Source organism: Oncorhynchus mykiss, unplaced genomic scaffold (genome assembly GCF_013265735.2).
Source record: "Oncorhynchus mykiss isolate Arlee unplaced genomic scaffold, USDA_OmykA_1.1 un_scaffold_308, whole genome shotgun sequence".
Lineage (NCBI taxonomy): Eukaryota > Metazoa > Chordata > Actinopteri > Salmoniformes > Salmonidae > Oncorhynchus > Oncorhynchus mykiss.
In genome coordinates, this window is record NW_023493757.1 from 156 (window position 1) to 124,024 (window position 123,869).

General features: G+C 41.0%; 44 non-coding genes across 44 annotated transcripts; all 44 read right to left on the reverse strand.

Annotated features, from left to right (window-relative positions):
• Positions 1-698: 698 nt before the first annotated feature.
• Positions 699-781, reverse strand: trnal-cag. Its single transcript has one exon. It is a non-coding gene; the product is annotated as a tRNA-Leu (tRNA).
• Positions 782-3,228: 2,447 nt separating this feature from the next.
• trnal-cag lies at positions 3,229-3,311 on the reverse strand. Its single transcript has one exon. It is a non-coding gene; the product is annotated as a tRNA-Leu (tRNA).
• A 2,455-nt stretch (positions 3,312-5,766) lies between these two features.
• Positions 5,767-5,849, reverse strand: trnal-cag. The gene has a single exon. It is a non-coding gene; the product is annotated as a tRNA-Leu (tRNA).
• Positions 5,850-8,303: 2,454 nt separating this feature from the next.
• trnal-cag lies at positions 8,304-8,386 on the reverse strand. Its single transcript has one exon. It is a non-coding gene; the product is annotated as a tRNA-Leu (tRNA).
• A 2,455-nt stretch (positions 8,387-10,841) lies between these two features.
• On the reverse strand, positions 10,842-10,924 carry trnal-cag. Its single transcript has one exon. It is a non-coding gene; the product is annotated as a tRNA-Leu (tRNA).
• A 7,285-nt stretch (positions 10,925-18,209) lies between these two features.
• On the reverse strand, positions 18,210-18,292 carry trnal-cag. Its single transcript has one exon. It is a non-coding gene; the product is annotated as a tRNA-Leu (tRNA).
• A 1,357-nt stretch (positions 18,293-19,649) lies between these two features.
• trnas-aga lies at positions 19,650-19,731 on the reverse strand. The gene has a single exon. It is a non-coding gene; the product is annotated as a tRNA-Ser (tRNA).
• Positions 19,732-21,863: 2,132 nt separating this feature from the next.
• On the reverse strand, positions 21,864-21,946 carry trnal-cag. Its single transcript has one exon. It is a non-coding gene; the product is annotated as a tRNA-Leu (tRNA).
• Positions 21,947-23,690: 1,744 nt separating this feature from the next.
• On the reverse strand, positions 23,691-23,773 carry trnal-cag. The gene has a single exon. It is a non-coding gene; the product is annotated as a tRNA-Leu (tRNA).
• A 1,744-nt stretch (positions 23,774-25,517) lies between these two features.
• Positions 25,518-25,600, reverse strand: trnal-cag. The gene has a single exon. It is a non-coding gene; the product is annotated as a tRNA-Leu (tRNA).
• Positions 25,601-27,342: 1,742 nt separating this feature from the next.
• Positions 27,343-27,425, reverse strand: trnal-cag. The gene has a single exon. It is a non-coding gene; the product is annotated as a tRNA-Leu (tRNA).
• A 5,401-nt stretch (positions 27,426-32,826) lies between these two features.
• On the reverse strand, positions 32,827-32,909 carry trnal-cag. The gene has a single exon. It is a non-coding gene; the product is annotated as a tRNA-Leu (tRNA).
• A 6,838-nt stretch (positions 32,910-39,747) lies between these two features.
• Positions 39,748-39,829, reverse strand: trnas-aga. Its single transcript has one exon. It is a non-coding gene; the product is annotated as a tRNA-Ser (tRNA).
• A 1,747-nt stretch (positions 39,830-41,576) lies between these two features.
• Positions 41,577-41,658, reverse strand: trnas-aga. The gene has a single exon. It is a non-coding gene; the product is annotated as a tRNA-Ser (tRNA).
• A 1,745-nt stretch (positions 41,659-43,403) lies between these two features.
• Positions 43,404-43,485, reverse strand: trnas-aga. Its single transcript has one exon. It is a non-coding gene; the product is annotated as a tRNA-Ser (tRNA).
• A 1,744-nt stretch (positions 43,486-45,229) lies between these two features.
• On the reverse strand, positions 45,230-45,311 carry trnas-aga. The gene has a single exon. It is a non-coding gene; the product is annotated as a tRNA-Ser (tRNA).
• A 306-nt stretch (positions 45,312-45,617) lies between these two features.
• On the reverse strand, positions 45,618-45,700 carry trnal-cag. The gene has a single exon. It is a non-coding gene; the product is annotated as a tRNA-Leu (tRNA).
• Positions 45,701-47,054: 1,354 nt separating this feature from the next.
• On the reverse strand, positions 47,055-47,136 carry trnas-aga. Its single transcript has one exon. It is a non-coding gene; the product is annotated as a tRNA-Ser (tRNA).
• Positions 47,137-50,350: 3,214 nt separating this feature from the next.
• Positions 50,351-50,432, reverse strand: trnas-aga. The gene has a single exon. It is a non-coding gene; the product is annotated as a tRNA-Ser (tRNA).
• Positions 50,433-50,738: 306 nt separating this feature from the next.
• On the reverse strand, positions 50,739-50,821 carry trnal-cag. Its single transcript has one exon. It is a non-coding gene; the product is annotated as a tRNA-Leu (tRNA).
• A 3,166-nt stretch (positions 50,822-53,987) lies between these two features.
• Positions 53,988-54,069, reverse strand: trnas-aga. The gene has a single exon. It is a non-coding gene; the product is annotated as a tRNA-Ser (tRNA).
• A 306-nt stretch (positions 54,070-54,375) lies between these two features.
• trnal-cag lies at positions 54,376-54,458 on the reverse strand. The gene has a single exon. It is a non-coding gene; the product is annotated as a tRNA-Leu (tRNA).
• A 3,181-nt stretch (positions 54,459-57,639) lies between these two features.
• Positions 57,640-57,721, reverse strand: trnas-aga. Its single transcript has one exon. It is a non-coding gene; the product is annotated as a tRNA-Ser (tRNA).
• Positions 57,722-58,027: 306 nt separating this feature from the next.
• Positions 58,028-58,110, reverse strand: trnal-cag. The gene has a single exon. It is a non-coding gene; the product is annotated as a tRNA-Leu (tRNA).
• Positions 58,111-59,853: 1,743 nt separating this feature from the next.
• On the reverse strand, positions 59,854-59,936 carry trnal-cag. The gene has a single exon. It is a non-coding gene; the product is annotated as a tRNA-Leu (tRNA).
• Positions 59,937-61,679: 1,743 nt separating this feature from the next.
• Positions 61,680-61,762, reverse strand: trnal-cag. The gene has a single exon. It is a non-coding gene; the product is annotated as a tRNA-Leu (tRNA).
• Positions 61,763-63,119: 1,357 nt separating this feature from the next.
• trnas-aga lies at positions 63,120-63,201 on the reverse strand. Its single transcript has one exon. It is a non-coding gene; the product is annotated as a tRNA-Ser (tRNA).
• A 1,744-nt stretch (positions 63,202-64,945) lies between these two features.
• On the reverse strand, positions 64,946-65,027 carry trnas-aga. The gene has a single exon. It is a non-coding gene; the product is annotated as a tRNA-Ser (tRNA).
• Positions 65,028-65,333: 306 nt separating this feature from the next.
• Positions 65,334-65,416, reverse strand: trnal-cag. The gene has a single exon. It is a non-coding gene; the product is annotated as a tRNA-Leu (tRNA).
• A 1,745-nt stretch (positions 65,417-67,161) lies between these two features.
• Positions 67,162-67,244, reverse strand: trnal-cag. The gene has a single exon. It is a non-coding gene; the product is annotated as a tRNA-Leu (tRNA).
• Positions 67,245-70,429: 3,185 nt separating this feature from the next.
• On the reverse strand, positions 70,430-70,511 carry trnas-aga. Its single transcript has one exon. It is a non-coding gene; the product is annotated as a tRNA-Ser (tRNA).
• A 3,968-nt stretch (positions 70,512-74,479) lies between these two features.
• trnal-cag lies at positions 74,480-74,562 on the reverse strand. Its single transcript has one exon. It is a non-coding gene; the product is annotated as a tRNA-Leu (tRNA).
• Positions 74,563-77,746: 3,184 nt separating this feature from the next.
• trnas-aga lies at positions 77,747-77,828 on the reverse strand. The gene has a single exon. It is a non-coding gene; the product is annotated as a tRNA-Ser (tRNA).
• A 10,884-nt stretch (positions 77,829-88,712) lies between these two features.
• Positions 88,713-88,794, reverse strand: trnas-aga. The gene has a single exon. It is a non-coding gene; the product is annotated as a tRNA-Ser (tRNA).
• Positions 88,795-90,540: 1,746 nt separating this feature from the next.
• On the reverse strand, positions 90,541-90,622 carry trnas-aga. Its single transcript has one exon. It is a non-coding gene; the product is annotated as a tRNA-Ser (tRNA).
• Positions 90,623-92,368: 1,746 nt separating this feature from the next.
• Positions 92,369-92,450, reverse strand: trnas-aga. The gene has a single exon. It is a non-coding gene; the product is annotated as a tRNA-Ser (tRNA).
• A 306-nt stretch (positions 92,451-92,756) lies between these two features.
• Positions 92,757-92,839, reverse strand: trnal-cag. Its single transcript has one exon. It is a non-coding gene; the product is annotated as a tRNA-Leu (tRNA).
• A 1,744-nt stretch (positions 92,840-94,583) lies between these two features.
• On the reverse strand, positions 94,584-94,666 carry trnal-cag. Its single transcript has one exon. It is a non-coding gene; the product is annotated as a tRNA-Leu (tRNA).
• A 3,573-nt stretch (positions 94,667-98,239) lies between these two features.
• On the reverse strand, positions 98,240-98,322 carry trnal-aag. The gene has a single exon. It is a non-coding gene; the product is annotated as a tRNA-Leu (tRNA).
• Positions 98,323-100,064: 1,742 nt separating this feature from the next.
• Positions 100,065-100,147, reverse strand: trnal-cag. Its single transcript has one exon. It is a non-coding gene; the product is annotated as a tRNA-Leu (tRNA).
• A 1,743-nt stretch (positions 100,148-101,890) lies between these two features.
• trnal-aag lies at positions 101,891-101,973 on the reverse strand. Its single transcript has one exon. It is a non-coding gene; the product is annotated as a tRNA-Leu (tRNA).
• A 4,846-nt stretch (positions 101,974-106,819) lies between these two features.
• Positions 106,820-106,901, reverse strand: trnaf-aaa. Its single transcript has one exon. It is a non-coding gene; the product is annotated as a tRNA-Phe (tRNA).
• Positions 106,902-117,379: 10,478 nt separating this feature from the next.
• Positions 117,380-117,461, reverse strand: trnas-aga. Its single transcript has one exon. It is a non-coding gene; the product is annotated as a tRNA-Ser (tRNA).
• A 306-nt stretch (positions 117,462-117,767) lies between these two features.
• Positions 117,768-117,850, reverse strand: trnal-cag. The gene has a single exon. It is a non-coding gene; the product is annotated as a tRNA-Leu (tRNA).
• Between the last annotated feature and the right edge of the window lie 6,019 nt (positions 117,851-123,869).

The following is a 123,869-nucleotide window of genomic DNA, read 5'->3' on the forward strand; positions in this document are numbered from 1 at the left end:
AATCCTTACAAATGGCTTAATGGGTCCTTTCAACGCAATCGTGTTATTATTTATTTTAGGGTTTAACAAGGCAGCTCACCTGTGACTTGACATTAGATGCGGCGACTTCGATTACCCTGCAGACGATATTCTTGTTCTTCCCGCCAATACAATCCACTGACAACGACCGACGAGTTCTGCGTTCCGAGATTCATTTTTGTTATTTGCCTGTTTGGGGCCCGCCTGTGAAATTGCGCGATTCTTGCAATTCTCTTTCAGCCTCTCATCAACTAGCTGTTTTTGCAGAATATTAAAAATAGGATAGTTTATTCACTACTCATATTAACTAGGTGTCATTTACGTTACCTTAAGTCATTTATTTTTCAACCTGGATTTTACAAAGGTGCATGACATGCAGGCGCTAAAAAGTTGTCAGGAGGGGGTTTCCAACCATGCCTATAGGGGAGTCTGCGACCTGAATGACTTAATGGTTATTTTCAATGCAATCAAGTTTTTTTATTTTATTTTAGGGTTTAACAAGGTTTCTCACCTGTTACCTGTGGCTTGACTTTAGATGTGGCCAGTTCGATTACCCTGCAGACTATAAGAGTGTCTTCAGAATATGGCCAATTTGACATGAATTTAAAAATGCCTCAGATAGGGTCTGCATTTGAGAGTGTTTATTATGAATTGTTATTTCACTGTGTGAACTAAAAAACTGTCAGAAGTGGGATTTGAACCCACGCCTCCATGGGAGACTGCGACCTGAACGCAGCGCCTTAGACCACTCGGCCATCCTGACTACAGCACAGTAACTGGGTATCGGGTTAAAGTGTATGCGTTAAAAGTAGAAATATGAACAACGCTCTAAAATCACCACAGAGACCAGAACAACTATGCACGATACTGACTTGCACTTTCAATAGTCATTTGTTTTTACAAATTAAAAAGTCCAGTCATTGATTTAAAACCTGTTTAGGATATGGCAGACATATGCCCCCTTTGGAGAGATTGGGTACCCCTAGTAAACTGAAAAAAAAATCTGTCAACAATTGCTAATATATGCAAATAAAATTATTATTGGATAGAAAACACTCTAAAGATTCTATAACCGTTGGAATTATGTCTGTAAGTATAGTAGAACTCACAGGGCAGGCATTCTTCCAAACTAGTTTTTGTGGCCATGAAGTTGGAGCAACTTTGACGTCATGGCCCCCACCCTTCCCAACCAGTTATGATTCTGGGGAGACTTTCTATCTCTTCCGCTAGATGTCCTCTTTCAGTAGAGCTTTGAATCGTTCAAATCCCGCGAGAATTGACCCTATGGGAGTGAAATTAGTGCGTGCCACGAGAAAATAGGCTGTGCGTAGGGGCGCGAATTGGTCCCAGCCATTCCTTTGTTCCAGCACTCAAGAGAGGGGCAGACGATGGCCGATTGAATTGAAGTTTGTTTTGTGTGTCTAAACATCATAAAGCTTGCTTCTGCACTTAGTTTGACCTGTTTAGTCGACATATAATATGTAATTTTGAAGTTTTGATGCGCAACTTTTCCGGACCAGAGGACGTTTGGGTGCATTTCAGCTGATGTTATTAGCAGTAGCTAATACAAAGACGCAAGACTTGAAACCAAACGATGTATTGGGTAAGTCTGAAGCCTTCCAGAACATTCTGAACGAAGACCATCGAAGGTAAGGGAATATTTATGCTTAAATCTGTGTTTCTGTTGACTCCAACATTACGTAGAAATGTAGCTTGGAACTGAGCGCCGTCTCAGCATATTGAATAGTGTGCGATTTCTGTAACGTTAAAAGTAAATCTAACAAAGCGGTTGCATAAGAAGCAGTGTATCTTTCTAACTATATGTAGAACATGTATATTTAGTCAAAGTTTATGATGTCTATTTACGTTACCTTGCCGCGCTACCTAGATTTCCTGCGGGCATTTTTGAGTAATTTCTGAACGTGAACTCACTGTAAATGGACATTTATGGATATAAATGGCATATTATTGAAAAAAAAAATGTACTGTGTAACATGTCATATTACTGTCATCTGATGAAGATTTTCAAAAGGTTAGTGAACGATTTATTTTTAATCCTGCGTTTGTTGATTGCATGTTTTGGCTATTCAAATGAGCTGTGTCTGGTGGTGGTTTTACATATATATGTGCTATGTTTTCGCCGTAAAACATTTTAGAAATCTGACTTGCTGGCTAGATGAACAAGGTGTTTATCTTTCATTTGAGCTATGGACTTGGACTTGTTAATGTGTGGAGGTTAAATATTTGTAAGAATATTTTTGCGTTCCATGCGCCACCGTTTCAGCTGAACGTGGGAGGGTTGATTCCCAATTGGGAACCAATATCGTAGACAGGTTAACCTCAATATGGCCTTCAATGGGAAAGAGTAGTAAATCGCCATTGAATGAGCGCTAAACTGGCATCAGAATATGGCCATTCTGATATAAATGATAAAATTCCTCAGATAAGACTGAAAAAGTGTCTGGAAATATCAGCAACCATCAGGGTAAGAGTGACAACAGGTCCACATGGGGGAAATCCTTACAAATGGCTTAATGGGTCATTTCAACGCAATCGTGTTATTATTTATTTTTAGGGTTTAACAAGGCAGCTCACCTGTGACTTGACATTAGATGCGGCGACTTCGATTACCCTGCAGACGATATTCTTGTTCTTCCCGCCAATACAATCCACTGACAACGACCGACGAGTTCTGCGTTCCGAGATCATTTTTGTTATTTGCCTGTTTGGGGCCCGCCTGTGAAATTGCGCGATTCTTGCAATTCTCTTTCAGCCTCTCATCAACTAGCTGTTTTTGCAGAATATTAAAAATAGGATAGTTATTCACTACTCATATTAACTAGGTGTCATTTACGTTACCTTAAGTCATTTATTTTTCAACTGGATTTTACAAAGGTGCATGACATGCAGGCGCTAAAAAGTTGTCAGGAGGGGGTTTCCAACCATGCCTATAGGGGAGTCTGCGACCTGAATGACTTAATGGTTATTTTCAATGCAATCAAGTTTTTTATTTTATTTTAGGGTTTAACAAGGTTTCTCACCTGTTACCTGTGGCTTGACTTTAGATGTGGCCAGTTCGATTACCCTGCAGACTATAAGAGTGTCTTCAGAATATGGCCAATTTGACATGAATTTAAAAATGCCTCAGATAGGGTCTGCATTTGAGAGTGTTTATTATGAATTGTTATTTCACTGTGTGAACTAAAAAACTGTCAGAAGTGGGATTTGAACCCACGCCTCCATGGGAGACTGCGACCTGAACGCAGCGCCTTAGACCACTCGGCCATCCTGACTACAGCACAGTAACTGGGTATCGGGTTAAAGTGTATGCGTTAAAAGTAGAAATATGAACAACGCTCTAAAATCACCACAGAGACCAGAACAACTATGCACGATACTGACTTGCACTTTCAATAGTCATTTGTTTTTACAAATTAAAAAGTCCAGTCATTGATTTAAAACCTGTTTAGGATATGGCAGACATATGCCCCCTTTGGAGAGATTGGGTACCCCTAGTAAACTGAAAAAAAAATCTGTCAACAATTGCTAATATATGCAAATAAAAATTATTATTGGATAGAAAACACTCTAAAGATTCTATAACCGTTGGAATTATGTCTGTAAGTATAGTAGAACTCACAGGGCAGGCATTCTTCCAAACTAGTTTTTGTGGCCATGAAAGTTGGAGCAACTTTGACGTCATGGCCCCCACCCTTCCCAACCAGTTATGATTCTGGGGAGACTTTCTATCTCTTCCGCTAGATGTCCTCTTTCAGTAGAGCTTTGAATCGTTCAAATCCCGCGAGAATTGACCCTATGGGAGTGAAATTAGTGCGTGCCACGAGAAAATAGGCTGTGCGTAGGGGGCGCGAATTGGTCCCAGCCATTCCTTTGTTCCAGCACTCAAGAGAGGGGCAGACGATGGCCGATTGAATTGAAGTTTGTTTTGTGTGTCTAAAACATCATAAAGCTTGCTTCTGCACTTAGTTTGACCTGTTTAGTCGACATATAATATGTAATTTTGAAGTTTTGATGCGCAACTTTTCCGGACCAGAGGACGTTTTGGGTGCATTTCAGCTGATGTTATTAGCAGTAGCTAATACAAAGACGCAAGACTTGAAACCAAACGATGTATTGGGTAAGTCTGAAGCCTTCCAGAACATTCTGAACGAAGACCATCGAAGGTAAGGGAATATTTATGCTTAAATCTGTGTTTCTGTTGACTCCAACATTACGTAGAAATGTAGCTTGGAACTGAGCGCCGTCTCAGCATATTGAATAGTGTGCGATTTCTGTAACGTTAAAAGTAAATCTAACAAAGCGGTTGCATAAAGAAGCAGTGTATCTTTCTAACTATATGTAGAACATGTATATTTAGTCAAAGTTTATGATGTCTATTTACGTTACCTTGCCGCGCTACCTAGATTTCCTGCGGGCATTTTTGAGTAATTTCTGAACGTGAACTCACTGTAAATGGACATTTATGGATATAAATGGCATATTATTGAAAAAAAAAATGTACTGTGTAACATGTCATATTACTGTCATCTGATGAAGATTTTCAAAAGGTTAGTGAACGATTTATTTTTTAATCCTGCGTTTGTTGATTGCATGTTTTGGCTATTCAAATGAGCTGTGTCTGGTGGTGGTTTTACATATATATGTGCTATGTTTTCGCCGTAAAACATTTAGAAATCTGACTTGCTGGCTAGATGAACAAGGTGTTTATCTTTCATTTGAGCTATGGACTTGGACTTGTTAATGTGTGGAGGTTAAATATTTGTAAGAATATTTTTGCGTTCCATGCGCCACCGTTTCAGCTGAACGTGGGAGGGTTGATTCCCAATTGGGAACCAATATCGTAGACAGGTTAACCTCAATATGGCCTTCAATGGGAAAAGAGTAGTAAATCGCCATTGAATGAGCGCTAAACTGGCATCAGAATATGGCCATTCTGATATAAATGATAAAATTCCTCAGATAAGACTGAAAAAGTGTCTGGAAATATCAGCAACCATCAGGGTAAGAGTGACAACAGGTCCACATGGGGGAAATCCTTACAAATGGCTTAATGGGTCATTTCAACGCAATCGTGTTATTATTTATTTTTAGGGTTTAACAAGGCAGCTCACCTGTGACTTGACATTAGATGCGGCGACTTCGATTACCCTGCAGACGATATTCTTGTTCTTCCCGCCAATACAATCCACTGACAACGACCGACGAGTTCTGCGTTCCGAGATCATTTTTGTTATTTGCCTGTTTGGGGCCCGCCTGTGAAATTGCGCGATTCTTGCAATTCTCTTTCAGCCTCTCATCAACTAGCTGTTTTTGCAGAATATTAAAAATAGGATAGTTATTCACTACTCATATTAACTAGGTGTCATTTACGTTACCTTAAGTCATTTATTTTTCAACTGGATTTTACAAAGGTGCATGACATGCAGGCGCTAAAAAGTTGTCAGGAGGGGGTTTCCAACCATGCCTATAGGGGAGTCTGCGACCTGAATGACTTAATGGTTATTTTCAATGCAATCAAGTTTTTTATTTTTATTTTAGGGTTTAACAAGGTTTCTCACCTGTTACCTGTGGCTTGACTTTAGATGTGGCCAGTTCGATTACCCTGCAGACTATAAGAGTGTCTTCAGAATATGGCCAATTTGACATGAATTTAAAAATGCCTCAGATAGGGTCTGCATTTGAGAGTGTTTATTATGAATTGTTATTTCACTGTGTGAACTAAAAAACTGTCAGAAGTGGGATTTGAACCCACGCCTCCATGGGAGACTGCGACCTGAACGCAGCGCCTTAGACCACTCGGCCATCCTGACTACAGCACAGTAACTGGGTATCGGGTTAAAGTGTATGCGTTAAAAGTAGAAATATGAACAACGCTCTAAAATCACCACAGAGACCAGAACAACTATGCACGATACTGACTTGCACTTTCAATAGTCATTTGTTTTTACAAATTAAAAAGTCCAGTCATTGATTTAAAACCTGTTTAGGATATGGCAGACATATGCCCCCTTTGGAGAGATTGGGTACCCCTAGTAAACTGAAAAAAAAATCTGTCAACAATTGCTAATATATGCAAATAAAAATTATTATTGGATAGAAAACACTCTAAAGATTCTATAACCGTTGGAATTATGTCTGTAAGTATAGTAGAACTCACAGGGCAGGCATTCTTCCAAACTAGTTTTTGTGGCCATGAAAGTTGGAGCAACTTTGACGTCATGGCCCCCACCCTTCCCAACCAGTTATGATTCTGGGGAGACTTTCTATCTCTTCCGCTAGATGTCCTCTTTCAGTAGAGCTTTGAATCGTTCAAATCCCGCGAGAATTGACCCTATGGGAGTGAAATTAGTGCGTGCCACGAGAAAATAGGCTGTGCGTAGGGGCGCGAATTGGTCCCAGCCATTCCTTTGTTCCAGCACTCAAGAGAGGGGCAGACGATGGCCGATTGAATTGAAGTTTGTTTTGTGTGTCTAAAACATCATAAAGCTTGCTTCTGCACTTAGTTTGACCTGTTTAGTCGACATATAATATGTAATTTTGAAGTTTTGATGCGCAACTTTTCCGGACCAGAGGACGTTTTGGGTGCATTTCAGCTGATGTTATTAGCAGTAGCTAATACAAAGACGCAAGACTTGAAACCAAACGATGTATTGGGTAAGTCTGAAGCCTTCCAGAACATTCTGAACGAAGACCATCGAAGGTAAGGGAATATTTATGCTTAAATCTGTGTTTCTGTTGACTCCAACATTACGTAGAAATGTAGCTTGGAACTGAGCGCCGTCTCAGCATATTGAATAGTGTGCGATTTCTGTAACGTTAAAAGTAAATCTAACAAAGCGGTTGCATAAAGAAGCAGTGTATCTTTCTAACTATATGTAGAACATGTATATTTAGTCAAAGTTTATGATGTCTATTTACGTTACCTTGCCGCGCTACCTAGATTTCCTGCGGGCATTTTTGAGTAATTTCTGAACGTGAACTCACTGTAAATGGACATTTATGGATATAAATGGCATATTATTGAAAAAAAAAATGTACTGTGTAACATGTCATATTACTGTCATCTGATGAAGATTTTCAAAAGGTTAGTGAACGATTTATTTTTTAATCCTGCGTTTGTTGATTGCATGTTTTGGCTATTCAAATGAGCTGTGTCTGGTGGTGGTTTTACATATATATGTGCTATGTTTTCGCCGTAAAACATTTTAGAAATCTGACTTGCTGGCTAGATGAACAAGGTGTTTATCTTTCATTTGAGCTATGGACTTGGACTTGTTAATGTGTGGAGGTTAAATATTTGTAAGAATATTTTTGCGTTCCATGCGCCACCGTTTCAGCTGAACGTGGGAGGGTTGATTCCCAATTGGGAACCAATATCGTAGACAGGTTAACCTCAATATGGCCTTCAATGGGAAAGAGTAGTAAATCGCCATTGAATGAGCGCTAAACTGGCATCAGAATATGGCCATTCTGATATAAATGATAAAATTCCTCAGATAAGACTGAAAAAGTGTCTGGAAATATCAGCAACCATCAGGGTAAGAGTGACAACAGGTCCACATGGGGGAAATCCTTACAAATGGCTTAATGGGTCATTTCAACGCAATCGTGTTATTATTTATTTTTAGGGTTTAACAAGGCAGCTCACCTGTGACTTGACATTAGATGCGGCGACTTCGATTACCCTGCAGACGATATTCTTGTTCTTCCCGCCAATACAATCCACTGACAACGACCGACGAGTTCTGCGTTCCGAGATCATTTTTGTTATTTGCCTGTTTGGGGCCCGCCTGTGAAATTGCGCGATTCTTGCAATTCTCTTTCAGCCTCTCATCAACTAGCTGTTTTTGCAGAATATTAAAAATAGGATAGTTATTCACTACTCATATTAACTAGGTGTCATTTACGTTACCTTAAGTCATTTATTTTTCAACTGGATTTTACAAAGGTGCATGACATGCAGGCGCTAAAAAGTTGTCAGGAGGGGGTTTCCAACCATGCCTATAGGGGAGTCTGCGACCTGAATGACTTAATGGTTATTTTCAATGCAATCAAGTTTTTTATTTTTATTTTAGGGTTTAACAAGGTTTCTCACCTGTTACCTGTGGCTTGACTTTAGATGTGGCCAGTTCGATTACCCTGCAGACTATAAGAGTGTCTTCAGAATATGGCCAATTTGACATGAATTTAAAAATGCCTCAGATAGGGTCTGCATTTGAGAGTGTTTATTATGAATTGTTATTTCACTGTGTGAACTAAAAAACTGTCAGAAGTGGGATTTGAACCCACGCCTCCATGGGAGACTGCGACCTGAACGCAGCGCCTTAGACCACTCGGCCATCCTGACTACAGCACAGTAACTGGGTATCGGGTTAAAGTGTATGCGTTAAAAGTAGAAATATGAACAACGCTCTAAAATCACCACAGAGACCAGAACAACTATGCACGATACTGACTTGCACTTTCAATAGTCATTTGTTTTTACAAATTAAAAAGTCCAGTCATTGATTTAAAACCTGTTTAGGATATGGCAGACATATGCCCCCTTTGGAGAGATTGGGTACCCCTAGTAAACTGAAAAAAAAAATCTGTCAACAATTGCTAATATATGCAAATAAAAATTATTATTGGATAGAAAACACTCTAAAGATTCTATAACCGTTGGAATTATGTCTGTAAGTATAGTAGAACTCACAGGGCAGGCATTCTTCCAAACTAGTTTTTGTGGCCATGAAAGTTGGAGCAACTTTGACGTCATGGCCCCCACCCTTCCCAACCAGTTATGATTCTGGGGAGACTTTCTATCTCTTCCGCTAGATGTCCTCTTTCAGTAGAGCTTTGAATCGTTCAAATCCCGCGAGAATTGACCCTATGGGAGTGAAATTAGTGCGTGCCACGAGAAAATAGGCTGTGCGTAGGGGCGCGAATTGGTCCCAGCCATTCCTTTGTTCCAGCACTCAAGAGAGGGGCAGACGATGGCCGATTGAATTGAAGTTTGTTTTGTGTGTCTAAAACATCATAAAGCTTGCTTCTGCACTTAGTTTGACCTGTTTAGTCGACATATAATATGTAATTTTGAAGTTTTGATGCGCAACTTTTCCGGACCAGAGGACGTTTTGGGTGCATTTCAGCTGATGTTATTAGCAGTAGCTAATACAAAGACGCAAGACTTGAAACCAAACGATGTATTGGGTAAGTCTGAAGCCTTCCAGAACATTCTGAACGAAGACCATCGAAGGTAAGGGAATATTTATGCTTAAATCTGTGTTTCTGTTGACTCCAACATTACGTAGAAATGTAGCTTGGAACTGAGCGCCGTCTCAGCATATTGAATAGTGTGCGATTTCTGTAACGTTAAAAGTAAATCTAACAAAGCGGTTGCATAAAGAAGCAGTGTATCTTTCTAACTATATGTAGAACATGTATATTTAGTCAAAGTTTATGATGTCTATTTACGTTACCTTGCCGCGCTACCTAGATTTCCTGCGGGCATTTTTGAGTAATTTCTGAACGTGAACTCACTGTAAATGGACATTTATGGATATAAATGGCATATTATTGAAAAAAAAAATGTACTGTGTAACATGTCATATTACTGTCATCTGATGAAGATTTTCAAAAGGTTAGTGAACGATTTATTTTTTAATCCTGCGTTTGTTGATTGCATGTTTTGGCTATTCAAATGAGCTGTGTCTGGTGGTGGTTTTACATATATATGTGCTATGTTTTCGCCGTAAAACATTTTAGAAATCTGACTTGCTGGCTAGATGAACAAGGTGTTTATCTTTCATTTGAGCTATGGACTTGGACTTGTTAATGTGTGGAGGTTAAATATTTGTAAGAATATTTTTGCGTTCCATGCGCCACCGTTTCAGCTGAACGTGGGAGGGTTGATTCCCAATTGGGAACCAATATCGTAGACAGGTTAACCTCAATATGGCCTTCAATGGGAAAGAGTAGTAAATCGCCATTGAATGAGCGCTAAACTGGCATCAGAATATGGCCATTCTGATATAAATGATAAAATTCCTCAGATAAGACTGAAAAAGTGTCTGGAAATATCAGCAACCATCAGGGTAAGAGTGACAACAGGTCCACATGGGGGAAATCCTTACAAATGGCTTAATGGGTCATTTCAACGCAATCGTGTTATTATTTATTTTTAGGGTTTAACAAGGCAGCTCACCTGTGACTTGACATTAGATGCGGCGACTTCGATTACCCTGCAGACGATATTCTTGTTCTTCCCGCCAATACAATCCACTGACAACGACCGACGAGTTCTGCGTTCCGAGATCATTTTTGTTATTTGCCTGTTTGGGGCCCGCCTGTGAAATTGCGCGATTCTTGCAATTCTCTTTCAGCCTCTCATCAACTAGCTGTTTTTGCAGAATATTAAAAATAGGATAGTTATTCACTACTCATATTAACTAGGTGTCATTTACGTTACCTTAAGTCATTTATTTTTCAACTGGATTTTACAAAGGTGCATGACATGCAGGCGCTAAAAAGTTGTCAGGAGGGGGTTTCCAACCATGCCTATAGGGGAGTCTGCGACCTGAATGACTTAATGGTTATTTTCAATGCAATCAAGTTTTTTATTTTTATTTTAGGGTTTAACAAGGTTTCTCACCTGTTACCTGTGGCTTGACTTTAGATGTGGCCAGTTCGATTACCCTGCAGACTATAAGAGTGTCTTCAGAATATGGCCAATTTGACATGAATTTAAAAATGCCTCAGATAGGGTCTGCATTTGAGAGTGTTTATTATGAATTGTTATTTCACTGTGTGAACTAAAAAACTGTCAGAAGTGGGATTTGAACCCACGCCTCCATGGGAGACTGCGACCTGAACGCAGCGCCTTAGACCACTCGGCCATCCTGACTACAGCACAGTAACTGGGTATCGGGTTAAAGTGTATGCGTTAAAAGTAGAAATATGAACAACGCTCTAAAATCACCACAGAGACCAGAACAACTATGCACGATACTGACTTGCACTTTCAATAGTCATTTGTTTTTACAAATTAAAAAGTCCAGTCATTGATTTAAAACCTGTTTAGGATATGGCAGACATATGCCCCCTTTGGAGAGATTGGGTACCCCTAGTAAACTGAAAAAAAAATCTGTCAACAATTGCTAATATATGCAAATAAAAATTATTATTGGATAGAAAACACTCTAAAGATTCTATAACCGTTGGAATTATGTCTGTAAGTATAGTAGAACTCACAGGGCAGGCATTCTTCCAAACTAGTTTTTGTGGCCATGAAAGTTGGAGCAACTTTGACGTCATGGCCCCCACCCTTCCCAACCAGTTATGATTCTGGGGAGACTTTCTATCTCTTCCGCTAGATGTCCTCTTTCAGTAGAGCTTTGAATCGTTCAAATCCCGCGAGAATTGACCCTATGGGAGTGAAATTAGTGCGTGCCACGAGAAAATAGGCTGTGCGTAGGGGCGCGAATTGGTCCCAGCCATTCCTTTGTTCCAGCACTCAAGAGAGGGGCAGACGATGGCCGATTGAATTGAAGTTTGTTTTGTGTGTCTAAAACATCATAAAGCTTGCTTCTGCACTTAGTTTGACCTGTTTAGTCGACATATAATATGTAATTTTGAAGTTTTGATGCGCAACTTTTCCGGACCAGAGGACGTTTTGGGTGCATTTCAGCTGATGTTATTAGCCTGTTAGATCTCTAGGGGCGCTATTTCATTTTTGGATAAAAAACGTTCCCGTTTTAAGCGCGATATTTTGTCACGAAAAGATGCTCGACTATGCATATTCTTGACAGTTTTGGAAAGAAAACACTCTGAAGTTTCAGAATCTGCAAAGATTTTGTCTGTAAGTGCCCCAGAACTCATTCTACAGGCGAAACCAAGATGATGCATCAACCAGGAATTAGCAGAATTTCTGAAGCTCTGTTTTCCATTGTCTCCTTATATGGCTGTGATTGCGCAAGGAATGAGCCTACACTTTCTGTCGTTCGCCCAAGGTCTTATTAGCATTGTGACGTATTTGTAGGCATATCATTGGAAGATTGACCATAAGAGACTACATTTTCCAAGTGTCCGCCTGGTGTCCTGCGTGGAATTCGGTGCGCAATTGCCAGCTGCTTGTACTTTACCATTTGATTCAGGGGAGAAAGCATGTGTCCAAGAACGATGTATCAATGAAGAGATATGTGAAAAACACCTTGATGATTGATTCTAAACAACGTTTGCCATGTTTTCAGTCGATATTATGGAGTTAATTTGGAAAAAAGTTTGCGTTTTGAGGACTGAATTTTCGGTTTTCTTTTGGTAGCCAAATGTGATGTATAAAACGGAGCTATTTCTAATACACAAAGAATCTTTTTGGAAAAACTGAGCATCTGCTATCCAACTGAGAGTATCCTCATTGAAAACATCAGAAGTTCTTCAAAGGTAAATTATTTTCTTTGAAGGCTTTTATGTTTTTGTTGAAATGTTGCGTGCTGGATGCTAACGCTAATGCTAACGCTAAATCCTTTGTTTGCTAGCTACTGTTACACAAATGATTGTTTTCCTATGGTTGAGAAGCATATTTTGAAAATCTGAGATGACAGTGTTGTTTACAAAAGGCTAAGCTTGCGAGATGGCATATTTATTTCATTTCATTTGCGATTTTCATGAATAGTTAACGTTGCGTTATGGTAATGAGCTTGAGGCTGTAGTCACGATACCGGATCCGGGTTTGGGAGATCAGAGAGGTTAACTAGGTGTCATTTACGTTACCTTAAGTCATTTATTTTTCAACTGGATTTTACAAAGGTGCATGACATGCAGGCGCTAAAAAGTTGTCAGGAGGGGGTTTCAAACCATGCCTATAGGGGAGTCTGCGACCTGAATGACTTAATGGTTATTTTCAATGCAATCGAGTTTTTCTTTTTCTTTTAGGGTTTAACAAGGTTTCTCACCTGTTACCTGTGGCTTGACTTTAGATGTGGCCAGTTCGATTACCCTGCAGACTATAAGAGTGTCTTCAGAATATGGCCAATTTGACATGAATTTAAAAATGCCTCAGATAGGGTCTGCATTTGAGAGTGTTTATTATGAATTGTTATTTCACTGTGTGAACTAAAAAACTGTCAGAAGTGGGATTTGAACCCATGCCTCCATGGGAGACTGCGACCTGAACGCAGCGCCTTAGACCGCTCGGCCATCCTGACTACAGCACAGTAACTGGGTATCGGGTTAAAGTGTATGCGTTAAAAGTAGAAATATGAACAACGCTCTAAAATCACCACAGAGACCAGAACAACTATGCACGATACTGACTTGCACTTTCAATAGTCATTTGTTTTTACAAATTAAAAAGTCCAGTCATTGATTTAAAACCTGTTAAGGATATGGCAGACATATGCCCCCTTTGGAGAGATTGGGTACCCCTAGTAAACTGAAAAAAAAATCTGTCAACAATTGCTAATATATGCAAATAAAAATTATTATTGGATAGAAAACACTCTAAAGATTCTAAAACCGTTGGAATTATGTCTGTAAGTATAGCAGAACTCACAGGGCAGGCATTCTTCCAAACTAGTTTTTGTGGCCATGAAAGTTGGAGCAACTTTGACGTCATGGCCCCCACCCTTCCCAACCAGTTATGATTCTGGGGAGACTTTCTATATCTTCCGCTAGATGTCCTCTTTCAGTAGAGCTTTGAATCGTTCAAATCCCGCAAGAATTGACCCTATGGGAGTGAAATTAGTGCGTGCCACGAGAAAATAGGCTGTGCGTAGGGGCGCGAATTGGTCCCAGCCATTCCTTTGTTCCAGCACTCAAGAGAGGGGCAGACGATGGCCGATTGAATTGAAGTTTGTTTTGTGTGTCTAAAACATCATAAAGCTTGCTTCTGCACTTAGTTTGACCTGTTTAGTCGACATATAATATGTAATTTTGAAGTTTTGATGCGCAACTTTTCCGGACCAGAGGACGTTTTGGGTGCATTTCAGCTGATGTTATTAGCAGTAGCTAATACAAAGACGCAAGACTTGAAACCAAACGATGTATTGGGTAAGTCTGAAGCCTTGCAGAACATTCTGAACGAAGACCATCGAAGGTAAGGGAATATTTATGCTTAAATCTGTGTTTCTGTTGACTCCAACATTACGTAGAAATGTAGCTTGGAACTGAGCGCCGTCTCAGCATATTGAATAGTGTGCGATTTCTGTAACGTTAAAAGTAAATCTAACAAAGCGGTTGCATAAAGAAGCAGTGTATCTTTCTAACTATATGTAGAACATGTATATTTAGTCAAAGTTTATGATGTCTATTTACGTTACCTTGCCGCGCTACCTAGATTTCCTGCGGGCATTTTTGAGTAATTTCTGAACGTGAACTCACTGTAAATGGACATTTATGGATATAAATGGCATATTATTGAAAAAAAAAATGTACTGTGTAACATGTCATATTACTGTCATCTGATGAAGATTTTCAAAAGGTTAGTGAACGATTTATTTTTTAATCCTGCGTTTGTTGATTGCATGTTTTGGCTATTCAAATGAGCTGTGTCTGGTGGTGGTTTTACATATATATGTGCTATGTTTTCGCCGTAAAACATTTTAGAAATCTGACTTGCTGGCTAGATGAACAAGGTGTTTATCTTTCATTTGAGCTATGGACTTGGACTTGTTAATGTGTGGAGGTTAAATATTTTTAAGAATATTTTTGCGTTCCATGCGCCACCGTTTCAGCTGAACGTGGGAGGGTTGATTACCAATTGGGAACCAATATCGTAGACAGGTTAACCTCAATATGGCCTTCAATGGGAAAGAGTAGTAAATCGCCATTGAATGAGCGCTAAACTGGCATCAGAATATGGCCATTCTGATATAAATGATAAAATTCCTCAGATAAGACTGAAAAAGTGTCTGGAAATATCAGCAACCATCAGGGTAAGAGTGACAACAGGTCCACATGGGGGAAATCCTTACAAATGGCTTAATGGGTCATTTCAACGCAATCGTGTTATTATTTATTTTTAGGGTTTAACAAGGCAGCTCACCTGTGACTTGACATTAGATTTGGCGACTTCGATTACCCTGCAGACGATATTTTTGTTCTTCCCGCCAATACAATCCACTGACAACGACCGACGAGTTCTGCGTTCCGAGATTATTTTTGTTATTTGCCTGTTTGGGGCCCGCCTGTGAAATTGCGCGATTCTTGCAATTCTCTTTCAGCCTCTCATCAACTAGCTGTTTTTGCAGAATATTAAAAATACGATAGTTATTCACTACTCATATTAACTAGGTGTCATTTACGTTACCTTAAGTCATTTATTTTTCAACTGGATTTTACAAAGGTGCATGACATGCAGGCGCTAAAAAGTTGTCAGGAGGGGGTTTCAAACCATGCCTATAGGGGAGTCTGCGACCTGAATGACTTAATGGTTATTTTCAATGCAATCAAGTTTTTTCTTTTTCTTTTAGGGTTTAACAAGGTTTCTCACCTGTTACCTGTGGCTTGACTTTAGATGTGGCCAGTTCGATTACCCTGCAGACTATAAGAGTGTCTTCAGAATATGGCCAATTTGACATGAATTTAAAAATGCCTCAGATAGGACCAAGAAAGTGTCTGGAGCTTCCCGTCAGGGTAAGAGTGACAACAGGTTTCCACATGTCAAAATGGGGGAAATCTTAGCAAATGGCTTAATGGTTATTCATGAGAATCGTGTTGTTGTATTGTTGAGTGTATCATGGGATCTCACCTGAAATCTGTGGCTTGACTACAAACCTGTAACCTATGCAACTGTGGCCTATAGAGCTAGAAGGCTGGATAACCAGGTGTGTAAAGGTGTGAAGTGGGATAGATGGCCTGCAGTCCTATCCCAAATGGACAACTAATCCCTATGTACTTGCGGAGATCTGAGAGGATGCGATTGGTATAAGAAACACGACTAAACTTCAACCTCCGGAGGGGTCAAAAAAATGCATTTTCATTGTCGGCAGGATTTGAACCTGCGCAGGAAGATCCTAATGGATTTCTAGTCCATCGCCTTAACGACTCGGCCACGACAACGTTGACAGAAGAAAACAGGCTTGTTAGGAGTGAATGGGCCAACAGGCATAGCCTACAGAAAGTGAAATTTAACAACTGAAAGATAATGCAGTAACTCATTATAATGCAATAACACAAAATGTTCCCCTCATTCATTTGTTATTAAGTCCAGCTGTTTTCTTATTTAACCTTGATCTTTGCTCAGCTCCAGAAGGTCTGCATTTGAGAGTGTTTATTATGAATTGTTATTTCACTGTGTGAAGTTGTTATTTCATCATTCTTATTATTACTGCTGAGCAGCATGACTCCTGAGAGGCACTAAAAAACTGTCAGAAGTGGGATTTGAACCCACGCCTCCATGGGAGACTGCGACCTGAACGCAGCGCCTTAGAACGCTCGGCCATCCTGACTACAGCACAGTAACTGGGTATCGGGTTAAAGTGTATGCGGTAAAAGTAGAAATATGAACAACGCTCTAAAATCACCACAGAGACCAGAACAACTATGCACGATACTGACTTGCACTTTCAATAGTCATTTGTTTTTATAAATTAAAACGTCCAGTCATTGATTTAACCTCAATATGGCCTTCAATGGGAAAGAGTAGTAAATCGTCATTGAATGAGCGCTAAACTGGCATCAGAATATGGCCATTCTGATATAAATGATAAAATTCCTCAGATAAGACTGAAAAAGTGTCTGGAAATATCAGCAACCATCAGGGTAAGAGTGACAACAGGTCCACATGGGGGAAATCCTTACAAATGGCTTAATGGGTCATTTCAACGCAATCGTGTTATTATTTATTTTTAGGGTTTAACAAGGCAGCTCACCTGTGACTTGACATTAGATGCGGCGACTTCGATTACCCTGCAGACGATATTTTTGTTCTTCCCGCCAATACAATCCACTGACAACGACCGACGAGTTCTGCGTTCCGAGATTATTTTTGTTATTTGCCTGTTTGGGGCCCGCCTGTGAAATTGCGCGATTCTTGCAATTCTCTTTCAGCCTCTCATCAACTAGCTGTTTTTGCAGAATATTAAAAATACGATAGTTATTCACTACTCATATTAACTAGGTGTCATTTACGTTACCTTAAGTCATTTATTTTTCAACTGGATTTTACAAAGGTGCATGACATGCAGGCGCTAAAAAGTTGTCAGGAGGGGGTTTCAAACCATGCCTATAGGGGAGTCTGCGACCTGAATGACTTAATGGTTATTTTCAATGCAATCGAGTTTTTTCTTTTTCTTTTAGGGTTTAACAAGGTTTCTCACCTGTTACCTGTGGCTTGACTTTAGATGTGGCCAGTTCGATTACCCTGCAGCCTAAGAGTGTCTTCAGAATATGGCCAATTTGACATGAATTTAAAAATGCCTCAGTTAGGACCAAAAAAGTGTCTGGAGCTTCCCGTCAGGGTAAGAGTGACAACAGGTTTCCACATGTCAAAATGGGGGAAATCTTAGCAAATGGCTTCATGGTTATTCATGAGAATCGTGTTGTTGTATTGTTGAGTGTATCATGGGATCTCACCTGAAATCTGTGGCTTGACTACAAACCTGTAACCTATGCTACTGTGGCCTATAGAGCTAGAAGGCTGGATAACCAGGTGTGTAAAGGTGTGAAGTGGGATAGATGGCCTGCAGTCCTATCCCAAATGGACAACTAATCCCTATGTACTTGCGGAGATCTGAGAGGATGCGATTGGTATAAGAAACACGACTAAACTTCAACCTCCGGAGGGGTCAAAAAAATGCATTTTCGTTGTCGGCAGGATTTGAACCTGTGCAGGAAGATCCTAATGGATTTCTAGTCCATCGCCTTAACCACTCGGCCACGACAACATTGACAGAAGAAAACAAGCTTGTTAGGAGTGAATGGGCCAACAGGCATAGCCTACAGAAAGTGAAATTTAACAACTGAAAGATAATGCAGTAACTCATTATAATGCAATAACACAAAATGTTCCCCTCATTCATTTGTTATTAAGTCCAGCTGTTTTCTTATTTAACCTCGATCTTTGCTCAGCTCCAGTAGGTCTGCATTGGAGAGTGTTTATTATGAATTGTTATTTCACTGTGTGAAGTTGTTATTTCATCATTCTTATTATTACTGCTGAGCAGCATGACTCCTGAGAGGCACTAATAAACTGTCAGAAGTGGGATTTGAACCCACGCCTCCATGGGAGACTGCGACCTGAACGCAGCGCCTTAGACCGCTCGGCCATCCTGACTACAGCACAGTAACTGGGTATCGGGTTAAAGTGTATGCGGTAAAAGTAGAAATATGAACAACGCTCTAAAATCACCACAGAGACCAGAACAACTATGCACGATACTGACTTGCACTTTCAATAGTCATTTGTTTTTATAAATTAAAAAGTCCAGTCATTGATTTAACCTCAATATGGCCGTCAATGGGAAAGAGTAGTAAATCGCCATTGAATGAGCGCTAAACTGGCATCAGAATATGGCCATTCTGATATAAATGATAAAATTCCTCAGATAAGACTGAAAAAGTGTCTGGAAATATCAGCAACCATCAGGGTAAGAGTGACAACAGGTCCACATGGGGGAAATCCTTACAAATGGCTTAATGGGTCATGTCAACGCAATCGTGTTATTATTTATTTTTAGGGTTTAACAAGGCAGCTCACCTGTGACTTGACATTAGATGCGGCGACTTCGATTACCCTGCAGACGATATTTTTGTTCTTCCCGCCAATACAATCCACTGACAACGACCGACGAGTTCTGCGTTCCGAGATTATTTTTGTTATTTGCCAGTTTGGGGCCCGCCTGTGAAATTGCGCGATTCTTGCAATTCTCTTTCAGCCTCTCATCAACTAGCTGTTTTTGCAGAATATTAAAAATACGATAGTTATTCACTACTCATATTAACTAGGTGTCATTTACTTTACCTTAAGTCATTTATTTTTCAACTGGATTTTACAAAGGTGCATGACATGCAGGCGCTAAAAAGTTGTCAGGAGGGGGTTTCAAACCATGCCTATAGGGGAGTCTGCGACCTGAATGACTTAATGGTTATTTTCAAGGCAATCAAGTTTTTTCTTTTTCTTTTAGGGTTTAACAAGGTTTCTCACCTGTTACCTGTGGCTTGACTTTAGATGTGGCCAGTTCGATTACCCTGCAGACTATAAGAGTGTCTTCAGAATATGGCCAATTTGACATGAATTTAAAAATGCCTAAGATAGGACCAAAAAAGTGTCTGGAGCTTCCCGTCAGGGTAAGAGTGACAACAGGTTTCCACATGTCAAAATGGGGGAAATCTTAGCAAATGGCTTAATGGTTATTCATGAGAATCGTGTTGTTGTATTGTTGAGTGTATCATGGGATCTCACCTGAAATCTGTGGCTTGACTACAAACCTGTAACCTATGCTACTGTGGCCTATAGAGCTAGAAGGCTGGATAACCAGGTGTGTAAAGGTGTGAAGTGGGATAGATGGCCTGCAGTCCTATCCCAAATGGACAACTAATCCCTATGTACTTGCGGAGATCTGAGAGGATGCGATTGGTATAAGAAACACGACTAAACTTCAACCTCCGGAGGGGTCAAAAAAATGCATTTTCGTTGTCGGCAGGATTTGAACCTGCGCAGGAAGATCCTAATGGATTTCTAGTCCATCGCCTTAACCACTCGGCCACGACAACGTTGACAGAAGAAAACAAGCTGGTTAGGAGTGAATGGGCCAACAGGCATAGCCTACAGAAAGTGAAATTTAACAACTGAAAGATAATGCAGTAACTCATTATAATGCAATAACACAAAATGTTCCCCTCATTCATTTGTTATTAAGTCCAGCTGTTTTCTTATTTAACCTTGATCTTTGCTCAGCTCCAGAAGGTCTGCATTTGAGAGTGTTTATTATGAATTGTTATTTCACTGTGTGAAGTTGTTATTTCATCATTCTTATTATTACTGCTGAGCAGCATGACTCCTGAGAGGCACTAAAAAACTGTCAGAAGTGGGATTTGAACCCACGCCTCCATGGGAAACTGCGACCTGAACGCAGCGCCTTAGGCCGCTCGGCCATCCTGACTACCCCACAGTAACTGGGTATCGGGTTAAAGTGTATGCGGTAAAAGTAGAAATATGAACAACGCTCTAAAATCACCACAGAGACCAGAACAACTATGCACGATACTGACTTGCACTTTCAATAGTCATTTGTTTTTATGAATTAAAAAGTCCAGTCATTGATTTAACCTCAATATGGCCTTCAATGGGAAAGAGTAGTAAATCGTCATTGAATGAGCGCTAAACTGGCATCAGAATATGGCCATTCTGATATAAATGATAAAATTCCTCAGATAAGACTGAAAAAGTGTCTGGAAATATCAGCAACCATCAGGGTAAGAGTGACAACAGGTCCACATGGGGGAAATCCTTACAAATGGCTTAATGGGTCATTTCAACGCAAGCGTGTTATTATTTATTTTTAGGGTTTAACAAGGCAGCTCACCTGTGACTTGACATTAGATGCGGCGACTTCGATTACCCTGCAGACGATATTTTTGTTCTTCCCGCCAATACAATCCACTGACAACGACCGACGAGTTCTGCGTTTCGAGATTATTTTTGTTATTTGCCTGTTTGGGGCCCGCCTGTGAAATTGCGCGATTCTTGCAATTCTCTTTCAGCCTCTCATCAACTAGCTGTTTTTGCAGAATATTACAAATACGATAGTTATTCACTACTCATATTAACTAGGTGTCATTTACGTTACCTTAAGTCATTCATTTTTCAACTGGATTTTACAAAGGTGCATGACATGCAGGCGCTAAAAAGTTGTCAGGAGGGGGTTTCAAACCATGCCTATAGGGGAGTCTGCGACCTGAATGACTTAATGGTTATTTTCAATGCAATCAAGTTTTTTCTTTTTCTTTTAGGGTTTAACAAGGTTTCTCACCTGTTACCTGTGGCTTGACTTTAGATGTGGCCAGTTCGATTACCCTGCAGCCTAAGAGTGTCTTCAGAATATGGCCAATTTGACATTAATTTAAAAATGCCTCAGTTAGGACCAAAAAAGTGTCTGGAGCTTCCCGTCAGGGTAAGAGTGACAACAGGTTTCCACATGTCAAAATGGGGGAAATCTTAGCAAATGGCTTCATGGTTATTCATGAGAATCGTGTTGTTGTATTGTTGAGTGTATCATGGGATCTCACCTGAAATCTGTGGCTTGACTACAAACCTGTAACCTATGCTACTGTGGCCTATAGAGCTAGAAGGCTGGATAACCAGGTGTGTAAAGGTGTGAAGTGGGACAGATGGCCTGCAGTCCTATCCCAAATGGACAACTAATCCATATGTACTTGCGGAGATCTGAGAGGATGCGATTGGTATAAGAAACACGACTAAACTTCAACCTCCGGAGGGGTCAAAAAAATGCATTTTCGTTGTCGGCAGGATTTGAACCTGCGCAGGAAGATCCTAATGGATTTCTAGTCCATCGCCTTAACCACACGGCCACGACAACGTGGACAGAAGAAAACAAGCTTGTTAGGAGTGAATGGGCCAACAGGCATAGCCTACAGAAAGTGAAATTTAACAACTGAAAGATAATGCAGTAACTCATTATAATGCAATAACACAAAATGTTCCCCTCATTCATTTGTTATTAAGTCCAGCTGTTTTCTTATTTAACCTTGATCTTTGCTCAGCTCCAGAAGGTCTGCATTTGAGAGTGTTTATTATGAATTGTTATTTCACTGTGTGAAGTTGTTATTTCATCATTCTTATTATTACTGCTGAGCAGCATGACTCCTGAGAGGCACTAAAAAACTGTCAGAAGTGGGATTTGAACCCACGCCTCCATGGGAGACTGCGACCTGAACGCAGCGCCTTAGACCGCTCGGCCATCCTGACTACAGCACAGTAACGGGGTATCGGGTTAAAGTGTATGCGGTAAAAGTAGAAATATGAACAACGCTCTAAAATCACCACAGAGACCAGAACAACTATGCACGATACTGACTTGCACTTTCAATAGTCATTTGTTTTTATAAATTAAAAAGTCCAGTCATTGATTTAACCTCAATATGGCCTTCAATGGGAAAGAGTAGTAAATCGTCATTGAATGAGCGCTAAACTGGCATCAGAATATGGCCATTCTGATATAAATTATAAAATTCCTCAGATAAGACTGAAAAAGTGTCTGGAAATATCAGCAACCATCAGGGTAAGAGTGACAACAGGTCCACATGGGGGAAATCCTTACAAATGGCTTAATGAGTCATTTCAACGCAATCGTGTTATTATTTATTTTCAGGGTTTAACAAGGCAGCTCACCTGTGATTTGACATTAGATGCGGCGACTTTGATTACCCTGCAGACGATATTTTTGTTCTTCCCGCCAATACAATCCACTGACAACGACCGACGAGTTCTGCGTTCCGAGATTATTTTTGTTATTTGCCTGTTTGGGGCCCGCCTGTGAAATTGCGCGATTCTTGCAATTCTCTTTCAGCCTCTCATCAACTAGCTGTTTTTGCAGAATATTACAAATACGATAGTTATTCACTACTCATATTAACTAGGTGTCATTTACGTTACCTTAAGTCATTCATTTTTCAACTGGATTTTACAAAGGTGCATGACATGCAGGCGCTAAAAAGTTGTCAGGAGGGGGTTTCAAACCATGCCTATAGGGGAGTCTGCGACCTGAATGACTTAATGGTTATTTTCAATGCAATCGAGTTTTTCTTTTTCTTTTAGGGTTTAACAAGGTTTCTCACCTGTTACCTGTGGCTTGACTTTAGATGTGGCCAGTTCGATTACCCTGCAGACTATAAGAGTGTCTTCAGAATATGGCCAATTTGACATGAATTTAAAAATGCCTCAGATAGGACCAAAAAAGTGTCTGGAGCTTCCCGTCAGGGTAAGAGTGACAACAGGTTTCCACATGTCAAAATGGGGGAAATCTTAGCAAATGGCTTCATGGTTATTCATGAGAATCGTGTTGTTGTATTGTTGAGTGTATCATGGGATCTCACCTGAAATCTGTGGCTTGACTACAAACCTGTAACCTATGCTACTGTGGCCTATAGAGCTAGAAGGCTGGATAACCAGGTGTGTAAAGGTGTGAAGTGGGACAGATGGCCTGCAGTCCTATCCCAAATGGACAACTAATCCATATGTACTTGCGGAGATCTGAGAGGATGCGATTGGTATAAGAAACACGACTAAACTTCAACCTCCGGAGGGGTCAAAAAAATGCATTTTCGTTGTCGGCAGGATTTGAACCTGCGCAGGAAGATCCTAATGGATTTCTAGTCCATCGCCTTAACCACACGGCCACGACAACGTTGACAGAAGAAAACAAGCTTGTTAGGAGTGAATGGGCCAACAGGCATAGCCTACAGAAAGTGAAATTTAACAACTGAAAGATAATGCAGTAACTCATTATAATGCAATAACACAAAATGTTCCCCTCATTCATTTGTTATTAAGTCCAGCTGTTTTCTTATTTAACCTTGATCTTTGCTCAGCTCCAGAAGGTCTGCATTTGAGAGTGTTTATTATGAATTGTTATTTCACTGTGTGAAGTTGTTATTTCATCATTCTTATTATTACTGCTGAGCAGCATGACTCCTGAGAGGCACTAAAAAACTGTCAGAAGTGGGATTTGAACCCACGCCTCCATGGGAGACTGCGACCTGAACGCAGCGCCTTAGACCGCTCGGCCATCCTGACTACAGCACAGTAACGGGGTATCGGGTTAAAGTGTATGCGGTAAAAGTAGAAATATGAACAACGCTCTAAAATCACCACAGAGACCAGAACAACTATGCACGATACTGACTTGCACTTTCAATAGTCATTTGTTTTTATAAATTAAAAAGTCCAGTCATTGATTTAACCTCAATATGGCCTTCAATGGGAAAGAGTAGTAAATCGTCATTGAATGAGCGCTAAACTGGCATCAGAATATGGCCATTCTGATATAAATTATAAAATTCCTCAGATAAGACTGAAAAAGTGTCTGGAAATATCAGCAACCATCAGGGTAAGAGTGACAACAGGTCCACATGGGGGAAATCCTTACAAATGGCTTAATGAGTCATTTCAACGCAATCGTGTTATTATTTATTTTCAGGGTTTAACAAGGCAGCTCACCTGTGATTTGACATTAGATGCGGCGACTTTGATTACCCTGCAGACGATATTTTTGTTCTTCCCGCCAATACAATCCACTGACAACGACCGACGAGTTCTGCGTTCCGAGATTATTTTTGTTATTTGCCTGTTTGGGGCCCGCCTGTGAAATTGCGCGATTCTTGCAATTCTCTTTCAGCCTCTCATCAACTAGCTGTTTTTGCAGAATATTACAAATACGATAGTTATTCACTACTCATATTAACTAGGTGTCATTTACGTTACCTTAAGTCATTCATTTTTCAACTGGATTTTACAAAGGTGCATGACATGCAGGCGCTAAAAAGTTGTCAGGAGGGGGTTTCAAACCATGCCTATAGGGGAGTCTGCGACCTGAATGACTTAATGGTTATTTTCAATGCAATCGAGTTTTTCTTTTTCTTTTAGGGTTTAACAAGGTTTCTCACCTGTTACCTGTGGCTTGACTTTAGATGTGGCCAGTTCGATTACCCTGCAGACTATAAGAGTGTCTTCAGAATATGGCCAATTTGACATGAATTTAAAAATGCCTCAGATAGGACCAAAAAAGTGTCTGGAGCTTCCCGTCAGGGTAAGAGTGACAACAGGTTTCCACATGTCAAAATGGGGGAAATCTTAGCAAATGGCTTCATGGTTATTCATGAGAATCGTGTTGTTGTATTGTTGAGTGTATCATGGGATCTCACCTGAAATCTGTGGCTTGACTACAAACCTGTAACCTATGCTACTGTGGCCTATAGAGCTAGAAGGCTGGATAACCAGGTGTGTAAAGGTGTGAAGTGGGACAGATGGCCTGCAGTCCTATCCCAAATGGACAACTAATCCATATGTACTTGCGGAGATCTGAGAGGATGCAATTGGTATAAGAAACACGACTAAACTTCAACCTCCGGAGGGGTCAAAAAAATGCATTTTCGTTGTCGGCAGGATTTGAACCTGCGCAGGAAGATCCTAATGGATTTCTAGTCCATCGCCTTAACCACACGGCCACGACAACGTTGACAGAAGAAAACAAGCTTGTTAGGAGTGAATGGGCCAACAGGCATAGCCTACAGAAAGTGAAATTTAACAACTGAAAGATAATGCAGTAACTCATTATAATGCAATAACACAAAATGTTCCCCTCATTCATTTGTTATTAAGTCCAGCTGTTTTCTTATTTAACCTTGATCTTTGCTCAGCTCCAGAAGGTCTGCATTTGAGAGTGTTTATTATGAATTGTTATTTCACTGTGTGAAGTTGTTATTTCATCATTCTTATTATTACTGCTGAGCAGCATGACTCCTGAGAGGCACTAAAAAACTGTCAGAAGTGGGATTTGAACCCACGCCTCCATGGGAGACTGCGACCTGAACGCAGCGCCTTAGACCGCTCGGCCATCCTGACTACAGCACAGTAACGGGGTATCGGGTTAAAGTGTATGCGGTAAAAGTAGAAATATGAACAACGCTCTAAAATCACCACAGAGACCAGAACAACTATGCACGATACTGACTTGCACTTTCAATAGTCATTTGTTTTTATAAATTAAAAAGTCCAGTCATTGATTTAACCTCAATATGGCCTTCAATGGGAAAGAGTAGTAAATCGTCATTGAATGAGCGCTAAACTGGCATCAGAATATGGCCATTCTGATATAAATTATGAAATTCCTCAGATAAGACTGAAAAAGTGTCTGGAAATATCAGCAACCATCAGGGTAAGAGTGACAACAGGTCCACATGGGGGAAATCCTTACAAATGGCTTAATGAGTCATTTCAACGCAATCGTGTTATTATTTATTTTCAGGGTTTAACAAGGCAGCTCACCTGTGATTTGACATTAGATGCGGCGACTTTGATTACCCTGCAGACGATATTTTTGTTCTTCCCGCCAATACAATCCACTGACAACGACCGACGAGTTCTGCGTTCCGAGATTATTTTTGTTATTTGCCTGTTTGGGGCCCGCCTGTGAAATTGCGCGATTCTTGCAATTCTCTTTCAGCCTCTCATCAACTAGCTGTTTTTGCAGAATATTACAAATACGATAGTTATTCACTACTCATATTAACTAGGTGTCATTTACGTTACCTTAAGTCATTCATTTTTCAACTGGATTTTACAAAGGTGCATGACATGCAGGCGCTAAAAAGTTGTCAGGAGGGGGTTTCAAACCATGCCTATAGGGGAGTCTGCGACCTGAATGACTTAATGGTTATTTTCAATGCAATCGAGTTTTTCTTTTTCTTTTAGGGTTTAACAAGGTTTCTCACCTGTTACCTGTGGCTTGACTTTAGATGTGGCCAGTTCGATTACCCTGCAGCCTAAGAGTGTCTTCAGAATATGGCCAATTTGACATTAATTTAAAAATGCCTCAGTTAGGACCAAAAAAGTGTCTGGAGCTTCCCGTCAGGGTAAGAGTGACAACAGGTTTCCACATGTCAAAATGGGGGAAATCTTAGCAAATGGCTTCATGGTTATTCATGAGAATCGTGTTGTTGTATTGTTGAGTGTATCATGGGATCTCACCTGAAATCTGTGGCTTGACTACAAACCTGTAACCTATGCTACTGTGGCCTATAGAGCTAGAAGGCTGGATAACCAGGTGTGTAAAGGTGTGAAGTGGGATAGATGGCCTGCAGTCCTATCCCAAATGGACAACTAATCCCTATGTACTTGCGGAGATCTGAGAGGATGCGATTGGTATAAGAAACACGACTAAACTTCAACCTCCGGAAGGGTCAAAAAAATGAATTTTCGTTGTTGGCAGGATTTGAACCTACGCAGGAAGATCCTAATGGATTTCTAGTCCATCGCCTTAACCACTCGGCCACGACAACGTTGACAGAAGAAAACAGGCTTGTTAGGAGTGAATGGGCCAACAGGCATAGCCTACAGAAAGTGAAATTTAACAACTGAAAGATAATGCAGTAACTCATTATAATGCAATAACACAAAATGTTCCCCTCATTCATTTGTTATTAAGTCCAGCTGTTTTCTTATTTAACCTTGATCTTTGCTCAGCTCCAGAAGGTCTGCATTTGAGAGTGTTTATTATGAATTGTTATTTCACTGTGTGAAGTTGTTATTTCATCATTCTTATTATTACTGATGAGCAGCATGACTCCTGAGAGGCACTAAAAAACTGTCAGAAGTGGGATTTGAACCCACGCCTCCATGGGAGACTGCGACCTGAACGCAGCGCCTTAGACCGCTCGGCCATCCTGACTACAGCACAGTAACTGGGTATCGGGTTAAAGTGTATGCGGTAAAAGTAGAAATATGAACAACGCTCTAAAATCACCACAGAGACCAGAACAACTATGCACGATACTGACTTGCACTTTCAATAGTCATTTGTTTTTATAAATTAAAAAGTCCAGTCATTGATTTAACCTCAATATGGCCTTCAATGGGAAAGAGTAGTAAATCGTCATTGAATGAGCGCTAAACTGGCATCAGAATATGGCCATTCTGATATAAATGATAAAATTCCTCAGATAAGACTGAAAAAGTGTCTGGAAATATCAGCAACCATCAGGGTAAGAGTGACAACAGGTCCACATGGGGGAAATCCTTACAAATGGCTTAATGAGTCATTTCAACGCAATCGTGTTATTATTTATTTTCAGGGTTTAACAAGGCAGCTCACCTGTGATTTGACATTAGATGCGGCGACTTTGATTACCCTGCAGACGATATTTTTGTTCTTCTCGCCAATACAATCCACTGACAACGACCGACGAGTTCTGCGTTCCGAGATTATTTTTGTTATTTGCCTGTTTGGGGCCCGCCTGTGAAATTGCGCGATTCTTGCAATTCTCTTTCAGCCTCTCATCAACTAGCTGTTTTTGCAGAATATTACAAATACGATAGTTATTCACTACTCATATTAACTAGGTGTCATTTACGTTACCTTAAGTCATTCATTTTTCAACTGGATTTTACAAAGGTGCATGACATGCAGGCGCTAAAAAGTTGTCAGGAGGGGGTTTCAAACCATGCCTATAGGGGAGTCTGCGACCTGAATGACTTAATGGTTATTTTCAATGCAATCGAGTTTTTTCTTTTTCTTTTAGGGTTTAACAAGGTTTCTCACCTGTTACCTGTGGCTTGACTTTAGATGTGGCCAGTTCGATTACCCTGCAGACTATAAGAGTGTCTTCAGAATATGGCCAATTTGACATGAATTTAAAAATGCCTCAGATAGGACCAAAAAAGTGTCTGGAGCTTCCCGTCAGGGTAAGAGTGACAACAGGTTTCCACATGTCAAAATGGGGGAAATCTTAGCAAATGGCTTAATGGTTATTCATGAGAATCGTGTTGTTGTATTGTTGAGTGTATCATGGGATCTCACCTGAAATCTGTGGCTTGACTACAAACCTGTAACCTATGCTACTGTGGCCTATAGAGCTAGAAGGCTGGATAACCAGGTGTGTAAAGGTGTGAAGTGGGATAGATGGCCTGCAGTCCTATCCCAAATGGACAACTAATCCCTATGTACTTGCGGAGATCTGAGAGGATGCGATTGGTATAAGAAACACGACTAAACTTCAACCTCCGGAAGGGTCAAAAAAATGCATTTTCGTTGTCGGCAGGATTTGAACCTACGCAGGAAGATCGTAATGGATGTCTAGTCCATCGCCTTAACCACTCGGCCACGACAACGTTGACAGAAGAAAACAGGCTTGTTAGGAGTGAATGGGCCAACAGGCATAGCCTACAGAAAGTGAAATTTAACAACTGAAAGATAATGCAGTAACTCATTATAATGCAATAACACAAAATGTTCCCCTCATTCATTTGTTATTAAGTCCAGCTGTTTTCTTATTTAACCTTGATCTTTGCTCAGCTCCAGAAGGTCTGCATTTGAGAGTGTTTATTATGAATTGTTATTTCACTGTGTGAAGTTGTTATTTCATCATTCTTATTATTACTGATGAGCAGCATGACTCCTGAGAGGCACTAAAAAACTGTCAGAAGTGGGATTTGAACCCACGCCTCCATGGGAGACTGCTACCTGAACACAGCGCCTTAGACCGCTCGGCCATCCTGACTACAGCACAGTAACTGGGTATCGGGTTAAAGTGTATGCGGTAAAAGTAGAAATATGAACCACGCTCTAAAATCACCACAGAGACCAGAACAACTATGCACGATACTGACTTGCACTTTCAATAGTCATTTGTTTTTATAAATTAAAAAGTCCAGTCATTGATTTAACCTCAATATGGCCTTCAATGGGAAAGAGTAGTAAATCGTCATTGAATGAGCGCTAAACTGGCATCAGAATATGGCCATTCTGATATAAATGATAAAATTCCTCAGATAAGACTGAAAAAGTGTCTGGAAATATCAGCAACCATCAGGGTAAGAGTGACAACAGGTCCACATGGGGGAAATCCTTACAAATGGCTTAATGAGTCATTTCAACGCAATCGTGTTATTATTTATTTTTAGGGTTTAACAAGGCAGCTCACCTGTGACTTGACATTAGATGCGGCGACTTTGATTACCCTGCAGACAATATTTTTGTTCTTCCCGCCAATACAATCCACTGACAACGACCGACGAGTTCTGCGTTCCGAGATTATTTTTGTTATTTGCCTGTTTGGGGCCCGCCTGTGAAATTGCGCGATTCTTGCAATTCTCTTTCAGCCTCTCATCAACTAGCTGTTTTTGCAGAATATTAAAAATACGATAGTTATTCACTACTCATATTAACTAGGTGTCATTTACGTTACCTTAAGTCATTTATTTTTCAACTGGATTTTACAAAGGTGCATGACATGCAGGCGCTAAAAAGTTGTCAGGAGGGGGTTTCAAACCATGCCTATAGGGGAGTCTGCGACCTGAATGACTTAATGGTTATTTTCAATGCAATCAAGTTTTTTCTTTTTCTTTTAGGGTTTAACAAGGTTTCTCACCTGTTACCTGTGGCTTGACTTTAGATGTGGCCAGTTCGATTACCCTGCAGACTATAAGAGTGTCTTCAGAATATGGCCAATTTGACATGAATTTAAAAATGCCTAAGATAGGACCAAAAAAGTGTCTGGAGCTTCCCGTCAGGGTAAGAGTGACAACAGGTTTCCACATGTCAAAATGGGGGAAATCTTAGCAAATGGCTTAATGGTTATTCATGAGAATCGTGTTGTTGTATTGTTGAGTGTATCATGGGATCTCATCTGAAATCTGTGGCTTGACTACAAACCTGTAACCTATGCTACTGTGGCCTATAGAGCTAGAAGGCTGGATAACCAGGTGTGTAAAGGTGTGAAGTGGGACAGATGGCCTGCAGTCCTATCCCAAATGGACAACTAATCCCTATGTACTTGCGGAGATCTGAGAGGATGCGATTGGTATAAGAAACACGACTAAACTTCAACCTCCGGAGGGGTCAAAAAAATACATTTTCGTTGTCAGCAGGATTTGAAACTGCGCAGGAAGATCCTAATGGATTTCTAGTCCATCACCTTAACCACTCGGCCACGATAACGTTGACAGAAGAAAACAAGCTTGTTAGGAGTGAATGGGCCAACAGGCATAGCCTACAGAAAGTGAAATTTAACAACTGAAAGATAATGCAGTAACTCATTATAATGCAATAACACAAAATGTTCCCCTCATTCATTTGTTATTAAGTCCAGCTGTTTTCTTATTTAACATTGATCTTTGCTCAGCTCCAGAAGGTCTGCATTTGAGAGTGTTTATTATGAATTGTTATTTCACTGTGTGAAGTTGTTATTTCATCATTCTTATTATTACTGCTGAGCAGCATGACTCCTGAGAGGCACTAAAACACTGTCAGAAGTGGGATTTGAACCCACGCCTCCATGGGAGACTCCGACCTGAACGCAGCGCCTTAGACCGCTCGGCCATCCTGACTACAGCACAGTAACCGGGTACCGGGTTAAAGTGTATGCGGTAAAAGTAGAAATATGAACAACGCTCTAAAATCACCACAGAGACCAGAACAACTATGCACGATACTGACTTGCACTTTCAATAGTCATTTGTTTTTATAAATTAAAAAGTCCAGTCATTGATTTAACCTCAATATGGCCTTCAATGGGAAAGAGTAGTAAATCGTCATTGAATGAGCGCTAAACTGGCATCAGAATATGGCCATTCTGATATAAATGATAAAATTCCTCAGATAAGACTGAAAAAGTGTCTGGAAATATCAGCAACCATCAGGGTAAGAGTGACAACAGGTCCACATGGGGGAAATCCTTACAAATGGCTTAATGAGTCATTTCAACGCAATCGTGTTATTATTTATTTTCAGGGTTTAACAAGGCAGCTCACCTGTGATTTGACATTAGATGCGGCGACTTTGATTACCCTGCAGACGATATTTTTGTTCTTCTCGCCAATACAATCCACTGACAACGACCGACGAGTTCTGCGTTCCGAGATTATTTTTGTTATTTGCCTGTTTGGGGCCCGCCTGTGAAATTGCGCGATTCTTGCAATTCTCTTTCAGCCTCTCATCAACTAGCTGTTTTTGCAGAATATTACAAATACGATAGTTATTCACTACTCATATTAACTAGGTGTCATTTACGTTACCTTAAGTCATTCATTTTTCAACTGGATTTTACAAAGGTGCATGACATGCAGGCGCTAAAAAGTTGTCAGGAGGGGGTTTCAAACCATGCCTATAGGGGAGTCTGCGACCTGAATGACTTAATGGTTATTTTCAATGCAATCGAGTTTTTTCTTTTTCTTTTAGGGTTTAACAAGGTTTCTCACCTGTTACCTGTGGCTTGACTTTAGATGTGGCCAGTTCGATTACCCTGCAGACTATAAGAGTGTCTTCAGAATATGGCCAATTTGACATGAATTTAAAAATGCCTCAGATAGGACCAAAAAAGTGTCTGGAGCTTCCCGTCAGGGTAAGAGTGACAACAGGTTTCCACATGTCAAAATGGGGGAAATCTTAGCAAATGGCTTAATGGTTATTCATGAGAATCGTGTTGTTGTATTGTTGAGTGTATCATGGGATCTCACCTGAAATCTGTGGCTTGACTACAAACCTGTAACCTATGCTACTGTGGCCTATAGAGCTAGAAGGCTGGATAACCAGGTGTGTAAAGGTGTGAAGTGGGATAGATGGCCTGCAGTCCTATCCCAAATGGACAACTAATCCCTATGTACTTGCGGAGATCTGAGAGGATGCGATTGGTATAAGAAACACGACTAAACTTCAACCTCCGGAAGGGTCAAAAAAATGCATTTTCGTTGTCGGCAGGATTTGAACCTACGCAGGAAGATCGTAATGGATGTCTAGTCCATCGCCTTAACCACTCGGCCACGACAACGTTGACAGAAGAAAACAGGCTTGTTAGGAGTGAATGGGCCAACAGGCATAGCCTACAGAAAGTGAAATTTAACAACTGAAAGATAATGCAGTAACTCATTATAATGCAATAACACAAAATGTTCCCCTCATTCATTTGTTATTAAGTCCAGCTGTTTTCTTATTTAACCTTGATCTTTGCTCAGCTCCAGAAGGTCTGCATTTGAGAGTGTTTATTATGAATTGTTATTTCACTGTGTGAAGTTGTTATTTCATCATTCTTATTATTACTGATGAGCAGCATGACTCCTGAGAGGCACTAAAAAACTGTCAGAAGTGGGATTTGAACCCACGCCTCCATGGGAGACTGCGACCTGAACGCAGCGCCTTAGACCGCTCGGCCATCCTGACTACAGCACAGTAACTGGGTATCGGGTTAAAGTGTATGCGGTAAAAGTAGAAATATGAACAACGCTCTAAAATCACCACAGAGACCAGAACAACTATGCACGATACTGACTTGCACTTTCAATAGTCATTTGTTTTTATAAATTAAAAAGTCCAGTCATTGATTTAACCTCAATATGGCCTTCAATGGGAAAGAGTAGTAAATCGTCATTGAATGAGCGCTAAACTGGCATCAGAATATGGCCATTCTGATATAAATGATAAAATTCCTCAGATAAGACTGAAAAAGTGTCTGGAAATATCAGCAACCATCAGGGTAAGAGTGACAACAGGTCCACATGGGGGAAATCCTTACAAATGGCTTAATGAGTCATTTCAACGCAATCGTGTTATTATTTATTTTCAGGGTTTAACAAGGCAGCTCACCTGTGATTTGACATTAGATGCGGCGACTTTGATTACCCTGCAGACGATATTTTTGTTCTTCTCGCCAATACAATCCACTGACAACGACCGACGAGTTCTGCGTTCCGAGATTATTTTTGTTATTTGCCTGTTTGGGGCCCGCCTGTGAAATTGCGCGATTCTTGCAATTCTCTTTCAGCCTCTCATCAACTAGCTGTTTTTGCAGAATATTACAAATACGATAGTTATTCACTACTCATATTAACTAGGTGTCATTTACGTTACCTTAAGTCATTCATTTTTCAACTGGATTTTACAAAGGTGCATGACATGCAGGCGCTAAAAAGTTGTCAGGAGGGGGTTTCAAACCATGCCTATAGGGGAGTCTGCGACCTGAATGACTTAATGGTTATTTTCAATGCAATCGAGTTTTTCTTTTTCTTTTAGGGTTTAACAAGGTTTCTCACCTGTTACCTGTGGCTTGACTTTAGATGTGGCCAGTTCGATTACCCTGCAGACTATAAGAGTGTCTTCAGAATATGGCCAATTTGACATGAATTTAAAAATGCCTCAGATAGGACCAAAAAAGTGTCTGGAGCTTCCCGTCAGGGTAAGAGTGACAACAGGTTTCCACATGTCAAAATGGGGGAAATCTTAGCAAATGGCTTAATGGTTATTCATGAGAATCGTGTTGTTGTATTGTTGAGTGTATCATGGGATCTCACCTGAAATCTGTGGCTTGACTACAAACCTGTAACCTATGCTACTGTGGCCTATAGAGCTAGAAGGCTGGATAACCAGGTGTGTAAAGGTGTGAAGTGGGATAGATGGCCTGCAGTCCTATCCCAAATGGACAACTAATCCCTATGTACTTGCGGAGATCTGAGAGGATGCGATTGGTATAAGAAACACGACTAAACTTCAACCTCCGGAAGGGTCAAAAAAATGCATTTTCGTTGTCGGCAGGATTTGAACCTACGCAGGAAGATCGTAATGGATGTCTAGTCCATCGCCTTAACCACTCGGCCACGACAACGTTGACAGAAGAAAACAGGCTTGTTAGGAGTGAATGGGCCAACAGGCATAGCCTACAGAAAGTGAAATTTAACAACTGAAAGATAATGCAGTAACTCATTATAATGCAATAACACAAAATGTTCCCCTCATTCATTTGTTATTAAGTCCAGCTGTTTTCTTATTTAACCTTGATCTTTGCTCAGCTCCAGAAGGTCTGCATTTGAGAGTGTTTATTATGAATTGTTATTTCACTGTGTGAAGTTGTTATTTCATCATTCTTATTATTACTGATGAGCAGCATGACTCCTGAGAGGCACTAAAAAACTGTCAGAAGTGGGATTTGAACCCACGCCTCCATGGGAGACTGCTACCTGAACACAGCGCCTTAGACCGCTCGGCCATCCTGACTACAGCACAGTAACTGGGTATCGGGTTAAAGTGTATGCGGTAAAAGTAGAAATATGAACCACGCTCTAAAATCACCACAGAGACCAGAACAACTATGCACGATACTGACTTGCACTTTCAATAGTCATTTGTTTTTATAAATTAAAAAGTCCAGTCATTGATTTAACCTCAATATGGCCTTCAATGGGAAAGAGTAGTAAATCGTCATTGAATGAGCGCTAAACTGGCATCAGAATATGGCCATTCTGATATAAATGATAAAATTCCTCAGATAAGACTGAAAAAGTGTCTGGAAATATCAGCAACCATCAGGGTAAGAGTGACAACAGGTCCACATGGGGGAAATCCTTACAAATGGCTTAATAAGTCATTTCAACGCAATCGTGTTATTATTTATTTTTAGGGTTTAACAAGGCAGCTCACCTGTGACTTGACATTAGATGCGGCGACTTTGATTACCCTGCAGACAATATTTTTGTTCTTCCCGCCAATACAATCCACTGACAACGACCGACGAGTTCTGCGTTCCAAGATTATTTTTGTTATTTGCCTGTTTGGGGCCCGCCTGTGAAATTGCGCGATTCTTGCAATTCTCTTTCAGCCTCTCATCAACTAGCTGTTTTTGCAGAATATTAAAAATACGATAGTTATTCACTACTCATATTAACTAGGTGTCATTTACGTTACCTTAAGTCATTTATTTTTCAACTGGATTTTACAAAGGTGCATGACATGCAGGCGCTAAAAAGTTGTCAGGAGGGGGTTTCAAACCATGCCTATAGGGGAGTCTGCGACCTGAATGACTTAATGGTTATTTTCAATGCAATCAAGTTTTTTCTTTTTCTTTTAGGGTTTAACAAGGTTTCTCACCTGTTACCTGTGGCTTGACTTTAGATGTGGCCAGTTCGATTACCCTGCAGACTATAAGAGTGTCTTCAGAATATGGCCAATTTGACATGAATTTAAAAATGCCTAAGATAGGACCAAAAAAGTGTCTGGAGCTTCCCGTCAGGGTAAGAGTGACAACAGGTTTCCACATGTCAAAATGGGGGAAATCTTAGCAAATGGCTTAATGGTTATTCATGAGAATCGTGTTGTTGTATTGTTGAGTGTATCATGGGATCTCATCTGAAATCTGTGGCTTGACTACAAACCTGTAACCTATGCTACTGTGGCCTATAGAGCTAGAAGGCTGGATAACCAGGTGTGTAAAGGTGTGAAGTGGGACAGATGGCCTGCAGTCCTATCCCAAATGGACAACTAATCCCTATGTACTTGCGGAGATCTGAGAGGATGCGATTGGTATAAGAAACACGACTAAACTTCAACCTCCGGAGGGGTCAAAAAAATACATTTTCGTTGTCAGCAGGATTTGAAAATGCGCAGGAAGATCCTAATGGATTTCTAGTCCATCACCTTAACCACTCGGCCACGATAACGTTGACAGAAGAAAACAAGCTTGTTAGGAGTGAATGGGCCAACAGGCATAGCCTACAGAAAGTGAAATTTAACAACTGAAAGATAATGCAGTAACTCATTATAATGCAATAACACAAAATGTTCCCCTCATTCATTTGTTATTAAGTCCAGCTGTTTTCTTATTTAACATTGATCTTTGCTCAGCTCCAGAAGGTCTGCATTTGAGAGTGTTTATTATGAATTGTTATTTCACTGTGTGAAGTTGTTATTTCATCATTCTTATTATTACTGCTGAGCAGCATGACTCCTGAGAGGCACTAAAACACTGTCAGAAGTGGGATTTGAACCCACGCCTCCATGGGAGACTCCGACCTGAACGCAGCGCCTTAGACCGCTCGGCCATCCTGACTACAGCACAGTAACCGGGTACCGGGTTAAAGTGTATGCGGTAAAAGTAGAAATATGAACAACGCTCTAAAATCACCACAGAGACCAGAACAACTATGCACGATACTGACTTGCACTTTCAATAGTCATTTGTTTTTATAAATTAAAAAGTCCAGTCATTGATTTAACCTCAATATGGCCTTCAATGGGAAAGAGTAGCAAATCGTCATTGAATGAGCGCTAAACTGGCATCAGAATATGGCCATTCTGATATAAATGATAAAATTCCTCAGATAAGACTGAAAAAGTGTCTGGAAATATCAGCAACCATCAGGGTAAGAGTGACAACAGGTCCACATGGGGGAAATCCTTACAAATGGCTTAATGAGTCATTTCAACGCAATCGTGTTATTATTTATTTTTAGGGTTTAACAAGGCAGCTCACCTGTGACTTGACATTAGATGCGGCGACTTTGATTACCCTGCAGACAATATTTTTGTTCTTCCCGCCAATACAATCCACTGACAACGACCGACGAGTTCTGCGTTCCGAGATTATTTTTGTTATTTGCCTGTTTGGGGCCTGCCTGTGAAATTGCGCGATTCTTGCAATTCTCTTTCAGCCTCTCATCAACTAGCTGTTTTTGCAGAATATTAAAAATATGATAGTTATTCACTACTCATATTAACTAGGTGTCATTTACGTTACCTTAAGTCATTTATTTTTCAAACTGGATTTTACAAAGGTGCATGACATGCAGGCGCTAAAAAATTGTCAGGAGGGGGTTTCAAACCATGCCTATAGGGGAGTCTGCGACCTGAATGACTTAATGGTTATTTTCAATGCAATCGAGTTTTTTCTTTTTCTTTTAGGGTTTAACAAGGTTTTTCACCTGTTACCTGTGGCTTGACTTTAGATGTGGCCAGTTCGATTACCCTGCAGCCTAAGAGTGTCTTCAGAATATGGCCAATTTGACATGAATTTAAAAATGCCTCAGATAGGACCAAAAAAGTGTCTGGAGCTTCCCGTCAGGGTAAGAGTGACAACAGGTTTCCACATGTCAAAATGGGGGAAATCTTAGCAAATGGCTTAATGGTTATTCATGAGAATCGTGTTGGTGTATTGTTGAGTGTATCATGGGATCTCACCTGAAATCTGTGGCTTGACTACAAACCTGTAACCTATGCTACTGTGGCCTATAGAGCTAGAAGGCTGGATAACCAGGTGTGTAAAGGTGTGAAGTGGGATAGATGGCCTGCAGTCCTATCCCAAATTGACAACTAATCCCTATGTACTTGCGGAGATCTGAGAGGATGCGATTGGTATAAGAAACACGACTAAACTTCAACCTCCGGAGGGGTCAAAGAAATGCATTTTCATTGTCGGCAGGATTTGAACCTACGCAGGAAGATCCTAATGGATTTCTAGTCCATTGCCTTAACCACTCGGCCACGACAACGTTGACAGAAGATTACAGGCTTGTTAGGAGTGAATGGGCCAACAGGCATAGCCTACAGAAAGTGAAATTTAACAACTGAAAGATAATGCAGTAACTCATTATAATGCAATAACACAAAATGTTCCCCTCATTCATTTGTTATTAAGTCCAGCTGTTTTCTTATTTAACCTTGATCTTTGCTCAGCTCCAGTAGGTCTGCATTTGAGAGTGTTTATTATGAATTGTTATTTCACTGTGTGAAGTTGTTATTTCATCATTCTTATTATTACTGCTGAGCAGCATGACTCCTGAGAGGCACTAAAAAACTGTCAGAAGTGGGTTTTGAACCCACGCCTCCATGGGAGACTGCGACCTGAACGCAGCACCTTAGACCGCTCGGCCATCCTGACTACAGCACAGTAACTGGGTATCGGGTTAAAGTGTATGCGGTAAAAGTAGAAATATGAACAACGCTCTAAAATCACCACAGAGACCAGAACAACTATGCACGATACTGACTTGCACTTTCAATAGTCATTTGTTTTTATAAATTAAAAAGTCCAGTCATTGATTTAACCTCAATATGGCCTTCAATGGGAAAGAGTAGTAAATCGCCATTGAATGAGCGCTAAACTGGCATCAGAATATGGCCATTCTGATATAAATGATAAAATTCCTCAGATAAGACTGAAAAAGTGTCTGGAAATATCAGCAACCATCAGGGTAAGAGTGACAACAGGTCCACATGGGGGAAATCCTTACAAATGGCTTAATGGGTCATTTCAACGCAATCGTGTTATTATTTATTTTTAGGGTTTAACAAGGCAGCTCACCTGTGACTTGACATTAGATGCGGCGACTTCGATTACCCTGCAGACGATATTTTTGTTCTTCCCGCCAATACAATCCACTGACAACGACCGACGAGTTCTGCGTTCCGAGATTATTTTTGTTATTTGCCTGTTTGGGGCCCGCCTGTGAAATTGCGCGATTCTTGCAATTCTCTTTCAGCCTCTCATCAACTAGCTGTTTTTGCAGAATATTAAAAATACGATAGTTATTCACTACTCATATTAACTAGGTGACATTTACGTTACCTTAAGTCATTTATTTTTCAACTGGATTTTACAAAGGTGCATGACATGCAGGCGCTAAAAAGTTGTCAGGAGGGGGTTTCAAACCATGCCTATAGGGGAGCTGCGACCTGAATGACTTAATGGTTATTTTCAATGCAATCAAGTTTTTTCTTTTTCTTTTAGGGTTTAACAAGGTTTCTCACCTGTTACCTGTGGCTTGACTTTAGATGTGGCCAGTTCGATTACCCTGCAGACTATAAGAGTGTCTTCAGAATATGGCCAATTTGACATGAATTTAAAAATGCCTCAGATAGGACCAAAAAAGTGTCTGGATCTTCCCGTCAGGGTAAGAGTGACAACAGGTTTCCACATGTCAAAATGGGGGAAATCTTAGCAAATGGCTTAATGGTTATTCATGAGAATCGTGTTGTTGTATTGTTGAGTGTATCATGGGATCTCATCTGAAATCTGTGGCTTGACTACAAACCTGTAACCTATGCTACTGTGGCCTATAGAGCTAGAAGGCTGGATAACCAGGTGTGTAAAGGTGTGAAGTGGGACAGATGGCCTGCAGTCCTATCCCAAATGGACAACTAATCCCTATGTACTTGCGGAGATCTGAGAGGATGCGATTGGTATAAGAAACACGACTAAACTTCAACCTCCGGAGGGGTCAAAAAAAAGCATTTTCGTTGTCGGCAGGATTTGAACCTGCGCAGGAACATCCTAATGGATTTCTAGTCCATCGCCTTAACCACTCGGCCACGACAACGTTGACAGAAGAAAACAGGCTTGTTAGGAGTGAATGGGCCAACAGGCATAGCCTACAGAAAGTGAAATTTAACAACTGAAAGATAATGCAGTAACTCATTATAATGCAATAACACAAAATGTTCCCCTCATTCATTTGTTATTAAGTCCAGCTGTTTTCTTATTTAACCTTGATCTTTGCTCAGCTCCAGAAGGTCTGCATTTGAGAGTGTTTATTATGAATTGTTATTTCACTGTGTGAAGTTGTTATTTCATCATTCTTATTATTACTGCTGAGCAGCATGACTCCTGAGAGGCACTAAAACACTGTCAGAAGTGGGATTTGAACCCACGCCTCCATGGGAGACTCCGACCTGAACGCAGCGCCTTAGACCGCTCGGCCATCCTGACTACAGCACAGTAACCGGGTACCGGGTTAAAGTGTATGCGGTAAAAGTAGAAATATGAACAACGCTCTAAAATCACCACAGAGACCAGAACAACTATGCACGATACTGACTTGCACTTTCAATAGTCATTTGTTTTTATAAATTAAAAAGTCCAGTCATTGATTTAACCTCAATATGGCCTTCAATGGGAAAGAGTAGTAAATCGTCATTGAATGAGCGCTAAACTGGCATCAGAATATGGCCATTCTGATATAAATGATAAAATTCCTCAGATAAGACTGAAAAAGTGTCTGGAAATATCAGCAACCATCAGGGTAAGAGTGACAACAGGTCCACATGGGGGAAATCCTTACAAATGGCTTAATGAGTCATTTCAACGCAATCGTGTTATTATTTATTTTTAGGGTTTAACAAGGCAGCTCACCTGTGACTTGACATTAGATGCGGCGACTTTGATTACCCTGCAGACAATATTTTTGTTCTTCCCGCCAATACAATCCACTGACAACGACCGACGAGTTCTGCGTTCCGAGATTATTTTTGTTATTTGCCTGTTTGGGGCCTGCCTGTGAAATTGCGCGATTCTTGCAATTCTCTTTCAGCCTCTCATCAACTAGCTGTTTTTGCAGAATATTAAAAATATGATAGTTATTCACTACTCATATTAACTAGGTGTCATTTACGTTACCTTAAGTCATTTATTTTTCAAACTGGATTTTACAAAGGTGCATGACATGCAGGCGCTAAAAAATTGTCAGGAGGGGGTTTCAAACCATGCCTATAGGGGAGTCTGCGACCTGAATGACTTAATGGTTATTTTCAATGCAATCAAGTTTTTTCTTTTTCTTTTAGGGTTTAACAAGGTTTCTCACCTGTTACCTGTGGCTTGACTTTAGATGTGGCCAGTTCGATTACCCTGCAGACTATAAGAGTGTCTTCAGAATATGGCCAATTTGACATGAATTTAAAAATGCCTCAGATAGGACCAAAAAAGTGTCTGGATCTTCCCGTCAGGGTAAGAGTGACAACAGGTTTCCACATGTCAAAATGGGGGAAATCTTAGCAAATGGCTTAATGGTTATTCATGAGAATCGTGTTGTTGTATTGTTGAGTGTATCATGGGATCTCATCTGAAATCTGTGGCTTGACTACAAACCTGTAACCTATGCTACTGTGGCCTATAGAGCTAGAAGGCTGGATAACCAGGTGTGTAAAGGTGTGAAGTGGGACAGATGGCCTGCAGTCCTATCCCAAATGGACAACTAATCCCTATGTACTTGCGGAGATCTGAGAGGATGCGATTGGTATAAGAAACACGACTAAACTTCAACCTCCGGAGGGGTCAAAAAAAAGCATTTTCGTTGTCGGCAGGATTTGAACCTGCGCAGGAACATCCTAATGGATTTCTAGTCCATCGCCTTAACCACTCGGCCACGACAACGTTGACAGAAGAAAACAGGCTTGTTAGGAGTGAATGGGCCAACAGGCATAGCCTACAGAAAGTGAAATTTAACAACTGAAAGATAATGCAGTAACTCATTATAATGCAATAACACAAAATGTTCCCCTCATTCATTTGTTATTAAGTCCAGCTGTTTTCTTATTTAACCTTGATCTTTGCTCAGCTCCAGAAGGTCTGCATTTGAGAGTGTTTATTATGAATTGTTATTTCACTGTGTGAAGTTGTTATTTCATCATTCTTATTATTACTGCTGAGCAGCATGGCTCCTGAGAGGCACTAAAAAACTGTCAGAAGTGGGATTTGAACACACGCCTCCATGGGAGACTGCGACCTGAACACAGCGCCTTAGACCACTCGGCCATCCTGACTACAGCACAGTAACTGGGTATCGGGTTAAAGTGTATGCGGTAAAAGTAGAAATATGAACCACGCTCTAAAATCACCACAGAGACCAGAACAACTATGCACGATACTGACTTGCACTTTCAATAGTCATTTGTTTTTATAAATTAAAAAGTCCAGTCATTGATTTAACCTCAATATGGCCTTCAATGGGAAAGAGTAGTAAATCGTCATTGAATGAGCGCTAAACTGGCATCAGAATATGGCCATTCTGATATAAATGATAAAATTCCTCAGATAAGACTGAAAAAGTGTCTGGAAATATCAGCAACCATCAGGGTAAGAGTGACAACAGGTCCACATGGGGGAAATCCTTACAAATGGCTTAATGAGTCATTTCAACGCAATCGTGTTATTATTTATTTTTAGGGTTTAACAAGGCAGCTCACCTGTGACTTGACATTAGATGCGGCGACTTTGATTACCCTGCAGACGATATTTTTGTTCTTCCCGCCAATACAATCCACTGACAACGACCGACGAGTTCTGCGTTCCGAGATTATTTTTGTTATTTGCCTGTTTGGGGCCCGCCTGTGAAATTGCGCGATTCTTGCAATTCTCTTTCAGCCTCTCATCAACTAGCTGTTTTTGCAGAATATTAAAAATACGATAGTTATTCACTACTCATATTAACTAGGTGTCATTTACGTTACCTTAAGTCATTTATTTTTCAAACTGGATTTTACAAAGGTGCATGACATGCAGGCGCTAAAAAATTGTCAGGAGGGGGTTTCAAACCATGCCTATAGGGGAGTCTGCGACCTGAATGACTTAATGGTTATTTTCAATGCAATCGAGTTTTTTCTTTTTCTTTTAGGGTTTAACAAGGTTTTTCACCTGTTACCTGTGGCTTGACTTTAGATGTGGCCAGTTCGATTACCCTGCAGCCTAAGAGTGTCTTCAGAATATGGCCAATTTGACATGAATTTAAAAATGCCTCAGATAGGACCAAAAAAGTGTCTGGAGCTTCCCGTCAGGGTAAGAGTGACAACAGGTTTCCACATGTCAAAATGGGGGAAATCTTAGCAAATGGCTTAATGGTTATTCATGAGAATCGTGTTGTTGTATTGTTGAGTGTATCATGGGATCTCATCTGAAATCTGTGGCTTGACTACAAACCTGTAACCTATGCTACTGTGGCCTATAGAGCTAGAAGGCTGGATAACCAGGTGTGTAAAGGTGTGAAGTGGGACAGATGGCCTGCAGTCCTATCCCAAATGGACAACTAATCCCTATGTACTTGCGGAGATCTGAGAGGATGCGATTGGTATAAGAAACACGACTAAACTTCAACCTCCGGAGGGGTCAAAAAAAAGCATTTTCGTTGTCGGCAGGATTTGAACCTGCGCAGGAACATCCTAATGGATTTCTAGTCCATCGCCTTAACCACTCGGCCACGACAACTTTGACAGAAGAAAACAGGCTTGTTAGGAGTGAATGGGCCAACAGGCATAGCCTACAGAAAGTGAAATTTAACAACTGAAAGATAATGCAGTAACTCATTATAATGCAATAACACAAAATGTTCCCCTCATTCATTTGTTATTAAGTCCAGCTGTTTTCTTATTTAACCTTGATCTTTGCTCAGCTCCAGAAGGTCTGCATTTGAGAGTGTTTATTATGAATTGTTATTTCACTGTGTGAAGTTGTTATTTCATCATTCTTATTATTACTGCTGAGCAGCATGGCTCCTGAGAGGCACTAAAAAACTGTCAGAAGTGGGATTTGAACACACGCCTCCATGGGAGACTGCGACCTGAACGCAGCGCCTTAGACCGCTCGGCCATCCTGACTACAGCACAGTAACTGGGTATCGGGTTAAAGTGTATGCGGTAAAAGTAGAAATATGAACCACGCTCTAAAATCACCACAGAGACCAGAACAACTGTGCACGATACTGACTTGCACTTTCAATAGTCATTTGTTTTTATACATGAACAAGTCCAGTCATTGATTTAACCTCAATATGGCCTTCAATGGGAAAGAGTAGTAAATCGTCATTGAATGAGCGCTAAACTGGCATCAGAATATGGCCATTCTGATATAAATGATAAAATTCCTCAGATAAGACTGAAAAAGTGTCTGGAAATATCAGCAACCATCAGGGTAAGAGTGAAAACAGGTCCACATGGGGGAAATCCTTACAAATGGCTTAATGGGTCATTTCAACGCAATCGTGTTATTATTTATTTTTAGGGTTTAACAAGGCAGCTCACCTGTGACTTGACATTAGATGCGGCGACTTCGATTACCCTGCAGACGATATTTTTGTTCTTCCCGCCAATACAATCCACTGACAACGACCGACGAGTTCTGCGTTCCGAGGTTATTTTTGTTATTTGCCTGTTTGGGGCCCGCCTGTGAAATTGCGCGATTCTTGCAATTCTCTTTCAGCCTCTCATCAACTAGCTGTTTTTGCAGAATATTAAAAATACGATAGTTATTCACTACTCATATTAACTAGGTGTCATTTACGTTACCTTAAGTCATTTATTTTTCAACTGGATTTTACAAAGGTGCATGACATGCAGGCGCTAAAAAGTTGTCAGGAGGGGGTTTCAAACCATGCCTATAGGGGAGTCTGCGACCTGAATGACTTAATGGTTATTTTCAATGCAATCAAGTTTTTTATTTTTATTTTAGGGTTTAACAAGGTTTCTCACCTGTTACCTGTGGCTTGACTTTAGATGTGGCCAGTTCGATTACCCTGCAGCCTAAGAGTGTCTTCAGAATATGGCCAATTTGACATTAATTTAAAAATGCCTCAGTTAGGACCAAAAAAGTGTCTGGAGCTTCCCGTCAGGGTAAGAGTGACAACAGGTTTCCACATGTCAAAATGGGGGAAATCTTAGCAAATGGCTTCATGGTTATTCATGAGAATCGTGTTGTTGTATTGTTGAGTGTATCATGGGATCTCACCTGAAATCTGTGGCTTGACTACAAACCTGTAACCTATGCTACTGTGGCCTATAGAGCTAGAAGGCTGGATAACCAGGTGTGTAAAGGTGTGAAGTGGGACAGATGGCCTGCAGTCCTATCCCAAATGGACAACTAATCCATATGTACTTGCGGAGATCTGAGAGGATGCGATTGGTATAAGAAACACGACTAAACTTCAACCTCCGGAGGGGTCAAAAAAAAGCATTTTCGTTGTCAGCAGGATTTGAACCTGCGCAGGAAGATCCTAATGGATTTCTAGTCCATCGCCTTAACCACTCGGCCACGACAACATTGACAGAAGAAAACAAGCTTGTTAGGAGTGAATGGGCCAACAGGCATAGCCTACAGAAAGTGAAATTTAACAACTGAAAGATAATGCAGTAACTCATTATAATGCAATAACACAAAATGTTCCCCTCATTCATTTGTTATTAAGTCCAGCTGTTTTCTTATTTAACCTTGATCTTTGCTCAGCTCCAGAAGGTCTGCATTTGAGAGTGTTTATTATGAATTGTTATTTCACTGTGTGAAGTTGTTATTTCATCATTCTTATTATTACTGCTGAGCAGCATGACTCCTGAGAGGCACTAAAAAACTGTCAGAAGTGGGATTTGAACCCACGCCTCCATGGGAGACTGCGACCTGAACGCAGCGCCTTAGACCGCTCGGCCATCCTGACTACAGCACAGTAACTGGGTATCGGGTTAAAGTGTATGCGGTAAAAGTAGAAATATGAACAACGCTCTAAAATCACCACAGAGACCAGAACAACTATGCACGATACTGACTTGCACTTTCAATAGTCATTTGTTTTTATAAATTAAAAAGTCCAGTCATTGATTTAACCTCAATATGGCCTTCAATGGGAAAGAGTAGTAAATCGTCATTGAATGAGCGCTAAACTGGCATCAGAATATGGCCATTCTGATATAAATGATAAAATTCCTCAGATAAGACTGAAAAAGTGTCTGGAAATATCAGCAACCATCAGGGTAAGAGTGACAACAGGTCCACATGGGGGAAATCCTTACAAATGGCTTAATGAGTCATTTCAACGCAATCGTGTTATTATTTATTTTCAGGGGTTAACAAGGCAGCTCACCTGTGACTTGACATTAGATGCGGCGACTTTGATTACCCTGCAGACGATATTTTTGTTCTTCCCGCCAATACAATCCACTGACAACGACCGACGAGTTCTGCGTTCCGAGGTTATTTTTGTTATTTGCCTGTTTGGGGCCCGCCTGTGAAATTGCGCGATTCTTGCAATTCTCTTTCAGCCTCTCATCAACTAGCTGTTTTTGCAGAATATTAAAAATACGATAGTTATTCACTACTCATATTAACTAGGTGTCATTTACGTTACCTTAAGTCATTTATTTTTCAACTGGATTTTACAAAGGTGCATGACATGCAGGCGCTAAAAAGTTGTCAGGAGGGGGTTTCAAACCATGCCTATAGGGGAGCTGCGACCTGAATGACTTAATGGTTATTTTCAATGCAATCGAGTTTTTTCTTTTTCTTTTAGGGTTTAACAAGGTTTTTCACCTGTTACCTGTGGCTTGACTTTAGATGTGGCCAGTTCGATTACCCTGCAGCCTAAGAGTGTCTTCAGAATATGGCCAATTTGACATGAATTTAAAAATGCCTCAGATAGGACCAAAAAAGTGTCTGGAGCTTCCCGTCAGGGTAAGAGTGACAACAGGTTTCCACATGTCAAAATGGGGGAAATCTTAGCAAATGGCTTAATGGTTATTCATGAGAATCGTGTTGTTGTATTGTTGAGTGTATCATGGGATCTCATCTGAAATCTGTGGCTTGACTACAAACCTGTAACCTATGCTACTGTGGCCTATAGAGCTAGAAGGCTGGATAACCAGGTGTGTAAAGGTGTGAAGTGGGACAGATGGCCTGCAGTCCTATCCCAAATGGACAACTAATCCCTATGTACTTGCGGAGATCTGAGAGGATGCGATTGGTATAAGAAACACGACTAAACTTCAACCTCCGGAGGGGTCAAAAAAAAGCATTTTCGTTGTCGGCAGGATTTGAACCTGCGCAGGAACATCCTAATGGATTTCTAGTCCATCGCCTTAACCACTCGGCCACGACAACTTTGACAGAAGAAAACAGGCTTGTTAGGAGTGAATGGGCCAACAGGCATAGCCTACAGAAAGTGAAATTTAACAACTGAAAGATAATGCAGTAACTCATTATAATGCAATAACACAAAATGTTCCCCTCATTCATTTGTTATTAAGTCCAGCTGTTTTCTTATTTAACCTTGATCTTTGCTCAGCTCCAGAAGGTCTGCATTTGAGAGTGTTTATTATGAATTGTTATTTCACTGTGTGAAGTTGTTATTTCATCATTCTTATTATTACTGCTGAGCAGCATGGCTCCTGAGAGGCACTAAAAAACTGTCAGAAGTGGGATTTGAACACACGCCTCCATGGGAGACTGCGACCTGAACGCAGCGCCTTAGACCGCTCGGCCATCCTGACTACAGCACAGTAACTGGGTATCGGGTTAAAGTGTATGCGGTAAAAGTAGAAATATGAACCACGCTCTAAAATCACCACAGAGACCAGAACAACTGTGCACGATACTGACTTGCACTTTCAATAGTCATTTGTTTTTATACATGAACAAGTCCAGTCATTGATTTAACCTCTTAGAGCTCTAGGGGCGCTATTTCATTTTTGGATAAAAAACGTTCCCGTTTTAAGCGCGATATTTTGTCACGAAAAGATGCTCGACTATGCATATTCTTGACAGTTTTGGAAAGAAAACACTCTGAAGTTTCAGAATCTGCAAAGATTTTGTCTGTAAGTGCCCCAGAACTCATTCTACAGGCGAAACCAAGATGATGCATCACCCAGGAATTAGCAGAATTTCTGAAGCTCTGTTTTCCATTCTCTCCTTATATGGCTGTGATTGCGCAAGGAATGAGCCTACACTTTCTGTCGTTCGCCCAAGGTCTTAGCAGCATTGTGACGTATTTGTAGGCATATCATTGGAAGATTGGCCATAAGAGACTACATTTTCCAGAGGTCCGCCCGGTGTCCTTTGTCTAAATTTGTGCGTAATCTTCAGGTGCGGTCATTTTCTCCTGGGATTCAGGAGATAAAGCATGTGTCCAAGAACGATGTATCAATGAAGAGATATGTGAAAAACACCTTGAGGCTTGATTCTAAAAAACGTTTGCCATGTTTTCAGTCGATATTATGGAGTTAATTTGGAAAAAAGTTTGCGTTTTGAGGACTGAATTTATGGATTTTTTTTGGTAGCCAAATGTGATGTATAAAACGGAGCTATTTCTAATACACAAGGAATCTTTTTGGAAAAACTGAGCATCTGCTATCTAACTGAGAGTATCCTCATTGAAAACATCAGAAGTTCTTCAAAGGTAAATGATTTTATTTGAAGGCTTTTATGTTTTTGTTAATGTTGCGTGCTGGATGCTAACGCTAATGCTAACGCTAAATGCTAACGCGAAATGCTAACTCTAGCTAGCTACTTTTACACAAATGATTGTTTTCCTATGGTTGAGAAGCATATTTTGAAAATCTGAGATGACAGTGTTGTTTACAAAAGGCTAAGCTTGAGAGATGGCATATTTATTTCATTTCATTTGCGATTTTCATAAATAGTTAACGTTGTGTTATGCTAATGAGCTTGCTGATAGATTTACACAATCCTGGATACAGGGGTTTTTTCATAGCTAAACGTGACGCAGAAAACGGAGCGATTTGTCCTAAACAAATAATCTTTCAGGAAAAACTGAACATTTGCTATCTGAGAGTCTCCTCATTGAAAACATCTGAAGTTCTTCAAAGGTAAATGATTTTTTTGAATGCTTTTCTGTTTTTTTGTGTAAATGTTGCCAGCTGAATGCTAATGCTAAATGCTACGTTAGCCATCAATACTGTTACACAAATGCTTGTTTTGCAATGGTTGAGAAGCATATTTTGAAAATCTGAGATGACAGTGTTGTTAACAAAAGGCTAAGCTTGAGAGATGGCATATTTATTTCATTTCATTTGCGATTTTCATGAATAGTTAACGTTGCGTTATGGTAATGAGCTTGAGTCTGTATTCACGAACCCGGATCCGGGATGGGGAGATCAGAAAGGTTAACCTCAATATGGCCTTCAATGGGAAAGAGTAGTAAATCGTCATTGAATGAGCGCTAAACTGGCATCAGAATATGGCCATTCTGATATAAATGATAAAATTCCTCAGATAAGACTGAAAAAGTGTCTGGAAATATCAGCAACCATCAGGGTAAGAGTGAAAACAGGTCCACATGGGGGAAATCCTTACAAATGGCTTAATGGGTCATTTCAACGCAATCGTGTTATTATTTATTTTTAGGGTTTAACAAGGCAGCTCACCTGTGACTTGACATTAGATGCGGCGACTTCGATTACCCTGCAGACGATATTTTTGTTCTTCCCGCCAATACAATCCACTGACAACGACCGACGAGTTCTGCGTTCCGAGGTTATTTTTGTTATTTGCCTGTTTGGGGCCCGCCTGTGAAATTGCGCGATTCTTGCAATTCTCTTTCAGCCTCTCATCAACTAGCTGTTTTTGCAGAATATTAAAAATACGATAGTTATTCACTACTCATATTAACTAGGTGTCATTTACGTTACCTTAAGTCATTTATTTTTCAACTGGATTTTACAAAGGTGCATGACATGCAGGCGCTAAAAAGTTGTCAGGAGGGGGTTTCAAACCATGCCTATAGGGGAGTCTGCGACCTGAATGACTTAATGGTTATTTTCAATGCAATCAAGTTTTTTATTTTTATTTTAGGGTTTAACAAGGTTTCTCACCTGTTACCTGTGTCTTGACTTTAGATGTGGCCAGTTCGATTACCCTGCAGCCTAAGAGTGTCTTCAGAATATGGCCAATTTGACATTAATTTAAAAATGCCTCAGTTAGGACCAAAAAAGTGTCTGGAGCTTCCCGTCAGGGTAAGAGTGACAACAGGTTTCCACATGTCAAAATGGGGGAAATCTTAGCAAATGGCTTCATGGTTATTCATGAGAATCGTGTTGTTGTATTGTTGAGTGTATCATGGGATCTCACCTGAAATCTGTGGCTTGACTACAAACCTGTAACCTATGCTACTGTGGCCTATAGAGCTAGAAGGCTGGATAACCAGGTGTGTAAAGGTGTGAAGTGGGACAGATGGCCTGCAGTCCTATCCCAAATGGACAACTAATCCATATGTACTTGCGGAGATCTGAGAGGATGCGATTGGTATAAGAAACACGACTAAACTTCAACCTCCGGAGGGGTCAAAAAAATGCATTTTCGTTGTCGGCAGGATTTGAACCTGCGCAGGAAGATCCTAATGGATTTCTAGTCCATCGCCTTAACCACTCGGCCACGACAACGTTGACAGAAGAAAACAAGCTTGTTAGGAGTGAATGGGCCAACAGGCATAGCCTACAGAAAGTGAAATTTAACAACTGAAAGATAATGCAGTAACTCATTATAATGCAATAACACAAAATGTTCCCCTCATTCATTTGTTATTAAGTCCAGCTGTTTTCTTATTTAACCTTGATCTTTGCTCAGCTCCAGAAGGTCTGCATTTGAGAGTGTTTATTATGAATTGTTATTTCACTGTGTGAAGTTGTTATTTCATCATTCTTATTATTACTGCTGAGCAGCATGACTCCTGAGAGGCACTAAAAAACTGTCAGAAGTGGGATTTGAACCCACGCCTCCATGGGAGACTGCGACCTGAACGCAGCGCCTTAGACCGCTCGGCCATCCTGACTACAGCACAGTAACTGGGTATCGGGTTAAAGTGTATGCGGTAAAAGTAGAAATATGAACAACGCTCTAAAATCACCACAGAGACCAGAACAACTATGCACGATACTGACTTGCACTTTCAATAGTCATTTGTTTTTATAAATTAAAAAGTCCAGTCATTGATTTAACCTCAATATGGCCTTCAATGGGAAAGAGTAGTAAATCGTCATTGAATGAGCGCTAAACTGGCATCAGAATATGGCCATTCTGATATAAATGATAAAATTCCTCAGATAAGACTGAAAAAGTGTCTGGAAATATCAGCAACCATCAGGGTAAGAGTGACAACAGGTCCACATGGGGGAAATCCTTACAAATGGCTTAATGAGTCATTTCAACGCAATCGTGTTATTATTTATTTTCAGGGGTTAACAAGGCAGCTCACCTGTGATTTGACATTAGATGCGGCGACTTTGATTACCCTGCAGACGATATTTTTGTTCTTCCCGCCAATACAATCCACTGACAACGACCGACGAGTTCTGCGTTTCGAGATTATTTTTGTTATTTGCCTGTTTGGGGCCCGCCTGTGAAATTGCGCGATTCTTGCAATTCTCTTTCAGCCTCTCATCAACTAGCTGTTTTTGCAGAATATTACAAATACGATAGTTATTCACTACTCATATTAACTAGGTGTCATTTACGTTACCTTAAGTCATTCATTTTTCAACTGGATTTTACAAAGGTGCATGACATGCAGGCGCTAAAAAGTTGTCAGGAGGGGGTTTCAAACCATGCCTATAGGGGATTCTGCGACCTGAATGACTTAATGGTTATTTTCAATGCAATCAAGTTTTTTATTTTTCTTTTAGGGTTTAACAAGGTTTCTCACCTGTTACCTGTGGCTTGACTTTAGATGTGGCCAGTTCGATTACCCTGCAGCCTAAGAGTGTCTTCAGAATATGGCCAATTTGACATTAATTTAAAAATGCCTCAGTTAGGACCAAAAAAGTGTCTGGAGCTTCCCGTCAGGGTAAGAGTGACAACAGGTTTCCACATGTCAAAATGGGGGAAATCTTAGCAAATGGCTTCATGGTTATTCATGAGAATCGTGTTGTTGTATTGTTGAGTGTATCATGGGATCTCACCTGAAATCTGTGGCTTGACTACAAACCTGTAACCTATGCTACTGTGGCCTATAGAGCTAGAAGGCTGGATAACCAGGTGTGTAAAGGTGTGAAGTGGGACAGATGGCCTGCAGTCCTATCCCAAATGGACAACTAATCCATATGTACTTGCGGAGATCTGAGAGGATGCGATTGGTATAAGAAACACGACTAAACTTCAACCTCCGGAGGGGTCAAAAAAATGCATTTTCGTTGTCGGCAGGATTTGAACCTGCGCAGGAAGATCCTAATGGATTTCTAGTCCATCGCCTTAACCACACGGCCACGACAACGTGGACAGAAGAAAACAAGCTTGTTAGGAGTGAATGGGCCAACAGGCATAGCCTACAGAAAGTGAAATTTAACAACTGAAAGATAATGCAGTAACTCATTATAATGCAATAACACAAAATGTTCCCCTCATTCATTTGTTATTAAGTCCAGCTGTTTTCTTATTTAACCTTGATCTTTGCTCAGCTCCAGAAGGTCTGCATTTGAGAGTGTTTATTATGAATTGTTATTTCACTGTGTGAAGTTGTTATTTCATCATTCTTATTATTACTGCTGAGCAGCATGGCTCCTGAGAGGCACTAAAAAACTGTCAGAAGTGGGATTTGAACACACGCCTCCATGGGAGACTGCGACCTGAACGCAGCGCCTTAGACCGCTCGGCCATCCTGACTACAGCACAGTAACTGGGTATCGGGTTAAAGTGTATGCGGTAAAAGTAGAAATATGAACCACGCTCTAAAATCACCACAGAGACCAGAACAACTGTGCACGATACTGACTTGCACTTTCAATAGTCATTTGTTTTTATACATGAACAAGTCCAGTCATTGATTTAACCTCAATATGGCCTTCAATGGGAAAGAGTAGTAAATCGTCATTGAATGAGCGCTAAACTGGCATCAGAATATGGCCATTCTGATATAAATGATAAAATTCCTCAGATAAGACTGAAAAAGTGTCTGGAAATATCAGCAACCATCAGGGTAAGAGTGAAAACAGGTCCACATGGGGGAAATCCTTACAAATGGCTTAATGGGTCATTTCAACGCAATCGTGTTATTATTTATTTTTAGGGTTTAACAAGGCAGCTCACCTGTGACTTGACATTAGATGCGGCGACTTCGATTACCCTGCAGACGATATTTTTGTTCTTCCCGCCAATACAATCCACTGACAACGACCGACGAGTTCTGCGTTCCGAGGTTATTTTTGTTATTTGCCTGTTTGGGGCCCGCCTGTGAAATTGCGCGATTCTTGCAATTCTCTTTCAGCCTCTCATCAACTAGCTGTTTTTGCAGAATATTAAAAATACGATAGTTATTCACTACTCATATTAACTAGGTGTCATTTACGTTACCTTAAGTCATTTATTTTTCAACTGGATTTTACAAAGGTGCATGACATGCAGGCGCTAAAAAGTTGTCAGGAGGGGGTTTCAAACCATGCCTATAGGGGAGTCTGCGACCTGAATGACTTAATGGTTATTTTCAATGCAATCAAGTTTTTTATTTTTATTTTAGGGTTTAACAAGGTTTCTCACCTGTTACCTGTGGCTTGACTTTAGATGTGGCCAGTTCGATTACCCTGCAGCCTAAGAGTGTCTTCAGAATATGGCCAATTTGACATTAATTTAAAAATGCCTCAGTTAGGACCAAAAAAGTGTCTGGAGCTTCCCGTCAGGGTAAGAGTGACAACAGGTTTCCACATGTCAAAATGGGGGAAATCTTAGCAAATGGCTTCATGGTTATTCATGAGAATCGTGTTGTTGTATTGTTGAGTGTATCATGGGATCTCACCTGAAATCTGTGGCTTGACTACAAACCTGTGGCCTATAGAGCTAGAAGGCTGGATAACCAGGTGTGTAAAGGTGTGAAGTGGGACAGATGGCCTGCAGTCCTATCCCAAATGGACAACTAATCCATATGTACTTGCGGAGATCTGAGAGGATGCGATTGGTATAAGAAACACGACTAAACTTCAACCTCCGGAGGGGTCAAAAAAATGCATTTTCGTTGTCGGCAGGATTTGAACCTGCGCAGGAAGATCCTAATGGATTTCTAGTCCATCGCCTTAACCACTCGGCCACGACAACGTTGACAGAAGAAAACAAGCTTGTTAGGAGTGAATGGGCCAACAGGCATAGCCTACAGAAAGTGAAATTTAACAACTGAAAGATAATGCAGTAACTCATTATAATGCAATAACACAAAATGTTCCCCTCATTCATTTGTTATTAAGTCCAGCTGTTTTCTTATTTAACCTTGATCTTTGCTCAGCTCCAGAAGGTCTGCATTTGAGAGTGTTTATTATGAATTGTTATTTCACTGTGTGAAGTTGTTATTTCATCATTCTTATTATTACTGCTGAGCAGCATGACTCCTGAGAGGCACTAAAAAACTGTCAGAAGTGGGATTTGAACCCACGCCTCCATGGGAGACTGCGACCTGAACGCAGCGCCTTAGACCGCTCGGCCATCCTGACTACAGCACAGTAACTGGGTATCGGGTTAAAGTGTATGCGGTAAAAGTAGAAATATGAACAACGCTCTAAAATCACCACAGAGACCAGAACAACTATGCACGATACTGACTTGCACTTTCAATAGTCATTTGTTTTTATAAATTAAAAAGTCCAGTCATTGATTTAACCTCAATATGGCCTTCAATGGGAAAGAGTAGTAAATCGTCATTGAATGAGCGCTAAACTGGCATCAGAATATGGCCATTCTGATATAAATGATAAAATTCCTCAGATAAGACTGAAAAAGTGTCTGGAAATATCAGCAACCATCAGGGTAAGAGTGACAACAGGTCCACATGGGGGAAATCCTTACAAATGGCTTAATGAGTCATTTCAACGCAATCGTGTTATTATTTATTTTCAGGGGTTAACAAGGCAGCTCACCTGTGATTTGACATTAGATGCGGCGACTTTGATTACCCTGCAGACGATATTTTTGTTCTTCCCGCCAATACAATCCACTGACAACGACCGACGAGTTCTGCGTTTCGAGATTATTTTTGTTATTTGCCTGTTTGGGGCCCGCCTGTGAAATTGCGCGATTCTTGCAATTCTCTTTCAGCCTCTCATCAACTAGCTGTTTTTGTAGAATATTACAAATACGATAGTTATTCACTACTCATATTAACTAGGTGTCATTTACGTTACCTTAAGTCATTCATTTTTCAACTGGATTTTACAAAGGTGCATGACATGCAGGCGCTAAAAAGTTGTCAGGAGGGGGTTTCAAACCATGCCTATAGGGGAGTCTGCGACCTGAATGACTTAATGGTTATTTTCAATGCAATCAAGTTTTTTTTTTTTCTTTTAGGGTTTAACAAGGTTTCTCACCTGTTACCTGTGGCTTGACTTTAGATGTGGCCAGTTCGATTACCCTGCAGCCTAAGAGTGTCTTCAGAATATGGCCAATTTGACATTAATTTAAAAATGCCTCAGTTAGGACCAAAAAAGTGTCTGGAGCTTCCCGTCAGGGTAAGAGTGACAACAGGTTTCCACATGTCAAAATGGGGGAAATCTTAGCAAATGGCTTCATGGTTATTCATGAGAATCGTGTTGTTGTATTGTTGAGTGTATCATGGGATCTCACCTGAAATCTGTGGCTTGACTACAAACCTGTAACCTATGCTACTGTGGCCTATAGAGCTAGAAGGCTGGATAACCAGGTGTGTAAAGGTGTGAAGTGGGACAGATGGCCTGCAGTCCTATCCCAAATGGACAACTAATCCATATGTACTTGCGGAGATCTGAGAGGATGCGATTGGTATAAGAAACACGACTAAACTTCAACCTCCGGAGGGGTCAAAAAAATGCATTTTCGTTGTCGGCAGGATTTGAACCTGCGCAGGAAGATCCTAATGGATTTCTAGTCCATCGCCTTAACCACACGGCCACGACAACGTGGACAGAAGAAAACAAGCTTGTTAGGAGTGAATGGGCCAACAGGCATAGCCTACAGAAAGTGAAATTTAACAACTGAAAGATAATGCAGTAACTCATTATAATGCAATAACACAAAATGTTCCCCTCATTCATTTGTTATTAAGTCCAGCTGTTTTCTTATTTAACCTTGATCTTTGCTCAGCTCCAGAAGGTCTGCATTTGAGAGTGTTTATTATGAATTGTTATTTCACTGTGTGAAGTTGTTATTTCATCATTCTTATTATTACTGCTGAGCAGCATGGCTCCTGAGAGGCACTAAAAAACTGTCAGAAGTGGGATTTGAACACACGCCTCCATGGGAGACTGCGACCTGAACGCAGCGCCTTAGACCGCTCGGCCATCCTGACTACAGCACAGTAACTGGGTATCGGGTTAAAGTGTATGCGGTAAAAGTAGAAATATGAACCACGCTCTAAAATCACCACAGAGACCAGAACAACTGTGCACGATACTGACTTGCACTTTCAATAGTCATTTGTTTTTATACATGAACAAGTCCAGTCATTGATTTAACCTCAATATGGCCTTCAATGGGAAAGAGTAGTAAATCGTCATTGAATGAGCGCTAAACTGGCATCAGAATATGGCCATTCTGATATAAATGATAAAATTCCTCAGATAAGACTGAAAAAGTGTCTGGAAATATCAGCAACCATCAGGGTAAGAGTGAAAACAGGTCCACATGGGGGAAATCCTTACAAATGGCTTAATGGGTCATTTCAACGCAATCGTGTTATTATTTATTTTTAGGGTTTAACAAGGCAGCTCACCTGTGACTTGACATTAGATGCGGCGACTTCGATTACCCTGCAGACGATATTTTTGTTCTTCCCGCCAATACAATCCACTGACAACGACCGACGAGTTCTGCGTTCCGAGGTTATTTTTGTTATTTGCCTGTTTGGGGCCCGCCTGTGAAATTGCGCGATTCTTGCAATTCTCTTTCAGCCTCTCATCAACTAGCTGTTTTTGCAGAATATTAAAAATACGATAGTTATTCACTACTCATATTAACTAGGTGTCATTTACGTTACCTTAAGTCATTTATTTTTCAACTGGATTTTACAAAGGTGCATGACATGCAGGCGCTAAAAAGTTGTCAGGAGGGGGTTTCAAACCATGCCTATAGGGGAGTCTGCGACCTGAATGACTTAATGGTTATTTTCAATGCAATCAAGTTTTTTATTTTTATTTTAGGGTTTAACAAGGTTTCTCACCTGTTACCTGTGGCTTGACTTTAGATGTGGCCAGTTCGATTACCCTGCAGCCTAAGAGTGTCTTCAGAATATGGCCAATTTGACATTAATTTAAAAATGCCTCAGTTAGGACCAAAAAAGTGTCTGGAGCTTCCCGTCAGGGTAAGAGTGACAACAGGTTTCCACATGTCAAAATGGGGGAAATCTTAGCAAATGGCTTCATGGTTATTCATGAGAATCGTGTTGTTGTATTGTTGAGTGTATCATGGGATCTCACCTGAAATCTGTGGCTTGACTACAAACCTGTAACCTATGCTACTGTGGCCTATAGAGCTAGAAGGCTGGATAACCAGGTGTGTAAAGGTGTGAAGTGGGACAGATGGCCTGCAGTCCTATCCCAAATGGACAACTAATCCATATGTACTTGCGGAGATCTGAGAGGATGCGATTGGTATAAGAAACACGACTAAACTTCAACCTCCGGAGGGGTCAAAAAAATGCATTTTCGTTGTCGGCAGGATTTGAACCTGCGCAGGAAGATCCTAATGGATTTCTAGTCCATCGCCTTAACCACTCGGCCACGACAACGTTGACAGAAGAAAACAAGCTTGTTAGGAGTGAATGGGCCAACAGGCATAGCCTACAGAAAGTGAAATTTAACAACTGAAAGATAATGCAGTAACTCATTATAATGCAATAACACAAAATGTTCCCCTCATTCATTTGTTATTAAGTCCAGCTGTTTTCTTATTTAACCTTGATCTTTGCTCAGCTCCAGAAGGTCTGCATTTGAGAGTGTTTATTATGAATTGTTATTTCACTGTGTGAAGTTGTTATTTCATCATTCTTATTATTACTGCTGAGCAGCATGACTCCTGAGAGGCACTAAAAAACTGTCAGAAGTGGGATTTGAACCCACGCCTCCATGGGAGACTGCGACCTGAACGCAGCGCCTTAGACCGCTCGGCCATCCTGACTACAGCACAGTAACTGGGTATCGGGTTAAAGTGTATGCGGTAAAAGTAGAAATATGAACAACGCTCTAAAATCACCACAGAGACCAGAACAACTATGCACGATACTGACTTGCACTTTCAATAGTCATTTGTTTTTATAAATTAAAAAGTCCAGTCATTGATTTAACCTCAATATGGCCTTCAATGGGAAAGAGTAGTAAATCGTCATTGAATGAGCGCTAAACTGGCATCAGAATATGGCCATTCTGATATAAATGATAAAATTCCTCAGATAAGACTGAAAAAGTGTCTGGAAATATCAGCAACCATCAGGGTAAGAGTGACAACAGGTCCACATGGGGGAAATCCTTACAAATGGCTTAATGAGTCATTTCAACGCAATCGTGTTATTATTTATTTTCAGGGGTTAACAAGGCAGCTCACCTGTGATTTGACATTAGATGCGGCGACTTTGATTACCCTGCAGACGATATTTTTGTTCTTCCCGCCAATACAATCCACTGACAACGACCGACGAGTTCTGCGTTTCGAGATTATTTTTGTTATTTGCCTGTTTGGGGCCCGCCTGTGAAATTGCGCGATTCTTGCAATTCTCTTTCAGCCTCTCATAAACTAGCTGTTTTTGCAGAATATTACAAATACGATAGTTATTCACTACTCATATTAACTAGGTGTCATTTACGTTACCTTAAGTCATTCATTTTTCAACTGGATTTTACAAAGGTGCATGACATGCAGGCGCTAAAAAGTTGTCAGGAGGGGGTTTCAAACCATGCCTATAGGGGAGTCTGCGACCTGAATGACTTAATGGTTATTTTCAATGCAATCAAGTTTTTTCTTTTTCTTTTAGGGTTTAACAAGGTTTCTCACCTGTTACCTGTGGCTTGACTTTAGATGTGGCCAGTTCGATTACCCTGCAGCCTAAGAGTGTCTTCAGAATATGGCCAATTTGACATTAATTTAAAAATGCCTCAGTTAGGACCAAAAAAGTGTCTGGAGCTTCCCGTCAGGGTAAGAGTGACAACAGGTTTCCACATGTCAAAATGGGGGAAATCTTAGCAAATGGCTTCATGGTTATTCATGAGAATCGTGTTGTTGTATTGTTGAGTGTATCATGGGATCTCACCTGAAATCTGTGGCTTGACTACAAACCTGTAACCTATGCTACTGTGGCCTATAGAGCTAGAAGGCTGGATAACCAGGTGTGTAAAGGTGTGAAGTGGGACAGATGGCCTGCAGTCCTATCCCAAATGGACAACTAATCCATATGTACTTGCGGAGATCTGAGAGGATGCGATTGGTATAAGAAACACGACTAAACTTCAACCTCCGGAGGGGTCAAAAAAATGCATTTTCGTTGTCGGCAGGATTTGAACCTGCGCAGGAAGATCCTAATGGATTTCTAGTCCATCGCCTTAACCACACGGCCACGACAACATGGACAGAAGAAAACAAGCTTGTTAGGAGTGAATGGGCCAACAGGCATAGCCTACAGAAAGTGAAATTTAACAACTGAAAGATAATGCAGTAACTCATTATAATGCAATAACACAAAATGTTCCCCTCATTCATTTGTTATTAAGTCCAGCTGTTTTCTTATTTAACCTTGATCTTTGCTCAGCTCCAGAAGGTCTGCATTTGAGAGTGTTTATTATGAATTGTTATTTCACTGTGTGAAGTTGTTATTTCATCATTCTTATTATTACTGCTGAGCAGCATGACTCCTGAGAGGCACTAAAAAACTGTCAGAAGTGGGATTTGAACCCACGCCTCCATGGGAGACTGCGACCTGAACGCAGCGCCTTAGACCGCTCGGCCATCCTGACTACAGCACAGTAACGGGGTATCGGGTTAAAGTGTATGCGGTAAAAGTAGAAATATGAACAACGCTCTAAAATCACCACAGAGACCAGAACAACTATGCACGATACTGACTTGCACTTTCAATAGTCATTTGTTTTTATAAATTAAAAAGTCCAGTCATTGATTTAACCTCAATATGGCCTTCAATGGGAAAGAGTAGTAAATCGTCATTGAATGAGCGCTAAACTGGCATCAGAATATGGCCATTCTGATATAAATTATAAAATTCCTCAGATAAGACTGAAAAAGTGTCTGGAAATATCAGCAACCATCAGGGTAAGAGTGACAACAGGTCCACATGGGGGAAATCCTTACAAATGGCTTAATGAGTCATTTCAACGCAATCGTGTTATTATTTATTTTCAGGGTTTAACAAGGCAGCTCACCTGTGATTTGACATTAGATGCGGCGACTTTGATTACCCTGCAGACTATATTTTTGTTCTTCCCGCCAATACAATCCACTGACAACGACCGACGAGTTCTGCGTTCCGAGATTATTTTTGTTATTTGCCTGTTTGGGGCCCGCCTGTGAAATTGCGCGATTCTTGCAATTCTCTTTCAGCCTCTCATCAACTAGCTGTTTTTGCAGAATATTACAAATACGATAGTTATTCACTACTCATATTAACTAGGTGTCATTTACGTTACCTTAAGTCATTCATTTTTCAACTGGATTTTACAAAGGTGCATGACATGCAGGCGCTAAAAAGTTGTCAGGAGGGGGTTTCAAACCATGCCTATAGGGGAGTCTGCGACCTGAATGACTTAATGGATATTTTCAATGCAATCGAGTTTTTCTTTTTCTTTTAGGGTTTAACAAGGTTTCTCACCTGTTACCTGTGGCTTGACTTTAGATGTGGCCAGTTCGATTACCCTGCAGACTATAAGAGTGTCTTCAGAATATGGCCAATTTGACATGAATTTAAAAATGCCTCAGATAGGACCAAAAAAGTGTCTGGAGCTTCCCGTCAGGGTAAGAGTGACAACAGGTTTCCACATGTCAAAATGGGGGAAATCTTAGCAAATGGCTTCATGGTTATTCATGAGAATCGTGTTGTTGTATTGTTGAGTGTATCATGGGATCTCACCTGAAATCTGTGGCTTGACTACAAACCTGTAACCTATGCTACTGTGGCCTATAGAGCTAGAAGGCTGGATAACCAGGTGTGTAAAGGTGTGAAGTGGGATAGATGGCCTGCAGTCCTATCCCAAATGGACAACTAATCCCTATGTACTTGCGGAGATCTGAGAGGATGCGATTGGTATAAGAAACACGACTAAACTTCAACCTCCGGAAGGGTCAAAAAAATGCATTTTCGTTGTTGGCAGGATTTGAACCTACGCAGGAAGATCCTAATGGATTTCTAGTCCATCGCCTTAACCACTCGGCCACGACAACGTTGACAGAAGAAAACAGGCTTGTTAGGAGTGAATGGGCCAACAGGCATAGCCTACAGAAAGTGAAATTTAACAACTGAAAGATAATGCAGTAACTCATTATAATGCAATAACACAAAATGTTCCCCTCATTCATTTGTTATTAAGTCCAGCTGTTTTCTTATTTAACCTTGATCTTTGCTCAGCTCCAGAAGGTCTGCATTTGAGAGTGTTTATTATGAATTGTTATTTCACTGTGTGAAGTTGTTATTTCATCATTCTTATTATTACTGATGAGCAGCATGACTCCTGAGAGGCACAAAAAACTGTCAGAAGTGGGATTTGAACCCACGCCTCCATGGGAGACTGCGACCTGAACGCAGCGCCTTAGACCGCTCGGCCATCCTGACTACAGCACAGTAACTGGGTATCGGGTTAAAGTGTATGCGGTAAAAGTAGAAATATGAACAACGCTCTAAAATCACCACAGAGACCAGAACAACTATGCACGATACTGACTTGCACTTTCAATAGTCATTTGTTTTTATAAATTAAAAAGTCCAGTCATTGATTTAACCTCAATATGGCCTTCAATGGGAAAGAGTAGTAAATCGTCATTGAATGAGCGCTAAACTGGCATCAGAATATGGCCATTCTGATATAAATGATAAAATTCCTCAGATAAGACTGAAAAAGTGTCTGGAAATATCAGCAACCATCAGGGTAAGAGTGACAACAGGTCCACATGGGGGAAATCCTTACAAATGGCTTAATGAGTCATTTCAACGCAATCGTGTTATTATTTATTTTCAGGGTTTAACAAGGCAGCTCACCTGTGATTTGACATTAGATGCGGCGACTTTGATTACCCTGCAGACGATATTTTTGTTCTTCCCGCCAATACAATCCACTGACAACGACCGACGAGTTCTGCGTTCCGAGATTATTTTTGTTATTTGCCTGTTTGGGGCCCGCCTGTGAAATTGCGCGATTCTTGCAATTCTCTTTCAGCCTCTCATCAACTAGCTGTTTTTGCAGAATATTACAAATACGATAGTTATTCACTACTCATATTAACTAGGTGTCATTTACGTTACCTTAAGTCATTCATTTTTCAACTGGATTTTACAAAGGTGCATGACATGCAGGCGCTAAAAAGTTGTCAGGAGGGGGTTTCAAACCATGCCTATAGGGGAGTCTGCGACCTGAATGACTTAATGGTTATTTTCAATGCAATCGAGTTTTTTCTTTTTCTTTTAGGGTTTAACAAGGTTTCTCAGCTGTTACCTGTGGCTTGACTTTAGATGTGGCCAGTTCGATTACCCTGCAGACTATAAGAGTGTCTTCAGAATATGGCCAATTTGACATGAATTTAAAAATGCCTCAGATAGGACCAAAAAAGTGTCTGGAGCTTCCCGTCAGGGTAAGAGTGACAACAGGTTTCCACATGTCAAAATGGGGGAAATCTTAGCAAATGGCTTAATGGTTATTCATGAGAATCGTGTTGTTGTATTGTTGAGTGTATCATGGGATCTCACCTGAAATCTGTGGCTTGACTACAAACCTGTAACCTATGCTACTGTGGCCTATAGAGCTAGAAGGCTGGATAACCAGGTGTGTAAAGGTGTGAAGTGGGATAGATGGCCTGCAGTCCTATCCCAAATGGACAACTAATCCCTATGTACTTGCGGAGATCTGAGAGGATGCGATTGGTATAAGAAACACGACTAAACTTCAACCTCCGGAGGGGTAAAAAAAATGCATTTTCGTTGTCGGCAGGATTTGAACCTGCGCAGGAAGATCCTAATGGATTTCTAGTCCATCGCCTTAACCACTCGGCCACGACAACGTTGACAGAAGAAAACAAGCTTGTTAGGAGTGAATGGGCCAACAGGCATAGCCTACAGAAAGTGAAATTTAACAACTGAAAGATAATGCAGTAACTCATTATAATGCAATAACACAAAATGTTCCCCTCATTCATTTGTTATTAAGTCCAGCTGTTTTCTTATTTAACCTTGATCTTTGCTCAGCTCCAGAAGGTCTGCATTTGAGAGTGTTTATTATGAATTGTTATTTCACTGTGTGAAGTTGTTATTTCATCATTCTTATTATTACTGCTGAGCAGCATGACTCCTGAGAGGCACTAAAAAACTGTCAGAAGTGGGATTTGAACCCACGCCTCCATGGGAGACTGCGACCTGAACGCGGCCTTAGACCGCTCGGCCATCCTGACTACAGCACAGTAACTGGGTATCGGGTTAAAGTGTATGCGGTAAAAGTAGAAATATGAACAACGCTCTAAAATCACCACAGAGACCAGAACAACTATGCACGATACTGACTTGCACTTTCAATAGTCATTTGTTTTTATAAATTAAAAAGTCCAGTCATTGATTTAACCTCAATATGGCCTTCAATGGGAAAGAGTAGTAAATCGTCATTGAATGAGCGCTAAACTGGCATCAGAATATGGCCATTCTGATATAAATGATAAAATTCCTCAGATAAGACTGAAAAAGTGTCTGGAAATATCAGCAACCATCAGGGTAGGAGTGACAACAGGTCCACATGGGGGAAATCCTTACAAATGGCTTAATGAGTCATTTCAACGCAATTGTGTTATTATTTATTTTCAGGGTTTAACAAGGCAGCTCACCTGTGATTTGACATTAGATGCGGCGACTTTGATTACCCTGCAGACGATATTTTTGTTCTTCCCGCCAATACAATCCACTGACAACGACCGACGAGTTCTGCGTTCCGAGATTATTTTTGTTATTTGCCTGTTTGGGGCCCGCCTGTGAAATTGCGCGATTCTTGCAATTCTCTTTCAGCCTCTCATCAACTAGCTGTTTTTGCAGAATATTACAAATACGATAGTTATTCACTACTCATATTAACTAGGTGTCATTTACGTTACCTTAAGTCATTCATTTTTCAACTGGATTTTACAAAGGTGCATGACATGCAGGCGCTAAAAAGTTGTCAGGAGGGGGTTTCAAACCATGCCTATAGGGGAGTCTGCGACCTGAATGACTTAATGGTTATTTTCAATGCAATCGAGTTTTTTCTTTTTCTTTTAGGGTTTAACAAGGTTTCTCACCTGTTACCTGTGGCTTGACTTTAGATGTGGCCAGTTCGATTACCCTGCAGACTATAAGAGTGTCTTCAGAATATGGCCAATTTGACATGAATTTAAAAATGCCTCAGATAGGACCAAAAAAGTGTCTGGAGCTTCCCGTCAGGGTAAGAGTGACAACAGGTTTCCACATGTCAAAATGGGGGAAATCTTAGCAAATGGCTTAATGGTTATTCATGAGAATCGTGTTGTTGTATTGTTGAGTGTATCATGGGATCTCACCTGAAATCTGTGGCTTGACTACAAACCTGTAACCTATGCTACTGTGGCCTATAGAGCTAGAAGGCTGGATAACCAGGTGTGTAAAGGTGTGAAGTGGGATAGATGGCCTGCAGTCCTATCCCAAATGGACAACTAATCCCTATGTACTTGCGGAGATCTGAGAGGATGCGATTGGTATAAGAAACACGACTAAACTTCAACCTCCGGAGGGGTCAAAAAAATGCATTTTCGTTGTCGGCAGGATTTGAACCTGCGCAGGAAAATCCTAATGGATTTCTAGTCCATCGCCTTAACCACTCGGCCACGACAACGTTGACAGAAGAAAACAAGCTTGTTAGGAGTGAATGGGCCAACAGGCATAGCCTACAGAAAGTGAAATTTAACAACTGAAAGATAATGCAGTAACTCATTATAATGCAATAACACAAAATGTTCCCCTCATTCATTTGTTATTAAGTCCAGCTGTTTTCTTATTTAACCTTGATCTTTGCTCAGCTCCAGAAGGTCTGCATTTGAGAGTGTTTATTATGAATTGTTATTTCACTGTGTGAAGTTGTTATTTCATCATTCTTATTATTACTGCTGAGCAGCATGACTCCTGAGAGGCACTAAAAAACTGTCAGAAGTGGGATTTGAACCCACGCCTCCATGGGAGACTGCGACCTGAACGCAGCGCCTTAGACCGCTCGGCCATCCTGACTACAGCACAGTAACTGGGTATCGGGTTAAAGTGTATGCGGTAAAAGTAGAAATATGAACAACGCTCTAAAATCACCACAGAGACCAGAACAACTATGCACGATACTGACTTGCACTTTCAATAGTCATTTGTTTTTATAAATTAAAAAGTCCAGTCATTGATTTAACCTCAATATGGCCTTCAATGGGAAAGAGTAGTAAATCGTCATTGAATGAGCGCTAAACTGGCATCAGAATATGGCCATTCTGATATAAATGATAAAATTCCTCAGATAAGACTGAAAAAGTGTCTGGAAATATCAGCAACCATCAGGGTAGGAGTGACAACAGGTCCACATGGGGGAAATCCTTACAAATGGCTTAATGAGTCATTTCAACGCAATTGTGTTATTATTTATTTTCAGGGTTTAACAAGGCAGCTCACCTGTGATTTGACATTAGATGCGGCGACTTTGATTACCCTGCAGACGATATTTTTGTTCTTCCCGCCAATACAATCCACTGACAACGACCGACGAGTTCTGCGTTCCGAGATTATTTTTGTTATTTGCCTGTTTGGGGCCCGCCTGTGAAATTGCGCGATTCTTGCAATTCTCTTTCAGCCTCTCATCAACTAGCTGTTTTTGCAGAATATTACAAATACGATAGTTATTCACTACTCATATTAACTAGGTGTCATTTACGTTACCTTAAGTCATTCATTTTTCAACTGGATTTTACAAAGGTGCATGACATGCAGGCGCTAAAAAGTTGTCAGGAGGGGGTTTCAAACCATGCCTATAGGGGAGTCTGCGACCTGAATGACTTAATGGTTATTTTCAATGCAATCGAGTTTTTTCTTTTTCTTTTAGGGTTTAACAAGGTTTCTCACCTGTTACCTGTGGCTTGACTTTAGATGTGGCCAGTTCGATTACCCTGCAGACTATAAGAGTGTCTTCAGAATATGGCCAATTTGACATGAATTTAAAAATGCCTCAGATAGGACCAAAAAAGTGTCTGGAGCTTCCCGTCAGGGTAAGAGTGACAACAGGTTTCCACATGTCAAAATGGGGGAAATCTTAGCAAATGGCTTAATGGTTATTCATGAGAATCGTGTTGTTGTATTGTTGAGTGTATCATGGGATCTCACCTGAAATCTGTGGCTTGACTACAAACCTGTAACCTATGCTACTGTGGCCTATAGAGCTAGAAGGCTGGATAACCAGGTGTGTAAAGGTGTGAAGTGGGATAGATGGCCTGCAGTCCTATCCCAAATGGACAACTAATCCCTATGTACTTGCGGAGATCTGAGAGGATGCGATTGGTATAAGAAACACGACTAAACTTCAACCTCCGGAAGGGTCAAAAAAATGAATTTTCGTTGTTGGCAGGATTTGAACCTACGCAGGAAGATCTTAATGGATTTCTAGTCCATCGCCTTAACCACTCGGCCACGACAACGTTGACAGAAGAAAACAGGCTTGTTAGGAGTGAATGGGCCAACAGGCATAGCCTACAGAAAGTGAAATTTAACAACTGAAAGATAATGCAGTAACTCATTATAATGCAATAACACAAAATGTTCCCCTCATTCATTTGTTATTAAGTCCAGCTGTTTTCTTATTTAACCTTGATCTTTGCTCAGCTCCAGAAGGTCTGCATTTGAGAGTGTTTATTATGAATTGTTATTTCACTGTGTGAAGTTGTTATTTCATCATTCTTATTATTACTGATGAGCAGCATGACTCCTGAGAGGCACTAAAAAACTGTCAGAAGTGGGATTTGAACCCACGCCTCCATGGGAGACTGCGACCTGAACGCAGCGCCTTAGACCGCTCGGCCATCCTGACTACAGCACAGTAACTGGGTATCGGGTTAAAGTGTATGCGGTAAAAGTAGAAATATGAACAACGCTCTAAAATCACCACAGAGACCAGAACAACTATGCACGATACTGACTTGCACTTTCAATAGTCATTTGTTTTTATAAATTAAAAAGTCCAGTCATTGATTTAACCTCAATATGGCCTTCAATGGGAAAGAGTAGTAAATCGTCATTGAATGAGCGCTAAACTGGCATCAGAATATGGCCATTCTGATATAAATGATAAAATTCCTCAGATAAGACTGAAAAAGTGTCTGGAAATATCAGCAACCATCAGGGTAAGAGTGACAACAGGTCCACATGGGGGAAATCCTTACAAATGGCTTAATGAGTCATTTCAACGCAATCGTGTTATTATTTATTTTCAGGGTTTAACAAGGCAGCTCACCTGTGATTTGACATTAGATGCGGCGACTTTGATTACCCTGCAGACGATATTTTTGTTCTTCTCGCCAATACAATCCACTGACAACGACCGACGAGTTCTGCGTTCCGAGATTATTTTTGTTATTTGCCTGTTTGGGGCCCGCCTGTGAAATTGCGCGATTTTTGCAATTCTCTTTCAGCCTCTCATCAACTAGCTGTTTTTGCAGAATATTACAAATACGATAGTTATTCACTACTCATATTAACTAGGTGTCATTTACGTTACCTTAAGTCATTCATTTTTCAACTGGATTTTACAAAGGTGCATGACATGCAGGCGCTAAAAAGTTGTCAGGAGGGGGTTTCAAACCATGCCTATAGGGGAGTCTGCGACCTGAATGACTTAATGGTTATTTTCAATGCAATCGAGTTTTTTCTTTTTCTTTTAGGGTTTAACAAGGTTTCTCACCTGTTACCTGTGGCTTGACTTTAGATGTGGCCAGTTCGATTACCCTGCAGACTATAAGAGTGTCTTCAGAATATGGCCAATTTGACATGAATTTAAAAATGCCTCAGATAGGACCAAAAAAGTGTCTGGAGCTTCCCGTCAGGGTAAGAGTGACAACAGGTTTCCACATGTCAAAATGGGGGAAATCTTAGCAAATGGCTTAATGGTTATTCATGAGAATCGTGTTGTTGTATTGTTGAGTGTATCATGGGATCTCACCTGAAATCTGTGGCTTGACTACAAACCTGTAACCTATGCTACTGTGGCCTAAAGAGCTAGAAGGCTGGATAACCAGGTGTGTAAAGGTGTGAAGTGGGATAGATGGCCTGCAGTCCTATCCAAAATGGACAACAAATCCCTATGTACTTGCGGAGAGCTGAGAGGATGCGATTGGTATAAGAAACACGACTAAACTTCAACCTCCGGAGGGGTCAAAGAAATGCATTTTCATTGTCGGCAGGATTTGAACCTACGCAGGAAGATCCTAATGGATTTCTAGTCCATTGCCTTAACCACTCGGCCACGACAACGTTGACAGAAGAATACAGGCTTGTTAGGAGTGAATGGGCCAACAGGCATAGCCTACAGAAAGTGAAATTTAACAACTGAAAGATAATGCAGTAACTCATTATAATGCAATAACACAAAATGTTCCCCTCATTCATTTGTTATTAAGTCCAGCTGTTTTCTTATTTAACCTTGATCTTTGCTCAGCTCCAGTAGGTCTGCATTTGAGAGTGTTTATTATGAATTGTTATTTCACTGTGTGAAGTTGTTATTTCATCATTCTTATTATTACTGCTGAGCAGCATGACTCCTGAGAGGCACTAAAAAACTGTCAGAAGTGGGATTTGAACCCACGTCTCCATGGGAGACTGCGACCTGAACGCAGCGCCTTAGATCGCTCGGCCATCCTGATTACAGCACAGTAACTGGGTATCGGGTTAAAGTGTATGCGGTAAAAGTAGAAATATGAACAACGCTCTAAAATCACCACAGAGACCAGAACAACTATGCACGATACTGACTTGCACTTTCAATAGTCATTTGTTTTTATAAATTAAAAAGTCCAGTCATTGATTTAACCTCAATATGGCCTTCAATGGGAAAGAGTAGTAAATCGCCATTGAATGAGCGCTAAACTGGCATCAGAATATGGCCATTCTGATATAAATGATAAAATTCCTCAGATAAGACTGAAAAAGTGTCTGGAAATATCAGCAACCATCAGGGTAAGAGTGACAACAGGTCCACATGGGGGAAATCCTTACAAATGGCTTAATGGGTCATTTCAACGCAATCGTGTTATTATTTATTTTTAGGGTTTAACAAGGCAGCTGACCTGTGACTTGACATTAGATGCGGCGACTTCGATTACCCTGCAGACGATATTTTTGTTCTTCCCGCCAATACAATCCACTGACAACGACCGACGAGTTCTGCGTTCCGAGGTTATTTTTGTTATTTGCCTGTTTGGGGCGCGCCTGTGAAATTGCGCGATTCTTGCAATTCTCTTTCAGCCTCTCATCAACTAGCTGTTTTTGCAGAATATTAAAAATACGGTAGTTATTCACTACTCATATTAACTAGGTGTCATTTACGTTACCTTAAGTCATTTATTTTTCAACTGGATTTTACAAAGGTGCATGACATGCAGGCGCTAAAAAGTTGTCAGGAGGGGGTTTCAAACCATGCCTATAGGGGAGTCTGCGACCTGAATGACTTAATGGTTATTTTCAATGCAATCGAGTTTTTCTTTTTCTTTTAGGGTTTAACAAGGTTTCTCACCTGTTACCTGTGGCTTGACTTTAGATGTGGCCAGTTCGATTACCCTGCAGACTATAAGAGTGTCTTCAGAATATGGCCAATTTGACATGAATTTAAAAATGCCTCAGATAGGACCAAAAAAGTGTCTGGAGCTTCCCGTCAGGGTAAGAGTGACAACAGGTTTCCACATGTCAAAATGGGGGAAATCTTAGCAAATGGCTTAATGGTTATTCATGAGAATCGTGTTGTTGTATTGTTGAGTGTATCATGGGATCTCATCTGAAATCTGTGGCTTGACTACAAACCTGTAACCTATGCTACTGTGGCCTATAGAGCTAGAAGGCTGGATAACCAGGTGTGTAAAGGTGTGAAGTGGGACAGATGGCCTGCAGTCCTATCCCAAATGGACAACTAATCCCTATGTACTTGCGGAGATCTGAGAGGATGCGATTGGTATAAGAAACACGACTAAACTTCAACCTCCGGAGGGGTCAAAAAAAATGCATTTTCGTTGTCGGCAGGATTTGAACCTGCGCAGGAACATCCTAATGGATTTCTAGTCCATCGCCTTAACCACTCGGCCACGACAACTTTGACAGAAGAAAACAGGCTTGTTAGGAGTGAATGGGCCAACAGGCATAGCCTACAGAAAGTGAAATTTAACAACTGAAAGATAATGCAGTAACTCATTATAATGCAATAACACAAAATGTTCCCCTCATTCATTTGTTATTAAGTCCAGCTGTTTTCTTATTTAACCTTGATCTTTGCTCAGCTCCAGAAGGTCTGCATTTGAGAGTGTTTATTATGAATTGTTATTTCACTGTGTGAAGTTGTTATTTCATCATTCTTATTATTACTGCTGAGCAGCATGGACTCCTGAGAGGCACTAAAAAACTGTCAGAAGTGGGATTTGAACACACGCCTCCATGGGAGACTGCGACCTGAACGCAGCGCCTTAGACCGCTCGGCCATCCTGACTACAGCACAGTAACTGGGTATCGGGTTAAAGTGTATGCGGTAAAAGTAGAAATATGAACCACGCTCTAAAATCACCACAGAGACCAGAACAACTATGCACGATACTGACTTGCACTTTCAATAGTCATTTGTTTTTATAAATTAAAAAGTCCAGTCATTGATTTAACCTCAATATGGCCTTCAATGGGAAAGAGTAGTAAATCGTCATTGAATGAGCGCTAAACTGGCATCAGAATATGGCCATTCTGATATAAATGATAAAATTCCTCAGATAAGACTGAAAAAGTGTCTGGAAATATCAGCAACCATCAGGGTAAGAGTGACAACAGGTCCACATGGGGGAAATCCTTACAAATGGCTTAATGAGTCATTTCAACGCAATCGTGTTATTATTTATTTTTAGGGTTTAACAAGGCAGCTCACCTGTGACTTGACATTAGATGCGGCGACTTCGATTACCCTGCAGACGATATTTTTGTTCTTCCCGCCAATACAATCCACTGACAACGACCGACGAGTTCTGCGTTCCGAGATTATTTTTGTTATTTGCCTGTTTGGGGCCCGCCTGTGAAATTGCGCGATTCTTGCAATTCTCTTTCAGCCTCTCATCAACTAGCTGTTTTTGCAGAATATTACAAATACGATAGTTATTCACTACTCATATTAACTAGGTGTCATTTACGTTACCTTAAGTCATTCATTTTTCAACTGGATTTTACAAAGGTGCATGACATGCAGGCGCTAAAAAGTTGTCAGGAGGGGGTTTCAAACCATGCCTATAGGGGAGTCTGCGACCTGAATGACTTAATGGTTATTTTCAATGCAATCAAGTTTTTTCTTTTTCTTTTAGGGTTTAACAAGGTTTCTCACCTGTTACCTGTGGCTTGACTTTAGATGTGGCCAGTTCGATTACCCTGCAGACTATAAGAGTGTCTTCAGAATATGGCCAATTTGACATGAATTTAAAAATGCCTCAGATAGGACCAAAAAAGTGTCTGGAGCTTCCCGTCAGGGTAAGAGTGACAACAGGTTTCCACATGTCAAAATGGGGGAAATCTTAGCAAATGGCTTCATGGTTATTCATGAGAATCGTGTTGTTGTATTGTTGAGTGTATCATGGGATCTCACCTGAAATCTGTGGCTTGACTACAAACCTGTAACCTATGCTACTGTGGCCTATAGAGCTAGAAGGCTGGATAACCAGGTGTGTAAAGGTGTGAAGTGGGACTAGATGGCCTGCAGTCCTATCCCAAATGGACAACTAATCCCTATGTACTTGCGGAGATCTGAGAGGATGCGATTGGTATAAGAAACACGACTAAACTTCAACCTCCGGAGGGGTCAAATAAATGCATTTTCGTTGTCAGCAGGATTTGAACCTGCGCAGGAAGATCCTAATGGATTTCTAGTCCATCAGCCTTAACCACTCGGCCACGACTAACGTTGACAGAAGAAAACAAGCTTGTTAGGAGTGAATGGGCCAACAGGCATAGCCTACAGAAAGTGAAATTTAACAACTGAAAGATAATGCAGTAACTCATTATAATGCAATAACACAAAATGTTCCCCTCATTCATTTGTTATTAAGTCCAGCTGTTTTCTTATTTAACCTTGATCTTTGCTCAGCTCCAGAAGGTCTGCATTTGAGAGTGTTTATTATGAATTGTTATTTCACTGTGTGAAGTTGTTATTTCATCATTCTTATTATTACTGCTGAGCAGCATGACTCCTGAGAGGCACTAAAAAACTGTCAGAAGTGGGATTTGAACCCACGCCTCCATGGGAGACTGCCGACCTGAACGCAGCGCCTTAGACCGCTCGGCCATCCTGACTACAGCACAGTAACTGGGTATCGGGTTAAAGTGTATGCGGTAAAAGTAGAAATATGAACAACGCTCTAAAATCACCACAGAGACCAGAACAACTATGCACGATACTGACTTGCACTTTCAATAGTCATTTGTTTTTATAAATTAAAAAGTCCAGTCATTGATTTAACCTCAATATGGCCTTCAATGGGAAAGAGTAGTAAATCGTCATTGAATGAGCGCTAAACTGGCATCAGAATATGGCCATTCTGATATAAATGATAAAATTCCTCAGATAAGACTGAAAAAGTGTCTGGAAATATCAGCAACCATCAGGGTAAGAGTGACAACAGGTCCACATGGGGGAAATCCTTACAAATGGCTTAATGAGTCATTTCAACGCAATCGTGTTATTATTTATTTTCAGGGTTTAACAAGGCAGCTCACCTGTGATTTGACATTAGATGCGGCGACTTTGATTACCCTGCAGACGATATTTTTGTTCTTCCCGCCAATACAATCCACTGACAACGACCGACGAGTTCTGCGTTCCGAGATTATTTTTGTTATTTGCCTGTTTGGGGCCCGCCTGTGAAATTGCGCGATTCTTGCAATTCTCTTTCAGCCTCTCATCAACTAGCTGTTTTTGCAGAATATTACAAATACGATAGTTATTCACTACTCATATTAACTAGGTGTCATTTACGTTACCTTAAGTCATTCATTTTTCAACTGGATTTTACAAAGGTGCATGACATGCAGGCGCTAAAAAGTTGTCAGGAGGGGGTTTCAAACCATGCCTATAGGGGAGTCTGCGACCTGAATGACTTAATGGTTATTTTCAATGCAATCGAGTTTTTTCTTTTTCTTTTAGGGTTTAACAAGGTTTCTCACCTGTTACCTGTGGCTTGACTTTAGATGTGGCCAGTTCGATTACCCTGCAGACTATAAGAGTGTCTTCAGAATATGGCCAATTTGACATGAATTTAAAAATGCCTCAGATAGGACCAAAAAAGTGTCTGGAGCTTCCCGTCAGGGTAAGAGTGACAACAGGTTTCCACATGTCAAAATGGGGGAAATCTTAGCAAATGGCTTAATGGTTATTCATGAGAATCGTGTTGTTGTATTGTTGAGTGTATCATGGGATCTCACCTGAAATCTGTGGCTTGACTACAAACCTGTAACCTATGCTACTGTGGCCTATAGAGCTAGAAGGCTGGATAACCAGGTGTGTAAAGGTGTGAAGTGGGATAGATGGCCTGCAGTCCTATCCCAAATGGACAACTAATCCCTATGTACTTGCGGAGATCTGAGAGGATGCGATTGGTATAAGAAACACGACTAAACTTCAACCTCCGGAAGGGGTCAAAAAAATGCATTTTCGTTGTTGGCAGGATTTGAACCTACGCAGGAAGATCTTAATGGATTTCTAGTCCATCGCCTTAACCACTCGGCCACGACAACGTTGACAGAAGAAAACAGGCTTGTTAGGAGTGAATGGGCCAACAGGCATAGCCTACAGAAAGTGAAATTTAACAACTGAAAGATAATGCAGTAACTCATTATAATGCAATAACACAAAATGTTCCCCTCATTCATTTGTTATTAAGTCCAGCTGTTTTCTTATTTAACCTTGATCTTTGCTCAGCTCCAGAAGGTCTGCATTTGAGAGTGTTTATTATGAATTGTTATTTCACTGTGTGAAGTTGTTATTTCATCATTCTTATTATTACTGATGAGCAGCATGACTCCTGAGAGGCACTAAAAAACTGTCAGAAGTGGGATTTGAACCCACGCCTCCATGGGAGACTGCGACCTGAACGCAGCGCCTTAGACCGCTCGGCCATCCTGACTACAGCACAGTAACTGGGTATCGGGTTAAAGTGTATGCGGTAAAAGTAGAAATATGAACAACGCTCTAAAATCACCACAGAGACCAGAACAACTATGCACGATACTGACTTGCACTTTCAATAGTCATTTGTTTTTATAAATTAAAAAGTCCAGTCATTGATTTAACCTCAATATGGCCTTCAATGGGAAAGAGTAGTAAATCGTCATTGAATGAGCGCTAAACTGGCATCAGAATATGGCCATTCTGATATAAATGATAAAATTCCTCAGATAAGACTGAAAAAGTGTCTGGAAATATCAGCAACCATCAGGGTAAGAGTGACAACAGGTCCACATGGGGGAAATCCTTACAAATGGCTTAATGAGTCATTTCAACGCAATCGTGTTATTATTTATTTTCAGGGTTTAACAAGGCAGCTCACCTGTGATTTGACATTAGATGCGGCGACTTTGATTACCCTGCAGACGATATTTTTGTTCTTCTCGCCAATACAATCCACTGACAACGACCGACGAGTTCTGCGTTCCGAGATTATTTTTGTTATTTGCCTGTTTGGGGCCCGCCTGTGAAATTGCGCGATTTTTGCAATTCTCTTTCAGCCTCTCATCAACTAGCTGTTTTTGCAGAATATTACAAATACGATAGTTATTCACTACTCATATTAACTAGGTGTCATTTACGTTACCTTAAGTCATTCATTTTTCAACTGGATTTTACAAAGGTGCATGACATGCAGGCGCTAAAAAGTTGTCAGGAGGGGGTTTCAAACCATGCCTATAGGGGAGTCTGCGACCTGAATGACTTAATGGTTATTTTCAATGCAATCGAGTTTTTTCTTTTTCTTTTAGGGTTTAACAAGGTTTCTCACCTGTTACCTGTGGCTTGACTTTAGATGTGGCCAGTTCGATTACCCTGCAGACTATAAGAGTGTCTTCAGAATATGGCCAATTTGACATGAATTTAAAAATGCCTCAGATAGGACCAAAAAAGTGTCTGGAGCTTCCCGTCAGGGTAAGAGTGACAACAGGTTTCCACATGTCAAAATGGGGGAAATCTTAGCAAATGGCTTAATGGTTATTCATGAGAATCGTGTTGTTGTATTGTTGAGTGTATCATGGGATCTCACCTGAAATCTGTGGCTTGACTACAAACCTGTAACCTATGCTACTGTGGCCTAAAGAGCTAGAAGGCTGGATAACCAGGTGTGTAAAGGTGTGAAGTGGGATAGATGGCCTGCAGTCCTATCCAAAATGGACAACAAATCCCTATGTACTTGCGGAGAGCTGAGAGGATGCGATTGGTATAAGAAACACGACTAAACTTCAACCTCCGGAGGGGTCAAAGAAATGCATTTTCATTGTCGGCAGGATTTGAACCTACGCAGGAAGATCCTAATGGATTTCTAGTCCATTGCCTTAACCACTCGGCCACGACAACGTTGACAGAAGAATACAGGCTTGTTAGGAGTGAATGGGCCAACAGGCATAGCCTACAGAAAGTGAAATTTAACAACTGAAAGATAATGCAGTAACTCATTATAATGCAATAACACAAAATGTTCCCCTCATTCATTTGTTATTAAGTCCAGCTGTTTTCTTATTTAACCTTGATCTTTGCTCAGCTCCAGTAGGTCTGCATTTGAGAGTGTTTATTATGAATTGTTATTTCACTGTGTGAAGTTGTTATTTCATCATTCTTATTATTACTGCTGAGCAGCATGACTCCTGAGAGGCACTAAAAAACTGTCAGAAGTGGGATTTGAACCCACGTCTCCATGGGAGACTGCGACCTGAACGCAGCGCCTTAGATCGCTCGGCCATCCTGATTACAGCACAGTAACTGGGTATCGGGTTAAAGTGTATGCGGTAAAAGTAGAAATATGAACAACGCTCTAAAATCACCACAGAGACCAGAACAACTATGCACGATACTGACTTGCACTTTCAATAGTCATTTGTTTTTATAAATTAAAAAGTCCAGTCATTGATTTAACCTCAATATGGCCTTCAATGGGAAAGAGTAGTAAATCGCCATTGAATGAGCGCTAAACTGGCATCAGAATATGGCCATTCTGATATAAATGATAAAATTCCTCAGATAAGACTGAAAAAGTGTCTGGAAATATCAGCAACCATCAGGGTAAGAGTGACAACAGGTCCACATGGGGGAAATCCTTACAAATGGCTTAATGGGTCATTTCAACGCAATCGTGTTATTATTTATTTTTAGGGTTTAACAAGGCAGCTGACCTGTGACTTGACATTAGATGCGGCGACTTCGATTACCCTGCAGACGATATTTTTGTTCTTCCCGCCAATACAATCCACTGACAACGACCGACGAGTTCTGCGTTCCGAGGTTATTTTTGTTATTTGCCTGTTTGGGGCGCGCCTGTGAAATTGCGCGATTCTTGCAATTCTCTTTCAGCCTCTCATCAACTAGCTGTTTTTGCAGAATATTAAAAATACGGTAGTTATTCACTACTCATATTAACTAGGTGTCATTTACGTTACCTTAAGTCATTTATTTTTCAACTGGATTTTACAAAGGTGCATGACATGCAGGCGCTAAAAAGTTGTCAGGAGGGGGTTTCAAACCATGCCTATAGGGGAGTCTGCGACCTGAATGACTTAATGGTTATTTTCAATGCAATCGAGTTTTTCTTTTTCTTTTAGGGTTTAACAAGGTTTCTCACCTGTTACCTGTGGCTTGACTTTAGATGTGGCCAGTTCGATTACCCTGCAGACTATAAGAGTGTCTTCAGAATATGGCCAATTTGACATGAATTTAAAAATGCCTCAGATAGGACCAAAAAAGTGTCTGGAGCTTCCCGTCAGGGTAAGAGTGACAACAGGTTTCCACATGTCAAAATGGGGGAAATCTTAGCAAATGGCTTAATGGTTATTCATGAGAATCGTGTTGTTGTATTGTTGAGTGTATCATGGGATCTCATCTGAAATCTGTGGCTTGACTACAAACCTGTAACCTATGCTACTGTGGCCTATAGAGCTAGAAGGCTGGATAACCAGGTGTGTAAAGGTGTGAAGTGGGACAGATGGCCTGCAGTCCTATCCCAAATGGACAACTAATCCCTATGTACTTGCGGAGATCTGAGAGGATGCGATTGGTATAAGAAACACGACTAAACTTCAACCTCCGGAGGGGTCAAAAAAAAGCATTTTTGTTGTCGGCAGGATTTGAACCTGCGCAGGAACATCCTAATGGATTTCTAGTCCATCGCCTTAACCACTCGGCCACGACAACTTTGACAGAAGAAAACAGGCTTGTTAGGAGTGAATGGGCCAACAGGCATAGCCTACAGAAAGTGAAATTTAACAACTGAAAGATAATGCAGTAACTCATTATAATGCAATAACACAAAATGTTCCCCTCATTCATTTGTTATTAAGTCCAGCTGTTTTCTTATTTAACCTTGATCTTTGCTCAGCTCCAGAAGGTCTGCATTTGAGAGTGTTTATTATGAATTGTTATTTCACTGTGTGAAGTTGTTATTTCATCATTCTTATTATTACTGCTGAGCAGCATGGCTCCTGAGAGGCACTAAAAAACTGTCAGAAGTGGGATTTGAACACACGCCTCCATGGGAGACTGCGACCTGAACGCAGCGCCTTAGACCGCTCGGCCATCCTGACTACAGCACAGTAACTGGGTATCGGGTTAAAGTGTATGCGGTAAAAGTAGAAATATGAACCACGCTCTAAAATCACCACAGAGACCAGAACAACTGTGCACGATACTGACTTGCACTTTCAATAGTCATTTGTTTTTATAAATTAAAAAGTCCAGTCATTGATTTAACCTCAATATGGCCTTCAATGGGAAAGAGTAGTAAATCGTCATTGAATGAGCGCTAAACTGGCATCAGAATATGGCCATTCTGATATAAATGATAAAATTCCTCAGATAAGACTGAAAAAGTGTCTGGAAATATCAGCAACCATCAGGGTAAGAGTGACAACAGGTCCACATGGGGGAAATCCTTACAAATGGCTTAATGAGTCATTTCAACGCAATCGTGTTATTATTTATTTTTAGGGTTTAACAAGGCAGCTCACCTGTGACTTGACATTAGATGCGGCGACTTCGATTACCCTGCAGACGATATTTTTGTTCTTCCCGCCAATACAATCCACTGACAACGACCGACGAGTTCTGCGTTCCGAGATTATTTTTGTTATTTGCCTGTTTGGGGCCCGCCTGTGAAATTGCGCGATTCTTGCAATTCTCTTTCAGCCTCTCATCAACTAGCTGTTTTTGCAGAATATTAAAAATACGATAGTTATTCACTACTCATATTAACTAGGTGTCATTTACGTTACCTTAAGTCATTTATTTTTCAACTGGATTTTACAAAGGTGCATGACATGCAGGCGCTAAAAAGTTGTCAGGAGGGGGTTTCAAACCATGCCTATAGGGGAGTCTGCGACCTGAATGACTTAATGGTTATTTTCAATGCAATCAAGTTTTTTCTTTTTCTTTTAGGGTTTAACAAGGTTTCTCACCTGTTACCTGTGGCTTGACTTTAGATGTGGCCAGTTCGATTACCCTGCAGACTATAAGAGTGTCTTCAGAATATGGCCAATTTGACATGAATTTAAAAATGCCTCAGATAGGACCAAAAAAGTGTCTGGAGCTTCCCGTCAGGGTAAGAGTGACAACAGGTTTCCACATGTCAAAATGGGGGAAATCTTAGCAAATGGCTTCATGGTTATTCATGAGAATCGTGTTGTTGTATTGTTGAGTGTATCATGGGATCTCACCTGAAATCTGTGGCTTGACTACAAACCTGTAACCTATGCTACTGTGGCCTATAGAGCTAGAAGGCTGGATAACCAGGTGTGTAAAGGTGTGAAGTGGGACAGATGGCCTGCAGTCCTATCCCAAATGGACAACTAATCCCTATGTACTTGCGGAGATCTGAGAGGATGCGATTGGTATAAGAAACACGACTAAACTTCAACCTCCGGAGGGGTCAAATAAATGCATTTTCGTTGTCAGCAGGATTTGAAACTGCGCAGGAAGATCCTAATGGATTTCTAGTCCGTCACCTTAACCACTCGGCCACGATAACATTGACAGAAGAAAACAAGCTTGTTAGGAGTGAATGGGCCAACAGGCATAGCCTACAGAAAGTGAAATTTAACAACTGAAAGATAATGCAGTAACTCATTATAATGCAATAACACAAAATGTTCCCCTCATTCATTTGTTATTAAGTCCAGCTGTTTTCTTATTTAACATTGATCTTTGCTCAGCTCCAGAAGGTCTGCATTTGAGAGTGTTTATTATGAATTGTTATTTCACTGTGTGAAGTTGTTATTTCATCATTCTTATTATTACTGCTGAGCAGCATGACTCCTGAGAGGCACTAAAACACTGTCAGAAGTGGGATTTGAACCCACGCCTCCATGGGAGACTCCGACCTGAACGCAGCGCCTTAGACCGCTCGGCCATCCTGACTACAGCACAGTAACCGGGTACCGGGTTAAAGTGTATGCGGTAAAAGTAGAAATATGAACAACGCTCTAAAATCACCACAGAGACCAGAACAACTATGCACGATACTGACTTGCACTTTCAATAGTCATTTGTTTTTATAAATTAAAAAGTCCAGTCATTGATTTAACCTCAATATGGCCTTCAATGGGAAAGAGTAGTAAATCGTCATTGAATGAGCGCTAAACTGGCATCAGAATATGGCCATTCTGATATAAATGATAAAATTCCTCAGATAAGACTGAAAAAGTGTCTGGAAATATCAGCAACCATCAGGGTAAGAGTGACAACAGGTCCACATGGGGGAAATCCTTACAAATGGCTTAATGAGTCATTTCAACGCAATCGTGTTATTATTTATTTTTAGGGTTTAACAAGGCAGCTCACCTGTGACTTGACATTAGATGCGGCGACTTTGATTACCCTGCAGACGATATTTTTGTTCTTCCCGCCAATACAATCCACTGACAACGACCGACGAGTTCTGCGTTCCGAGATTATTTTTGTTATTTGCCTGTTTGGGGCCCGCCTGTGAAATTGCGCGATTCTTGCAATTCTCTTTCAGCCTCTCATCAACTAGCTGTTTTTGCAGAATATTAAAAATACGATAGTTATTCACTACTCATATTAACTAGGTGTCATTTACGTTACCTTAAGTCATTTATTTTTCAACTGGATTTTACAAAGGTGCATGACATGCAGGCGCTAAAAAGTTGTCAGGAGGGGGTTTCAAACCATGCCTATAGGGGAGTCTGCGACCTGAATGACTTAATGGTTATTTTCAATGCAATCAAGTTTTTTCTTTTTCTTTTAGGGTTTAACAAGGTTTCTCACCTGTTACCTGTGGCTTGACTTTAGATGTGGCCAGTTCGATTACCCTGCAGACTATAAGAGTGTCTTCAGAATATGGCCAATTTGACATGAATTTAAAAATGCCTCAGATAGGACCAAAAAAGTGTCTGGAGCTTCCCGTCAGGGTAAGAGTGACAACAGGTTTCCACATGTCAAAATGGGGGAAATCTTAGCAAATGGCTTCATGGTTATTCATGAGAATCGTGTTGTTGTATTGTTGAGTGTATCATGGGATCTCACCTGAAATCTGTGGCTTGACTACAAACCTGTAACCTATGCTACTGTGGCCTATAGAGCTAGAAGGCTGGATAACCAGGTGTGTAAAGGTGTGAAGTGGGACAGATGGCCTGCAGTCCTATCCCAAATGGACAACTAATCCCTATGTACTTGCGGAGATCTGAGAGGATGCGATTGGTATAAGAAACACGACTAAACTTCAACCTCCGGAGGGGTCAAAAAAATGCATTTTCGTTGTCAGCAGGATTTGAAACTGCGCAGGAAGATCCTAATGGATTTCTAGTCCGTCACCTTAACCACTCGGCCACGATAACATTGACAGAAGAAAACAAGCTTGTTAGGAGTGAATGGGCCAACAGGCATAGCCTACAGAAAGTGAAATTTAACAACTGAAAGATAATGCAGTAACTCATTATAATGCAATAACACAAAATGTTCCCCTCATTCATTTGTTATTAAGTCCAGCTGTTTTCTTATTTAACATTGATCTTTGCTCAGCTCCAGAAGGTCTGCATTTGAGAGTGTTTATTATGAATTGTTATTTCACTGTGTGAAGTTGTTATTTCATCATTCTTATTATTACTGCTGAGCAGCATGACTCCTGAGAGGCACTAAAACACTGTCAGAAGTGGGATTTGAACCCACGCCTCCATGGGAGACTCCGACCTGAACGCAGCGCCTTAGACCGCTCGGCCATCCTGACTACAGCACAGTAACCGGGTACCGGGTTAAAGTGTATGCGGTAAAAGTAGAAATATGAACAACGCTCTAAAATCACCACAGAGACCAGAACAACTATGCACGATACTGACTTGCACTTTCAATAGTCATTTGTTTTTATAAATTAAAAAGTCCAGTCATTGATTTAACCTCAATATGGCCTTCAATGGGAAAGAGTAGTAAATCGTCATTGAATGAGCGCTAAACTGGCATCAGAATATGGCCATTCTGATATAAATGATAAAATTCCTCAGATAAGACTGAAAAAGTGTCTGGAAATATCAGCAACCATCAGGGTAAGAGTGACAACAGGTCCACATGGGGGAAATCCTTACAAATGGCTTAATGAGTCATTTCAACGCAATCGTGTTATTATTTATTTTTAGGGTTTAACAAGGCAGCTCACCTGTGACTTGACATTAGATGCGGCGACTTTGATTACCCTGCAGACGATATTTTTGTTCTTCCCGCCAATACAATCCACTGACAACGACCGACGAGTTCTGCGTTCCGAGATTATTTTTGTTATTTGCCTGTTTGGGGCCTGCCTGTGAAATTGCGCGATTCTTGCAATTCTCTTTCAGCCTCTCATCAACTAGCTGTTTTTGCAGAATATTAAAAATATGATAGTTATTCACTACTCATATTAACTAGGTGTCATTTACGTTACCTTAAGTCATTTATTTTTCAAACTGGATTTTACAAAGGTGCATGACATGCAGGCGCTAAAAAATTGTCAGGAGGTGGTTTCAAACCATGCCTATAGGGGAGTCTGCGACCTGAATGACTTAATGGTTATTTTCAATGCAATCGAGTTTTTTCTTTTTCTTTTAGGGTTTAACAAGGTTTTTCACCTGTTACCTGTGGCTTGACTTTAGATGTGGCCAGTTCGATTACCCTGCAGCCTAAGAGTGTCTTCAGAATATGGCCAATTTGACATGAATTTAAAAATGCCTCAGATAGGACCAAAAAAGTGTCTGGAGCTTCCCGTCAGGGTAAGAGTGACAACAGGTTTCCACATGTCAAAATGGGGGAAATCTTAGCAAATGGCTTAATGGTTATTCATGAGAATCGTGTTGTTGTATTGTTGAGTGTATCATGGGATCTCACCTGAAATCTGTGGCTTGACTACAAACCTGTAACCTATGCTACTGTGGCCTATAGAGCTAGAAGGCTGGATAACCAGGTGTGTAAAGGTGTGAAGTGGGATAGATGGCCTGCAGTCCTATCCCAAATTGACAACTAATCCCTATGTACTTGCGGAGATCTGAGAGGATGCGATTGGTATAAGAAACACGACTAAACTTCAACCTCCGGAGGGGTCAAAAAAATGCATTTTCATTGTCGGCAGGATTTGAAACTACGCAGGAAGATCCTAATGGATTTCTAGTCCATCGCCTTAACCACTCGGCCACGACAACGTTGACAGAAGAAAACAGGCTTGTTAGGAGTGAATGGGCCAACAGGCATAGCCTACAGAAAGTGAAATTTAACAACTGAAAGATAATGCAGTAACTCATTATAATGCAATAACACAAAATGTTCCCCTCATTCATTTGTTATTAAGTCCAGCTGTTTTCTTATTTAACCTTGATCTTTGCTCAGCTCCAGTAGGTCTGCATTTGAGAGTGTTTATTATGAATTGTTATTTCACTGTGTGAAGTTGTTATTTCATCATTCTTATTATTACTGCTGAGCAGCATGACTCCTGAGAGGCACTAATAAACTGTCAGAAGTGGGTTTTGAACACACGCCTCCATGGGAGACTGCGACCTGAACGCAGCACCTTAGACCGCTCGGCCATCCTGACTACAGCACAGTAACTGGGTATCGGGTTAAAGTGTATGCGGTAAAAGTAGAAATATGAACAACGCTCTAAAATCACCACAGAGACCAGAACAACTATGCACGATACTGACTTGCACTTTCAATAGTCATTTGTTTTTATAAATTAAAAAGTCCAGTCATTGATTTAACCTCAATATGGCCTTCAATGGGAAAGAGTAGTAAATCGCCATTGAATGAGCGCTAAACTGGCATCAGAATATGGCCATTCTGATATAAATGATAAAATTCCTCAGATAAGACTGAAAAAGTGTCTGGAAATATCAGCAACCATCAGGGTAAGAGTGACAACAGGTCCACATGGGGGAAATCCTTACAAATGGCTTAATGGGTCATTTCAACGCAATCGTGTTATTATTTATTTTTAGGGTTTAACAAGGCAGCTCACCTGTGACTTGACATTAGATGCGGCGACTTCGATTACCCTGCAGACTATATTTTTGTTCTTCCCGCCAATACAATCCACTGACAACGACCGACGAGTTCTGCGTTCCGAGATTATTTTTGTTATTTGCCTGTTTGGGGCCCGCCTGTGAAATTGCGCGATTCTTGCAATTCTCTTTCAGCCTCTCATCAACTAGCTGTTTTTGCAGAATATTAAAAATACGATAGTTATTCACTACTCATATTAACTAGGTGTCATTTACGTTACCTTAAGTCATTTATTTTTCAACTGGATTTTACAAAGGTGCATGACATGCAGGCGCTAAAAAGTTGTCAGGAGGGGGTTTCAAACCATGCCTATAGGGGAGTCTGCGACCTGAATGACTTAATGGTTATTTTCAATGCAATCAAGTTTTTTCTTTTTCTTTTAGGGTTTAACAAGGTTTCTCACCTGTTACCTGTGGCTTGACTTTAGATGTGGCCAGTTCGATTACCCTGCAGACTATAAGAGTGTCTTCAGAATATGGCCAATTTGACATGAATTTAAAAATGCCTCAGATAGGACCAAAAAAGTGTCTGGAGCTTCCCGTCAGGGTAAGAGTGACAACAGGTTTCCACATGTCAAAATGGGGGAAATCTTAGCAAATGGCTTCATGGTTATTCATGAGAATCGTGTTGTTGTATTGTTGAGTGTATCATGGGATCTCACCTGAAATCTGTGGCTTGACTACAAACCTGTAACCTATGCTACTGTGGCCTATAGAGCTAGAAGGCTGGATAACCAGGTGTGTAAAGGTGTGAAGTGGGACAGATGGCCTGCAGTCCTATCCCAAATGGACAACTAATCCCTATGTACTTGCGGAGATCTGAGAGGATGCGATTGGTATAAGAAACACGACTAAACTTCAACCTCCGGAGGGGTCAAAAAAATGCATTTTCGTTGTCAGCAGGATTTGAAACTGCGCAGGAAGATCCTAATGGATTTCTAGTCCGTCACCTTAACCACTCGGCCACGATAACATTGACAGAAGAAAACAAGCTTGTTAGGAGTGAATGGGCCAACAGGCATAGCCTACAGAAAGTGAAATTTAACAACTGAAAGATAATGCAGTAACTCATTATAATGCAATAACACAAAATGTTCCCCTCATTCATTTGTTATTAAGTCCAGCTGTTTTCTTATTTAACATTGATCTTTGCTCAGCTCCAGAAGGTCTGCATTTGAGAGTGTTTATTATGAATTGTTATTTCACTGTGTGAAGTTGTTATTTCATCATTCTTATTATTACTGCTGAGCAGCATGACTCCTGAGAGGCACTAATAAACTGTCAGAAGTGGGTTTTGAACACACGCCTCCATGGGAGACTGCGACCTGAACGCAGCACCTTAGACCGCTCGGCCATCCTGACTACAGCACAGTAACTGGGTATCGGGTTAAAGTGTATGCGGTAAAAGTAGAAATATGAACAACGCTCTAAAATCACCACAGAGACCAGAACAACTATGCACGATACTGACTTGCACTTTCAATAGTCATTTGTTTTTATAAATTAAAAAGTCCAGTCATTGATTTAACCTCAATATGGCCTTCAATGGGAAAGAGTAGTAAATCGCCATTGAATGAGCGCTAAACTGGCATCAGAATATGGCCATTCTGATATAAATGATAAAATTCCTCAGATAAGACTGAAAAAGTGTCTGGAAATATCAGCAACCATCAGGGTAAGAGTGACAACAGGTCCACATGGGGGAAATCCTTACAAATGGCTTAATGGGTCATTTCAACGCAATCGTGTTATTATTTATTTTTAGGGTTTAACAAGGCAGCTCACCTGTGACTTGACATTAGATGCGGCGACTTCGATTACCCTGCAGACGATATTTTTGTTCTTCCCGCCAATACAATCCACTGACAACGACCGACGAGTTCTGCGTTCCGAGATTATTTTTGTTATTTGCCTGTTTGGGGCCCGCCTGTGAAATTGCGCGATTCTTGCAATTCTCTTTCAGCCTCTCATCAACTAGCTGTTTTTGCAGAATATTAAAAATACGATAGTTATTCACTACTCATATTAACTAGGTGTCATTTACGTTACCTTAAGTCATTTATTTTTCAACTGGATTTTACAAAGGTGCATGACATGCAGGCGCTAAAAAGTTGTCAGGAGGGGGTTTCAAACCATGACTATAGGGGAGTCTGCGACCTGAATGACTTAATGGTTATTTTCAATGCAATCAAGTTTTTTCTTTTTCTTTTAGGGTTTAACAAGGTTTCTCACCTGTTACCTGTGGCTTGACTTTAGATGTGGCCAGTTCGATTACCCTGCAGACTATAAGAGTGTCTTCAGAATATGGCCAATTTGACATGAATTTAAAAATGCCTCAGATAGGACCAAAAAAGTGTCTGGATCTTCCCGTCAGGGTAAGAGTGACAACAGGTTTCCACATGTCAAAATGGGGGAAATCTTAGCAAATGGCTTAATGGTTATTCATGAGAATCGTGTTGTTGTATTGTTGAGTGTATCATGGGATCTCACCTGAAATCTGTGGCTTGACTACAAACCTGTAACCTATGCTACTGTGGCCTAAAGAGCTAGAAGGCTGGATAACCAGGTGTGTAAAGGTGTGAAGTGGGATAGATGGCCTGCAGTCCTATCCAAAATGGACAACAAATCCCTATGTACTTGCGGAGAGCTGAGAGGATGCGATTGGTATAAGAAACACGACTAAACTTCAACCTCCGGAGGGGTCAAAGAAATGCATTTTCATTGTCGGCAGGATTTGAACCTACGCAGGAAGATCCTAATGGATTTCTAGTCCATTGCCTTAACCACTCGGCCACGACAACGTTGACAGAAGAATACAGGCTTGTTAGGAGTGAATGGGCCAACAGGCATAGCCTACAGAAAGTGAAATTTAACAACTGAAAGATAATGCAGTAACTCATTATAATGCAATAACACAAAATGTTCCCCTCATTCATTTGTTATTAAGTCCAGCTGTTTTCTTATTTAACCTAGATCTTTGCTCAGCTCCAGTAGGTCTGCATTTGAGAGTGTTTATTATGAATTGTTATTTCACTGTGTGAAGTTGTTATTTCATCATTCTTATTATTACTGCTGAGCAGCATGACTCCTGAGAGGCACTAAAAAACTGTCAGAAGTGGGTTTTGAACCCACGCCTCCATGGGAGACTGCGACCTGAACGCAGCACCTTAGACCGCTCGGCCATCCTGACTACAGCACAGTAACTGGGTATCGGGTTAAAGTGTATGCGGTAAAAGTAGAAATATGAACAACGCTCTAAAATCACCACAGAGACCAGAACAACTATGCACGATACTGACTTGCACTTTCAATAGTCATTTGTTTTTATAAATTAAAAAGTCCAGTCATTGATTTAACCTCAATATGGCCTTCAATGGGAAAGAGTAGTAAATCGCCATTGAATGAGCGCTAAACTGGCATCAGAATATGGCCATTCTGATATAAATGATAAAATTCCTCAGATAAGACTGAAAAAGTGTCTGGAAATATCAGCAACCATCAGGGTAAGAGTGACAACAGGTCAACATGGGGGAAATCCTTACAAATGGCTTAATGGGTCATTTCAACGCAATCGTGTTATTATTTATTTTTAGGGTTTAACAAGGCAGCTCACCTGTGACTTGACATTAGATGCGGCGACTTCGATTACCCTGCAGACGATATTTTTGTTCTTCCCGCCAATACAATCCACTGACAACGACCGACGAGTTCTGCGTTCCGAGATTATTTTTGTTATTTGCCTGTTTGGGGCCCGCCTGTGAAATTGCGCGATTCTTGCAATTCTCTTTCAGCCTCTCATCAACTAGCTGTTTTTGCAGAATATTAAAAATACGATAGTTATTCACTACTCATATTAACTAGGTGTCATTTACGTTACCTTAAGTCATTTATTTTTCAACTGGATTTTACAAAGGTGCATGACATGCAGGCGCTAAAAAGTTGTCAGGAGGGGGTTTCAAACCATGCCTATAGGGGAGTCTGCGACCTGAATGACTTAATGGTTATTTTCAATGCAATCGAGTTTTTCTTTTTCTTTTAGGGTTTAACAAGGTTTCTCACCTGTTACCTGTGGCTTGACTTTAGATGTGGCCAGTTCGATTACCCTGCAGACTATAAGAGTGTCTTCAGAATATGGCCAATTTGACATGAATTTAAAAATGCCTCAGATAGGACCAAAAAAGTGTCTGGAGCTTCCCGTCAGGGTAAGAGTGACAACAGGTTTCCACATGTCAAAATGGGGGAAATCTTAGCAAATGGCTTAATGGTTATTCATGAGAATCGTGTTGTTGTATTGTTGAGTGTATCATGGGATCTCACCTGAAATCTGTGGCTTGACTACAAACCTGTAACCTATGCAACTGTGGCCTATAGAGCTAGAAGGCTGGATAACCAGGTGTGTAAAGGTGTGAAGTGGGATAGATGGCCTGCAGTCCTATCCCAAATGGACAACTAATCCCTATGTACTTGCGGAGATCTGAGAGGATGCGATTGGTATAAGAAACACGACTAAACTTCAACCCCTGGAGGGGTCAAAAAAATGCATTTTCGTTGTCGGCAGGATTTGAACCTGCGCAGGAAGATCCTAATGGATTTCTAGTCCATCGCCTTAACCACTCGGCCACGACAACGTTGACAGAAGAAAACAGGCTTGTTAGGAGTGAATGGGCCAACAGGCATAGCCTACAGAAAGTGAAATTTAACAACTGAAAGATAATGCAGTAACTCATTATAATGCAATAACACAAAATGTTCCCCTCATTCATTTGTTATTAAGTCCAGCTGTTTTCTTATTTAACCTTGATCTTTGCTCAGCTCCAGAAGGTCTGCATTTGAGAGTGTTTATTATGAATTGCTATTTCACTGTGTGAAGTTGTTATTTCATCATTCTTATTATTACTGCTGAGCAGCATGACTCCTGAGAGGCACTAAAAAACCGTCAGAAGTGGGATTTGAACCCACGCCTCCATGGGAGACTGCGACCTGAACACAGCGCCTTAGACCGCTCGGCCATCCTGACTACAGCACAGTAACTGGGTATCGGGTTAAAGTGTATGCGGTAAAAGTAGAAATATGAACAACGCTCTAAAATCACCACAGAGACCAGAACAACTATGCACGATACTGACTTGCACTTTCAATAGTCATTTGTTTTTATAAATTAAAAAGTCCAGTCATTGATTTAACCTCAATATGGCCTTCAATGGGAAAGAGTAGTAAATCGTCATTGAATGAGCGCTAAACTGGCATCAGAATATGGCCATTCTGATATAAATGATAAAATTCCTCAGATAAGACTGAAAAAGTGTCTGGAAATATCAGCAACCATCAGGGTAAGAGTGACAACAGGTCCACATGGGGGAAATCCTTACAAATGGCTTAATGGGTCATTTCAACGCAATCGTGTTATTATTTATTTTTAGGGTTTAACAAGGCAGCTGACCTGTGACTTGACATTAGATGCGGCGACTTCGATTACCCTGCAGACGATATTTTTGTTCTTCCCGCCAATACAATCCACTGACAACGACCGACGAGTTCTGCGTTCCGAGGTTATTTTTGTTATTTGCCTGTTTGGGGCCCGCCTGTGAAATTGCGCGATTCTTGCAATTCTCTTTCAGCCTCTCATCAACTAGCTGTTTTTGCAGAATATTAAAAATACGATAGTTATTCACTACTCATATTAACTAGGTGTCATTTACGTTACCTTAAGTCATTTATTTTTCAACTGGATTTTACAAAGGTGCATGACATGCAGGCGCTAAAAAGTTGTCAGGAGGGGGTTTCAAACCATGACTATATGGGAGTCTGCGACCTGAATGACTTAATGGTTATTTTCAATGCAATCAAGTTTTTTCTTTTTCTTTTAGGGTTTAACAAGGTTTCTCACCTGTTACCTGTGGCTTGACTTTAGATGTGGCCAGTTCGATTACCCTGCAGACTATAAGAGTGTCTTCAGAATATGGCCAATTTGACATGAATTTAAAAATGCCTCAGATAGGACCAAAAAAGTGTCTGGAGCTTCCCGTCAGGGTAAGAGTGACAACAGGTTTCCACATGTCAAAATGGGGGAAATCTTAGCAAATGGCTTAATGGTTATTCATGAGAATCGTGTTGTTGTATTGTTGAGTGTATCATGGGATCTCACCTGAAATCTGTGGCTTGACTACAAACCTGTAACCTATGCAACTGTGGCCTATAGTGCTAGAAGGCTGGATAACCAGGTGTGTAAAGGTGTGAAGTGGGATAGATGGCCTGCAGTCCTATCCCAAATGGACAACTAATCCCTATGTACTTGCGGAGATCTGAGAGGATGCGATTGGTATAAGAAACACGACTAAACTTCAACCCCTGGAGGGGTCAAAAAAATGCATTTTCGTTGTCGGCAGGATTTGAACCTGCGCAGGAAGATCCTAATGGATTTCTAGTCCATCGCCTTAACCACTCGGCCACGACAACGTTGACAGAAGAAAACAGGCTTGTTAGGAGTGAATGGGCCAACAGGCATAGCCTACAGAAAGTGAAATTTAACAACTGAAAGATAATGCAGTAACTCATTATAATGCAATAACACAAAATGTTCCCCTCATTCATTTGTTATTAAGTCCAGCTGTTTTCTTATTTAACCTTGATCTTTGCTCAGCTCCAGAAGGTCTGCATTTGAGAGTGTTTATTATGAATTGCTATTTCACTGTGTGAAGTTGTTATTTCATCATTCTTATTATTACTGCTGAGCAGCATGACTCCTGAGAGGCACTAAAAAACTGTCAGAAGTGGGATTTGAACCCACGCCTCCATGGGAGACTGCGACCTGAACACAGCGCCTTAGACCGCTCGGCCATCCTGACTACAGCACAGTAACTGGGTATCGGGTTAAAGTGTATGCGGTAAAAGTAGAAATATGAACAACGCTCTAAAATCACCACAGAGACCAGAACAACTATGCACGATACTGACTTGCACTTTCAATAGTCATTTGTTTTTATAAATTAAAAAGTCCAGTCATTGATTTAACCTCAATATGGCCTTCAATGGGAAAGAGTAGTAAATCGTCATTGAATGAGCGCTAAACTGGCATCAGAATATGGCCATTCTGATATAAATGATAAAATTCCTCAGATAAGACTGAAAAAGTGTCTGGAAATATCAGCAACCATCAGGGTAAGAGTGACAACAGGTCCACATGGGGGAAATCCTTACAAATGGCTTAATGGGTCATTTCAACGCAATCGTGTTATTATTTATTTTTAGGGTTTAACAAGGCAGCTGACCTGTGACTTGACATTAGATGCGGCGACTTCGATTACCCTGCAGACGATATTTTTGTTCTTCCCGCCAATACAATCCACTGACAACGACCGACGAGTTCTGCGTTCCGAGGTTATTTTTGTTATTTGCCTGTTTGGGGCCCGCCTGTGAAATTGCGCGATTCTTGCAATTCTCTTTCAGCCTCTCATCAACTAGCTGTTTTTGCAGAATATTAAAAATACGATAGTTATTCACTACTCATATTAACTAGGTGTCATTTACGTTACCTTAAGTCATTTATTTTTCAACTGGATTTTACAAAGGTGCATGACATGCAGGCGCTAAAAAGTTGTCAGGAGGGGGTTTCAAACCATGACTATATGGGAGTCTGCGACCTGAATGACTTAATGGTTATTTTCAATGCAATCAAGTTTTTTCTTTTTCTTTTAGGGTTTAACAAGGTTTCTCACCTGTTACCTGTGGCTTGACTTTAGATGTGGCCAGTTCGATTACCCTGCAGACTATAAGAGTGTCTTCAGAATATGGCCAATTTGACATGAATTTAAAAATGCCTCAGATAGGACCAAAAAAGTGTCTGGAGCTTCCCGTCAGGGTAAGAGTGACAACAGGTTTCCACATGTCAAAATGGGGGAAATCTTAGCAAATGGCTTAATGGTTATTCATGAGAATCGTGTTGTTGTATTGTTGAGTGTATCATGGGATCTCACCTGAAATCTGTGGCTTGACTACAAACCTGTAACCTATGCAACTGTGGCCTATAGAGCTAGAAGGCTGGATAACCAGGTGTGTAAAGGTGTGAAGTGGGATAGATGGCCTGCAGTCCTATCCCAAATGGACAACTAATCCCTATGTACTTGCGGAGATCTGAGAGGATGCGATTGGTATAAGAAACACGACTAAACTTCAACCCCTGGAGGGGTCAAAAAAATGCATTTTTGTTGTCGGCAGGATTTGAACCTGCGCAGGAAGATCCTAATGGATTTCTAGTCCATCGCCTTAACCACTCGGCCACGACAACATTGACAGAAGAAAACAGGCTTGTTAGGAGTGAATGGGCCAACAGGCATAGCCTACAGAAAGTGAAATTTAACAACTGAAAGATAATGCAGTAACTCATTATAATGCAATAACACAAAATGTTCCCCTCATTCATTTGTTATTAAGTCCAGCTGTTTTCTTATTTAACCTTGATCTTTGCTCAGCTCCAGTAGGTCTGCATTTGAGAGTGTTTATTATGAATTGTTATTTCACTGTGTGAAGTTGTTATTTCATCATTCTTATTATTACTGCTGAGCAGCATGACTCCTGAGAGGCACTAAAAAACTGTCAGAAGTGGGATTTGAACCCACGCCTCCATTGGAGACTGCGACCTGAACGCAGCGCCTTAGACCGCTCGGCCATCCTGACTACAGCACAGTAACTGGGTATCGGGTTAAAGTGTATGCGGTAAAAGTAGAAATATGAACAACGCTCTAAAATCACCACAGAGACCAGAACAACTATGCACGATACTGACTTACACTTTCAATAGTCATTTGTTTTTATAAATGAAAAAGTCCAGTCATTGATTTAACCTCAATATGGCCGTCAATGGGAAAGAGTAGTAAATCGCCATTGAATGAGCGCTAAACTGGCATCAGAATATGGCCATTCTGATATAAATGATAAAATTCCTCAGATAAGACTGAAAAAGTGTCTGGAAATATCAGCAACCATCAGGGTAAGAGTGACAACAGGTCCACATGGGGGAAATCCTTACAAATGGCTTAATGGGTCATTTCAACGCAATCGTGTTATTATTTATTTTTAGGGTTTAACAAGGCAGCTCACCTGTGACTTGACATTAGATGCGGCGACTTCGATTACCCTGCAGACGATATTTTTGTTCTTCCCGCCAATACAATCCACTGACAACGACCGACGAGTTCTGCGTTCCGAGATTATTTTTGTTATTTGCCAGTTTTGGGCCCGCCTGTGAAATTGCGCGTTTCTTGCAATTCTCTTTCAGCCTCTCATCAACTAGCTGTTTTTGCAGAATATTAAAAATACGATAGTTATTCACTACTCATATTAACTAGGTGTCATTTACTTTACCTTAAGTCATTTATTTTTCAACTGGATTTTACAAAGGTGCATGACATGCAGGCGCTAAAAAGTTGTCAGGAGGGGGTTTCAAACCATGCCTATAGTGGAGTCTGCGACCTGAATGACTTAATGGTTATTTTCAATGCAATCAAGTTTTTTTTTTTCTTTTAGGGTTTAACAAGGTTTCTCACCTGTTACCTGTGGCTTGACTTTAGATGTGGCCAGTTCGATTACCCTGCAGACTATAAGAGTGTCTTCAGAATATGGCCAATTTGACATGAATTTAAAAATGCCTCAGATAGGACCAAAAAAGTGTCTGGAGCTTCCCGTCAGGGTAAGAGTGACAACAGGTTTCCACATGTCAAAATGGGGGAAATCTTAGCAAATGGCTTAATGGTTATTCATGAGAATCGTGTTGTTGTATTGTTGAGTGTATCATGGGATCTCACCTGAAATCTGTGGCTTGACTACAAACCTGTAACCTATGCTACTGTGGCCTATAGAGCTAGAAGGCTGGATAACCAGGTGTGTAAAGGTGTGAAGTGGGATAGATGGCCTGCAGTCCTACCCCAAATGGACAACTAATCCCTATGTACTTGCGGAGATCTGAGAGGATGCGATTGGTATAAGAAACACGACTAAACTTCAACCTCCGGAGGGGTCAAAAAAATGCATTTTCGTTGTCGGCAGGATTATAACCTACACAGGAAGATCCTAATGGATTTCTAGCCCATCGCCTTAACCACTCGGCCACGACAACGTTGACAGAAGAAAACAGGCTTGTTAGGAGTGAATGGGCCAACAGGCATAGCCTACAGAAAGTGAAATTTAACAACTGAAAGATAATGCAGTAACTCATTATAATGCAATAACACAAAATGTTCCCCTCATTCATTTGTTATTAAGTCCAGCTGTTTTCTTATTTAACCTTGATCTTTGCTCAGCTCCAGTAGGTCTGCATTTGAGAGTGTTTATTATGAATTGTTATTTCACTGTGTGAAGTTGTTATTTCATCATTCTTATTATTACTGCTGAGACGCATGACTCCTGAGAGGCACTAAAAAACTGTCAGAAGTGGGATTTGAACCCACGCCTCCATTGGAGACTGCGACCTGAACGCAGCGCCTTAGACCGCTCGGCCATCCTGACTACAGCACAGTAACTGGGTATCGGGTTAAAGTGTATGCGGTAAAAGTAGAAATATGAACAACGCTCTAAAATCACCACAGAGACCAGAACAACTATGCACGATACTGACTTGCACTTTCAATAGTCATTTGTTTTTATAAATGAAAAAGTCCAGTCATTGATTTAACCTCAATATGGCCTTCAATGGGAAAGAGTAGTAAATCGCCATTGAATGAGCGCTAAACTGGCATCAGAATATGGCCATTCTGATATAAATGATAAAATTCCTCAGATAAGACTGAAAAAGTGTCTGGAAATATCAGCAACCATCAGGGTAAGAGTGACAACAGGTCCACATGGGGGAAATCCTTACAAATGGCTTAATGGGTCATTTCAACGCAATCGTGTTATTATTTATTTTTAGGGTTTAACAAGGCAGCTCACCTGTGACTTGACATTAGATGCGGCGACTTCGATTACCCTGCAGACGATATTTTTGTTCTTCCCGCCAATACAATCCACTGACAACGACCGACGAGTTCTGCGTTCCGAGATTATTTTTGTTATTTGCCAGTTTGGGGCCCGCCTGTGAAATTGCGCGTTTCTTGCAATTCTCTTTCAGCCTCTCATCAACTAGCTGTTTTTGCAGAATATTAAAAATACGATAGTTATTCACTACTCATATTAACTAGGTGTCATTTACTTTACCTTAAGTCATTTATTTTTCAACTGGATTTTACAAAGGTGCATGACATGCAGGCGCTAAAAAGTTGTCAGGAGGGGGTTTCAAACCATGCCTATAGGGGAGTCTGCGACCTGAATGACTTAATGGTTATTTTCAATGCAATCAAGTTTTTTCTTTTTCTTTTAGGGTTTAACAAGGTTTCTCACCTGTTACCTGTGGCTTGACTTTAGATGTGGCCAGTTCGATTACCCTGCAGACTATAAGAGTGTCTTCAGAATATGGCCAATTTGACATGAATTTAAAAATGCCTCAGATAGGACCAAAAAAGTGTCTGGAGCTTCCCGTCAGGGTAAGAGTGACAACAGGTTTCCACATGTCAAAATGGGGGAAATCTTAGCAAATGGATTAATGGTTATTCATGAGAATCGTGTTGTTGTATTGTTGAGTGTATCATGGGATCTCACCTGAAATCTGTGGCTTGACTACAAACCTGTAACCTATGCTACTGTGGCCTATAGAGCTAGAAGGCTGGATAACCAGGTGTGTAAAGGTGTGAAGTGGGACAGATGGCCTGCAGTCCTATCCCAAATGGACAACTAATCCCTATGTACTTGCGGAGAGCTGAGAGGATGCGATTGGTATAAGAAACACGACTAAACTTCAACCTCCGGAGGGGTCAAAAAAATGCATTTTCGTTGTCGGCAGGATTTGAACCTACGCAGGAAGATCCTAATGGATTTCTAGTCCATTGCCTTAACCACTCGGCCACGACAACGTTGACAGAAGAATACAGGATTGTTAGGAGTGAATGGGCCAACAGGCATAGCCTACAGAAAGTGAAATTTAACAACTGAAAGATAATGCAGTAACTCATTATAATGCAATAACACAAAATGTTCCCCTCATTCATTTGTTATTAAGTCCAGCTGTTTTCTTATTTAACCTTGATCTTTGCTCAGCTCCAGTAGGTCTGCATTTGAGAGTGTTTATTATGAATTGTTATTTCACTGTGTGAAGTTGTTATTTCATCATTCTTATTATTACTGCTGAGCAGCATGACTCCTGAGAGGCACTAAAAAACTGTCAGAAGTGGGATTTGAACCCACGCCTCCATGGGAGACTGCGACCTGAACGCAGCACCTTAGACCGCTCGGCCATCCTGACTACAGCACAGTAACTGGGTATCGGGTTAAAGTGTATGCGGTAAAAGTAGAAATATGAACAACGCTCTAAAATCACCACAGAGACCAGAACAACTATGCACGATACTGACTTGCACTTTCAATAGTCATTTGTTTTTATAAATTAAAAAGTCCAGTCATTGATTTAACCTCAATATGGCCTTCAATGGGAAAGAGTAGTAAATCGCCATTGAATGAGCGCTAAACTGGCATCAGAATATGGCCATTCTGATATAAATGATAAAATTCCTCAGATAAGACTGAAAAAGTGTCTGGAAATATCAGCAACCATCAGGGTAAGAGTGACAACAGGTCCACATGGGGGAAATCCTTACAAATGGCTTAATGGGTCATTTCAACGCAATCGTGTTATTATTTATTTTTAGGGTTTAACAAGGCAGCTCACCTGTGACTTGACATTAGATGCGGCGACTTCGATTACCCTGCAGACGATATTTTTGTTCTTCCCGCCAATACAATCCACTGACAACGACCGACGAGTTCTGCGTTCCGAGATTATTTTTGTTATTTGCCTGTTTGGGGCCCGCCTGTGAAATTGCGCGATTCTTGCAATTCTCTTTCAGCCTCTCATCAACTAGCTGTTTTTGCAGAATATTAAAAATACGATAGTTATTCACTACTCATATTAACTAGGTGTCATTTACTTTACCTTAAGTCATTTATTTTTCAACTGGATTTTACAAAGGTGCATGACATGCAGGCGCTAAAAAGTTGTCAGGAGGGGGTTTCAAACCATGCCTATAGTGGAGTCTGCGACCTGAATGACTTAATGGTTATTTTCAATGCAATCAAGTTTTTTCTTTTTCTTTTAGGGTTTAACAAGGTTTCTCACCTGTTACCTGTGGCTTGACTTTAGATGTGGCCAGTTCGATTACCCTGCAGACTATAAGAGTGTCTTCAGAATATGGCCAATTTGACATGAATTTAAAAATGCCTCAGATAGGACCAAAAAAGTGTCTGGAGCTTCCCGTCAGGGTAAGAGTGACAACAGGTTTCCACATGTCAAAATGGGGGAAATCTCAGCAACTGGCTTAATGGTTATTCATGAGAATCGTGTTGTTGTATTGTTGAGTGTATCATGGGATCTCACCTGAAATCTGTGGCTTGACTACAAACCTGTAACCTATGCAACTGTGGCCTATAGAGCTAGAAGGCTGGATAACCAGGTGTGTAAAGGTGTGAAGTGGGATAGATGGCCTGCAGTCCTATCCCAAATGGACAACTAATCCCTATGTACTTGCGGAGATCTGAGAGGATGCGATTGGTATAAGAAACACGACTAAACCTCAACCTCCGGAGGGGTCAAAAAAATGCATTTTCTTTGTAGGCAGGATTTGAACCTACACAGGAAGATCCTAATGGATTTCTAGTCCATCACCTTAACCAGTCGGCCACGACAACATTGACAGAAGGAAACAGGCTTGTTAGGAGTGAATGGGCCAACAGGCATAGCCTACAGAAAGTGAAATTTAACAACTGAAAGATAATGCAGTAACTCATTATAATGCAATAACACAAAATGTTCCCCTCATTCATTTGTTATTAAGTCCAGCTGTTTTCTTATTTAACCTTGATCTTTGCTCAGCTCCAGAAGGTCTGCATTTGAGAGTGTTTATTATGAATTGCTATTTCACTGTGTGAAGTTGTTATTTCATCATTCTTATTATTACTGCTGAGCAGCATGACTCCTGAGAGGCACTAAAAAACTGTCAGAAGTGGGATTTGAACCCACGCCTCCATGGGAGACTGCGACCTTAACGCAGCGCCTTAGACCGCTCGGCCATCCTGACTACAGCACAGTAACTGGGTATCGGGTTAAAGTGTATGCGGTAAAAGTAGAAATATGAACAACGCTCTAAAATCACCACAGAGACCAGAACAACTATGCACGATACTGACTTGCACTTTCAATAGTCATTTGTTTTTATAAATTAAAAAGTCCAGTCATTGATTTAACCTCAATATGGCCTTCAATGGGAAAGAGTAGTAAATCGTCATTGAATGAGCGCTAAACTGGCATCAGAATATGGCCATTCTGATATAAATGATACAATTCCTCAGATAAGACTGAAAAAGTGTCTGGAAATATCAGCAACCATCAGGGTAAGAGTGACAACAGGTCCACATGGGGGAAATCCTTACAAATGGCTTAATGGGTCATTTCAACGCAATCGTGTTATTATTTATTTTTAGGGTTTAACAAGGCAGCTCACCAGTGACTTGACATTAGATGCGGCGACTTCGATTACCCTGCAGACGATATTTTTGTTCTTCCCGCCAATACAATCCACTGACAACGACCGACGAGTTCTGCGTTCCGAGATAATTTTTGTTATTTGCCTGTTTGGGGCCCGCCTGTGAAATTGCGCGATTCTTGCAATTCTCTTTCAGCCTCTCATCAACTAGCTGTTTTTGCAGAATATTAAAAATACGATAGTTATTCACTACTCATATTAACTAGGTGTCATTTACGTTACCTTAAGTCATTTATTTTTCAACTGGATTTTACAAAGGTGCATGACATGCAGGCGCTAAAAAATTGTCAGGAGGGGGTTTCAAACCATGCCTATAGGGGAGTCTGCGACCTGAATGACTTAATGGTTATTTTCAATGCAATCAAGTTTTTTCTTTTTCTTTTAGGGTTTAACAAGGTTTCTCACCTGTTACCTGTGGCTTGACTTTAGATGTGGCCAGTTCGATTACCCTGCAGCCTAAGAGTGTCTTCAGAATATGGCCAATTTGACATGAATTTAAAAATGCCTCAGATAGGACCAAAAAAGTGTCTGGAGCTTCCCGTCAGGGTAAGAGTGACAACAGGTTTCACATGTCAAAATGGGGGAAATCTTAGCAAATGGCTTAATGGTTATTCATGAGAATCGTGTTGTTGTATTGTTGAGTGTATCATGGGATCTCACCTGAAATCTGTGGCTTGACTACAAACCTGTAACCTATGCTACTGTGGCCTATAGAGCTAGAAGGCTGGATAACCAGGTGTGTAAAGGTGTGAAGTGGGATAGATGGCCTGCAGTCCTATCCCAAATGGACAACTAATCCCTATGTACTTGCGGAGATCTGAGAGGATGCGATTGGTATAAGAAACACGACTAAACTTCAACCTCCGGAGGGGTCAAAAAAATGCAATTTCGTTGTCGGCAGGATTTGAACCTGCGCAGGAAGATCCTAATGGATTTCTAGTCCAACGCCTTAACCACTCGGCCACGACAACGTTGACAGAAGAAAACAGGCTTGTTAGGAGTGAATGGGCCAACAGGCATAGCCTACAGAAAGTGAAATTTAACAACTGAAAGATAATGCAGTAACTCATTATAATGCAATAACACAAAATGTTCCCCTCATTCATTTGTTATTAAGTCCAGCTGTTTTCTTATTTAACCTTGATCTTTGCTCAGCTCCAGAAGGTCTGCATTTGAGAGTGTTTATTATGAATTGCTATTTCACTGTGTGAAGTTGTTATTTCATCATTCTTATTATTACTGCTGAGGAGCATGACTCCTGAGAGGCACTAAAAAACTGTCAGAAGTGGGATTTGAACCCACGCCTCCATGGGAGACTGCGACCTGAACGCAGCGCCTTAGACCGCTCGGCCATCCTGACTACAGCACAGTAACTGGGTATCAGGTTAAAGTGTATGCGGTAAAAGTAGAAATATGAACAACGCTCTAAAATCACCACAGAGACCAGAACAACTATGCACGATACTGACTTGCACTTTCAATAGTCATTTGTTTTTATAAATTAAAAAGTCCAGTCATTGATTTAACGTCAATATGGCCTTCAATGGGAAAGAGTAGTAAATCGTCATTGAATGAGCGCTAAACTGGCATCAGAATATGGCCATTCTGATATAAATGATAAAATTCCTCAGATAAGACTGAAAAAGTGTCTGGAAATATCAGCAACCATCAGGGTAAGAGTGACAACAGGTCCACATGGGGGAAATCCTTACAAATGGCTTAATGGGTCATTTCAACACAATCGTGTTATTATTTATTTTTAGGGTTTAACAAGGCAGCTCACCTGTGACTTGACATTAGATGCGGCGACTTCGATTACCATACAGACGATATTTTTGTTCTTCCCGCCAATACAATCCACTGACAACGACCGACGAGTTCTGCGTTCCGAGATTATTTTTGTTATTTGCCTGTTTGGGGCCCGCCTGTGAAATTGCGCGATTCTTGCAATTCTCTTTCGGCCTCTCATCAACTAGCTGTTTTTGCAGAATATTAAAAATACGATAGTTATTCACTACTCATATTAACTAGGTGTCATTTACGTTACCTTAAGTCATTTATTTTTCAACTGGATTTTACAAAGGTGAATGACATGCAGGCGCTAAAAAATTGTCAGGAGGGGGTTTCAAACCATGCCTATAGGGGAGTCTGCGACCTGAATGACTTAATGGTTATTTTCAATGCAATCAAGTTTTTTCTTTTTCTTTTAGGGTTTAACAAGGTTTCTCACCTGTTACCTGTGGCTTGACTTTAGATGTGGCCAGTTCGATTACCCTGCAGCCTAAGAGTGTCTTCAGAATATGGCCAATTTGACATGAATTTAAAAATGCCTCAGATAGGACCAAAAAAGTGTCTGGAGCTTCCCGTCAGGGTAAGAGTGACAACAGGTTTCCACATGTCAAAATGGGGGAAATCTTAGCAAATGGCTTAATGGTTATTCATGAGAATCGTGTTGTTGTATTGTTGAGTGTATCATGGGATCTCACCTGAAATCTGTGGCTTGACTACAAACCTGTAACCTATGCTACTGTGGCCTATAGAGCTAGAAGGCTGGATAACCAGGTGTGTAAAGGTGTGAAGTGGGATAGATGGCCTGCAGTCCTATCCCAAATGGACAACTAATCCCTATGTACTTGCGGAGATCTGAGAGGATGCGATTGGTATAAGAAACACGACTAAACTTCAACCTCCGGAGGGGTCAAAAAAATACAATTTCATTGTCGGCAGGATTTGAACCTGCGCAGGAAGATCCTAATGGATTTCTAGTGCATCGCCTTAACCACTCGGCCACGACAACGTTGACAGAAGAAAACAGGCTTGTTAGGAGTGAATGGGCCAACAGGCATAGCCTACAGAAAGTGAAATTTAACAACTGAAAGATAATGCAGTAACTCATTATAATGCAATAACACAAAATGTTCCCCTCATTCATTTGTTATTAAGTCCAGCTGTCTTCTTATTTAACCTTGATCTTTGCTCAGCTCCAGAAGGTCTGCATTTGAGAGTGTTTATTATGAATTGCTATTTCACTGTGTGAAGTTGTTATTTCATCATTCTTATTATTACTGCTGAGCAGCATGACTCCTGAGAGGCACTAAAAAACTGTCAGAAGTGGGATTTGAACCCACGCCTCCATGGGAGACTGCGACCTTAACGCAGCGCCTTAGACCGCTCGGCCATCCTGACTACAGCACAGTAACTGGGTATCGGGTTAAAGTGTATGCGGTAAAAGTAGAAATATGAACAACGCTCTAAAATCACCACAGAGACCAGAACAACTATGCACGATACTGACTTGCACTTTCAATAGTCATTTGTTTTTATAAATTAAAAAGTCCAGTCATTGATTTAACCTCAATATGGCCTTCAATGGGAAAGAGTAGTAAATCGTCATTGAATGAGCGCTAAACTGGCATCAGAACATGGCCATTCTGATATAAATGATAAAATTCCTCAGATAAGACCGAAAAAGTGTCTGGAAATATCAGCAACCATCAGGGTAAGAGTGACAACAGGTCCACATGGGGGAAATCCTTACAAATGGCTTAATGGGTCATTTCAACGCAATCGTGTTATTATTTATTATTAGGGTTTAACAAGGCAGCTCACCTGTAACTTCAAATCAAATCAAATCAAATGTTATTTGTCACATACACATGGTTAGCAGATGTTAATGCGAGTGTAGCGAAATGCTTTTGCTTCTAGTTCCGACAATGCAGTAATAACCAACAAGTAATCTAACTAACAATTCCAAAACTACTGTCTTGTACACAGTGTAAGGGGATAAAGAATATGTACATAAGGATATATGAATGAGTGATGGTACAGAGCAGCATAGACAAGATACAGTAGATGGTATCGAGTACAGTATATACATATGAGATGAGTATGTAAACAAAGTGGCATAGTTAATTAAAGTGGCTAGTGATACATGTATTACATAAGGATACAGTCGATGATATAGAGTACAGTATATACGTATGCATATGAGATGAATAATGTAGGGTAAGTAACATTATATAAGGTAGCATTGTTTAAAGTGGCTAGTGATATATTTACATCATTTCCCATCAATTCCCATTATTAAAGTGGCTGGAGTTGAGTCAGTGTCAGTGTGTTGGCAGCAGCCACTCAATGTTAGTGGTGGCTGTTTAACAGTCTGATGGCCTTGAGATAGAAGCTGTTTTTCAGTCTCTAAGGTCCCAGCTTTGATGCACCTGTACTGACCTCGCCTTCTGGATGATAGCGGGGTGAACAGGCAGTGGCTCGGGTGGTTGATGTCTTTGATGATCTTTATGGCCTTCCTGTGACATCGGGTGGTGTAGGTGTCCTGGAGGGCAGGTAGTTTGCCCCCGGTGATGCGTTGTGCAGACCTCACTACCCTCTGGAGAGCCTTACAGTTGAGGGCGGAGCAGTTGCCGTACCAGGCGGTGATACAGCCCGCCAGGATGCTCTCGATTGTGCATCTGTAGAAGTTTGTGAGTGCTTTTGGTGATAAGCCGAATTTCTTCAGCCTCCTGAGGTTGAAGAGGCGCTGCTGCGCTTTCTTCACAATGCTGTCTGTGTGAGTGGACCAATTCAGTTTGTCTGTGATGTGTATGCCGAGGAACTTAAAACTTGCTACCCTCTCCACTACTGTTCCATCGATGTGGATAGGGGGGTGTTCCCTCTGCTGTTTCCTGAAGTCCACAATCATCTCCTTAGTTTTGTTGACGTTGAGTGTGAGGTTATTTTCCTGACACCACACTCCGAGGGCCCTCACCTCCTCCCTGTAGGCCGTCTCGTCGTTGTTGGTAATCAAGCCTGCCACTGTTGTGTCGTCCGCAAACTTGATGATTGAGTTGGAGGCGTGCGTGGCCACGCAGTCGTGGGTGAACAGGGAGTACAGGAGAGGGCTCAGAACGCACCCTTGTGGGGCCCCAGTGTTGAGGATCAGCGGGGAGGAGATGTTGTTGCCTACCCTCACCACCTGGGGGCGGCCCGTCATTAAGTCCAGTACCCAGTTGCACAGGGCGGGGTCGAGACCCAGGGTCTCGAGCTTGATGACGAGCTTGGAGGGTACTATGGTGTTGAATGCCGAGCTGTAGTCAATGAACAGCATTCTCACATAGGTATTCCTCTTGTCCAGATGGGTTAGGGCAGTGTGCAGTGTGGTTGAGATTGCATCGTCTGTGGACCTATTTGGGCGGTAAGCAAATTGGAGTGGGTCTAGGGTGTCAGGTAGGGTGGAGGTGATATGGTCCTTGACTAGTCTCTCAAAGCACTTCATGATGACGGAAGTGAGTGCTACGGGGCGGTAGTCGTTTAGCTCAGTTACCTTAGCTTTCTTGGGAACAGGAACAATGGTGGCCCTCTTGAAGCATGTGGGAACAGCAGACTGGTATAGGGATTGATTGAATATGTCCGTAAACACACCGACCAGCTGGTCTGCGCATGCTCTGAGGGCGCGGCTGGGGATGCCGTCTGGGCCTGCAGCCTTGCGAGGGTTAACACGTTTAAATGTCTTACTCACCTCGGCTGCAGTGAAGGAGAGAACGCATGTTTTCGTTGCAGGCCGTGTCAGTGGCACTGTATTGTCCTCAAAGCGGGCAAAAAAATTATTTAGTCTGCCTGGGAGCAGGACATCCTGGTCCGTGACTGGGCTGGATTTCTTCCTGTAGTCCGTGATTGACTGTAGACCCTGCCACATGCCTCTTGTGTCTGAGCCGTTGAATTGAGATTCTACTTTGTCTCTGTACTGACGCTTAGCTTGTTTGATAGCCTTGCGGAGGGAATAGCTGCGCTGTTTGTATTCGGTCATGTTACCAGACACCTTGCCCTGATTAAAAGCAGTGGTTCGCGCTTTCAGTTTCACGCGAATGCTGCCATCAATCCACGGTTTCTGGTTAGGGAATGTTTTAATCGTTGCTATGGGAACGACATCTTCAACGCACGTTCTAATGAACTCGCACACCGAATCAGCGTATTCGTCAATGTTGTTGTCTGACGCAATACGAAACATGTCCCAGTCCACGTGATGGAAGCAGTCTTGGAGTGTGGAGTCAGCTTGGTCGGACCAGCGTTGGACAGACCTCAGCGTGGGAGCCTCTTGTTTTAGTTTCTGTCTGTAGGCAGGGATCAACAAAATGGAGTCGTGGTCAGCTTTTCCGAAAGGGGGGCGGGGCAGGGCCTTATATGCGTCGCGGAAGTTAGAGTAACAATGATCCAAGGTCTTTCCACCCCTGGTTGCGCAATCGATATGCTGATAAAATTTAGGGAGTCTTGTTTTCAGATTAGCCTTGTTAAAATCCCCAGCTACAATGAATGCAGCCTCCGGATAAATGGTTTCCAGTTTGCAAAGAGTCAAATAAAGTTCATTCAGAGCCATCGATGTGTCTGCTTGGGGGGGGGATATATACGGCTGTGATTATAATCGAAGAGAATTCTCTTGGTAGATAATGCGGTCTACATTTGATTGTGAGGAATTCTAAATCAGGTGAACAGAAGGATTTGAGTTCCTGTATGTTTCTTTCATCACACCATGTCACGTTAGCCATAAGGCACACGCCCCCTCCCCTCTTCTTACCAGAAAGATGTTTGTTTCTGTCTGCGCGATGCGTGGAGAAACCCGTTGGCTGCACCGCCTCGGATAGCGTCTCTCCAGTGAGCCACGTTTCCGTGAAGCAAAGAACGTTACAGTCTCTGATGTCCCTCTGGAATGCTATCCTTGCTCGGATTTCATCAACCTTGTTGTCAAGAGACTGGACATTGGCAAGAAGAATGCTAGGGAGTGGTGCACGGTGTGCCCGTCTCCGGAGTCTGACCAGAGACCGCCTCGTTTCCCTCTTTTTCGGAGTCGTTTTTTTGGGTCGCTGCATGGGATCCGCTCCGTTGTCCTGTTTGTAAGGCAGAACACAGGATCCGCGTCACGAAAAACATATTCTTGGTCGTACTGATGGTGAGTTGACGCTGATCTTATATTCAGTAGTTCTTCTCGACTGTATGTATTGAAACCTAAGATGACAAGGGGTATTAATGTAAGAAATAACACGTAAAAAAACTAAAAACTGCATAGTTTCATAGGAACGCGAAGCGAGGCGGCCATCTCTGTCGGCGCCGGAAGTACTTGACATTAGATGCGGCGACTTCGATTACCCTGCAGACTATATTTTTGTTCTTCCCGCCAATACAATCCACTGACAACGACCGACGAGTTGTGCGTTCCGAGATTATTTTTGTTATTTGCCTGTTTGTGGCCCGCCTGTGAAATTGCGCGATTCTTGCAATTCTCTTTCAGCCTCTCATCAACTAGCTGTTTTTGCAGAATATTAAAAATACGATAGTTATTCACTACTCATATTAACTAGGTGTCATTTACATTACCTTAAGTCATTTATTTTTCAACTGGATTTTACAAAGGTGCATGACATGTAGGCGCTAAAAAGTTGTCAGGAGGGGGTTTCAAACCATGCCTATAGGGGAGTCTGCGACCTGAATGACTTAAAGGTTATTTTCAATGGAATCAAGTTTTTTCTTTTTCTTTTAGGGTTTAACAAGGTTTCTCACCTGTTACCTGTGGCTTGACTTTAGATGTGGCCAGTTCAATTACCCTGCAGACTATAAGAGTGTCTTCCGAATATGGCCAATTTGACATGAATTTAAAAATGCCTTAGATAGGACCAAAAAAGTGTCTGGAGCTTCCCGTCAGGGTAAGAGTGACAACAGGTTTCCACATGTCAAAATGGGGGAAATCTTAGCAAATGGCTTAATGGTTATTCATGAGAATCGTGTTGTTGTATTGTTGAGTGTATCATGGGATCTCACCTGAAATCTGTGGCTTGACTACAAACCTGTAACCTATGCTACTGTGGCCTATAGAGCTAGAAGGCTGGATAACCAGGTGTGTAAAGGTGTGAAGTGGGATAGATGGCCTGCAGTCCTATCCCAAATGGACAACTAATCCCTATGTACTTGCGGAGATCTGAGAGGATGCGATTGGTATAAGAAACACGACTAAACTTCAACCTCCGGAGGGGTCAAAAAAAAGCATTTTTGTTGTCGGCAGGATTTGAACCTGCGCAGGAAGACCCTATTGGATTTTTAGTCCATCGCCTTAACCACTCGGCCACGACAACGTTGACAGAAGAAAACAGGCTTGTTAGGAGTGAATGGGCCAACAGGCATAGCCTACAGAAAGTGAAATTTAACAACTGAAAGATAATGCAGTAACTCGTTATAATGCAATAACACAAAATGTTCCCCTCATTCATTTGTTATTAAGTCCAGCTGTTTTCTTATTTAACCTTGATCTTTGCTCAGCTCCAGAAGGTCTGCATTTGAGAGTGTTTATTATGAATTGTTATTTCACTGTGTGAACTAAAAAACTGTCAGAAGTGGGATTTGAACCCACGCCTCCATGGGAGACTGCGACCTGAACGCAGCGCCTTAGACCGCTCTGCTATCCTGACTACAGCACAGTAACTGGGTATTGGGTTAAAGTGTATGCGGTAAAAGTAGAAATATGAACAACGCTCTAAAATCACCACAGAGACCAGAACAACTATGCACGATACTGACTTGCACTTTCAATAGTCATTTGTTTTTATAAATTAAAAAGTCCAGTCATTGATTTAAGACCTGTTAAGGATATGGCAGACATATGCCCCCTTTGGAGAGATTGGGTACCCCTAGTAAACTGAAAAAAAATCTGTCAAAAATTGCTAATATATGCAAATAAAAATTATTATTGGATAGAAAACACTCTAAAGATTCTAAAACCGTTGGACTTATGTCTGTAAGTATAGCAGAACTCACAGGGCAGGCATTCTTCCAAACTAGTTTTTGTGGCCATGAAAGTTGGAGCAACTTTGACGTCATGGCCCCCACCCTTCCCAACCAGTTATGATTCTGGGGAGACTTTCTATCTCTTCCGCTAGATGTCCTCTTTCAGAAGAGCTCTGAATCGTTCAAATCCCGCGAGAATTGACCCTATGGGAGTGAAATTAGTGCGTGCCACGAGAAAATAGGCTGTGCGTAGGGGCGCGAATTGGTCCCAGCCATTCCTTTGTTCCAGCACTCAAGAGAGGGGCAGACGATGGCCGATTGAATTGAAGTTTGTTTTGTGTGTCTAAAACATCATAAAGCTTGCTTCTGCACTTAGTTTGACCTGTTTAGTCGACATATAATATGTAATTTTGAAGTTTTGATGCGCAACTTTTCCGGACCAGAGGACGTTTTGGGTGCATTTCAGCTGATGTTATTAGCAGTAGCTAATACAAAGACGCAAGACTTGAAACCAAACAATGTATTGGGTAAGTCTGAAGCCTTCCAGAACATTCTGAACGAAGACCATCGAAGGTAAGGGAATATTTATGCTTAAATCTGTGTTTCTGTTGACTCCAACATTACGTAGAAATGTAGCTTGGAACTGAGCGCCGTCTCAGCATATTGAATAGTGTGCGATTTCTGTAACGTTAAAAATAAATCTAACAAAGCGGTTGCATAAAGAAGCAGTGTATCTTTCTAAATATATGTAGAACATGTATATTTAGTCAAAGTTTATGATGTCTATTTACGTTATCTTGCCGCGCAACCTAGATTTCCTGCGGGCATTTTTGAGTAATTTCTGAACGTGAACTCACTGTAAATCGACATTGATGGATATAAATGGCATATTATTGAAAAAAAAAATGTACTGTGTAACATGTCATATTACTGTCATCTGATGAAGATTTTCAAAAGGTTAGTGAACGATTTATTTTTTAATCCTGCGTTTGTTGATTGCATGTTTTGGCTATTCAAATGAGCTGTGTCTGGTGGTGGTTTTACATATATATGTGCTATGTTTTCGCCGTAAAACATTTTAGAAATCTGACTTGCTGGCTAGATGAACAAGGTGTTTATCTTTCATTTGAGCTATTGGACTTGTTAATGTGTGGAGGTTAAATATTTTTAAGAATATTTTTGCGTTCCATGCGCCACCGTTTCAGCTGAACGTGGGAGGGTTGATTCCCAATTGGGAACCAATATCGTAGACAGGTTAACCTCAATATGGCCTTCAATGGGAAAGAGTAGTAAATCGCCATTGAATGAGCGCTAAACTGGCATCAGAATATGGCCATTCTGATATAAATGATAAAATTCCTCAGATAAGACTGAAAAAGTGTCTGGAAATATCAACAACCATCAGGGTAAGAGTGACAACAGGTCCACATGGGGGAAATCCTTACAAATGGCTTAATGGGTCATTTCAACGCAATCGTGTTATTATTTATTTTTAGGGTTTAACAAGGCAGCTCACCTGTGACTTGACATTAGATGCGGCGACTTCGATTACCCTGCAGACGATATTTTTGTTCTTCCCGCCAATACAATCCACTGACAACGACGACGAGTTCTGCGTTCCGAGATTATTTTTGTTATTTGCCTGTTTGGGGCCCGCCTGTGAAATTGCGCGATTCTTGCAATTCTCTTTCAGCCTCTCATCAACTAGCTGTTTTTGCAGAATATTAAAAATACGATAGTTATTCACTACTCATATTAACTAGGTGTCATTTACGTTACCTCAAGTCATTTATTTTTCAACTGGATTTTACAAAGGTGCATGACATGCAGGCGCAAAAAAATTGTCAGGAGGGGGTTTCAAACCATGCCTATAGGGGAGTCTGCGACCTGAATGACTTAATGGTTATTTTCAATGCAATCGAGTTTTTTCTTTTTCTTTTAGGGTTTAACAAGGTTTCTCACCTGTTACCTGTGGATTGACTTTAGATGTGGCCAGTTCGATTACCCTGCAGCCTAAGAGTGTCTTCAGAATATGGTCAATTTGACATGAATTTAAAAATGCCTCAGATAGGACCAAAAAAGTGTCTGGAGCTTCCCGTCAGGGTAAGAGTGACAACAGGTTTCCACATGTCAAAATGGGGGAAATCTCAGCAAATGGCTTAATGGTTATTCATGAGAATCGTGTTGTTGTATTGTTGAGTGTATCATGGGATCTCACCTGAAATCTGTGGCTTGACGACAAACCTGTAACCTATGCTACTGTGGCCTATAGAGCTAGAAGGCTGGATAACCAGGTGTGTAAAGGTGTGAAGTGGGATAGATGGCCTGCAGTCCTATCCCAAATGGACAACTAATCCCTATGTACTTGCGGAGATCTGAGAGCATGCGATTGGTATAAGAAACACGACTAAACTTCGACCTCCGGAGGGGTCAAAAAACTGCATTTTCGTTGTCGGCAAGATTTGAACCTGCGCAGGAAGATCCTATTGGATTTCTAGTCCATCGCCTTAACCACTCGGCCACGACAACGTTGACAGAAGAAAACAGGCTTGTTAGGAGTGAATGGGCCAACAGGCATAGCCTACAGAAAGTGAAATTTAACAACTGAAAGATAATGCAGTAACTCATTATAATGCAATAACACAAAATGTTCCCCTCATTCATTTGTTATGAAGTCCAGCTGTTTTCTTATTTAACCTTGATCTTTGCTCAGCTGCAGAAGGTCTGCATTTGAGAGTGTTTATTATGAATTGTTATTTCACTGTGTGAAGTTGTTATTTCATCATTATTATTATTACTGCTGAGCAGCATGACTCCTGAGAGGCACTAAAAAACTGTCAGAAGTGGGATTTGAACCCACACCACCATGGGAGACTGCAACCTGAACGCAGCACCTTAGACCGCTCGGCCATCCTGACTACAGCACAGTAGCTGGGTATCGGGTTAAAGTGTATGCGGTAAAAGTAGAAATATGAACAACGCTCTAAAATCACCACAGAGACCAGAACAACTATGCACGATACTGATTTGCACTTTCAATAGTCATTTGTTTTTATAAATTAAAAAGTCCAGTCATTGATTTAACCTCAATATGGCCTTCAATGGGAAAGAGTAGTAAATCGTCATTGAATGAGCGCTAAACTGGCATCAGAATATGGCCATTCTGATATGAATGATAAAATTCCTCAGATAAGACCGAAAAAGTGTCTGGAAATATCAGCAACCATCAGGGTAAGAGTGACAACAGGTCCACATGGGGGAAATCCTTACAAATGGCTTAATGGGTCATTTCAACGCAATCGTGTTATTATTTATTATTAGGGTTTAACAAGGCAGCTCACCTGTAACTTCAAATCAAATCAAATCAAATGTTTTTTGTCACATACACATGGTTAGCAGATGTTAATGCGAGTGTAGCGAAATGCTTGTGCTTCTAGTTCCGACAATGCAGTAATAACCAACAAGTAATCTAACTAACAATTCCAAAACTACTGTCTTGTACACAGTGTAAGGGGATAAAGAATATGTACATAAGGATATATGAATGAGTGATGGTACAGAGTAGCATAGACAAGATACAGTAGATGGTATCGAGTACAGTATATACATATGAGATGAGTATGTAAACAAAGCGGCATAGGTAATTAAAGTGGCTAGTGATACATGTATTACATAAGGATACAGTCGATGATATAGAGTACAGTATATACGTATGCATATGAGATGAATAATGTAGGGTAAGTAACATTATATAAGGTAGCATTGTTTAAAGTGGCTAGTGATATATTTACATCATTTCCCATCAATTCCCATTATTAAAGTGGCTGGAGTTGAGTCAGTGTCAGTGTGTTGGCAGCAGCCACTCAATGTTAGTGGTGGCTGTTTAACAGTCTGATGGCCTTGAGATAGAAGCTGTTTTTCAGTCTCTAAGGTCCCAGCTTTGATGCACCTGTACTGACCTCGCCTTCTGGATGATAGCGGGGTGAACAGGCAGTGGCTCGGGTGGTTGATGTCTTTGATGATCTTTATGGCCTTCCTGTGACATCGGGTGGTGTAGGTGTCCTGGAGGGCAGGTAGTTTGCCCCCGGTGATGCGTTGTGCAGACCTCACTACCCTCTGGAGAGCCTTACGGTTGAGGGCGGAGCAGTTACCGTACCAGGCGGTGATACAGCCCGCCAGGATGCTCTCGATTGTGCATCTGTAGAAGTTTGTGAGTGCTTTTGGTGACAAGCCGAATTTCTTCAGCCTCCTGAGGTTGAAGAGGCGCTGCTGCGCCTTCTTCACAATGCTGTCTGTGTGAGTGGACCAATTCAGTTTGTCTGTGATGTGTATGCCGAGGAACTTAAAACTTGCTACCCTCTCCACTACTGTTCCATCGATGTGGATAGGGGGGTGTTCCCTCTGCTGTTTCCTGAAGTCCACAATCATCTCCTTAGTATTGTTGACGTTGAGTGTGAGGTTATTTTCCTGACACCACACTCCGAGGGCCCTCACCTCCTCCCTGTAGGCCGTCTCGTCGTTGTTGGTAATCAAGCCTACCACTGTTGTGTCGTCCGCAAACTTGATGATTGAGTTGGAGGCGTGCGTGGCCACGCAGTCGTGGGTGAACAGGGAGTACAGGAGAGGGCTCAGAACGCACCCTTGTGGGGCCCCAGTGTTGAGGATCAGCGGGGAGGAGATGTTGTTGCCTACCCTCACCACCTGGGGGCGGCCCGTCAGGAAGTCCAGTACCCAGTTGCACAGGGCGGGGTCGAGACCCAGGGTCTCGAGCTTGATGACGAGCTTGGAGGGTACTATGGTGTTGAATGCCGAGCTGTAGTCAATGAACAGCATTCTCACATAGGTACAGTGCCTTGCGAAAGTATTCGGCCCCCTTGAACTTTGCGACCTATTGCCACATTTCAGGCTTCAAACATAAAGATATAAAACTGTATTTTTTTGTGACGAATCAACAACAAGTGGGACACAGTCATTAAGTGGAACGACATTTATTGGATATTTCAAACTGTTTTAACAAATCAAAAACTGAAAAATTGGGCGTGCAAAATTATTCAGCCCCTTTACTTTCAGTGCAGCAAACTCTCTCCAGAAGTTCAGTGAGGATCTCTGAATGATCCAATGTTGACCTAAATGACTAATGATGATAAATACAATCCACCTGTGTGTAATCAAGTCTCCGTATAAATGCACCTGCACTGTGATAGTCTCAGAGGTCCGTTAAAAGCGCAGAGAGCATCACGAAGAACAAGGAACACACCAGGCAGGTCCGAGATACTGTTGTGAAGAAGTTTAAAGCCGGATTTGGATACAAAAAGATTTCCCAAGCTTTAAACATCCCAAGGAGCACTGTTCAAGCAATAATATTGAAATGGAAGGAGTATCAGACCACTGCAAATCTACCAAGACCTGGCCGTCCCTCTAAACTTTCAGCTCATACAAGGAGAAGACTGATCAGAGATGCAGCCAAGAGGCCCATGATCACTCTGGATGAACTGCAGAGATCTACAGCTGAGGTGGGAGACTCTGTCCATAGGACAACAATCAGTCGTATATTGCACAAATCTGGCCTTTATGGAAGAGTGGCAAGAAGAAAGCCATTTCTTAAAGATATCCATAAAAAGTGTTGTTTAAAGTTTGCCACAAGCCACCTGGGAGACACACCAAACATGTGGAAGAAGGTGCTCTGGTCAGATGAAACCAAAATTGAACTTTTTGGCAACAATGCAAAACGTTATGTTTGGCGTAAAAGCAACACAGCTGAACACACCATCCCCACTGTCAAACATGGTGGTGGCAGCATCATGGTTTGGGCCTGCTTTTCTTCAGCAGGGACAGGGAAGATGGTTAAAATTGATGGGAAGATGGATGGAGCCAAATACAGGACCATTCTGGAAGAAAACCTGATGGAGTCTGCAAAAGACCTGAGACTGGGACGGAGATTTGTCTTCCAACAAGACAATGATCCAAAACATAAAGCAAAATCTACAATGGAATGGTTCAAAAATAAACATTTCCAGGTGTTAGAATGGCCAAGTCAAAGTCCAGACCTGAATCCAATCGAGAATCTGTGGAAAGAACTGAAAACTGCTGTTCACAAATGCTCTCCATCCAACCTCACTGAGCTCGAGCTGTTTTGCAAGGAGGAATGGGAAAAAATGTCAGTCTCTCGATGTGCAAAACTGATAGAGACATACCCCAAGCGACTTACAGCTGTAATCGCAGCAAAAGGTGGCGCTACAAAGTATTAACTTAAGGGGGCTGAATAATTTTGCACGCCCAAATTTTCAGTTTTTGATTTGTTAAAAAGGTTTGAAATATCCAATAAATGTCGTTCCACTTCATGATTGTGTCCCACTTGTTGTTGATTCTTCACAAAAAAATACAGTTTTATATCTTTATGTTTGAAGCCTGAAATGTGGCAAAAGGTCGCAAAGTTCAAGGGGGCCGAATACTTTCGCAAGGCACTGTATTCCTCTTGTCCAGATGGGTTAGGGCAGTGTGCAGTGTGTTTGAGATTGCATCGTCTGTGGACCTATTTGGGCGGTAAGCAAATTGGAGTGGGTCTAGGGTGTCAGGTAGGGTGGAGGTGATATGGTCCTTGACTAGTCTCTCAAAGCACTTCATGATGACGGAAGTGAGTGCTACGGGGCGGTAGTCGTTTAGCTCAGTTACCTTAGCTTTCTTGGGAACAGGAACAATGGTGGCCCTCTTGAAGCATGTGGGAACAGCAGACTGGTATAGGGATTGATTGAATATGTCCGTAAACACACCGACCAGCTGGTCTGCGCATGCTCTGAGGGCGCGGCTGGGGATGCCGTCTGGGCCTGCAGCCTTGCGAGGGTTAACACGTTTAAATGTCTTACTCACCTCGGCTGCAGTGAAGGAGAGACCGCATGTTTTCGTTGCAGGCCGTGTCAGTGGCACTGTATTGTCCTCAAAGCGGGCAAAATTTTTATTTAGTCTGCCTGGGAGCAGGACATCCTGGTCCGTGACTGGGCTGGATTTCTTCCTGTAGTCCGTGATTGACTGTAGACCCTGCCACATGCCTCTTGTGTCTGAGCCGTTGAATTGAGATTCTACTTTGTCTCTGTACTGACGCTTAGCTTGTTTGATAGCCTTGCGGAGGGAATAGCTGCGCTGTTTGTATTCGGTCATGTTACCAGACACCTTGCCCTGATTAAAAACAGTGGTTCGCGCTTTCAGTTTCACGCGAATGCTGCCATCAATCCACGGTTTCTGGTTAGGGAATGTTTTAATCGTTGCTATGGGAACGACATCTTCAACGCACGTTCTAATGAACTCGCACACCGAATCAGCGTATTCGTCAATGTTGTTGTCTGACGCAATACGAAACATGTCCCAGTCCACGTGATGGAAGCAGTCTTGGAGTGTGGAGTCAGCTTGGTCGGACCAGCGTTGGACAGACCTCAGTGTGGGAGCCTCTTGTTTTAGTTTCTGTCTGTAGGCAGGGATCAACAAAATGGAGTCGTGGTCAGCTTTTCCGAAAGGGGGGCAGGGCAGGGCCTTATATGCGTCGCGGAAGTTAGAGTAACAATGATCCAAGGTCTTTCCACCCCTGGTTGCGCAATCGATATGCTGATAAAATTTAGGGAGTCTTGTTTTCAGATTAGCCTTGTTAAAATCCCCAGCTACAATGAATGCAGCCTCCGGATAAATGGTTTCCAGTTTGCAAAGAGTCAAATAAAGTTCATTCAGAGCCATCGATGTGTCTGCTTGGGGGGGATATATACGGCTGTGATTATAATCGAAGAGAATTCTCTTGGTAGATAATGCGGTCTACATTTGATTGTGAGGAATTCTAAATCAGGTGAACAGAAGGATTTGAGTTCCTGTATGTTTCTTTCATCACACCATGTCACGTTAGCCATAAGGCATACGCCCCCGCCCCTCTTCTTACCAGAAAGATGTTTGTTTCTGTCTGCGCGATGCGTGGAGAAACCCGTTGGCTGCACCGCCTCGGATAGCGTCTCTCCAGTGAGCCACGTTTCCGTGAAGCAAAGAACGTTAGTCTCTGATGTCCCTCTGGAATGCTACCCTTGCTCGGATTTCATCAACCTTGTTGTCAAGAGACTGGACATTGGCAAGAAGAATGCTAGGGAGTGGTGCACGGTGTGCCCGTCTCCGGAGTCTGACCAGAAGACCGCCTCGTTTCCCTCTTTTTCGGAGTCGTTTTTTTGGGTCGCTGCATGGGCTCCGCTCTGTTGTCCTGTTTGTAAGGCAGAACACAGGATCCGCGTCACGAAAAACATATTCTTGGTCGTACTGATGGTGAGTTGACGCTGATCTTATATTCAGTAGTTCTTCTCGACTGTATGTAATGAAACCTAAGATGACCTGGGGTACTAATGTAAGAAATAACACGTAAAAAAACAAAAAACTGCAGTTTCATAGGAACGCGAAGCGAGGCGGCCATCTCTGTCGGCGCCGGAAGTACTTGATATTAGATGCGGCGACTTCGATTACCCTGCAGACGATATTTTTGTTCTTCCCGCCAATACAATCCACTGACAATGACCGACGAGTTGTGCGTTCCGAGATGCTTTTTGTTAATTGGTAGTTTGTGGCCTGCCTGTGAAATTGCGTGATTCTTGCAACTCTTTAAGCCTCTCATCAACTAGCCGTTTTTCCAGAATATTAAAAATACGATAGTTATTCACTACTCATATTAACTAGTTGTCATTTACATTACCTTAAGTCATTTATTTTTCAACTGGATTTTACAAAGGTACATGACATGCAGGCGCTAAAAAGTTGTCAGGAGTGGGTTTCAAACCATGCCTATAGGGGAGTCTGCGACCTGAATGACTCAATGGTTATTTTCAACACAATCGTGTTTTTTTCTTTTAGGGTTTATCAAGGTTTCTCACCTGTTACCTGTGGCTTGACTTTAGATGTGGCCAGTTCGATTACCCTGCAGACGATATTTTTGTTCTTCCCGCCAATACAATCCACTGACAACGACCGACGAGTTCTGCGTTCCGAGATAATTTTTGTTATTTGCCTGTTTGGGGCCCGCCTGTGAAATTGCGCGATTCTTGCAATTCTCTTTCAGCCTCTCATCAACTAGCTGTTTTTGCAGAATATTAAAAATACGATAGTTATTCACTACTCATATTAACTAGGTGTCATTTACGTTACCTTAAGTCATTTATTTTTCAACTGGATTTTACAAAGGTGCATGACATGCAGGCGCTAAAAAATTGTCAGGAGGGGGTTTCAAACCATGCCTATAGGGGAGTCTGCGACCTGAATGACTTAATGGTTATTTTCAATGCAATCGAGTTTTTTCTTTTTCTTTTAGGGTTTAACAAGGTTTCTCACCTGTTACCTGTGGCTTGACTTTAGATGTGGCCAGTTCGATTACCCTGCAGACTATAAGAGTGTCTTCAGAATATGGCCAATTTGACATGAATTTAAAAATGCCTCAGATAGGACCAAAAAAGTGTCTGGAGCTTCCCGTCAGGGTAAGAGTGACAACAGGTTTCCACATGTCAAAATGGGGGAAATCTTAGCAAATGGCTTAATGGTTATTCATGAGAATCGTGTTGTTGTATTGTTGAGTGTATCATGGGATCTCACCTGAAATCTGTGGCTTGACTACAAACCTGTAACCTATGCTACTGTGGCCTATAGAGCTAGAAGGCTGGATAACCAGGTGTGTAAAGGTGTGAAGTGGGACAGATGGCCTGCAGTCCTATCCCAAATGGACAACTAATCCCTATGTACTTGCGGAGATCTGAGAGGATTTGATTGGTATAAGACACACGACTAAACTTCAACCTCCGGAGGGGTCAAAAAAATGCATTTTCGTTGTCGGCAGGATTTGAACCTGCGCAGGAAGATCCTAATGGATTTCTAGTCCATCGCCTTAACCACTCGGCCACGACAACGTTGACAGAAGAAAACAGGCTTGTTAGGAGTGAATGGGCCAACAGGCATAGCCTACAGAAAGTGAAATTTAACAACTGAAAGATAATGCAGTAACTCATTATAATGCAATAACACAAAATGTTCCCCTCATTCATTTGTAATTAAGTCCAGCTGTTTTCTTATTTAACCTTGATCTTTGCTCAGCTCCAGAAGGTCTGCATTTGAGAGTGTTTATTATGAATTGTTATTTCACTGTGTGAAGTTGTTATTTCATCATTCTTATTATTACTGCTGAGCAGCATGACTCCTGAGAGGCACTAAAAAACTGTCAGAAGTGGGATTTGAACCCACGCCTCCATGGGAGACTGCGACCTGAACGCAGCGCCTTAGACCGCTCGGCCATCCTGACTACAGCACAGTAACTGGGTATCGGGTTAAAGTGTATGCGGTAAAAGTAGAAATATGAACAACGCTCTAAAATCACCACAGAGACCAGAACAACTATGCACGATACCGACTTGCACTTTCAATAGTCATTTGTTTTTATAAATTAAAAAGTCCAGTCATTGATTTAACCTCAATATGGCCTTCAATGGGAAAGAGTAGTAAATCGTCATTGAATGAGCGCTAAACTGGCATCAGAATATGGCCATTCTGATATAAATGATAAAATTCCTCAGATAAGACTGAAAAAGTGTCTGGAAATATCAGCAACCATCAGGGTAAGAGTGACAACAGGTCCACATGGGGGAAATCCTTACAAATGGCTTAATGGGTCATTTCAACGCAATCGTGTTATTATTTATTTTTAGGGTTTAACAAGGCAGCTCACCTGTTACCTGTGGCTTGACTTTAGATGTGGCCAGTTCGATTACCCTGCAGACTATAAGAGTGTCTTCAGAATATGGCCAATTTGACATGAATTTAAAAATGCCTAAGATAGGACCAAAAAAGTGTCTGGAGCTTCCCGTCAGGGTAAGAGTGACAACAGATTTCCACATGTCAAAATGGGGGAAATCTTAGCAAATGGCTTAATGGTTATTCATGAGAATCGTGTTGTTGTATTGTTGAGTGTATCATGGGATCTCACCTGAAATCTGTGGCTTGACTACAAACCTGTAACCTATGCTACTGTGGCCTATAGAGCTAGAAGGCTGGATAACCAGGTGTGTAAAGGTGTGAAGTGGGATAGGTGGCCTGCAGTCCTATCCCAAATGGACAACTAATCCCTATGTACTTGCGGAGATCTGAGAGGATGCGATTGGTATAAGAAACACGACTAAACTTCAACCTCCGGAGGGGTCAAAAAAATGCATTTTCGTTGTCGGCAGGATTTGAACCTGCGCAGGAAGATCCTAATGGATTTCTAGTCCATCGCCTTAACCACGACAACGTTGACAGAAGAAAACAGGCTTGTTAGGAGTGAATGGGCCAGTAGGCATAGCTTACAGCAACACATTTTGTATTATTTCGCCGAAAAGCATTTTTTAAATCTGACATGTTGGCTGGATTCACAACGAGTGTATCTTTAATTGAGTACCCTTCATGTGTGATTTAATGAAAGTTTGAGTTTTATCGCATTTTATTTGCGCTCTGCATTTCCCCAGGCTATTGGCCACAAGAGACGCTAGCGTATCTATATCCCTAAGAGGGTATTAAGGAAAAAATAAAAGTTTAGTATAAGATATGCAAGGAAAAAGGGAGGAAGGATTAAAAGAGAAGAAAATGAGTTGAGAGCTAGATTGGATGAAGAAATGGGGAAGTGTGACAGGGAACCTAATTATAATATAGAAACGGTTTTAGATTTAAAAGCAAAATTGAGTAAATATGAAATAGATAAGTGTAAGGGTGCAATTATAAGAAGTAGGGCAAAGTATGTTTTGGAGGGGGAGAAATGTACTTCATTTTTCTTGGTTTAGAGAAGAATAAACAGAGGAGAACATAGAGAGATTGAAAATGTAAAAGGTGAAGTTGTCAATGATTATGTAGAGATATTAGAAACAGTGCAGAATTTTTATAAGGATTTATTTAAGAAAGGGGAGGTGGATGAGGGGTGTGTAAAGGAGATATTGGATAGTGTGGATGTGCAAATTGATGTAGAGGATAAACAAATGTGTGATGGGAAGATAACAGTGAATGAAGTTAAAGATGCGATTAAGGGGTTACAAGTAAATAAGAGTCCTGGTGTGGATGGAATAATTGCAGAATTTTATAAAATATGAAAGTTTATCAATATATGAAGGATAATAGTGTTTCAGAATCTATGGTGACAGGGCTGATAACGATTTTATATAAAAATAAGGGGAGCAACTTGAAACTGGAGAATTATAGGCCAATTAGTTTATTACATTCGGATTATAAGATTTTGGCTAAGATACTGGCAAATAGAAAAAAGCAAGTTTTAAATGATATTATAGCACCTACACAGAATTATAGTGTGCCTGGTAGAGATATTGCTGATACAATTAGAGATGTAATAAATAAAATAGTTAAGCATAGATTTAAATAAAGCTTTTGATAGGGTGGAACATGATTTTATGTTTAGGGTAATGGATGAATATGGTTTTGGTAATAGAATAATAGGATGGATAAGAAGGCAAAAAGTAGGGTAACGTGTAATGGGGTTTTAACTGATTCTTTTATTCTTGAGAAATCTGTGAGACAAGGGTGCCCTTTATCAGCTTTATTATTTGTTTAGTCGGTAGAACCTTTAGCAGCATTTCTTAAAAAAGATCTTATAAATTGTGTACAGACTCCAAGGTTTTAGTTTGATTCATCAAGACGCAGATGATACCACTATAACAGTTAGAGATGAGGGAAGTGTATAAAGGGTGATGGAGTGTTTTAAAGTATATGGACAAGCATCCGGTTAACATGGAGAAGTCAGTAGTAATGTGTAAGATTAATGAGGGGAATTTTACTTTTAAGGTGGTAAGATTATTTTAAGGTGTTATGAGTGTTTTTAGGGGTGAAGGAAATGGAAGCTAGGGATGTGACATGGAGTGGTGTAATAAATAAAGTTAGGAAGGTGGTAAATATGTAGAGGGGGAGGTCTTTGAAGTTAAAAGGGATTTTAGTTGATTTTTTAATGGGATGGGAAGGGGGTGAAAATAGCTTTAAAACTTTGACTGCAGGTTATGAGGAGGGGGGGGGAGGGGGGGGTTAAAGTTGGTAGATTTAAGTGTAAGGAAAACAGCAATTAGAGTAAAAATGGTACGGAAATATTTATTTGGTGAATTGGATTATGGGAGGAAAAGGATTTTTTAAGAGTATTTGCAGGAGGGTGGGAGGTTTGGGGACAATGGTTTATTGAGGAGTATGAAGAAGGAAATGTTAGGTAATATACCTTTGTTTTATAGAGAAGTGTTTGAGGCTCGGGGGCAGTTTTTACCAAATATTTATTATGAATGTACCATTTTAGAAAATATTTTAAAATCAGCCTATATATTTAAATCCAAAGATAAGTGTAATAATATGTTGTTTTGTAAATATGGGATGAGGCAGATATGTTATGTCACCTGAGGTAATTCCTGGGTTCCTTCCATTTCAGGCAATATATGATAATGTGGTTGAAGTAGATGAAGAGATAGTGGGGCAAAAAAAGTATTTAGTCATCCACCAATTGTGCAAGTTCTCCCACTTAGGTACACTTCAACTATGACAGACAAAATAAGAAGGAAAAAAAAATCGTAGGATTTTTAATGAATTTATTTGCAAATTATGGTGGAAAATAAGTATTTGGTCACCTACAAACAAGCAAGATTTCTGGCTCTCACAGACCTGTAACTTCTTTAAGAGGCTCCTCTGTCCTCCACTCGTTATCAGTATAAAAGACACCTGTCCACAACCTCAAACAGTCACACCCCAAACTCCACTATGGCCAAGACCAAAGAGCTGTCAAAGGACACCAGAAACAAAATTGTAGACCTGCACCAGGCTGGGAAGACTGAATCTGCAATAGGTAAGCAGCTTGGTTTGAAGAAATCAACTGTGGGAGCAATTATTAGGAAATGGAAGACATACAAGACCACTGATGATCTCCCTCGATCTGGGGCTCCACGCAAGATCTCACCCCGTGGGGTCAAAATGATCACAAGATCGGTGAGCAAAAATCCCACGTGGGGGCCTAGTGAATGACCTGCAGAGAGCTGGGACCAAAGTAACAAAGCCTACCATCAGTAACACACTACGCCGCCAGGGACTCAAATCCTGCAAATGCTAGAGAGCATTTGGATGATCCAGAAGAAGATATGACATTCTCCCTATGGTCAGATGAAACCAAAATATAACTTTTTGGTAAAAACTCAACTCGTCGTGTTTGGAGGAAAAAGAATGCCGAGTTGCATCCAAAGAACACCATACCTACTCTGAAGCATGGGGGTGGAAACATCATGCTTTGGGGCTGATTTTCTGCAAAGGGACCAAGACGACTGATCCGTGTAAAGGAAAGAATGAATGGGGCCATGTATCGTGAGATTGAGTGAAAACCTCCATCAGCAAGGGTATTAAAGATGAAACGTGGCTGGGTCTTTCAGCATGACAATGATCCCAAACACCGCCCGGGCAACGAAAGAGTGGCTTCGTAAGAAGCATTTCAAGGTCCTGGAGTGGCCTAGCCAGTCTCCAGATCTCAACCCCATAGAAAATCTTGAAAGTCCGTGTTGCCCAGCAACAGCCACAAAACATCACTGCTCTAGAGGAGATCTGTATGGAGAAATGGGCCAAAATACCAGCAACTGTGTTTGAAAACCTTGTGAAGACTTACAGAAAACGTTTGACCTTTGTTATATACCCTTTGTTGGCAATGAGAAAGTATTGAGGTAAGTATTTGGTCAGTAACAAAAGTTTATTTTCCACCATAATTTGTAAATAAAATCATTAAAAATCCTACAATGTGATTTTCTGGATTTCTTTTCCTCATTTTGTCTGTCATAGTTGAAGTGTACCTATGATGCAAATTACAGAACTCTCAAATTTAAGTGGGAGAACTTGCACAATTGGTGGCTGACTAAATACTTTTTTGCCCCACTGTAAGTAAAACTACTGCGGAGAATATGTACAAGAAAATATGATGTATTCCTGGGGAGTGGGTGATTTTAATAAAAAGAGGTGGTCAAAAGAGCGAGGGGTTTACCGGTTTTATATTCTGAAAGTTATGGGGAGAAACATGATTTAAATCAGGTTTAAAACTTTAGATGGTTTATAAGTGGGTGTAGGGTGTTCGCAAACATGTGAACTCAATATGGAAGAATGTAAATGTAAAATAAATCTATAGAATGTGAAGACAATGATTTTAAAATAAAACAAGATTTTTACAAATGTGGTTTGCGTCAAATTTATAGGGATATTAAAAAGAGAATGTGATTTGTGGTACGAGGGTGGAAAATTTGATGCACTTTTGTTGAATGTAGTAGGTAGCATTTTAGAGAAAGAGAGATAATATATAGATACAGTGGAGGAAACTGTGGGTGAGTACTTTAATTGAAATTCTATCAAATGGAAAACTTGTAATTAATTGGTTTTAGTTTATAATCGTTTTACTTTTTCTTTCTGATTTTGTTAAAGGGTGAATTGTTAATCTTTTGTTGTAAATAGTGTTTTGTATATAATAAAAAAGATTTGTTAAAATGTGCCCGATCTCGGAAGCTAAGCAGGGTCGGTCGGGCCTGGTTAGTACTTGGATGGGAGACCGCCTGGGAATACCAGGTGCTGTAAGCGTTTTGCTCCAGCAGAGGGTTCTCTTGTGTCATGCGTTGAGCAACTGCCTTTTATTTATCACCCTAATGTTGTGTCTTTTTATTGGACTAAATGCAGTTTGTTAGTGCATTCAGCATTTGTTTTTAGGCTAGGAGACTGTCAATGTCTAGTCCATTAGGGTCCTGTAAAATCCCTTCAATGTTTTGCGTAATTTTTTCCTGTATATATGAAAGACTAAACATGATTGATTTGTAAGTTGTATAGTTACAATGTGTAATCATTGATATCCCAGGAGCAGTAATCACTGAAGTGTATAATTGTAATACATACATGCAGACACCGCATCGTTTGATATGACTGAAAGTGTCTGTCATACCTGGACCACACCTTTATTTGCCAAGGAAGAGTACATGGTCAGTGAATATATTCAATGTACGGGCTACAATATGGGAATCTCATACGTGGTAATAACTAAAATACATGTGTAGATAGGTCTTGCATCCTTGGCACAAACGGTATATTCTACTCTAGGCGTCATGAATGCCATTCAGACTTGAGGTTCATTGATTGGTATGAATATTAGTTCAGAAATACTTTTTAGGGTCCATACCCAGAGCGGCAACAGTTATTTTTAATCCGACTCCAGCAAGTAAATAGCTAGCCATGTTACTTCAGCTGCATTGCAAGGCAAGCTTACAATTGTGCAGTCAATGCTTTAGCCAGCTAGATTC